General features: G+C 41.8%; 12 protein-coding genes and 1 non-coding gene across 20 annotated transcripts in view; 11 read left to right on the plus strand and 2 right to left on the minus strand.

Annotated features, from left to right (window-relative positions):
- Window positions 1-5,097, plus strand: part of gpc4 (glypican 4) — a 30,613-nt gene extending 25,516 nt beyond the window's left edge. Inside the window, exons 3-9 of the mRNA XM_030764989.1 lie at window positions 679-1,076; window positions 1,833-1,998; window positions 2,849-2,979; window positions 3,132-3,278; window positions 3,530-3,654; window positions 3,759-3,931; window positions 4,695-5,097. Of these exons, the coding sequence (XP_030620849.1) occupies window positions 679-1,076; window positions 1,833-1,998; window positions 2,849-2,979; window positions 3,132-3,278; window positions 3,530-3,654; window positions 3,759-3,931; window positions 4,695-4,918 (1,364 nt within the window). The 3' untranslated portion in view covers window positions 4,919-5,097. The remainder of the gene's footprint in view (window positions 1-678; window positions 1,077-1,832; window positions 1,999-2,848; window positions 2,980-3,131; window positions 3,279-3,529; window positions 3,655-3,758; window positions 3,932-4,694) is intronic.
- A 3,661-nt stretch (window positions 5,098-8,758) lies between these two features.
- trnaf-gaa (transfer RNA phenylalanine (anticodon GAA)) lies at window positions 8,759-8,831 on the minus strand. Its single transcript has one exon. It is a non-coding gene; the product is annotated as a tRNA-Phe (tRNA).
- A 789-nt stretch (window positions 8,832-9,620) lies between these two features.
- Window positions 9,621-12,463, plus strand: hs6st2 (heparan sulfate 6-O-sulfotransferase 2). Its single transcript, XM_030765843.1, has 2 exons — window positions 9,621-10,454; window positions 11,423-12,463. Exons 1-2 carry the CDS (start codon window positions 9,880-9,882, stop codon window positions 12,276-12,278), a joined length of 1,431 nt encoding a protein of 476 aa, XP_030621703.1. The 5' UTR covers window positions 9,621-9,879; the 3' UTR covers window positions 12,279-12,463.
- Window positions 12,464-25,404: 12,941 nt separating this feature from the next.
- On the plus strand, window positions 25,405-40,997 carry mbnl3 (muscleblind-like splicing regulator 3). Of its 4 annotated transcripts, XM_030765655.1 has the most exons (9): window positions 25,405-25,648; window positions 30,818-30,982; window positions 31,199-31,399; window positions 32,221-32,460; window positions 34,936-35,086; window positions 36,163-36,198; window positions 37,018-37,125; window positions 38,658-38,755; window positions 40,481-40,579. In XM_030765655.1, the coding sequence occupies exons 1-9, from the start codon at window positions 25,475-25,477 to the stop codon at window positions 40,496-40,498; spliced, it is 1,191 nt and encodes a 396-aa protein (XP_030621515.1). In that variant the 5' UTR covers window positions 25,405-25,474; the 3' UTR covers window positions 40,499-40,579. The 4 variants fall into 4 exon arrangements, with proteins under 4 accessions (XP_030621515.1, XP_030621514.1, XP_030621516.1 ...); XM_030765654.1 differs by lacking the exon at window positions 36,163-36,198; XM_030765656.1 differs by lacking the exons at window positions 36,163-36,198; window positions 37,018-37,125.
- Window positions 40,998-50,098: 9,101 nt separating this feature from the next.
- On the plus strand, window positions 50,099-54,060 carry rap2c (RAP2C, member of RAS oncogene family). Its single transcript, XM_030765861.1, has 3 exons — window positions 50,099-50,597; window positions 50,905-51,214; window positions 53,568-54,060. The coding sequence occupies exons 1-2, from the start codon at window positions 50,325-50,327 to the stop codon at window positions 51,181-51,183; spliced, it is 552 nt and encodes a 183-aa protein (XP_030621721.1). The 5' UTR covers window positions 50,099-50,324; the 3' UTR covers window positions 51,184-51,214; window positions 53,568-54,060.
- Window positions 54,061-55,754: 1,694 nt separating this feature from the next.
- On the plus strand, window positions 55,755-57,402 carry zgc:92907 (UDP-N-acetylglucosamine transferase subunit ALG13 homolog). The gene is made up of 4 exons (XM_030766263.1): window positions 55,755-55,903; window positions 56,101-56,263; window positions 56,359-56,497; window positions 56,743-57,402. The coding sequence occupies exons 1-4, from the start codon at window positions 55,823-55,825 to the stop codon at window positions 56,852-56,854; spliced, it is 495 nt and encodes a 164-aa protein (XP_030622123.1). The 5' UTR covers window positions 55,755-55,822; the 3' UTR covers window positions 56,855-57,402.
- Window positions 57,403-57,560: 158 nt separating this feature from the next.
- On the plus strand, window positions 57,561-61,831 carry il2rgb (interleukin 2 receptor, gamma b). Its single transcript, XM_030765644.1, has 8 exons — window positions 57,561-57,720; window positions 58,331-58,421; window positions 58,706-58,878; window positions 59,120-59,262; window positions 59,715-59,865; window positions 59,988-60,075; window positions 60,340-60,424; window positions 61,474-61,831. Exons 1-8 carry the CDS (start codon window positions 57,657-57,659, stop codon window positions 61,597-61,599), a joined length of 921 nt encoding a protein of 306 aa, XP_030621504.1. The 5' UTR covers window positions 57,561-57,656; the 3' UTR covers window positions 61,600-61,831.
- Window positions 61,832-62,136: 305 nt separating this feature from the next.
- On the plus strand, window positions 62,137-64,975 carry c2hxorf65 (chromosome 2 CXorf65 homolog). The gene is made up of 5 exons (XM_030765567.1): window positions 62,137-62,161; window positions 62,397-62,483; window positions 63,769-63,891; window positions 64,431-64,499; window positions 64,815-64,975. The coding sequence occupies exons 1-5, from the start codon at window positions 62,137-62,139 to the stop codon at window positions 64,973-64,975; spliced, it is 465 nt and encodes a 154-aa protein (XP_030621427.1).
- A 7,291-nt stretch (window positions 64,976-72,266) lies between these two features.
- On the plus strand, window positions 72,267-85,442 carry sesn4 (sestrin 4). Its single transcript, XM_030766137.1, has 9 exons — window positions 72,267-72,343; window positions 80,793-80,993; window positions 81,415-81,597; window positions 82,047-82,292; window positions 82,646-82,742; window positions 82,936-83,060; window positions 83,350-83,516; window positions 84,243-84,387; window positions 85,353-85,442. The coding sequence occupies exons 1-9, from the start codon at window positions 72,278-72,280 to the stop codon at window positions 85,440-85,442; spliced, it is 1,320 nt and encodes a 439-aa protein (XP_030621997.1). The 5' UTR covers window positions 72,267-72,277.
- An 8,628-nt stretch (window positions 85,443-94,070) lies between these two features.
- Window positions 94,071-96,663, minus strand: foxo4 (forkhead box O4). Its single transcript, XM_030765854.1, has 3 exons — window positions 96,004-96,663; window positions 94,278-95,750; window positions 94,071-94,083 (listed from the first exon to the last, which is right to left on the minus strand). The coding sequence occupies exons 1-2, from the start codon at window positions 96,433-96,435 to the stop codon at window positions 94,299-94,301; spliced, it is 1,884 nt and encodes a 627-aa protein (XP_030621714.1). The 5' UTR covers window positions 96,436-96,663; the 3' UTR covers window positions 94,071-94,083; window positions 94,278-94,298.
- Window positions 96,664-101,291: 4,628 nt separating this feature from the next.
- LOC115805466 (sorting nexin-12-like) lies at window positions 101,292-103,944 on the plus strand. 5 transcript variants are annotated; one of them, XM_030766056.1, is made up of 4 exons: window positions 101,292-101,456; window positions 102,771-102,866; window positions 103,279-103,403; window positions 103,733-103,944. In XM_030766056.1, the coding sequence occupies exons 1-4, from the start codon at window positions 101,292-101,294 to the stop codon at window positions 103,833-103,835; spliced, it is 489 nt and encodes a 162-aa protein (XP_030621916.1). In that variant the 3' UTR covers window positions 103,836-103,944. The 5 variants fall into 5 exon arrangements, with proteins under 5 accessions (XP_030621916.1, XP_030621918.1, XP_030621917.1 ...); XM_030766058.1 differs by having other exon boundaries at window positions 102,798-102,866; XM_030766057.1 differs by having other exon boundaries at window positions 101,292-101,444.
- Window positions 103,945-118,155: 14,211 nt separating this feature from the next.
- slc7a3b (solute carrier family 7 member 3b) lies at window positions 118,156-122,574 on the plus strand. The gene is made up of 11 exons (XM_030765032.1): window positions 118,156-118,525; window positions 119,101-119,262; window positions 119,526-119,706; window positions 120,016-120,134; window positions 120,255-120,477; window positions 120,626-120,765; window positions 120,924-121,026; window positions 121,397-121,629; window positions 121,761-121,927; window positions 122,131-122,239; window positions 122,441-122,574. Exons 1-11 carry the CDS (start codon window positions 118,156-118,158, stop codon window positions 122,572-122,574), a joined length of 1,941 nt encoding a protein of 646 aa, XP_030620892.1.
- Window positions 122,575-125,650: 3,076 nt separating this feature from the next.
- Window positions 125,651-132,001, plus strand: ubl3b (ubiquitin-like 3b). Its single transcript, XM_030765737.1, has 5 exons — window positions 125,651-126,695; window positions 129,631-129,739; window positions 130,478-130,564; window positions 130,907-130,984; window positions 131,888-132,001. Exons 1-5 carry the CDS (start codon window positions 126,669-126,671, stop codon window positions 131,938-131,940), a joined length of 354 nt encoding a protein of 117 aa, XP_030621597.1. The 5' UTR covers window positions 125,651-126,668; the 3' UTR covers window positions 131,941-132,001.
- The last annotated feature ends 7,905 nt before the right edge of the window (window positions 132,002-139,906 follow it).

The following is a 139,906-nucleotide window of genomic DNA, read 5'->3' on the forward strand; positions in this document are numbered from 1 at the left end:
AATGAATGCATGAGTTTTTGGAGCACTAAATCTCTTTCTCCTGAGTACCATATTAATGACAAAATGTTTGACTACTGCCAAAACAAGTTGCTTCAGACTAAAGGGGTCTTCATATTTTATTCATTTTTTTTAAACAGATAAAAGCTAAAAGTAGTATTGTATCTGTTACATTTCAAATATTGGGCCGTTTGTCACCCTTATGTAACCATTATTGTATTTCCCCACATGTGCACAGAGGCATGCGTATGTACACATGTGGAAGCATACACTTGTTGGCGCGCTTCAGAGTTGTCCTGTTGTAAGTTCCAGAATGTTCCTAGCTCTGATTTTTCCAAATGTTGTCCAGGAGGCGAATCAGACGAAGTTGACCAAGTTAAAATGGCTCTGCTATGAGGTCATCTGTCAGGCCACATCCCCAGGCTCCTCTGGTCTATCTCCACATGTACTGAAGCAGTGTTGAAATCCACTTGTTGCAGGGTTTTTAGTTAGCGCAATGTATGTGCAGGAAGAAGCTCCACTATGTTTGTCTATTTGGTCCCAGCACCTTAAAAATCAACATATCCACCTCTCCATAGTGCCATGGTTTTCAGATTTTCATCCCAAAAATACTGACACTCCCTGTCTCACTCTTTCTTTCTGTCTCTTTCTTGTCCTTGTCTATCCGCTCTGTTCTTTCAGAGTTTTTCCGAGAGTTGCTGGACAACGCCGAACATTCGCTCCACGACATGTTCGTGCGCACGTACGGGGTGATGTACGTGAAGAACGCTGAGCTCTTCAAGCATTTCTTCAAAGAGCTACGTCGCTACTACGCCTCCGGGAGCGCCGCCGTCCACCTGGAGTCCATGCTGGCCGACTTCTGGGCGGAGCTTCTGGAGCGCATGTTCCGACTGGTCAACGTGCAGTACGAGTTCAGCGACGAGTACATGGAGTGCGTCAGCCGCCACACCGAGCAGCTGAAGCCCTTCGGCGATGTGCCGCGTAAGCTCCGCCTACAGCTCACCCGCGCTTTCGTGGCGGCACGCACCTTCATCCGCGGCTTGGCGCTCCTTCCCGACGTGGTCGGCAAAGTCTCCACGGTGAGCGAGGGCGAAAAAGAGAAGAAAAGAGGAACGAGGGATAAGAAAGGGGTAGAGATGATGGAGTTAAAGATTGGTGGGGTGATGGAGTTGTGGACTCAGTGTCAAGGCTCTTTAGGACCTAGAAACTGTTATTGCACCTATTCAGGGTTAAATGCCTCTCCCAGACAAGCTCACTGTACAGTAAATCTGAAAGCCAGAGAACGGAGAAGCTGCATACAGCTGAGACCCTAATGTCTTTTGCATACCTGGGAACCAGAGTAGGCTATCTGCTCCTTGAATCCCAGCTAATTACAGATTGTAGAAACAGTGTGTGTCAAATAGACCAGATGAATATAAAAAAAAAAAGAGGTCTTAGTCATCGACATGAATGATTAGGAAAGCCCAGGGTTTGTTTATGACTTCTGAGAAAGGACCGGCTGGTGATTTATCTCTGTAGTTAAGGGGCAGAGGTCAAGGTAGCTCAGGTTAATACTATGGTGTGTTTTGTGTGTTGTGGAGAGAGACGGATTTGAACCTTAATGTAGTATGGGGGACAGAGTAAGCCGAATGCCCTGGTAAACAAGGTGAATTTGTCCTTTACGGTCTTTCCATTACATAGAAATTAGTCAAACATTCACCTTTTGTCATTCATTAATTGGAACCTGCAATGTCCTTGTTGATTATTTGATCTCTTGCTCTCTCTCTCTCTCTCTCTCTCTCTCTCTCTCTCTCTTTCTCTCCCTCCTTCCCTCTCTCCTCTTCCCTCTCTCTCAGGTGAGCGCGTCTCCGAGCTGTGTGCGTGCAGCGATGAAGATGTTGTATTGTCCCTACTGTTCGGGTCAGGTGGCGCTCAAACCCTGTCAGAACTACTGTCTCAACGTCATGCGTGGCTGCTTGGCCAACCAAGCTGACCTGGACTCTGAATGGAACAACTTCTTGGGTAAGAGAGAAAAAGAGAACATTCAACTGGAGTGTCTGTTCATTAAAGAACGCAAAGAAATCTATTTAGCACTTAAGACAGGCGTAAAAGACCCTCTGAGCTCTAGTTCGCCTCAGATGAAAATACGCCCCCTAGATCTTGCTTGCGTGTCATAAGTAACCGTAAAAAAATAAACCGTCTGTGCTGGTTTCAAAAGCAGATATGGGTATAAAGAAAGAGAGAAAGGAATGAGTGAATTGGTTTGGATTTGAGTTAAAGATAGACACTCCGCTTCAGAGAGTGCGCTGAGGAATGTAAAGTGTTTGGCTCCTGTCTGTGTGTACAGTCTGTGCCCTAAAAGGCTGTGCGGTCTAAGGTTTTGACCTACACACACACACACACACACACACACTAGGGCACACTTATAAGCACAGTGTTCCTTGCTGATAGACTGATGAAACTGCCTTTGCACTCCTTGTGTGTGAGCTTTGTGGCACCTTAATTGGGGCACCCTGTTAAGATCTCTGACTGTTTAACAAGCTGTGCACACTGCAAATTCCTCTCTGTCTCCTCATAAATAAATCAGCTTGCTACTCCCCTCTAGTGGCAGAAATGGGTTAAGTGATGTGCACTTTCAGCACTGAGCCTCTCCCAAAGGTTTTCGCTCTCGGATCAGATCCACACTGTGAAACTGTGTATGATCTATTTCCAATATCTCTGTACATAGGATGGGTTGACAGACTCTGGTAGATCCTGTAGATCTGATGACCAACTTGTTTGTGTCAATCTGATGTCAGTGTGGTGTCCTCTCTGCTTTTCAGACGTTTCATCAAGAGATGTAAGTGTTTTTGTTATTGTTGTTGTTGTTTAGATGCCATGTTGAGTTTGGCTGAGAGACTGGAAGGGCCATTTAACTTTGAGTCTGTGATTGATCCCATTGACGTGAAGATCTCAGAAGCCATCATGAACATGCAGGAGAACAGTATGCAGGTGTCTCAGAAGGTTAGCAACTTACAACAAAACTGTCTCATCTTGTATTTTGTTTTTTGTATGATTAAGGTCTGAGTCAATTCATTGATAAAGGATTAGAATCAAGTGAGTGTCTCTGGATGGTTGTTCGCATGAATCTCAATCTCTCGTTCTGTCCGCTTTAGGTGTTCCAAGGTTGTGGGCAGCCCAAACCCAGCATGGCCTTCCGCTCCACGCGATCCATTAAAGACAGCGGTTTCACCGGCCGCTTCCGTCCTTACAGCCCTGATACCAGGCCCACCACTGCTGCAGGCACAAATCTGGACCGCCTGGTAAGATTGGGGGGGGGGGCCCTCTATCTCAGCTTCCATTTCTCTGTCTCTCAAACCTCCTGTCACCACTTTTCCCACACAGAGAATTGCTGTCTTTGTTCTGTGGCATTGAGCTCGAGTGTGGGAAACACTGCTAGCTTTTCTGGTATATGATGCCACCCACAGTTGAAGGTATAGGAGTGATACGATACCACGGCTGAAAGGAACGCTTGCTTAAAAGCGTGCCTTTTTTTTTTCAATCTGTCACTAAGGTAACGGACGTCAAAAAGAAGCTGAAGCACGCAAAGAAGTTCTGGTCAACTCTGCCCGACACTGTGTGTGCAGGGGAAAGGGTCGCCCCCGGCGACGAGTGTTGGAACGGTACGGCGAAGAGCAGGTGAGAATCGAGAACTCTTCCGGGAAAAGTCCTTCAGTCATTCATCACCGCTCTGCATTCAGAGAATTTGAGCCCTCTCTCTCTCTTTCTCTCTCCGCCTTCAGATACGAGTCAGTCGTCATGGGTAGCGGCTTGGCCAATCAGGTGTCCAATCCTGACGTGGAGGTTGATGTCACTAAACCGGACATAGTGATTCGACATCAGATCACGGTGCTGAAAACGATGACCAGCTGGCTCAAAGCAGCACACAGCGGGAACGACATCTCCTTTATTAATGGTGAGTGTACAGCTGAAGTGCCAGCACAGATGCGTCAGGCTCATCTGGTGATTGTGAGTTTGTGAGTGCCAGGAACAGCCCACATTCATCTGGTGATTGGAACCTGCTATTTATAACCTGCTGTGGTGTAGAAGTGAAGCTGAATGATAAACTGAAAATTTACCATTAAACTGAAGTGTTTGCAAAGGTCAGTCATTACAGTCAGTTGCTGTTTGAGCACAGAAAACACCCTAACGAAAGTGATGTGCTCACAAAGGCATAATAAAAGTTTATTTAAGACTTTATTTAGCTTTGTTTAAAACTTTGTGTAAGAGTTGCCTCAAAATAATAATTTGACAGTCAACACATTTCTATTGATCTAAGTGAAAAATTGGCGTCTTAAGTGCAGCTAAAACACAAAACAGCGGCAGCCCAGTCATACCCGTCCCTCAGGCGACTGTAGCCTTTGCTTGTTTGTTTTCTGCTGACACACTTTTCATTTGAGTCATTTAGATGACACAGGATCAGAACTGTGATAACAGTTATCGTTGCATGTATCGTAACCAAGGTGATCGTGACAACACGCGCTGAGATAAAGATTGCTAGTTTTGACCACACCTCTCGAATTAGAAAATGATTCTCCCTTTCGCATTCCGCCCTGTTTGCCTAGGTAAACTTTGAACTAAATCTGTTTCTCCTGCCTTCTGTTTTTCTCCTCTGCCTTTTCTTCGCCTCCTCTCTCAAACACCCATCCCTGGCCTCCTTCGTGCCTCTCTCTCCGCAGAGGAGGACGGCAGCGGAGAAGAGAGCGGCAGCGGCTGCGACTCGCCCTCCTGCGAGACGGACTTGTACTTCTCCACCCCGGTGCCGGTGAAGCCTCGCGTGGACGAGGTGGTACGAAGCAGGCCGGACAACAAACCCACCGGCAGCGCCCAGGTGGCACCTTTCAGTCTCCTCCTGCTCCTGGCAGGACTCCTCCTGGCCCTGCTCACTCCCAACGCGAGATAAAGGGCGTGGACGAGAGGGGAAATGGAAGAGTTTGAGAAAGGAGGGGGTGGGGGTGATGGATACCGTCAGAGGACATTACAGTGAGACTGCCTTCAGGACCCTAGTCTGTCAGCCATCTGCAGAGGACTCCTGGGTTATTAATATTGTTATAACTTCACTTTTTAATTTCTTTCCTTCCTTTGTTTTTTTTTTTTGTTTGTTTGTTTTTTTTTTTGTTTTGGTTTTCTTTCGTTTTACTTGTGTTTTATATCAATGGACAGAATTCATGTACAGAAATGGGATTCTCATTCATAATCCACCTCCAGTATTTTCATTTTGTTTTGTTTAAATTTTCTATGTGTTCTTTTTTTTGTTTTGTTTTTGTTTCTGTCTTTTGTTTTGTTTTGTTTGCGCTGCCTCTGTCAGCTGGGTGTGCCCCCTCACATCACCAGCAGTGTTCATACCTGACTGCTCCGTACAGGTTGCCGTGTTTTTAAATACTGTTCTGAATGGTCAATAGTTTGAGAGTTTTTCTGTAGGAGTTTAGAGGCTGCGTGTGTGGTGTGCGCGTGAGGCGTGCGTGCGTTTTGTGTGTGTGTGTGTGTGTGTGTCAGGTGAGCGACTGTACATATTTGTTTGACACATGATCAGATCAGCTAATCTATGCTGTAACAAGTTTTCAAGGATGTCAACCATATCCATTTTTCCAGAGTACGTTACATGCCGTATATGTGTGTGGGTGCGTGCGTGTGTGTGGATGTGTGTGCGTGATTGCGTGTGTGTGCACTTGCTCACAAGTGTGTTATTTTTTTCTTTATATGTGCTTGTCCGAGTTCTTCCCTAAAGTAGAAGCCACGGCCTGGTCTCAGGCATGGTTGGCACTGAGGGTTTGTGAAACACATTTGTAAAATGGGAGGGTGTATCTTAAAGCAGAGATGTTAACAATGTTACAAGAAGAGTTGTGGTGTAGACCGTGACAAGTCTTATAGCCCCAGTTCGTGGCTGGGCACTTGATATGGTAAGGGCGGTAGAGAGGGAAGACCTTTTGATGCTTTGACTAAAGAGTTTAAATTGGTTTGGCAGGGGGATGCATCTGACTCACATGAATAGAGTTTTATTTTTCTTTTTGGATGGTTGTGGTGATATGTCTGCTCAGGTAAGAGTGAAACCCACCCATCTCAGTCCCCCCTCCCCCCCCCCCCCCCCCAAAAAAAAAAAAAAAAAATTCAAAGAGATTCAGTGAGTCTGGAACCTGAGTCTAAGCAACTAAGCAGCACAAACTTAGTGTCTGAAGTTGGCAACTTTGGATTTTTTTTTTTCGGATAGTAGACCTCTGGAAAAAGAGGGCCTCTTATCCTCCCTCCCCCCACCGTGCCCCCTCCCCCCCCAATAAGGCAAACCTGATGGTGATCTCTCCAAGATGCTGAGTGTCCAAGGACACAACAGTTCGGTTTAGCTGTCACCGTCTAGTTATGTCTTGAATGGTGCAACCTGAAAAACCTGACTGGAAGCAGCTCATTGGTTGTTCATGTGCTAAAGAAAAGCACCAGGATGAAGAATAATTTGTTAATCAAACAAGGGTTATGGTAAGTTAGAGACATGGAAAAAGGAATAATGAAATGCACACAGGGTTTTACATGGAGGTGTTTTTTTTTTTTTCTCTCTGTTTTGTTTGAAAAAAAAAAAAAAAAGTTTTTTTTTTTTTTATGGTATAACTATATATATTTGGTACTGCAGCGAATCTGACTTGGTCCAGCATGATAGCCAATGTTGACGTGAGTGGCGTGTGAGTGTGGTCCATTCATGTGTGTATGTAAATGTGTCACCATTTATTTGCTCCCCATCCAAACACTTGCATAGCTCCTTCAACTTTTTACCACCTTCAGGAAGACTGATTTTAATCCATTTGCTCCGTCTGAAAAGTGGTGCGACTGAATTTTATTTACCCTAGAAGAGCAACCATGGTACGTTATCTGACTTTCTGCCTCATAGTGAACAAAACAAAAGCATACAGTACTGTACAAATCTCTCAGCTTCTCATAGCAGGTAATCATAAGTCTATTATTGTTTTCTTTTTTTTTTCTTTTTTTTTTCTTTTTCCCTGGGCTTCCGCTCTGTTCTGTGTATGTTACCAACCACCTGCCTGTACACAGTTGTCTTTATGAAGATGTCGTACTAGCACAGTATTGCTTGTTGAAAACTATACAGGTCCTTGCTTCGCAAGTGTCATTACCTGTTTAGCCAATCACAGACAAACTATTCCACTTATCTGCAAAAGAAAGAAAAGAAAAGAATCCTATTCCACCCCTTTCTCTTGTACAGTAAGTTATTTATCTGCATGTGTCTGTTTAAGAGCATATAAAAAAAGACATGCTTTCAAAGATTGCTTGCATAGGTATCTAAAATACAGTATTCAAAAAAAATATATTTATATCTGTAGATTTATGCATTTTTAATGATTTGATAAAATTACTTGATGGGTTTTATATTGGCTTCAGATTCCATATTTTGATCTGCATTAGGCTATGTAAAAACAGACTACACTCTCCTGTTTGTAGGTTTTTAGAATGGTGATTGTGAAGACTGTGTATAGTGATGTCTTGTTGGAGCAGGGCTAGTTCCACATCCTTGGGTGTTCCATTCCCGTAGGCACTTTGAACTGACTTTTTTTTTTTTAATCACTCAAAACGTTTTTATTTCAATTTATTTGAATTTTATCTGCCAAGGGTTTTTTTGTTTTTGTTTGTTTTTTGTTTTTTTTTGTTTTAACAGGATAATTAAACTATCTGCAGTGCCTGAGGATGCGGTTTCAGTCCTGTGGAACCATAGGCAGCAGGGTACTGGGAAGCAGGATGCATTTGTTCAGTGAAACAGTCTCAGAGATTTTCCCCCAGTTTGCTTAAACTTTTTGTTAGCACACAGTTTGTGCTTACTCTAAGAACACCAGTGCAGTGCTTATGCCTGACGTCCTCAAAGCAGACCAAAAAAAAAAAAAAGTGTCTTTTCAGATTATGTGGATTCATAAAAAATCTGAACTACTAAGAGTTTGTCATTGCCCAGTATATGCCACACAGTTCCCTCTGTGGCCCGTTACAAGCAACCGATTTATAGAGGTGGTTACAGGTCATACGATTTGACCACTCAGAGAATCTTGTTAACTATGGGGAAAACGAGATAGATGCTAAAAAAATGTAAAAGAAAAAGGTATATTAAACATTTCCTAGTCTTGATAAAATAAAGACTGCAGATATTTAAAACATTTTGTACCTGTCTGTGTCATTTCTTTTTCATCTTGCTTTATTTTGGGGTAAGAGAAATAGGATCACCATGTGGGGAAAAGTGTGTGAGAAACACAGCTCAGAAGAATAACTCAATCTTATATTTGGAGTAGGCTGCATTTTACTGGTTATGTGACCACTTAACTCGTTTTAGGTACATTCTGTTCCATGCTACTCTTGGGTTATGTGAGTAATAGACTGTAATTTCATGGGCTTACAGGCTGGTTTCTTATTTACAGGTAACCAGTGGGTTACTGACACTTTAGTTATACTTCGGTTTTCCGCTGTTGGAGTCCCATGTAGATTACTTAAAACACAGGTTTCAAAATCCAGTCCTGGAGGGCCATGGTCCTGCTGTTTTTCTTGTAGACCAACTAAATAGAATCCCTGATTGGCTGAAGAGTGTTCACACCTGTTTTCAAGGTGAAAATCAACAGGTAACTAAGAGGTGAAAACAAAAATCAGCAGGACCCTGTCCCTCCAGGACCTGATTTTGACACCCCTGACTTAAAGGGTCGAGTGCCTGCTGTTCTCTCAGTCTATTTACAGTGGCCGCCGATCTCGCATCTTCGTTGACGCAAAATGCCGAAACCCGGGATCGAACCAGGGACCTTTAGATCTTCAGTCTAACGCTCTCCCAACTGAGCTATTTCGGCTGCAAGTGTGCGATTGGGTGACTGGTTCAATTGTCATGACGGTTCACGGTTAAATTCCTAATTTAGTAAAATTAAAAAGTAGTATATTTAGATCGCGTTTTGAATAATAAAACTACCATTATCTGGTTGCGAAATGTAAAAGATTGTACAATAAGCCAGCTAAGAGAGCGGACAGGGCCACAAGGTGTGTTTATGTTTTCATATTGTGCATCGTTTGAGTTTTATTTGATTGTCCAGTAACATTTCGGTGGGAGTTTAAAGGGGGGTGTCGCTTCATTTGCACGACTTTTTCCTGATTTCCAAATCTTAATAAATGTTTACTCCTCTTTTTGTTGAGGTGTATAAACGATTGGGTATGCGTCAAACTCTTTCAAACGTCCACAACTCTCGCCCACCATTGGAACTCGTTTGAAGCCTGGACCTCTGTTTCTTTAAACTTTGTTTCAGATCATATCAACTAATTGTTCTTTGGCTCCAGTTGTATAAGCTCCTTACATTTGAGCCCACACGTGTAGTTCATGCAAGTAAAACGTTATTGTGTTACTTTGAAATATGTTAATAAACTTGATATTGTACAAGAATGCGTGTTGAAAACATTGTTTTACTCGAATAATTCTTTAAAAACTCTTTCTGACGGCACACAAACATGAATTTTATTAACTACGACCTCAAATCATAGTCGCCACACCTCCTTTCGGCTTTTACCGTGACGTCAATATCACAACCAACTCGTATTACGCAAAGCTTGCTGGGATAGGAGGGAGACAGCCCAAAATCATCATGGAGGTAAACAGCTTAAACAAACGAGGTGCTTGTATCGTTGAACGCTGCACAAAGGAATGTCTCTTATAAATTTGCTATACTGGATCTTTTGGCAAGACTTACTGGAACATTCCACATTTTGGTCGCAAAGGATCAATACCTCTTTATCCCGCGGACAGAAGACCAGATTACCGAGATTTTAGTGTTCAACATCAAAGAGCAAATATCCCCCAGCCGAGGCAGGGGCTACATAGCTGAGTAATGCATCCAGTTTTTCAACGAGAAGATGGATGAAAAGTCCAGCAACAGTCGTCTTCTAATCGCCTTTGTTATGGTTTTGTTGTTTGGCGTCATTGTTCTACAGTATGTCTGTCCTAGTTCAGACTGCCAGTTGCTGCACCTTGGATCATTGTCCTCCAAGTTGGGAAACAGAGCGCCTGGTGCCCAAGCAGGGATAAACGATGGTCGTGATGGACGCAGTGGAGACCCATATGTTGCAGAAGACGGTGCCTTAGCCCGTTTCGTACCTCGTTTCAACTTCTCGGTGGAGGATCTCTACCGAGTCGTTGATTTCAATATCAAGGGAGACGACGTTATTGTCTTTCTTCACATCCAAAAAACTGGTGGCACAACTTTCGGACGTCACCTGGTACGCAATATTCAGCTTGAGAGGCCTTGTGATTGCCATGCCGGTCAAAAGAGGTGTACCTGTTACCGACCCGGTAAGAGAGAAACGTGGCTCTTCTCCCGATTCTCCACCGGTTGGAGCTGTGGACTTCACGCTGACTGGACTGAGCTGACCAATTGCGTGCCCTCGGTCATGAACAATCGAGAACCACAAGAGAGACGGAAAAATCCAAGGTAAATAAGACGTGTTAAGGTTGTGCGAGATTCGTTGTATTTGCATTTATTTGCCAGCATGATACTTGAAATATCTACTATCATATTTAGTGTTCAGGTAGACACAAGAGATTATTCAACACAGACAACAACAAAATCATTCTTCTAGGTTACACATTCCCCTCTCCATCGTTCCTAGTCTCAAATTGTTTCGGCTTTGTTCACATGGTAAAAACCGGAGCAGTAAACTCGAAACAAAAGGATCTCAAACTCAGACCCTTTCTTGAGAAGAAAACAACAACAGGGGGCTTATTATAATAACGACCATTGACTTTTTAGACCCCCTGGGGGGGCACGCAGCCTGTTGGCCCCGGAACATCTGTTACCCTCACTGACACACAGATGACTCCAGGTCTTAACGAACTATAGCAGGTTAAATAAAAGAATTAATAGTTTCATGGGCTTGCAATCAAATTTTTAGTTATTGGTGATTTACGGTGTACGATAGCTGTTGGATTACATGTGTTTTTTTGGCGCTCTTAACTGCTGTAGCACACCGGCTTAAAGAATCCAGTAGCAGTGTTTTCTCTGGTTTATATGTTTCCATATATTGTTTGCTACAGATTATCATACAGTCCCGCATGGATAAACAAAGACAAGTCGTTGGTAGGATACAGTGTACAGAATGCAGTATTAGCGCAGGGTTTCATTCATAGAACTGGTTATAATTCTTCTACATTTTAAAGTGTTTGGCCACTCTTATCTTAGATCCACCAAGTTCATACTCCGGTCGTATTATGTTTCTTAACTGGAAAGGCTTTATTGCATGAAACAGTTGTATATTTGTATATTTCACAGGATTCAGTAAAGCGTCTAAGACTGAAGCACTGATCTGTTGAAAGCAAAGCAAATGTTAGTTTACCAACATGACTGTGATCTCTGTGAAACCCCCTTTTTACAGTATGTTTTTGTTTGTGCCCCTCTTGCAGCAGGAATTATTATTACATTACCATCTTGAGGGATCCTGTGTGGCGCTACCTGAGTGAGTGGCGACACGTGCAGCGTGGTGCCACTTGGAAAGCTTCGCTACACGTTTGCGATGGACGTGCACCCACTGTGGCCGAGCTGCCCAGCTGTTACTCGGGCGACGACTGGTCCGGCTGTTCCCTGGAGGAGTTCATGGCGTGTCCGTATAACCTAGCCAATAACAGGCAGACACGCATGTTGGCCGACCTCAGTCTGGTGGGTTGTTACAACTTGTCCGTCATGACCGAAAGCCAGCGCGGAGCCGTGTTGCTCGAGAGCGCCAAACGCAACCTTCGTCGCATGGCGTTTTTTGGCCTCACCGAGTACCAGCGTAAGACGCAGTACCTCTTCGAGAGAACCTTCCGGTTGTCTTTCATCGCGCCTTTCACTCAGCTTAACGGCACACGCGCTGCCAGCGTGGAGGTCGACCCCGAGAAGCAGCACCGCATTCGGCAGCTTAACCAGTGGGACGTGGAACTGTACGAGTACGCCCGCGACCTCTTCCTGCAGCGCTTTCAGTTCGCCCGTCAGCAGGAGCACAGAGAAGCTCGCCAACGCCGGCAGCAGGAGAGGCGACGGCTGAGGGCTAAGGTGATGCCCTGGTGGGGGATGCCAGAAAAAGAAGCCAATGCCGCTACCAAGGAGCCGCCGTCGCGGGCACGCTCGTTTCCGGCCGAAAGCTACTCAGAGCAACAGCCAGAAGACAGAGGGAAGACCCAGGAGAATGAGTCAGAGAGACAGTTAGATGACTCTTGGTTGGAACTGGAGGAAAATGGAACCATGGAGGACTATATGTACAATGTGGAACAGTGGCGGTAACCATAGAAACCATGTGAATTTTAGGAGAGGGGTAGAGTGGGCAGAGTAGCATCATTGAAATGAACTGTATGTTTTCGGCCGTATGGCTTTCTCACTACTTTAATTCAGTGCTACCTCGGAGTCTGGAGGTATTTACTGAAAATCCAAAACACTAATGTATGATTGATATTTGCACATATATAAAGAGTTCTACTTTGCTTTTGTCTGTTTCATAATGGACGCATAAGTGAATTCCCCCCCCCCCCCCCCCCCCCCCCAAAAAACTTGTATCTTTGGATGTTTCCACATTTATCCCAAGTTTCTTTGACATTATTTGTATCTAATTTGTTAATACATTTGAATATGCATATTATTTTAATATTATTTCAGTCTGATATATATATATATAAAATGTATGTATGTACGGGTGTATGTAAGCTCATAAAGATTTTGACTGTGACTGACCTTATGAATTTCTGCAGCGTTGTTATGGTAATGACCTTTGCTCTCTACCTATGTATGAACTGTAACAGAAATAACATTTTTTGAGTCCCTTACCATCAGTGTCATGGACCCACTGGTTCTGCAGGAGAATAAATTATCCCTGTTGTTGTATTGGTGTTTTATTCATTCGCTTGTTTGAGTTAAATGTTTCGGGAGTACTCCAAAGGACGGATTTTCTGAGAGACCTGCAGTCTACATTTTTGTCAGGCTTTTGCAGTGCTTAACATAAGTAAACATTAAACATTTTCACAGGACAAGATATATATGGATAAACACAAAACCCTCAAAAACAAACTGTCTGGCTTGAAATGTGCCTACTATTTCATTGAAGGGAGGACAGAACATGTTGCAAAGGTCACAATTTTGAATATCTTAACTGTCACTTAAGCTCTATAAACCTGACACTGCGTGCATTGCACCCCTCATGCGTTTTCTCTCTCAAACATTCTTAAAACCTTTAACATAACATTTTATTATTATTATTACTAATTTTTTTTTTTACAATGTAGTGTTTCTTATTGTGCTGAGTGATGAAAGAATGTTAGGTCATATGTCAGATACTGTATCATATTGCCAGATATCATTACCTTCTCTGTGTTAATATAATCATGACTTCGGGGCCCGAGTTTTAAATAGTGCCGCAAATATTTAACTGTCTAATTGCCATGACTCGACTCGGAGGGAGTCGTTTCTTCTACACACGCCAGATGGCGCTACAGTCTAGTTTACAGTAAGTATTTCCCTCTCGTGGCAACTCCTAAATCTTTGAGAAAACTCTGATTTAATATTATCAGGGGTGATTTGTTAATTTCTGTATCAGTTATGATCATCAGTGTGGTTGTTTTTCATCGTACCAAATAAGAAATGTTTAATAAATAAGAGGTAATACTAACAAAAGTACATTTTTATTTTAGTTAACTGCCACATGTCATCTGACAGAATAGCAAAACTGTAAGGATTAACAAAAGAAAGATGTTCCTTATTCCGTCTACCTCAGTGTTTCGGGTGGGATGTCATGCATCATTCCTCTGACTCCACCCTCGAGTCACAGTTTTTCAAACGGGTCGAATGGGATTCCCCTAAAATGGTGGCAAAACACGGCAATGCGTAGTACCACTTGGGAGACGCACGCAAAACACTTTCTCTCTACTCCTCCCTCTTGCCCTCCCTCGCCTTTTTTTGTACCTCGCCTTGTCTCTTGCCTAGCTTATCAAGTTCGCTTCACGCTTTCCATCGCTCGCTTCGTCGTTTCACTAAATCCACTTTGCATGCATTAGGTAGTGACAATGTATTATAGCAAGCTATATTATTAAAAGCTCAACGTTTGTCGAAAAAGTTTTAACTTTTGTTTTGTTTTTAGCTACTGTTAAAGGACTGTTAGTTTGTCATTAATCCAGTGTGACGTATTAAGAATAATTACTCCAAAAAAATTGGCTTTTTCATTGCATCTTATATTTAGTTAGCTGGGTAGAGCAAGTGAAGACACTTGTGAGACTACGTGCATGGAACGAGGCTTCTAAACGAACACGCTATCTGCACAGGTAAGGAACAGTCTGTCGCAGTTACGAGCTAGATGCTGCATATTCCTTTTATAGGTAGAATTATGAAAATGTCACAGCGTGTGTATATTTCAAATATGTCGCAATGTAGTATCGTAGCTCGATGATTCACCTTAACAGTTCTAGCGCCATTCTACCTGTCATCAGGCCATCACGGTCAAGTGACAGCTAGCTATTCAGCCTTCAGCTAATAGCGCTTAAACACACATGGCACCCTCTCGCCATCCACTTGTACGTAGACTGCTAATGCACGTTTCGTATTTTTCCTATTTTTCCTTTCTTCACTTTCGTACAGGTTCTTATGGCTTGCTGGTCTTACGTTTGTGCTGGTCTAAAACAGGTTTCTGAATCTAGGGTAAACGGTCGTTTGCGTCGCAACAATAACGTCTATAATTTCTTTTCCCTTGATATCTAAAGTTGTGAAATATCCAGCCAGGCGTTTTGTAAAAGAAATAAGCAACATTGCGCATTTTGTGCATAGTTTTTACGGCTCACGTCGCCTAAACTGACTGACATTTGCTGATATTGTTTTATGATTTGCAGAGGTTGTCACACGGGGTAGCTAGAACTGAAACATAGTCAGGTTCCGTACCATGCTCCAGACAACAAGTGACTGTTGTTTGAAGCAACAGAAACTGGACATGTTCCTCTCGTATTGCTAACAGTGGTAAGCGTGCAACGTTGTTGTCACACTGACATTGTCATGGTCAGGGCTGGGAGCACACACGGTGTTTAGGAAGCCATAGGTCGTTAACGTCGCAAAGCCACAGACTTCGTCCTTGATTTCCAAGAATGACAATGTCATGTGGCGAGCTCATGTGTTCATATTCGGGCCCTGAAATCATTCGTTGTCTCAAACTCACCTAATATGTCGTCCTGCTGATACTGGGCAATAGATGCTAAAACAAAAACTCAAGCCGTCAAGGCCCACATGTTTTCCGACAACCTGTTTGATATTTTCTTTTCTCTCAAACTATGAACTCTTCACCAGGGACTCAGAACTATTCAACTGACCTACCAGTACAGAAGTCTTTTTTTTCCCTTTTTAACCTTCAGTTGACTGAATTAGTGTTTAACTGGAAGATAAAAGAGAAGGTGAAAATACGAATCTGAATTTGTTAACACACACTAAATCTAAAACATATAACTTAACGATACAGTAGTAGCCTACATACGGTTATTGTCCACAGAGGTTAAATGGGGCCACAGTTGTGTCATGTCTGAAAGGTTCAGCTGCGGGAGGAGGGCGACTTTTATTGCATGTGTCTTTTCTTAGTGCTGCAAGCTTGCACTGGTGCGTGGTGAAGCCTTCGGCCCCATTCACACCCTCTCGTGTAAACTGTCACACGAGAAAGCTGAGCGCTGAAATAGAAACGAACTTTTAGTAGGGTTTGTGGTGACTTTCTCCACCTCCTGTTAGCATTCCTGACCTTTACTCTCTGCAGTCTTTGTTTTAGAAGCTATGAGAGAATTTCAGCACCCTGATGGTAGCGAACGAGTCAGTTCACACTACCTGGTACACTTCTTGCAAGTTACAGGACCAAACCGAATCGCATTTGACTCACACTTCAGGTAGCAGCAGTGCATGCTCAGGATGTAACGAAAAGTGCTGTAATTGGGTGGGATTGTCGTCAGAGCACAGTAAAAAATAATGTTTGTAGTTATAAACTGTATCATAAACTTGACCCGCGTGTACACAAAACAGTATAAAACTGGCCGTAGCTCTCTGAATCATGAATCTTTATTTGGTTTACAATTTGGGGAAAACTCAAACCCCGCAGCCAGCTACCTGCCCGGTTAAATCAGGTTATATCAGCCCATGGACGGTGCTGAGTGAGTAGCTCGCTTAAATGAAACTTAAATCAAAAGTTTTTTTCCTGTCCTCCCACGGGAACTGAGATGAAGCAAGATATGAGGAAATACCCTCACCACGACGATGTATGCCAAAGCATAAACAATATATATATCTATATACCCATGGAATGACATTGGCGCGTTTTTAAACATGCTGCAAGTTCCGACCTGTAGCACGCAGTCTGCAACACCGTGGACTTCGTTCTCGTCTAGTTTGTTTTCTCCCACTCTGTGAAAATGACGATAACTGTGAGAGGTTACTGTATACACAAAGAATGTCCTCATTTCCCCTTTGTAAGACTGGGGCAAATAGGGCCACCTCAGTAATGTTGGCTATTTTTACGTGCAAATAAAACATGGTAACGATAAAATATCAGCGTTAGCAAATTATCAAATGCGGTGCAGGTAACATGATTCGGAGCAATGAAACAAATCTGTCTCTTTTAAGCCTAAAACAGAGACCACAATCTTTTCATATTATTCTGTGTTTATGTGATCTTTCCCATCTTGATATACATTTATTATATTAATTTTCAAAATTTTACTGACAGATTTTCAACAAAGACTTTTCGTATTTGTCATACTGGTACACTGCTAGAAAATGACAAGATATGCCTTCTTTTCGTTTTCTAATGGTTGGCCTGTACAGATTAATACCACAAGCAGTGATCTGTGTATAATACTTCAGCCATGGCATGCCGAATGTGTGCATAACAAAATAGGCCTACTTTGACAGTGTTAAAATGAAGAAATATTGTAAATGCTCTAGCAAGCTGGTAAATTGTCCCTTCACCAATATGTGTGTATGACCGTACAGATATCTTGGCCTTGGCACACTACCCACTGCAGGTATTTGTTTCTCCAACTGCATGTTTGTTACTGGGTGCAACCAAGTGGATGTTTTTGTGAATGAGGACTAGCAATGTAATAGACTGAGGGGATTATGGGTACTTAACCTAATTATTTTTTGCACTGGCATTGGGCTTTCTCTCTCTCTCTCGCTCTCTCTCTCTCTCTCTCTCTATGCTCTGTAAAGCTACTCGCGCCAATCTCCCAGTCACTTCTCAGAATCACCCTCAACCATCTACCTTCCATTTTATGGCTTAGACCGTTGCATCTCCCCACCTGTCTTTCTCATACATTGTTTTGATTGCTTTCGTCTCTGCTTTTTAATTGAAAGCCTTTGGTAACATTTAATTAATACATGTTAGAGTCTGCTCACACTTTAGGGGAATTAATGATTGAGCACGGATGACTTGAGTGTGATAAATGCACCTGTACCAGGTTTTCTTTTTCTACTTTTGTCTAATGTTTTCAAAGTTTGTCAAGAGGGCTATATAAGCAGTTATGCCCTCGAGGTGGATTTCACATCAGACAACTTCAATCATGTTGTATCTATCACAAGGTAAATATATGCAGACGACTCAATGGTTTATTCTTCTTCAACGGAAAGATACTGTTTGCTTCTAGGGAAGATCCTCTATCTGGCATCAGAAGGTACTAGAAAAGTTTTTACAAAAACCAAAAAAAAAAAAAATGCCTTGCTGAAAGTGGATGAAACATTGCGTTTTAGGAGCTTTCGTTTGGCTTTATGTGGGAACCTTCTAGAATATTCAGGTTGTTGTACCGTGTTGTATAAACCAGTTCTAATTTTCTAGATGTACTCTCATATTTTACGGACTATTTGAATGGGAAATTCAGGGTTTTGCCAACCCCCCCCCCCCCCCCCCCCCCCCCCGAATTTGCAAAGCTCATATCCACAAGGCCTGTACTTGCAAAGTCGCTGGGAGCAGTAACATGACAAGTGGTTGGCAGATGCATCATAGTATTAGTCAGTTCTAAACTAGGTAGACAGGCCCTCTGATATTTGCCAAGTAAAGCGATGCAGATGATTGTACTAAGAAGAACTTGACAAACAGTATGCTAAACTCTTCACAAACGTCAGCCAGCTGTCTACCTTGTGACTTAAATCAGTTTGAGGGAGAGAGAGGAAATTCTCTTCCTTTGGTCAAAGTGTGAATGAGTTAAGGGATCTTGAAATGGTTCCTCTCTTTTAATATGAAATCAACGACAGCATTACCTTGAATAGTTATGCCTCTGAGATTAGCCAGGCTCCTGTTGTATTTGAATTTACATGTGTTTTAAGTACCTCGGTAATGCAGGGCTTTTTGTTTGTATTTTTGTGTCTCTTACTGATGGCAGAACAGATTATGTATCAGATTTATTTCAGTATTCTAAAGGAGGAAGTTCTCTGTAAGTCTGTGTGTAATTTGATTAGGATGGGTGAGTGATTTACAGAGAACTGAGTAATAGAGGACTCATAGCTGTATCATTCTTACCAGACCCTTCTCTGTGCTGTTAATCTGCAAACCACACTTTCCGCCCCATCACATTCTTTGTATTTTACATAGTTTGTTGCCATATCTAACCTCGTCTGGATTTTTTTTTTTTTACCTCACCTGTGACCACATATAGTTACTCAAAGGCGGAGTGTATTGATTAAATATTTCTAAAACCTAGATTTGTCTGAATGAGCTGTGAATGTTTAGTGAGATTAAGCAATTTACTATTCAGTGATTAAGCGGTCTATAAGTGAAATCCACTTTAAATGCTTCATTTTTGCATACTTCTTTTTTAACCTGTGATTTTGATGGCTTTGTCTGTAGTTTTAACTGGAGCTGGAAATAATCAGGACAGATTACACATTTTTACCTGTGCTGCTTAATCCTACCCCTTCTCCCAAAACAGAATCTAAATGGCGACGTTATTCTAAGATGTGAACATTTATTGCTCTGTTGTTGAATGCTGATCGGTGAACTATGTCTGAAGTCGTGTTTTATTTACACCTGTGAGGTGTTTTTACACGTCAAACAAGGCCTTTAAACAGTAACTACGGCCATGATACAGCACGGCCTCGAGCGCTTCTTACTTCGTCATACTGCTGTAAAACTGCCGATCTAGCATGACTATCACGACTGTTTTCCCCTGCGGCACTTAGAACAGTATCATTTGGGGTTAATAGTAAATGACACATGATTAATTACAGGCAATCATAAAATGAGGGCACAGTATAACCTAAATTTGGTTGCTGCTTATGACACCCATAATGGGGCTGCTGCCGGACGTCAGCCGTATGTAATGAAGGTTATGTTATGGTGCTCCATCGCTGATGAGGGCCGCAGTGCGCTGGTGTCAACAGCAGGCGCTCTCTCCTCCGTGACCTCTGCTGCCTGCTGACTCCTGGATTTTTTCCCCTTCTCACTGCAGGCATGGGCAACGCAGCAACATCGCCAACTTCACAAACAATTTACGCTCAAATATATATGCTCTCTCTTTTTCTGCTCTTCCTTGCGCTACATTCGAATTTTGTTTTAATGTCACGACGTTCATACTCTGATTCTACTGCATACTCATTACAGGTGTGTTGCACACCTGTTCCACACACGCCATTCGCAATACTCTTCCGACTCGCAGCCGTCCTCTTCTGTATTCCCAGGCTAGCAAAAAAATATTTCAGCCAAACACCCAGCTATGCTTCCCAGCTGCTCCAAAAGTGACACGATTAGCTGAATCAGGTGTGTTTGTGCGTTTTGGACCGAGTCCGTGTACATCGCACCACTGCAGAACGAAGTTGGCATCGCTCACTGCAAATTCGGAATTCATAACTATGTCCGAATTTAACAATTATATTCCACATTTTTGTCAAGCTTCCTGTGTGCCATGTAGTGTCATATTAGCAACTCACAGTCCTAGATTTTAGAAATATATTGAGAGATTTACTGCGGGACAGTAGTATAAACGAGCTCTCTGCCAAACAAGCAAAAAAGTTTGTATATATATGTAACATTAAAAAAACCCGGGTCTTAAGACCATCCGTTTCCTTGCATAAACATGGGACGCCTCAGCCCACTGGAACCAGGAAAACTAAATGAAACGATAAAAAGGCTTTTGTTTGTTTGTTTTTAATCTGGTGGTCTCAGCTGCATTATGCTTTTTATGAGCTATTAAAAGTAGTCTGATCAGCAATTTTTTCTGGCCCTGCACGTCTCCAACACAGTAATCCTCCATATCTCGTAATATCGCTGAAGGCAGAACGCTAAGATTGGCTGCCTTTTTTTTTTTTGGGTGCATGTGACTGTCCGGTTATGACCCCGCATTTAAAATACACGGCGTTGTAGCCGCTAGCTGCTGGCGTCACATTGAACGAACGGATCAACAATCTGGATCTCTGCGCAGTCTGCAAGTTTTCTGAGGCATGGGTGTGACCGGAGTGTGTCTGTGCTGCTCTCAAACGTCATACTTACCTGGTATCAAAGTTTATATGTATACCAGTACAAATGTTTGCACTGAAAAAAAGACCTTATTCATTAGGAAACGAATCATACAAAGGATTCTTTATTACACACGTAACCTTGCATGACTGCCGGCCTCCATTTCCACTTGAAGCAGGTTTTCTGTCGTAATCTCAGTTGCTTAGCTGTTGTCTTAATAACTGTTTGTCTATGACTTACATTTTATATATTGTGTAGCCAAATACGAGTAATAATAAATAAACTCTATGGTTATTTAAACACACAGTTCAAACCCCATTTACCTCACACACACACTTAATTCAATATGTCGCTAAAGGGCACAGTAGAGGGAGGAAATTTGTGTGAGAGAAGGTGAGCTTGTGACATCGGTGACCTTGTGGAGACCATCTACGTATTAAGATATGTGCAGCATCCACCGTAGGCCTGCGACAGTGACACTTCCCACCGTGCCAGCTCAGTCGAACTTGGCTCTGCGGCTGTATTCACATCCAGGCGGCAGCCTACCGCAGAACGTGTCACAAAACACACACACACACCTAGCATCCATCATGTTTCCGTTTGATGAGGTCCACGGTTTGGTAGCTGTTATAGATCAGACCTGGCGGTCATTTTAGCGTGTGTTATTTAGGACAGCTCAGCGCTCAAACTACTACTTGCAAACCCACTGTTGCATCTTTAAATAAAAGAATGGATGTTATTGGCAGAATGCCACCGAACACAAACGTGTACAACCGATAACTTTTTCATGAAGCACTACAGGTGAAAGGGTAGACACTCTCCGACCAGTGCATACCAACAGTTTTACTGTCACAGGTATATTTTTGGTACAGCGAAAACGAGAAATGCCAGCTATAGATTTCTGTCTGACATTCCTGGCACTTTGCCAAAGTGGAATTTTCTGCTGGGGATGAGAATTTGGGAGCAACGTTCTGAATGTACGCTGCTTTAGTTAGTTAAATAAGCAAAAACGGGTACCTTTTATGGCTCTCAGCGATTAGAACAGTAACGCAATCTATATTTTATCGCTCGCGATTGCTCGTGAGAAAATTCCATTAGGTCCAGTGCCTTGTGTTAAGCATTGCATCAGCCCCTTCTCAATCGGAACTTCCATCGGACGACAGACCTCGTACCAAACGGTTCGGCTCGGTCCATCCCTATTAAATACATTGGTGTGGAAAGGCCCGCCCCTTCCCCAGACTTTTAAAATTAATTATTTAGTCTACCTAATCATGTTGTGATGTCAGCTGTCTATTTTTAACAGTGGCCCAATGTCGCCGGGGAGTTCTGTATTTCTAAGCTGTACATCTCAACACGGGCAAGGGCTGTTAAGAAACTAGTCAAGAGGGAGGCTTTGTAGCGCACATTAATTTTAATCGTTAACAAAAACGAGATGGCGCAGATAAACGTCATATACCGATATATTCAGTTTATGGTTCAGTTGCTCAGTTCACCTGGCATACATATAAATGAGGTAATTGGCCTTTTCGAAATGGCAGGGAGTGTCTGCAGAGAGCGCGTATGGAGGGACCGTGCTTAGCGAGTCTGACTGAGTCTCAGACGGGGCTAAGCTCCTGGTGTGCCGGCGCTGACTGAAGCCCAGTGCAGGGATGGGGAGGTACATAACGTGTTCCCCTGAGGAAAGTCTTTATCGATCCTGAGGTGCATACTGTAGGTTGGGGGGAGGGGGCAGACCAGCATACGCAAGCAAGCAAAATCTACCTTCCCTGTCCTCTGATTTTTTTTTCCTTTTCTTTCTTTCTTTCTTTTTTTTTTTTTGTCTAGCTCTCTTTTTTTACGCTATGCCTTTGTTCTTGTGTCTGAGGGTGGGTGTATTAATTCAATTTCCACCCCCCTCCCCCTCTCTTTCTCTCTCTCTCTTTCTCTCTTTCTCTCCTTCTCTCCCTCTCTCCCTCTCTCTCTCTCTCTCTCTCCGTCTCTGCAGTGTTCTCCTTATGGGCTGTCTGTCTGTGCGTTCATACGCATGCACCCCCCGCCGTTTCCTCCGTCTGTGTCTGTCTCTTTGAGACAGAGGAACTGATAATATCTGCCCTTACCTCTCTCTTCTGCTTCTCATCTTCTCCTTTTCAACTTTACTTCTCTTCCTCTCTCTCATCTGCGCTTTATTTTTAATCTTTATTTCGATTTTTTTCCCCTCCCTTTGCATTCTTCATCTCTTCATCTTTATCTCTGTCCCGTCCTCTGTCGCGGCTTTCAACACTACTATCACTTTTTGGCCTGGTGCTGTCATTGATTATTCTTACTGTAGGCTGCTCCTCCCTGTGAGGTTCTGGATATGAGCTATCAGACACACCCATGGCATACACACACACACACACACACACTTTGTCCCTCCTCCTCTTCCTCCTCTTCTGCCAGCCTCTCCCCCTTTTTTTTTTTTTTTTCCTGGTAACACCTTCCTGCTTCATTTTTAGTTTGTCTTACCCCACTTCTGAGCCTCACCCTGTCCTATCACTCTACCCATAACCTCTTATGAATAGCAGTGATAAAAATACATTTATTTATTCATTCATTCCTTCTTTGTCACGTGTCGCTTTATCTCCCCATCTGTCTAGCTCAAGGTGTGACTCAGTCACTCTGGGTGAGAACTTGTGCTGTAGGCTAGTAGTACATGTAGCGCCCTTACAGACTTGTGATATAGCATGTGAAAAAGAGAAACAGGCATGCCTAATTCTCGTTCTTTTCTCTTTTCTCTTTTATCTAGCCATAGAGCAGAGTAATGACAGCCTTTAACAGAGAAGGGTAGGGAGGGAAAAACGAGAGGAAAAAAAAAAAAAGAAGAAAGGAATAAGCTCACCGTGTTAGGCTCTTCCTCATTGGCTAGCGTCTCACTATGCTGGTTTGAAACGGCCGTTGCGATTGGCTGTGGCCGTGTTCCGTGCTCAGCAGCAGCTGCAGATGAGGAGATGTGTCCTTCCTCCTCTCCACTATCGTTACTTTCTCTTCCCGGCATAATGAAAGTGTGGTTGCAGGCTGAACGCAGTGAGTAAGCAGCTTAGTTGACAAGGTTTTTTTTGGGGTTTTTTTTACCATGTCATTATAGAAGCACATTCAGGCACTTAGTTCATGCTAAGTTTTGTCACTTTGTGGTAGCTTAAGCACATGGGAGTTACAAAGTGACGTGTCTTTCTCTCACCCTCCCTTCTCTCTCTCTCTCTCTCGCTCTCTCTCTCTCTCTCACCCTCCCGCACATGCTATCTCTTAATCAAGACATAGCCTGCCCTTTCCTGTGCATTGCTGCCAGCCTTCCCGTCTGCGCTATTCCTCTACCTCTCTTTTTCTTTCCCTTGCCATGTGCTCACGCCGTCTCTCTCTCTCTCCCTCTCTCTATCTGTCTGTCTCTGTATCTCTGTCTTTCTATGTCTCCTTTTGGAGCTCACCTCTTTCTTGACTTTTTTTATTTATTTATTTAATTTTTTGCTGTTTTCCTTATGACGGGTTTTGCAGTGTCAGTACTCATTCTCAATATGATAGTGAGCTGTGTTTGTTTTTAAACAGCCACCTGTATTCATCGCTCCTAAAAACTACTGACCGATTCCTCCATCTTCTGTTTTTTTTTTTGTTGTTGTTGTTTTTTTTGGGGGGGGGTTGGTGTCTGATTCTTTTTCAAAATTTTTCTAATTTTTTTTTTTTTTTTTTTTCCTGGGTCCCATCCAGGTTTGGCTGGCAAGGGAGAGGACAAGACAAAGTAACTGAGGAACACAATGGAGGAGTAGGATTTAAAAAAAAAGAAAAAGAAAAAAAGGAGGACACCTGGAGTAAGGGAGTGATGAGAAAACGACTCAAACAAGAGGAAAAGAACTGCAACTCCACGAAGTGCCTAGACCGCTCGTAACAGCTCTTCTGTCATCATCATCATCATCATCATCATCCTCCCATCTTCGCAAGTCTCCTGTTGTTAGGACAGATATCTCAGCTGCTCTCCTGGGAGAGCGTGTGTATGTGTGTGTGTGTTCGTGAAGGGTGTTTGGCCTTGGCTGAAGCTATATTTCACTTTGACGTACAGCACACAGACCACTGGCCCAGTTTTCCGTTCCTCGATCCACACCTACGACCCTGCTGCCATTCCCACCTCATCATTACAAGGACACAGCTCAGTTAGTTTGCCTTTTTTGATTGACTCTGCCTTTTCCTCTTTTTTTTTTTTTGTTCTTTCCGGACCATTCCGCTCTCGGTGGGCTCTATTACTGCGTCGTGCGAGTAAGAAATGCAAGTGTCTGCCGTGGGTCCTGGTTAAAGCGCACCTGCGAACCTGAGAGAGGAGGAAAGGTGGAATTGTGAAGTCTTTTTTTTCGGTGTGTGTGTGCATGTGCGCGTGTGTGTGTGACCAAGGAGAGTTCTTCTGAGTGACGCAGAACTAAGAAGAGGGGGTAACCAGACAGTGGGACAGCCGCTGCAGAACCAAAAGTGCTGTTCTTTTTCTCCTCAGTGCCTCTCTCTCTCTCTCTCTTCCTCTCTCTCTCTTCCTCTCTCTCTTTCTCTCTCTCTTTCTCTCTCTCTCTCTCCAGAGCAGTGCCCGGAGACACTCCTGGAGCATGCCACAGTGACCTACACCACCAACTCAGCAGTCTTTTTTTCTTTTTTTTTTTCTTTTTTTCCCTGGACAGAGCTGGTCTCTGATCTCCCCCCCCCCCCCTCCTCCTACAGCTGTAGAACCTGGACTTTAACCCTTCAAGGACATAGGCCAACACCTCCACAGAGGTCCTATCTCTTTATACGCCCGTGCGATTCTCCAGCTGTTTAAACATCAACATATGCTGCTTTAGTCTTTTCAGAGGAAGTCGTTTCTTTCATCCTGTAGACCAGAGGTTAGGTTCACCTGCCACCTCCGTCCTTGCTCCGTCCTCCTTTATATATTTATTTATTGTTATTTTTTTTTTTTTTGGGGGAGGGGGGGGGTCGTCCTGCATCATTCCCAGTCGCCCCACCCAAGCCCCCACGCTCATCTTTAATCTCCCGAGGGAGCGTCATGGCTGTCAACGTGGCCATGGGCCGGGACACCAAGTGGTTGACGCTGGAAGTGTGTCGTGAGTTTCAGAGGGGGACCTGCTCGCGGTCGGACGCAGAGTGCAAGTTCGCCCACCCCTCCCGCAGCTGCCACGTGGAGAACGGCCGCGTCATCGCCTGCTTTGACTCGCTCAAGGTAACGCACATCACTCCCTGCTGTGAGGGGGACAGGACTCACACGCTGAAACTCATGCATATTCTAACTCTTAAGTGTGGACACACATACACACACACACACACACACACACACACACGTTTTCTCTCTCTTTCCCCTTCTTGTCTCCAGACACAGATCTTGTTTTCTGTCTGCTGCGCACACTCACATAGTTTGTTCCTCCATTCTTCCATTCTCTCCATCCTGTGTGAAAAATGACAAATTCAATTGTAGTTACAGGAATCATTTCAGCTTGTCATAGATGTTATGGTTAATGTGATGTTTTCTCTTGCAGTAGCATAAATGACGGATAAGTTGTTCTAGTGAATTTGAAGGAAGTTTTTTGTGTGGAGGTTTAAAACAGTGAATCTCTTCTCAGCCATGCAACAGAGATATATTTAGTAAAGGAGTAGGTGTTGTCTCCTGTTGTTATACTGGTACACACACACACACACACACATCCATGCATTCTGTCTGTTTCTTTGTACCAGGGTTCTATTGCTGACTTGTGAGGCATTTCCAGCTGACATTCACAGAAGTGTGTGTTTGTATGAACCCTGAAACACTGCACAGCTTGCTTTTGTCTCCACAGAGCCAGACCTCGCATACATCCGCAGCGTGTCTTTTTCTCTAAACGCATTAACATATGTTTCAGCAGTCATGCCTACCATTAATATTACAGTGCAAGAGTCTGGGTTTCAACGCTGTCAAAACTCAGACTTGGCCAAGAGTGGTAACATGGTGTCTTTGCATATACTTAACACCAGTTCTGTGGCTGATTGACGATCGGTTTTGTGTCTGGTTTGCGGTCAAGTAATGGCAGCCTAAGGCAAGCCTTTCGGAGGGGTTCACGTGTGGTTTGAAAGCAGCGAGTCTTTTAGGAAACATGCTAACAGCTACACAAGACAGTGCTGTGACTTTGTGTTTAGTGTTTGTATGTGTGTGTGTGTGTGTGTGTGTGTGTGTGTGTGTGTTTGCTTCTCTGTGCTGCGACAGACACAGACAAGGGACTCTCTGTCTGAGTGCAGCAGCTGTCTGCTCTTTTATTGAGTTACAATTTATTACTCGACCATTTTTTCCCTCCCCCTCCTCTATGCAGCATCCTCTAGCTTGTGAGGGGGAGTGAGACAGCGAAACCTAGCAACAGCGGCGGGGCTAACCTGCCGGACGAAGTAATCCCTCTAAACAGCATTACCTGCTGTTAGCGCACACGCCGTGACAATCTGGCCTATGAGGACTAGTAGATTATTCAGTGAAATGTGATTGTTTTTCCCAAACAAGGAAAGCACTTAGCCTTAGCTACGTAAAGCTTCAGGGCCGCGTCTCTGCCGCGGAAGGAGAGTGAGTGAGAGAGAGAGAGAGAGAGAGAGAGAGAGAGAGTGAGAAAGAGTGAGAAAGAGAGAGAGACAGCTGAAGGTCAGGTCTCTTCTCGCTTTTCACAGGCCTGCGTTCAATGCCTCTACAAAGCAAACACAAGAAAAACTATGATTAAAATAGAATTGATAAAAAAAATTCTGATAAAAAATAATCTGAGGTTTGTTTGTTTTTTTGTTTTTTTTTTAAATTGGTTGTCAGCCTAAAACCAGCATTAGCTGAGCCCTGTCGTGTTTTTGGTCTTGGTTGTCTGGTTCTGAGTGGGTCTGTGGCTCTCATGGCTGCCAGGAGCTGATTTTTCTCCACGCAGTCACCCACGTGAACAGCTTTGCTCTCGTTTATTCCCAGACACAGTCTCATCCCCTCATCCCTCCTTGCTGTCCTTCTCCTCCTCCTCCTCCTCCTCCTCCTCTTCTTCTCCCCTCCTCCCCTCTTCCTCACTGTTAATTTATCGGCGTCTCCTAATGGCGCCCACAGCGTCCTTCCTCTTAACTAACGGGATACACGGAGAGGTTCTGCCATTAGCCGTACCTGACCCGCGGGTTTTAAACAGAACAGATTATGTCGTCCGCGTAAATGCGCGCTTCCCGTTCGAAACGTGGCCGTGGTCATCAGATATCACCCACACTCTCTCTGTTCCTGCGCATGAAGTGCAAGACCGTACTCCGAAACCACTTCAGTAACTACCTTACTCTCACGGTGAGAGTGGACAGAGAGATAGGCAGGAGTATCTGTGAGATGCTCAGCTGAATGGAGTGTGAAAAAGTTTGTGATTTTGTGTGGTCTGTTTTCTCTCTCTCTCATTTATTTGTTTGGTTTTGTTTCCTTTTTTTAGCGGTATGAAATAATCCTTGAGGTGAATGAAGGGCCATGTCCTCTGTTTTTGATGCAGTGGTCATATGAGTGAAATTGCTCTGGTTTCTTGTGGATGGCCTTCCTTGTTTTTCAAACACTTTCTGTTCCTCTTCCTCTCTCTCTCTCCCCCCCCCCTCTCTCCCTCTCTCTCTCTCTCTCTCTTTCTCTCTCTCTCTCTCTCCCCCTCTCTCTCTCTGTGTTTCTCTCACTCTCTCTATTTTTGGCCAATCAGCAGTGAGGAGACAGCGTGAGGCAAAACTTAGTCCCCGTTGCTGAGAGCGTTTCCATGGCTACGCAGAGGAGATCCCTGACCCAGTGCATTCTACTTGACATGACATAGAGCTTTTCATTTTTCTCTCTGTGTGTGTACAGAAGTGTGTCAGAACTCAGCATGTTTGCCCCGCCCCCCTCCTCCTGTCATAGAGACACACTCCTGTTGATCGTCGTGTTCATATAATTCATTGAGAGGGAGGTGGTGGTGGGGGGGGTTTATCTGACAGATTTGTAACATTGGAACAGTATTCCGGTTAGTAACACAGACTGGTCCCTCTATGCTGTGCTGTCCTGTGCTGTGCTCTCTGCCGGATGATGGATTCTCATCTGTGGGTTTTTTTTTTGTTTTTTTCCTGGTCTTGTGAGACACTCTGTTCATTATTAGCAAATTCCCTCAACACGATGCTGATGCAAAGATTGCTGTATGTGTCCACGTGTTGTGTGTGTAAGCGTGCGTGCGTGTGTGTGTGTGTATTTGTGTGTGACTGTTGGCCATCTTTGTCCCTGCGAGTGACAGTTTGATTGGACATGTGGGAATTACCTAGGGATTGTCTGGTGAGAGACGGTGCTGCGTTTTAGCTGCTCTGTCGAGGAGCCTCCACGCGAAGCTTTTCTGTTTCTCACCGCCGTCAGAGGCCCGTGTCCCACTCACCCACATATTATCCATTCATCTCTCCGCAACGGCGCCACGGCTCCGCCACCTCCCTCTCTCTTCTCCTTCATCATCGCCACTTCATTCAGAGCCAGAAGAGAAACACAAGCTTCTCCCTTTCGCTTCAAGTTCTGTGCAAACCACATCACTGTTAGGGCTTGTCAGAGGCTTGCAAGACTGGACAACGGCAAGGCTTAAAATAGCCTTTAGTGTGTGAAGGGTTACATTTCTGTTTTTTTGTTTTTTTGGTTTTTTTTTTCTGCTGGATGACAGCGGGCCTGTTAGCCGTAGAGTTTGCCTCTGCGGTTTCGTTCCCATTTTTGTTCGGTTCCGTCTTGCCGATGCGATGCCACACATTTGAATCTATGAACGAAAGAGGGGGACAAGGATCCGCCAAAAAGGATCCGCCAAGAAGGAGAATTAAAACTGTTTTAAACCGTCTTAAAGAATTATTTCTTTTACAAGGCTGCCGACGGGGTAAATCTCCGCTCTTAGAGGTTACAGACTGATGACATGCCAAAGAACAGTATGGAGTGTTTTGGTCTGGTTTTTTGTTTGTTTGTTTGTTTTAAGTTTAAGCTTCTATTCAGTCATAATAGATTTAAAGACAAATGTTAGGTTGTGTCCAAAAAGTCACATTTACCTCACAGTTTTGAGCATTTCACCGTGTTTTCACCGTGTTTTCACCAGCACGTTTACATTTATTCGTTTAGTGTACGCTTTCCTCCAAGGCGATTTCCGAGAGAGGCAAAGCAAAATGTTTACTCCACAAACGTAAAAATGGAGGCAAACTTTTGAAGGAGGTATTAGTGCCATCAAGATGTACGGAGCCAAAATAAAACTTTGTTTATAAATATGACAATGTAAGATTTATGGACGTGTGCAGTGCAGAGACAGTTTAGTTGGATTTTGGGGTTTCAGATTTCCAGAGACTAAATAAAATGTGCATTAGCCCACCCATTAGTACCAGTGAAGGCATGAACCATTTCAACTAATAAATTAAGCATAATTTGAATTGTGTGCAAAACAAATTGGATGAGAACTGTACATAAGACAGAAATACTGACAACTTTTCACGTTGGAAAAGTCAATAAACTGTGTCATCAAGGTTGTTCTGCGTTTAATGCGAAATGAAAACATAGTTTATTGGTTTATTTAATGGTTTATTGATCTTGTCTACACTAGGTAGTTTGCTCCCGTCTATACAGTGTGTGTGTGGAGGAAAGTCGTACTGTGTCTGAGTGAAGGAGCTTTGCGCTTGCTTGGTGATCTCACTGTCCAGAGTCAGTGAAGTGACGGGGAGGTCACTGGGTTTTCGTCGTTAAATCTCACCAGTTATATATGTATGCCCAGGGCCTGAGAGTCACGAGGCCTGAAATGTTTGTTTTCCATTCAGTCCTGAGAACCGGTCGCTTGGAAAACAGATAAACTGCACAGTTAAGAAATGAGTCCAGACTGTGAATGTGTGTGTGTGTGTGTGTGTGTTTGCATGTGGGTGAGAGTGTGTGAAACAACAGCCTGTGTCTCTATGATGTGTGTCTGCGTCAAGCAGCCAATCAGGAAGGGTAGGAGAATGGTAGCGGCTTCCGATTGGCTGAGGTAATGATAATTATTCCAGTGGAGGGTTTGAAGGCTGTAATGTACTGTCTTATAATTTTGATGTTGTGCTACAGCCCCTGAAGCCTCTGAGGTAATTAAAAATGCAAACTGTACAGCCTATTCGTCCCGTGCGTTTTCGAAGCCTTTTGTCGTCAGAAGGTCTCAGTTTGTATCGGAAACTGTGTTTTTAATTTACCCTCTCCATCATGTTGACCTTATATTCACCTTTATGTCTCTGCCGCACTGTTTCATCCCCTTTATATCAAATAACTAAGAGCTTGTGTCGTTTATCATAAAGCCTCTCCCTGTTTTCATTTCACTCTGTCTCTCTCTCTCTCTTTCTCTCTCCCTTTTTTTACCTGTAACCTACTTCATCTGTCTGTCTCTCCCTCTCCCAGGGCCGCTGCACACGAGACAACTGCAAGTACCTACACCCCCCACCACACCTAAAGACCCAGCTGGAGATAAACGGCAGGAACAACCTGATCCAACAGAAGACCGCCGCTGCCATGTTGGCTCAGCAGATGCAGTTCATGCTGCCTGGAGCCCAGCTGCAGCCCATAGTGAGACGCCATTTTCAAAGTTATCAGGCAGAGAGAGAATACCAGTTTTACAACTGTCATAAACCTGATTAATGGCCTCTCTCTCTCTCTCTATCTCTCTCCCCCTCTCTCTCTCCCTTTTTCTCTCTCTCTCTCTCTCTCTCTCTCGCTTTCTCTCTCCCTCCCTCTCTTTCTCTCTCCCTCCTTGTGCCCCTCCCTTCCATACCTCTATCCCAGACCTCTTTCCCAATGACGCCCTCATTGGCCACGAGCCCTAGCATGGCATTTAGCCCATACCTGAGCCACATGGCCCCGGGCATCGGACTAGTGCCAGAGTTGCTGCCCAGTGCCCCTGTCCTGGTCCCGGGAAGCCCCACTGGCATCGCCATGGGCAACGGAAACTCAGCACAGAAGCATGTTCGCACAGACAAGTTAGAGGTACTGTGTCTGTATGAGATGTCTGAGTCACTCATGTGTTTACTCAACCTGCCCCATCAGCACATATTGTCAATGTGCATGAATACTATGGACGTTAAGTCCAGTAGCAACAAATCGCTATCCGCCACATAGAGTCTAATGCAAGCTGAAATAGCCACGAAACATTTCTGCTTGAAAACATTTTAATGTTGATTTTTTTGCTGTCTGTATCTTTAAATATTTGGAATTGTCATAATGTTTATGTCGGGCCAGGGCCATAAGGGATCAGTTGTCTTAATGTGAAATCTATTTTCTGGTAGGGTTTTCACTCTGCACAATCGTGCATTTGTTTGCATGAAAGGAAAATTATGTCCGTGTTTATGGCTGCAAGTGATCTGACCAACCACTGGAATACGGTCTGCTGACGATCGTATAGATTTGAGGGTTTTAAAAAAATGTAATAATATCAGTGAAAACTATTTTGCAAACAACACACATGCACTCAGTTCTGCAACTCATGGAGAAATGGCGGGCAGTGAGTTAAGCGAATGGAAAAAAATAGCCTCGTTGTTTGTGTCTTCTTAAAAAAGAAACGGCGAAAACATCACAACATGTTTGTGTTTGTTTGTTTGTTTTCTAATCAAAATCCAATTTACAGCATGATACATGTTTTTTTTAGCTCTACTGCCCAACCCTGTGCTGAAGTCTATTTCAGGATAGGAATTCAGACATTAAAAAAAAAAAAACCTCACTCTCTGCTCAATGGCATGTCTTTTTTCGTGTAATTACCTGCATAAACTGATTCAGATCTGACTGGGCCCTCATTCTTTTTGTGCTCTCAGGTGTGTCGCGAGTTCCAGCGCGGTAACTGCACGCGCGGCGAAAACGAGTGTCGCTACGCCCACCCCATGGAGGCGGGCATGGTGGACGGGAGTGAAAACTCGGTCATCGTGTGCATGGACTACATCAAGGGCCGCTGCAGCCGCGACAAGTGCAAATATTTTCACCCCCCGGCTCACCTGCAGGCGAGGATTAAAGCAGCCCAACACCAGGCTAGTCAGAGTGCTGCAGCAGCTGCTATGGTGAGCCCGAGTTGATACAGTAATACAGTACAACAACAAGAAGTCATAAACCACTGCCTACACCAAGGGTATTCTGCCTTGTTTCCGGCAAACCAGTCTCCCTTAGGTGTTTTGGGTTTCGAGATTGTTTCACATTTGAAGGTTACTCCCCAAAGCAGAACTTCACGGTTAAGCAGATACTGTAGAGTCTGGGCTATCCATTTTGACAGTTACATGTCAAACTTAGAAAATGTACTTTTTGGAATCCCTCATCGATGCCATACTCAAATGCTAACCACTAAATGCGGTGATTGTATGTTGTCCTCTTGTGGTAATTGATTTATGTTAGAGAACTGAACTGGATGACTAGTATAGTGAATAGTGTTGGAGTGCATTGTGCGTTTGATCGAGCCGTTGTTGGTTTTTGACAGAATCCCTAAATCCCAGATCATTCCTCCATTCCATCATTTCATTTCTTCATTTCATCATGTGCTGTTCTCTCTGAAAGGCACAGAAACTTCTGGAAGTTACTTTAACTCATTTTGACCAAATTACAAAATGGAAGTTTTATTCTAAAACTACACTGAGTCACAACATGTTTCCCATTCGTTAGAGCACTCAGAGTTGTGTGAGGTTGATATTAAAGCTGGATGAACAGTACTTTTGCCTCATTAAAGATGTAACTTGATGCAGTGATTACCCAGTGAAATGGTACAGGAATCAGCAGTGTCTGAATGCCCATTAATGGGAAAAAAAAAAAAAAAAAAATTTCTCTTGACGTTGGAAAATATCTCCACAGACCTACAAACCACCTGCTATTAGCAACACAAAGAGCTAATTAGCGTTAGCGTCATCTGTGGGGAAACTAATTGGTTTTCTTTCCAGCTCCTCCTGTATTTTAAAAGTATGTTTTAGTAGGATATCTTTGCCTTTTCTGGTTGTATCACATGAGTGTGTGTTTGTGTGTCTCTGTATATTTTTAACTCCGTCTCAACACATACACTATGCCTCTAAGCTCAAGGCAAGTGTTAAATAATTCAACGTTTCCCTGCTGGAAACTAGCGTGATAGGCGGAGGCTAGCCCTTTGTCTGCGCTCTGAAGTATGGAGTCCTCTCACTCTTTGATAGAGTCTGTCTGCAGTGCAGTTGGAGACAGAGAATGGTGCTGTCATAGCCCCAAAGCAATAGGTTCGTCATTATTTCGTCGTGCGCTTTTACAACATTTGAGGCGAACCAGGCACAATACTGTTTGATGTGTTGTGTGACCTTTCAAATAGTTAATAGTTAGTTCGTTATTGCAACTTTATCTCCTTTCGTATCCACTTCAGCCCAAAGGAGACCAGAGTCTACCTGAAGATTTAGTAACTCTGACTTAATTGAAACACTAAAGGAGAGGTTAGACTTACAACTATTGCCTGATTAGAGTGAGTAATGACTGAATGAGCCCTGCATTGCTCCAGCTATGACAATGCTATCTCAACTAAAACCTGCCCCCTCTGCTCGTTTCTTAATCAATCTACTGTCTGTTTAAGTAGTGAATATAGATCAAGTTTATAGCTGATTAGTTACATTCTTTTGTCATAGTGGTAGTAGTAGTGTTTGTGCTGTTTTGTGATGTGCCCGTTGAGTTGGTGGGATCAGTGAACATGCCTTTCATTATGCTACAAGGTATGATGAAAATAAAGTTGAAACCTCAGCATCTTCTTACATTTGCATTGGTTGGCCCTTCTGCTCTTGTGTCGGTGTCTTTTCGGGTTCATCGTATTGCGGTCACTGTATTCACTCCTGGGGGGCGGGGGCAGAGGTTTTTCTCTGTTTTGTTTCTGTATCCAATATTTTTATCCCAACAATCTCACTTTCCCATTGTGCGTCGACATTTTATCTTGGCCACTTCTGTGTTCTGTTACTGTCCTACATGTTGTATGGCTCCATTTCCACAGGCTTTAACTGTTGTATCACGTTCTGCTAGGTCAGTCCCGTAATGTAGAGCTTCTATTGATCTGATTCTGAGACTTCTCACCTTCTCTGTCTCATTGTGACTTCCTCATAGCAAATGTTGTCCTGTGATAGACATTTCCCGTTCAACTTAAAGTATCTTGAGGAAGTCTGTGTCCACCGTATAGCAATGTGAAGTTCTCAGATGTTAGTAAAGAAATGGTATATATATGTATATAATGTGTCGTTTTATACCAGTTAACGACAATAGATAGAAATATACCTATGACTGTATGTAAGCTTCTGACAGTTCAATGATTACCAACGTGAGCTGATTTACTGCAGTTGGCTTCATAATTTGCCTGAAAATTCCTGAGATGTTCTGCCCTTTCTCATGACATTCATGACTCTCCTCTCTCTCTCTCTCTCTCTCTCTCTCTCTTTTGTTCTTTGTCTCTGCCACTCTCTCTCTCTCTCTCTCTCTCTCTTTCTCATTCTTTATCTCTGTGACTCTCCCTCTGTCTGACTATCTATTTTTCTGTCTTTGCTCTCTCTCCTCAGGCCCTGCCTCCAGGGGCTATGCAGCAGTTACCAAAGAGGCCAACCTTGGAGAAGAGCAATGGGACAGCAGCCGTTTTCAACCCCGGCATGTTCCACTACCAGCAGGCTTTGGCCAATATGCAGTTACAGCAGCCAGCCTTCATCCCTACAGGTGAGACATCAGAGAGAGAGCGAGAGGGAGACGGGGAGAGAGAGAGAGACAGAGAGAGAGTGAGAGAGAGAGTGAGAGTAGACACGTTACATGTTCAGACTAAAGAACAGCTCACACGCACACGCGTTCTGATTTGCAGGTTCATTCAAAGCTGTGTCCTTTACTATCAGTATGCTTGTGCTGGCCTCAGAGCCTTTTCTTAGCTGACGTTCTCTCTCTCTCTCTCTCTCCCCTCCCTCTCCCTCTCTCTGACTCTCTCACTCTCTCTGTAGTCTCTGCACATGCTAATTGGTCCCCTGTAACATGCAAGTCTCAACTGTTCTTATGAAATCCCACAGCTCTGGGCACCCAAACACAGATGTTGCAATGTGTTAGTGATGCCAGTTGTGTGGTTGGTAGTGCAGAATACCTCTCAAAGGTACATCTTATTGGATGGATTGACATGATACCAAGAACACGTTCACATAAAGCAAAGAGAACTACCTCTTATAAATAACACCACCATGTAGGGGAAAAACACCATCAGTAACCAAGGAGGCTGTCCTCTTTAATAAGGTGTGTTACCCAACCTCAGCCAAACCTATCGGGTGGATGTGGGGTTTTTTTCTTTTTTCTTTTTCTTTTCTTTTTTTTTTTTGAAGCAACGCGCAGTTTTGTTGAGTGGCAACAAGAGAAGCTTTAACACCATGACAGATTGGCCTTTAGCTTTCCAGCCTTCTCCCCAAAACGAGCTGCTTGGCACAGATCTGGTGTGATCTGTCCTCTGCAGTGAGTGTCTCTGATTTGTGTCTGCTCACGCACGCGCATATGTGTGTGTGTGTGTTTGTGTGTGTGTGTGCGTGTGTGTGTGTGTGTGTGTGCGTGCGTGCGTGGGCTGTCTGACCACCGTGTTTGTCCTCTGTGACTGTTGTTACCCGTGCCGCTCAGGCTGGTGCACTGACCTCGTTGTTGTTTTTGTCTTGTCCTGGCATCGCCTCCTCTAAAAAAAAAAAAAAAAAAAAATCATCCGCTCCCCTTTCACTCTCCTCCTCTCCTCCCTGTCACTCCTCTGTCCCTTTGCGTGCGCGGCGCGGCAGGCTCCGCGCTCTGCACGGCTCCGTCTGGAGGCGTCGGTGGGTCGTTGACAGATATTCTTCGTCAGATTCTGAAGGCTCCCTGAGGGTGGCGTCTCAAACCTCTATGATTAGTCAGACCGCAGATTCGTCATTCATTTTTAATTCACTTAATTACAGCAAACAAGAGCTTGAAAAATAATATCGCTCTAAATTGCTGTCAACAATTACGAGTGTAATTGGACAATAGGAAGACTGAATAATCAGGTCCCTTTCTGAGGAAACTGGAAATTAATACCCAATGTGTATAGTTTTATACATCATAAATGCAAGTGTGTGGTTATCTGTCAGCTTGGTATGAAATTTGGCTTTTTTTTTTTTTTTTGCCTTTTTTTTTTTTTTTTTTTAATGCGGTCTTAGTCTTATTAGGAGTGTTTAGCCAGGCGACATCTCTGATCACGGCTGGCAAATCTGTCTCACAGTCATGTAGACTGCCTGTCTGCCCATCTGTCACTTTCTGTCTCTCTCTTTTTTTTTTTTTTTTTTTCACCCACCTGTGCGCCTGCCCCCTGCTTTTTTTCTGTTCATTTGCTCTTTATTTCGGCTCTCTGCACAATGAGGGTTTTTTTTTTTTTTTCTTCGTCTTCATTTGTTGTGAGAAACATGTTTGATAGAGATTTTAAAGACCCAAGTCAGTGAGTGCTAGGTGCTAGTGAGGGTTTTAGCGTAAGGCCATGTTCATTTTGAATTAAGATTGGTTCCTGTTTCTTTGTGCTCCACCCCCCTCCCCCTTCCTCCTCCTCCTCCTCCTCCTCCTCCTTCTCCTCTCCCCACCTCACTCTCTTCTTCCCCACTACTCCTCCCTCAAATCTGTTGTAGGGCTTTTCAAACCTCCCGGCCCATTGGCTGATGGGCGCTGGGAAAGGAGGGACTGGAACAGCTGCAGGTCCCCAAACAACCGCTACCTGTCATTACCTGGACACACTGGTGAGGGTAGAGCCCAGTTTGCCCTCCCCCCGTTTCCCCTGCTCAGGCACACGCACACACACACACACACACACACGCACGCACGCACATGCTCAGCTCGCACACACATGCACGCGCACTCTAGCAAACACTCACTAGTCACGCGTACACACACACACACACACACACACACCCCGAGATGTTTTCCTGTCTGCATCCAGTTCCCTTTCTAAACAGTCCTGCTTTACGTGCCCTTCGGGACCAGGGCATGTCAGTGAGCGGTAAACTGCACTGCCCGAGAAATGAAGTGACCGCCGACTGAGTTGGGTCCCAGTCATTCCCAGTGTAGTATTAGCCAGCCAGTCCTCTTTCCCACACCCGTTCAAACCGTCCCCAGAGACACATTTAACAGCCACCTTGAGACCGTGCCCCCACCCCCCCCCCCCCCCCCCCAGTGCTGCTCTTTTGATCAGGCTGAGGATACCTCCCCCGTCCCTCTGGTGTCAGGGAACCAGAATTGGAGATATTGAGTTGACCAGAGCAAGATAAAATGAGAAATGTACTAGTGTGCGTCTGTGTGTTGGTCTATATGGTGTGTGGGTGTGGATGTTTTTGGGACATGTTGGTTTCTGTATGACGTAGAGATGCAGCTGAGGTAACTCCAGATGTTATAAAATGAAAACGTGTTCTTTTCAAGATGTTTCAAAATTGCTCTTAAGATAAAGAGGGAATAATAATTTGGAGACACCGAGCTTAGGATATTCTAAACGATGCGTGGCTTACCAAGAACACTGACTTCCTTTTATTTCTTGAGAGCCAGATAACACAAAGAGCCCAAAGAGAGCCCAAATGTATCAGGAGGTTCATAATAACTGTGCTGATCCAGGATCAGTTTTTCCCTTTCACAATCCTTATAAATAAAGTTACATGGCTTGAGTGGAACTGATCCTAGATTAGCACTCACTTGGACAAACCCGATATGTATAAACCCCAGGATCTGAAAAAGAGGATGTATAAAAACAGAATCAGCGTCTCATGTTATGCTGGGTTTTACAGTAGGAGCTGGTATAAGTGTCTGTGAATGACGGCGTTTCGCCTCCTGCTTTTTTCTCTCACTTTATTTTTCCCATTTTCTGTCTCCCAAAACATGGTCCAGCCCCATTGAAATACAACTGTCAGATGTCTCTGTCTGATTGGATTGTATGATTGGATGACTTCATTCTTTTGTTGCCATCAGAAACAGCAGTTTTTTTCTTTTTTCTTTTTTCTTTTTTTTTTGATTACATTTACTATCATTGGATGAAACTAGTAATATAATTAGGGTTTTTTTTAGGTCTATGTGCATGTCTTAGATCTATAGTTAAGCAAAAAAAAAAAATCATCTTGAAATTTATCACATGACTTGTTGCCATGTTGCCATGACTGTTCCCCTTCTTCCTCTTGCATATTTTGTCATGGTAACCATAACATTCCTCCCTCCCCTCCTTCCACCCCCCACCCACCCCCCCACCCCCCCTTCCCCTGTTTCTCGTCTGACTCGCCTGAAAATAAAGTTCCCATGATGCACGGCGTCACTACCACTTCCACTGTTTCGTCGGCTTCGACCCCAGTCACCAATGTCCCTTTTGCTGAATCAGCTGGCTCCAATCAGGTTTGCCCCTTCATTTTGGCATCTTTCTCTTTTTTTCTTTTTTTTTGTTTTTGTTTTTTTTGTTTTTTTCAGCAGTGAGGCGCCTTAACCCTTGGTCCACAGAGTGACTCAGATCCAGTTTGTTATATACAGTATACACTGTAAAAAAAAAAAAAAAAAAAAAGAAAATTAAGAAGTTTGGTCAACTTAAAATTATAAGAAGACTTACATCCCACTTTAGCAGTTTAGCAAACTGATCAATTCAAAGTAAACTAAAACTAAACTTTCAATTTACGAAGGACCCTAAAATTCAGTTTAATACGACCCAACACATGAGTTTATAAGTTGCCTTACAATCCTGAGTTGACCTAACTTTTGTTTCTTTACAGTGTGGCATTTGGAAAGAGAATCGTGTTTTCAGATTTGTTTTGTTTGTGTGTTTGTGTTGTTTCAATGAAGCTTTACTTGATATTAGCATCTGTTTTGAGCTTAAAGGCGTATACCTTCTAAAATAATCCTAAAAACAGATTGTATTTAAAAAAAAAACAAAAAAAAATACAGCAGCAATATTTTCCTGGGGATTTAGTTTCCCGGAGACTTGTGTGAGGGAGCCTGTTTGTGAAAAGGCCTTTGAAATAACAGTGTTCTCCTGTAAATCCAGCTGGATTTGATGTCTCTGTGGACCAGCAGTGAGCCTATCAGAGCCTCAGAGTCCCCCCCGCTGTCTTCCGTCTGTGTTGATGTTCACATTTCTTTTGTGTGTATGTGTGTGTGTCTTTTATTTCAAATTTGTCTTATATTGGGTTTGGGCTTGGAAAGACACACCTGCTCATTCTGTTCCGTCTTATATGTGTACGTGTGAATCCTGTGTCCCTCACCCCCACTTCTCTAAAGTATCTTTTATTTCTCTCTCTCTCTGCCTTTCTGTTAACAATCTAGTCTGTTAGTTCAATACCAGAATCTTCTTCTTCTTCCTTTTTTTACTTTTTCTGCTTAATTAAGTGTGCATTGTTTATAATAGGCTGTAATACATTATGTGAAATGAATGGGGTAACGCTTGAAATTTTTTAACCTGTTGTCATTAGTGGATTGGTTGATGGTTTTACTGTCAAATGTTGTGCTCCTTTTGAATTGCATATAAACCATAAGTTCTGTAATGATGTGACTCACCTTTCTCTTTAATACAGAACAGTGTTTTTAAACTTCTGTATCACTTTTAAAAGCCAGACCCATGGTTTCAGGACTGATTTTGAACAATAACACTCCTGAAATGAAGTGAGTCACTGCAGAAGCTTGTTAAATGAATGATGCATTTTACGTAATGTAGTGGTGAATTTGTGCCCTGATCTCAACTGTGGACAGTAGTCAAGAGATACTTTAGAGTGAAGGGGATTAGACATTTAATTTCCACCAAGCCAGCCTTGATTTTGGAAAGGAAAATGTCTCGAAAAATTAAAAGTAAATGGGGCCGGCTGGCAGTTCAGAAAAAAAGAAATGGTCGTTAATTAGATGTTCCTCTTCATACTTTTAAAATAATGTCTTAAAAAATTCTTATGCATAGCACAATAAGAACAAAACCATTTTGCGAACCTAGCTACAATGTTCTTAGTGTGCTATGCATGACAACTGTCTACAAGCTCAAGAACGTCCTAGATTCATCTCCCCTCTCTCTCTTGCTTGCTCTCTCTCTTTCTCTCTTTCTTTCTCTCTCTCTCTCTCACTCTCTCTTGCTCTTTCGTCCAGTAGACCCCGTCGAGGTACTGAACACAGACCCAGTCAACCTTCAGTGCGTTCCCTTGGAAACCCACTTCTGCTCGGTGCCCAAATTTCTGGTGGCGGCGCCTCCAACAACCTTGAACCCAGTAAGCCTCTCCAGAAACCCCAGTTAAACCACAGACAGACAACCCCATCAGGCCCACTGCCCCATTTCACACGCTCACCCCACAGACTGGAGAAGAAAAACACAGAAAAAAGCGTGCCTAATCATTACAGCTCCCCCCAAAAAAATCTCCAGCCTTGCCACTCTCATCTCTGACACGCTCACAGTCAACAAGGCTTTGTTGATTTGAACACAGGCAATATTTCAGCTTGGGCAGACCCAAAACTGCTAAAGGAAGCATATCATGTCTGTGTGAGAAGATTTGAGTGAGTCCTCAGAAGTCAAAAAAAAAAAAAAGATTCAGAGCTTTCTGATACTAAACAGCCATGCAGAAACTCTCTCTCTCTCTCTCTTTCACACACAAACACACACACACACACACACACACACACGCACACTTTGTATGAAAACACTGTTGAGAACAGAGAATCCTACTGCACTGGTTGTGAATGCCCAACACCTTGACTTACATGGTAAACATGATGTTCAGTGAGTGCTGGGAAGCTGAGACATGACATCGCAATGTTGGCGCAAATGACTGTTGGAGAAAGTCAACAGTTTTGTCAAGGAAACCACAAAACTGTGTAAACTCTGGGCTCCTGCACAAGGAGCAAACAAAAAAAAACACAGAGAAAGCATTTGAATCGCTTCAAATGCTGCCGACATTTTAGATAGTCTTTCGTTTGTTGTCTTTAGAGTTTTCTCTTTTTTGTTGTTGTTGTTTTTTGTTTTTTTTTTTCTTTTGTTGTCATGAAAAGTAATATGTGTTTCATTTTCATGTTTACATTTTAAAATTGCGAAAACAAAACGACAAAAAAGACGTCTCGATATTTGTGAAATGTTAGCATTTTTCTTGTACGATAACTAGTTTCAAATATTGTTCAACTCCAAAATAGTGTACGAGTTATTTAGCCAGAGAGTTGGGGGGGGAAAAAAAAAACAAAACAAAACAAAACAAAAAAAAAACAAAAACATCCTGATCATTCTGTGCCTTTCAATTTACTGTTTGCTGTGAGAGTCTTCGTCGTTTTCTTCTGATAAAACTATAAAACTATATCAGCTCTATATCATATGGTAGAGTTTAAAAAAACATATATAACACCCCACCCCCTAATAGGTATATTAGAGAATGAGATCTGTAATAATCCTTAAGAGTGGTGTGTGTGTGTGTGTGTGTGTGTGTTTTGTTGTCATATGTCATATCTCTCTGATCTTACTCACTGTTGCTTAGTTTTATGTTCCGTTCATGCCCCACACGCTCATAAAATTATGTCATTTAATCAGTCGAGCATCATTTGATGTGATAAAAAAAAAAAATTTAGTGAAGTTAGTGTTATTTTTTCATACAAGCTGTAATCTAATTGTTGAATTTTCTGTAATGAAATCTTTTTTTTTGTTTTGTTTTGTTTTGTTAAGACAGAGATTTAATGGCTCACGTTCGTGTTGATGTTCTAAAGAAACGTGAGATAAAATTACTCATTCCTCCAGTTTCTTGTAAGAAACTGCCTTAAGCAGCTGCATTGGGAGTGTCGTTTTATCTAACGTAATTAACATGCTTCTGTAGTTGTGTAATTACAGTTCTATAGATAGTGCAGTTTAAGGTGATGTCTCACAAAGAGATTTTTTTTTTCTTTTCTCACAGCAGTGATATTTTCAATCAAAAAAAAGTATCTCACAAGTAGTTAAAGAAATGTCCTACAATTCCCTGTCGTCTTCTGCCTGACGGCTGTCACATTCGCCGCGTTAATCCACTGTCTACTGCCCGCTGCAGTGCAGCCAAAGTCTACCTTCCCAATCTGTTTCTTTTTTTCTAATGACTCTGCTCTCTCTGCCAAGATTTACCCCCTGCCCTTTCACCCCCACTGTGTGACTGTCTGTCTGCCTGTCTGTGCTTATTGGCCGTGTTGAGGTACATTACACGGCAGCAAGAAACTTCGTAGATTTCGAGATAGATTGCCGCTTTGCAACGGGAAAGGTTTAGCCAAAATGACCCTCACAAGACAACTACAGAATGTAAATTAGTATTTTTTTCTATTTCTTCTATTTCTTTCTCTCCTTCTCTCTGTCTCTCTCTCTCTCTCTCTCACATTCCCTCTCTTTTTCTTTCACTCTCTCTCACACACACACACACACACACACGCACACACACACACACACGCACACACACACAGACGCGTGCACTGAGACTGTTGTTTGTTTGTCAAATCTCCTGGAGAAGAAATGAATTCTGAACGATTGTTGATTAGTGTTATGCTTATGAAAAGATATGAGTTTGACGATACTGTATGCTCACTAAAACGGTTCTGTCATGATGAAGCACTTCTTGTTTAACGCTGTATTAACGCAGGTTGAGAGGGTCCTATGAGAAAAGTCAATAGCACTGTTTCTATTCCAGTGGGACTATGTGTGCCATAGACGGTGTCTGGGTAGAGGGATCGATAAGGTGCAGTTTCTACAGATGTGATGGTCGTAGGACTGGTTTGATTGGCAGTCTCTTCCTAAACAAAGCGAACTTGCCACTTAAAATCGGAAATCTGAAACTTAGAGAAGGAAGTTATGAATTCCTAATACAAGGAGCATTTTTTGTGAGGAAATAGAACCCTTGTTTGAACCTTTGTTTGTATTTGTAGTTATCATCAGTCAGCTCCTTATCATGGTATCATAATTGTAATTAGAGTGCTAAGCAGTCTGTCTGAATGTAGTGATTGGTGTACTGATAACCTTTGGTGACCTTTTCAAGTGTGTGAAGCTCCTGCCCTTGACCAGATCTTGTGAAGATTTCTGTTAAGAAAGACAGTTACATGCGCTGAGACCTTTAAGATAATTGCCACAATGCACTGTAGATACCAGGCTGCCTCAAGTGCTCGTTCTGTGGACACAGTTAGACAGACACACCTTGGTGATAGGTTGAAACAAAAACAAAAAGAAATAATGGGAACAGACTTGTCTTGCCTGTCGCTTTGGTTGACAGTAGATATGTGTGTGTGTGTGTGTGTGTGTGTATATATATATATATATATATATATATATATATATATATATATATATATATATACACATATATACATACATACATACATACATACATTTGTGTGTATGTATATATACGTATGTATATGTACACATGCACACACACTGTAAGAATTGGTGGTCTCAGTAGTGAAATGATGGCAGATTTTCCTCTAAGTTGAAACTTCTAGAAAGTGAAACTATAGACTGGCTTTGTAAAATGGTTGTCCATATTTTCAGATGATGTATTTTTAAGTTGCTTTTGTTTGTTATATTGTATTGTGTTTTTTTTTTTTTTACTTTTTATCGTAACCGCGTCGGTTGAAAGATTTTTAACAGGTTCGAATCACTGATTGTGTCCTTACTTTCAAAAGTCGACAGACTCTAAATGTTCTAATGGGGGTCTAGGTATGAACAAGTTACAGGTGAATGAAAGCAGTGGTTGAGAGGGGAAACGCTGAAGGTTGTATGATAGTAGCTAAGGAGTAAAAATGTGGCTCTTAAACTGAAAGAGAAGGAGCCCGTCCGTTTCAATGTGCTGTACAGCGGTGTTGAAAAACGACTCCTCCCACTTCTTTGCCTCTCTTTTTGGAACCACAACCTGTGTCAACTTTTCAACATATCAACGGGAGTACATCCAAAAAAAAAAAAACGAGAAACAAAACACTGTTCTGAGCACTGTTGATACACTGTACTAACAAAAGAATCTGAAGAAAAAGAAGAAGAAAAAAAAAAAAATCATGAATTATTCATTTTTGATCATAGGCCTTTTTTCTTATGTTCCTGTTGTTATGACGTCACTGCAGCTGCGCTGTTCCATGACTGAGAATTAAAAAAAAAAAAAAAAAAAAAGGAGTCACGCTGAGAAATGCCAGATCAAATGAAAACAAGACAGATAGAAGTTGAATCTGTGAAAGGCGTTGAGCAGCTTGAATTTTTTTTTTTTTTTTTTTTTTTCTGACCAGATCATTTTCAGAGAGTAAGACATGTCAGAGCATTGGAATTCAGAGTACACCCGTGCAGTGCAATAACCAGAGAGACCACGTGTTTTAAGTGTGGCACAAGGAATTTAAGTCATAACGTACTCAAAGGTCAAATGCAAAACCACCGAAAGACTGTATACTGTGTTATGAAATGTTGAATGTCTATGATATATAGATTTTCATGTTGACGTGTATTAAGATTATTTTGGATAATACTTTTGGGCGATCTAAAATCAGTGCTTTTTTATCTTTAAAAGAATTGCTGAAAAACTCAGCTTAACCTTTAATTTGTATTGAGTCTCATTACCCAGCCAAGGTATAGAGCTCTATCTATCTATCTATCTATCTATCTATCTATCTATCTGTCTATCTATCTATCTATCTATCTATCTATCTATCTATCTATCTAGTTGTCTAGCTATCTAGCTGTAGCTGGCTGTCTAGCTAGCTAGCTAGCTAGCTGTATCTCTCTTTCTCTCTCTCATTGAGAATTATGCCTTCTCCAACTGCTGTCCAGCTGGAATTAACAAAATACTTGAGTGACAAAAAAAAAAAAAAAAACAGAAATTGTGCCTCGTTGGGGGGGCTTTAGCGTTTAAGAACACTTTATCAGAAGTGTTTATTCATTGTAAGAGGTAGTTAGTTAGGGTAAGCTTATATGTAAATATGCCAGAAACATCTTCACTTTAGTTTTTCCATCTTCTTTAAATGTTTTTTCTAGTGGTATCCGGTATGATTTTAGTAATATCTAAGTCTTTACACATTGTGCTGGTGTTTAAAGGAACATCTGTCTAGTATTTTAGTCGTTTTAAAATCACATTTTTTTCACATCAGTTGCTTATTTTACCTTAATCATCTCTCGTCGCATGAAACTCAAATAACCTGATTCATAAATAGTTTGTGTAGTTTGCAGATAAAGAGAAACAAACAAACAAAAAAAAAGAAATATATATCTATATATACCTATATACAAATTTGTATGTATTACAATGATAGACTCATTGTTACTTATGATAGTAAGTTGTTGTTGCTATGGCAACAAAACTACAACATGGCTACCTTTGTATATCTTAATTGTGAATTTTTTCACATAGAATAAATTGACTAGATACAATGTACAACGTTAACTTATCCAGAAAGGGAATGTGTAGATAGATGGTCTTGGATCAAGAAATGATTGAATATTTTGTAAGAAAAGATTTTAAAAAATCAAGGTGAAAGTCCTTATGTCCAAAGGCCCTTCTGGGACATCATATCTTAATTTTTTTTTTTGTTTTGTTTGTTTTTATATATTTTTTCTTTTATTATAACGGGGGTTGTTGATCGGGTTTTAAGAAAATTTAGTACAAGTAGCAGCATCTGAGCTATCTGAAATGATTGGATGGATGCATCTGGGGGAAAAAGAGACACCTTTGGTCTTATTTCCGTACCTTTATTGAAATGACATTACACGATAAAATGTCGCCATAGAATCATTTGGGGGGAACTGTCATTACGAAATAAGATGGTAATCCAAAATTGCAATGCTTATGGTGATAGTTTATGGGAAGAAATAATAGGAGATGTTGGACTCATTTGTTTACTGGAAAGCATTGTGTGCATTTTATCCAATGGTGTGCTCAGTAGGGCAGTATTGTATATGAGCTACAGGTGTGAAGTCTCTTTCTCCCCCCCCCTAAGGCCCACCCAGACTGCATCCCAGCTGTGCTGGGACCCATCGGTGTACGAATGTGTAATATTCACCTTATTTGCACTTATGTACAGAACTAATTCAAAAGATTCAGAATTTATTTTGAATATAAATAGATAATTAAACATATATATATATATATATATACATATATATATACATAAGAGCTTGAAATGGCTGTATTGTTCAGAATACAGGTTAACAGTGATCCTTTTAATAGGCTCTAAAAGAGGTAGATGCTGTACTGGGGTTTTTTTGAGGGATTTGTCATTTGTTCTGTTTGCTGTTGCCCTTGTTTTTTTTTTTTATCACAAAGCATGACGATGCTTCTTCTGATAAAAAAGGAAAAATTGGTCACACAAGAAGCTTTGTAGTTTGTTATAGCTTACAAAAACCGCATTGAGCACTGCACCTGTTATATATCTGATCCTGAAGACAGTTTTAATTGAGAAATACATACTTAACAGTTATGATTTTTCATCCTTTGCTGTCAAACCTGTGAGAACTGTACAAATGTTTTTTTCACCAAAGAATGAATGGTTAGTCATCTCTAACCGTAGATACATAATGATAAATCAGTTTCACAATTCGGAGAAACTGAAATTCACTGTGTTTTCACAAATTTAAGTCAAGGGGAAATCTGTGTCCTTTTTTTTCCTTCTTCTTCTTTCCCTTCCTCCCATAATCGTCTTAGGTGCTTTCCTTTAATTTGTGTGTTTCGTATGAGTCAATGAGATTCACACTAATATTGCTCTGCCCCCTGCAGGCTGTAAGAAGCACTTGCAGGGAACATGAAATTAATACTGTTTCAGTGACAACCCCGTGTCAAAATAAACCCAAGAGCCAGACATAGCAGACACCGACCGTTAGCTTCAGGATCATGATGTATCAGGAATGCTCTGTATCTGGTTACACAGCGTAAGGATCTTGAGTTCATTGAGTTGTACTGAATTTGTTGATGGTTTGTTTTTGTTTTTTTTCTCCGTATTTACAATCATTCTTCAAAAATGAACAGTAAATCTGAATTCTCCTCTGGATCTTAAGCAAAATCAAAACCATTACAATCAAAGCCAACAACAACAACAACAACAAAAGGAAATGCCTCTGTTAGTGCAAACGTGTACATTCGATGCTCTTCAATTGCTTTGGAAGCCATTAATTTTGTTGCCATGGCACTTGTCCTAGCAGTGAGGGAAAGACTGAGTTTTAGTAGATTGCTACATATCTTCACACCCTTGGACCACATGGAGAAGGTCCACAGCCTTTTGACTCTGCTCTGATCTCAGCGTTTAGTGGACCGAGTCAAATAATGAACCCTTCATTTAAAAAAAAAATGAGATGCCATGTTAGGCCAGTTCTTTGACCACTGTGCTTAAGAAGAAGACAAAAAAAAAATTCAGTCACCCTTCTCTGTCCATTCTCTAGTGCCTAGATGTGTGATCAGAAATCACCACTCTCCTGTGGCCTGTGCATCAAAACCATGTCACATAAAAGTCTTTTAAAACTTTATGAGGCCTGTTTGGTAAACTAAAGCCCGATTTTTTTTGCTAAGTGGGATTTGTCAACATTCAAAGTTTTACATATGTAACAAATGAAAACTACTCCCTCAGACATCTAAGGTTTGGTCCCTTTTGAATGGCATTGAATTGAATGTGGTTCTGGTAGCTTAAATGCTGATGGCTATGTTAAGTGCCAGCAAGTATATTTAGCAGTTCACATTGTTTCAAAGCCATATGTACTAGATTCCTCTTTCCTTCACTCTAGGACACAGTGAAACTGAATGCTTTGACTCTTATTAGAATTTAAAAAAAACGCTTCTCTTTATATTTAGCTTGTCTTGCTTGTATGTGCTAAAGAAATGTGCTTCTTGCCAATCTTTTTTCTTATGTATAAATATATAGATATATACATACCTGTATTGATCTTTGTTATTTTTGTTTGACCTTTTAATAAAAGGCACTTAAATGGTTATGACTGTGTGTTAACTGTTGTTTTATCTTCCTTTATTGTCTGGCAAAAGTACTGTAACAGACTGGAGATAATTCAGAGACACGGTTGACACAAATAAGTATTGAAAAAGAGCCAGGCTAAAACCAAAGAGGAAAATAAGTAACAATGTGTATGATTGTTTTAGTATGTTACATAAGCCAAATCTGATCAGTTCAGATTCCAAGGACACTGTGTTGACAACTGTTGCTATTAGGTTCTGGTTTTTTATTTCTTATCAGAACACCGAGCATAGAAAGGAAGGGTGGTGACATGAAACAGTATACAGAACCTGAGGGAACTATCTGTAAACACAGCTTAGGAACTGGAACTTCATTTCTCTTTGCTACGGTGACTATGTTCAGGAATCTTCAAGGTTCTTAAGTAAACTTCTGTGGAGACAGCCAAGACACAAAAAGGAGCATCAGTACATCTAAGGACCACGCCAATGTCAAAAGCTTTAAGAGAACTAATTGGGTGGTTTTTAATGTCCTGGGGGTTTTTTTTCTGTTTGTTTTTCTTTCCATATGTTAAATCACCACCTTAGGATTTTGTAAAAACACATTTCTGTGGTGGGGAACTCCTTGACAATGTTGGTAAATTTAACACGATGGTGAACTTCAAGGAATAATTCTCACAGCCCTTGTGCACACTGTGCCTTCTGTATGTCACACTGAACTGTAATTTATTACCTTGTCAAGCATTTCAATTCGTTTAGGTTTTGACTCACTGATTTATTCGTGTCGTAAGATTTTTCATTTCCTTAGCTTGATAAGAGCAGCGCTGACGAGGTATTGTTCGCCCAGAGAAGTCCTTTGAACCAACCAGTGCCAATGTGGCGTTTTAAGCGTCTCAAAATGTATATCAGTCGAATTATGTAGTGTAATTTTGTTTGATGCTAATAATACATGTTGATGAAAAATAGAAAAGCTAGCCTGTTAAGTCAAGTTTGTCGCACACTGATCAAAACAGTCATATTTCAGGAAAGTCCAGACAACATGCCATTATCTGGTAGTATGCCTGTATTCATTTAACGGCCCCTAACAACAACACGGAGGAAGGCAGTGCATGAGGGCTGAATTTTTTTAAATTCACTGCATTGAAATAATTACATACAATCACCTGTTGTCTCAACGGAAAAAAAAAACTAGATCACGACGGGATTGCCGTCCACTATCCATTGGTTAGACTGAGATGGAAAACGAGCCCGCACCATCGTCACTGCGCAGATCCAGCAGGGCTGTGACTGATAGGTGGAGGGAGGCGAGGGAGGACTAGACCAGCGATCACAGTAGGGGAACAGTATGGCTTCAGGATCATCACAGACAACGTGTAGGGTGGATGGTAAGTTATTGGATTGAAATACGAACCCATTAATTAAGGTAGTTTGCGAGTCAAGAGGAGTCACTGCACGGGAAATCAAGACGGAAAGTCAAGACGGGAATCCGTTTACTAGTGTGTGTGACAAACGGACGGTTGCTCTTTAACAACACCGGTTGCAGTCAAGCAACGGTATTTATTAGCAAGAAATTGTTTTAGGGAAAGGCTAGCAAGCTAGCTAGGATAAGTTAGCGGGATAGGTTTTTGAAGCTTCTCTCATAGAAACCAACATGGAAAGAACCTCAAATACATCGTTTGTCTCACCATATTAACCTGCAAGCTTGACTGCAACTCAATGGCAAGAATAACCAAGCGCCCTGTATTGGAAACAAGGTTTACTGTTAGCAAGTAGGACTTGGCGGTGTAAGGCTCCTTATCAAGAACGGGCATGGAGGGGCGTTGCAGATTTAGCTAGCTAGTCAGCTAGCAAAGCACAGGACTCCAGACATTTTTTTTTCTTTTTGGCTACAAACAATCTGGTTTGTGTGCGATAGGGCTGGTATTTTCATCCTTTGTCCTACCGGCATCAAATAAATCATTAGCCAATTTCAATGAGACATCACTTGCTTTTAAACATTTGAAGAATTTAAATTAGTTAGGTTAATTTATGTTGGGTTAGTAGATAGTCATTTAGTCAAGGCTCAGGTCAAGCTTGCCGCCCTAATGAAGGAGTACAAAGTGGTTGTCCTGGGCAGTGGCGGCGTTGGGAAGTCAGCGCTGACTGTCCAGTTTGTCACCGGCACGTTCATCGAAAAATATGACCCGACTATCGAAGATTTCTATCGCAAAGAGATCGAGGTGGATTCATCCCCCTCTGTGTTGGAGATTCTTGATACCGCAGGGACGGAGCAATTCGCTTCCATGCGAGATCTGTACATAAAGAATGGACAGGGCTTCATCTTGGTGTACAGTCTCGTCAATCAACAGTCGTTTCAGGTAATGGTTCAGTTACGCTTATTAGTGATACTTTTATGCCTAATGTGGACCGTCTGCAAAAACTAGTCCAATGCTTCCTGGGTAGTTAGAAGATATTGTATGTTGTCCACGTTGGGTTTTGCTAAGTTGTATTTTGTAATTATGGTTAATGTTATATCGCTAATTAGTTATGACCAGTGTCATTGTTGGCTCAACAGGTAGCAAATAATCAAAGGTCTGTTGCCTTTCAATTTTCACTAAATAATGTCACAGATTATTGAACGTACACTGATCATGAGTTTCATCTTTGTCATTTCCTTCTTCCCAGGACATCAGACCAATGCGGGACCAGATAGTCCGCGTAAAGCGGTTTGAGAAAGTCCCTCTGATCTTGGTGGGGAATAAGGTGGACCTGGAATCGGAGAGGGAAGTTTCTGGTTCCGATGGCCGTGCCCTGGCACAGGAGTGGGGCTGCCCCTTCATCGAGACCTCGGCCAAAAGTAAAACCATGGTAGACGAGCTGTTTGCGGAGATTGTAAGGCAGATGAACTATGCCACATTGCCAGAGAAACAGGAGCAATGCTGCACAGCCTGTGTGGTGCAGTGAGGGGCCAGGCCTCACCACACTTAACCCCCAGGTATTGTGCTTTTACAATCCCAAAAACACACGCAACCCCCCCTGTCAGCTGTTTTTGAGAAATTTATTTTAGAGTGTGACTAAAGGCTTCCTGCATTATTTTTACAGCCCTCACATTGACCATGGCTGAATTTAAATTAAGGTCTTGTTTGAAAGGGAAGAGAATAAACAGAGAACTTCTCTAATGCTGTGTTCCGTGGTGCCATAAAAAAGATTCACTTCATCAAGTAAAATCAGCCCTAGGGTGAATTTTGTTGGTAAGAGGACTTTAACTGTGAACTCTCGAGTGTGTCCCATAGAACAGACCCAGTTCAAACTCAAATCCAGTTACTAAAAGCATTAAACTTGTTTGTACTGCTTTAGCAAATACTAAATTTCTCGACTAACAGGCACTCATTCAGTAACGTCACCTACAACGCATGGGTCAAGTCAGTATTTCACAGACATCCGAAACGGGCAATTATCTATGCACGTCTGCCAAGCACTTAAGGAACACTGTTTTGTGGCTTGACTTGCCAAAGCCTGTGTTTGGGTTTTTTTTTTTTTCTTTTCCTGTTTGTTTGGTGCAGTGCAGTGTAGTCCATATTCATTGGAATTCCATTTAGATCTTGATATCAAACCAGTTAACGGAATGACATTTCACAGAAAATGCAAAAGACGGTAACCGAAGGCATTTCACGCTTTATCACAAGATCAAACGGAGAATGTGGTCTGAAAACCTAAAACTGTCCAGAGCCCAGCGTATGGGAAACACAGTAAAAAGAGAAGGGGGGGGGGGGGGGGGGGGGGAGCAGAGCGGCATGGGTGAACAAACCACACGAGAACAGGGAGATTCCCAGCAAAGAAGGAGGAAGACCCGACATCCTGAATCAAAAGCGATGTTCCAAAACAGGAAACTTAGATCTGGAGTGCTTTAAAAGTCCCCAGCAGATGCTCTCTCTATTGTTAGTGCAAAGATTTCAACCTGTATATCTGCACCTTACTGCAAGCCTGAGAGTACATAAAACACGTGAGAGATATACTGAGAAATGGAGCTCCATGTATACAGGCTTTAAACTTGTCTCTCACAAGCATGTACCACGGTCACTAACATGGATACATTCCACTCAGTATGAGTGAGATGTGAGAAACATCAGTGCCTTTAGGAGCATGCCAGTGTTCAAGATTTTAAGGAGACTTCTCTTTACTTACTGAGCGTGTTTTTTAATTTGCAAAATCTGCCATTTTCATAAGCTCCATAGAACATTTGACCGTTGTGATCCTCTACCTCAAAAAAAAAAAAAAAAAAAAAGAAAAACAAATCTAACATAATGGTTCAATTTTAAGAGTAGTATCCTTTTACATGTTGCATGCTTTGTTAATGGTTTGGACTTGATGATTAAATACTTGTTTTCAAAGGGACTGTTCTTGAACTACAGATCACTCTAGAGTTTGAAGCAGTATTCTTATAGTAATGTTGTTTGCAAACTGAAGTCACATTCTTTCTTTGGATTAACGGATGTCGACACTGCCTTTTAGGGGGCCTGGTGGCACCATAACGTTTCCATATGTGAAGACGTGCGTTCACAAACCGTATAGAACTGAGCGTGGACCAGATCCTCCTGAAGTCAGTTATTTGAGATTGAATTAAAGTTCTAATTCAGTTAAATCTATGAACAAAGAAACCGATGGAATTGAATTCAAAGTGGAATCCAGATCATTTTTTGTTAATCCTATTGTTTGGCTAAATTGTGGAGATCCTTAATCTGGGCTGTTTAGGCTTCATGATTAGCCCTGGAAAAAAAGTGGGAAAAATGGAACTGTGTAGTGTAATATTGGATCCCTGTCAACTTTTTTGAGCAACCGTGATGCTGTTGATTTCAGCATTTTAGCAAAAATGCGTCTGAATCTGCCTTGAAATGCCTGTCAAATTTAAAACCAGTTTAAATAAGGTGGTGTTGTTTTAAAATGTTGATCTATGGTATTGTTAAGTTTTTGGCAGTGATGTTGCAATGTCCATGGCATTTTTACTTTTTTTTTTTGGTCATGTTTAGATTTTTTTTTTTTTTCCGTATACATATATTGCAATTTCCCTACTCACATTTTATGTCAGCCTGAGTTACAAATTGCCACTGGACTGTCTGTAGATATATGGTATTTAATATTGCTTCCTCTGAATGGATTTTGAAAAAGTTAGCGTTGATGCATTGTCAGCAAATTTGTGAACCGTTTTTTTTTTTTTTTTGTTATTGTTGTTTCTTTCTTCCTCCCCTTCATTGTTATGCCTTGCATGTGTCTGTGTGTCTATGTGTGTTGGACAATTAACGCATATCTAAGATAATCCACATCTTACTCTCTGCACCCTGTCTTCTCAGGCCCCTCACCTGGCAGAATGCACCTTTTCAACCAGTTTCTGCTTCAGTGACATTTGGTCCCATCAGCCACAAAAGCCACCACTGAGCCCCCTCTACCTCGGAAGCCTGTGATTACGTGAAGAGGCTTGTGTGTCTTTGCCGTGCTGAAGGGAACTCAGCGGAGCGACATACGAATCTTTGACGACCCTTGAAGTGATGAGCGTAGAGTGTGCGCACACACACACACCTTCAGAGGAGCTGGTCTTTGGGGTGATGGCAGTGTATGCTATAAAAAGGACAGACAGCTTTTGGGAATGGGGCTAATATGGATGTCTATTTTCTTAGTGGGAGCAAGGGTAATGATTAGGGCTTCTTCTGCCCTGAAGGTGCTCAGTTATACATCCCCAGTTTTACTTTTAATGTTATGTTTAATATCTAATTTTAAAAGTGATAACAGCCATTTATGCAGGTTTTGAGACCCTGGACTATCTTAATGTGTTGCTTTTTACCCCTTTTTTTTTTTTTTTTTTTTTTTGGAAACAGTCGCGTTTGCTTTTACTCATAATAATCTATTTATTAAAGTCTTTAATTACTAAGGTAGATACATATTGCCTTTTTTTTCTTTTCTTTTTTTTTCCTGTGGGCTGTTTTGGCTTTTTTGTGACCACAGTATGCTTTGTTTCTGAAACTGAAGTATTAATGATGCCTTAAAACGACTTAAGTCTCAACTGTGTGTGTTTACTGAGTCTACTGCTGCATGCCATGGTTCTCTTGTACAATGCTGTCGACATATTCCAACACTGTTAAGTTGTAGTATGCCCTGTCAGCTGTACCACTCTTGTCTTTGCTACTGTAGATATGCGGACACATTTTTAGCCAACATGTGAAAACAGCCTAAAACCCAGGCAACAACAAGAAAAAAGAAAACAAAACACAAAAGCTGACAGGTGGCTGCTGTTTAAGGAATTCCTATCTGTGACAATCAAACATTGCCGATCTTCCACTGACCTTCCCATTCTGTCTTTCTGGAAAGAACCAAAATAATTTGTTTAAAATGAACCTCCTGAACTTCAGCAGTAGGACAGAAAAACGTATGTTTTTATATAGAGTGGCATGAACTCAACTTCTGATCAGGTTTTTATTGAACATGTGACCCTAACAGTAGTTTTGATCTGGAAATATGATCTTTTATGTTAAAAGAGACTTGACTGAAGGAAGTATAATGTTACTCTTTCTGTCCCGTTTACCATAGTATACTGCACTGTTTGTGACAAGTTTTAACAGTAATGTAAAATGATAATTCATCATTTCCTTTTCTGTTTTCTTACTTTTTAAAGTTTCCTGAGCAAACTTTATAGTTAAAACCAGAATATCCAAGTGATGGTGCTTGTACCCAGTTATCTGCAGAGCGCATGATGAGGAATTTGCTGGTTCTCGTGACAGCCTAATACAGCCCATTGTTTACCTGCTGAGCTTAAGTAAACATTCGAGGAAAGTCACTGTCCAGCAGGTTTCATCATCAGTGTATTGATAATTCATTTTATGCATCTAAATGTGCACAAAATGATGGAGTTAAAATAAAGGGACTCCAAATAAAGGAACCACCTGAATAATAGCGTTATTTTAGAACGACGATTGGTGCCCATCATAATTTGTACAGAACAAGGTAGCAAAACATGTTATGGAAACTTAGTCATTCACATCGACGCTTTGTTGCAGGCGGCTAGAAAGAAGTGTGTTACAATATGTCCGGCAGATGGCGGTGTTCTATTTTTAGACGCTTTTTGTTGCTTCTGCTGACAAAGAACAGTGTCTACCGGGGCATACGGTGACAGCCTCCGAGGTGTTGTAAAAATGTAAGGGAAAAGTCTTGGTTATTCAAGTTTGTGCATAAGCCTTTCCCCATGTACTAATATGTTAATGATAACTTCTGACATTCGAAACAGTGGGATGAATCACGATGAGATGTTTTAATACGCGCGGCCGAATTTCATGCAGCGCAAACCGACATTAAATGTCAAGAAACATTATCGGTTCTAATTAATCTGAGAGTTTCTTAATGAGCAACACTTTTGTTGATTATTTGAGGACTGGGTTATGTTTAAGTTCGTTCCTGAGTTCACGTTTGTGGAAAAGTTGAGTTGGACTCTTATGTTGAAATTCGACCCAGACGCTGACATTTCAGTTAAATGCGCACTGTTTCTAGATTCACGTGGCGGTCGTAACAGCTCATGTGTTAGTTGTAATTAAGTGAATGTAAACTGGGTTTTGGCACTATGAAAACCGTATTTGTTACGGTAGGAACAACAAGTTTCAATGAACTGATAGTCAGTCTGGTTACAAAAGAAGCAATTCAGGTAAATTCGATAATATACTGTCTCTAAGCTAAAGGTAACATAAGCTAACTTTAACCAAACTAGTAACCATTCATTAGAGCCAAGCCCAATCTCGAGTAGCCTAATGTAACAACATCAGAATTAAACTGACATTAGTACTGCAGTTTACTGTATAATTACGCTAAACTGAAAAATGTCAAATCCCCTGTCTCCTCCAGGCATTAGTTGATCGAGGGTACACAGACTTGGCCCTGCAGGTTGGCCGAGGTTCGTTTCTGCCGGGTCCTGAGAGATGTCCCGGCCTTAAACTCGAAGTTTTCCGTTTCAAAGACTCAATTTCCGATTACATCAATAAAGCTGACTTGATTATCAGCCATGCGGGTAGGTACTAAGCCGAAGAAAATTTAAACGCTGAATGCTGTACATGTTTTTGTGAGTAACATCAAAATGGCAGCTAACAAGTTGTGGACCTTTAGGAGCAGGGAGTTGTCTGGAGGCTCTCGGTGCTGGTAAACCTCTTCTTGTCGTTGTCAATGACAACTTAATGGATAATCATCAGCTCGAGCTCGCTAAACAGCTGCACTCTGACTGTCATCTGCTCTACTGCACCTGCAGGTATTTGGCCACATCAAAGAGCTCCCAACCAATTTCAGAGCGCTTCTTTCACTTGTAAGCTATAATGTCAAGCATCTGTCAAGCAATCTTTTTCTTGAATGTGAATGTGTTTGATCTGAACTGTTGTGTTCTGTGGATGTTCCATTGTTTCAAAAGAAGAAACGTTTCACCAGCAGAGTAATTTTCGTTGATGTCCCTGTAACTTCATGTTCAAACAATTTTTTGCTTTTTGTCTTTTACCCCAGCACTCTGACCCAAACTCTGAAGACCATGGATCTTTCTGTACTGAAAACCTTCCTGCCTGGCCAGCCTCAGAATTTTGCTAACTTTTTGAACAAGGTCACTGGTCTTATTTGATTCTAGTTAATTATATTGTCGCAACTCAGAGGAAGACCTGAAACAGACTGTGTTTTTATTAAAACCATTATTATGATGATACGACTGGACCAGTGCTCAAAACAAAGTTTGTCAGTGACCTGGCAGGAAAAGACCCGGGGCCTGCTCTACGAAGCAAGGTAACTGGCTTGTCCAGGTAACCGCTGGTTAAGTTAACGGAGAGTAAGTTGTAAACCTCCTAGTAGAAGAGCCGTATGGCTTTATTTTGCCAGGAGAATGAAGCCATAGGGCTCTTTATTACGAGGTTTACAACTTGCTCTGAGTGAACTAACTCGGAGTCTTCACTAAACCTGCTTTCTGGAATACCCCCCCTGCCAGATGATGCAGTGCAAGCTGAGGAGAGGTATTTGTGAATGAGTGCTTTGCCAAACTGCGTGAAGCCACAGTTCTTTTCCTGGTTGTAGACTCAACAATGAGCAGCACAAATTGAGGACAGCATCAGCTCTTTCACTCGACTGTGGGATGGCAGAGATGGAACGATTGTGAACCCCTGTTTTCCGGTTGCTCCAATAAAAGAGAAAAATTGAATAAATATTTGTCCTTTGATCTGTTTTTGTTTGTCATTCCCTCGACCACGTGATTGCCCTTGTAAAAAAACCTAACCAACAGTACAGGGGGTAAGGTCGATCAACTCATGAAACCACTTGCTAAACCCGAAAGAGTAACGGTTGCGGAAGTAAGGTACATCCTGTTTTAGACTGACAAGAGAACCCTCAGACGTTTAGACGCGGCCATGTGCTGTGACTGACGTTGGTGATTGAGGATGTTTTTGACATGTCTTGTGTTACCGTTACTTTCTCTGGCGACCACGGCAACAGAACATCCTAGTAAGTTTTTGACACATACCGTACTGGGATTGAGCTAGGAGAAAAAAAAAAAAGAGTCTTTACAGTTGACGAGACTGAAAGTATATCCCGTTTTATTGATCAGTGTTGACGAGGTTTGGCTGGACTCTGATTTTATAATTACTTTTCTCTGTCGTACTTGGATCTGTTTTGGTAATAATCTTAAAGTGTGATTTTTGTTTTTGTTTTGTTTTTTTGTTGGTTTCTTTTTTGTCTATGTGATATAAAAGGTATAAATGAATGTTTTAATGTTCGTTCTTTGAAAATCTCCCTAAAGGGAAATTCTGAATGTGTGGGTGATTTCCTGTACTTATTATCTCATGGCTAATCTGTGGTTGTTTTTCACTGACATTTGCCTTTGACGTGTCATAAGGAGGGAGGGAGGGGGGTCAGGGTCAGCTTGAGTCGGTTAGGTCATTTGACTAACCCCAAAAAGACAAGGTGGCCATAGCCCTGTATGTTTAGGGGTTGACTTGTGTTTGTGATCCAGTTTTTTTTGTTTTTTTTACTGTTACATTTTGCTTTGAGTGAGCTTTGCTTATGTGTTCTTTGTGTCTATCATGACTGAGTGTTTGCCTTTTTTGACCTGTAGGTGTAAAATGCATAATTATCAATTTGGAGTACGTGCATTGCACTTGGACTGCACAGAGCTTACCTGCATACAACTACACATTCAACAGCTCGTAAGTCACTTAAGTCATTTTCGCAGAAAATGTAAGCAGAAAATGAATCAGAATCCATTAAGACTGAATTCTTGCCACAAAAAAAAAAATGATTTCTTAAATAAAAACATGCCCACATAATCTAGATATTAGAACCCTCATATGAAATCATAGAGCTCAAATTCTCATAGAATTTCAAAGTTCTAGAACTCAAGGGATGTACATGTGAGAGCACTACCAGATTACCAACACGTGGACAATGAGAGTGTGCGTGTAATAGTTATTTTGATCCCATTCCCTTACAGACTTCAGGACGAACCTCACACAGAGTGCCCCAGGTATCTACAGCGACATGGTTATAATATAGGCTGCCTTGTCCCACTTCAGAGTCCAGAGGACAGGTTCGGCGAATTCAGCACCAGTCTGTTCTATGACGTAAACAGCTCTGTTTCCCTCACACATAAGCTCAGGATGTCAGGTAGGCAGACAAGGAATGGATTTTCAGGATGTTTTACTGTGCTAATTGTGTGAATGTTTTAAACTTGGCGTTTAGCTACCTGGCAGGGACAAAGCAACAAAGGGAAACCTTCTGTTTTAGTAATATTGCATTGACTGTCTCATTTTTGTCCATTGAGCTGTTTCTTATTTTAAAGAAGTTCATTTGTGTCTTGCGTCTGTACGTGAAGAGTAATCTTTTAACTCTTTCTATGGCTTTCTAGTGAAACTGAATCCACCATATAACCTGACACTGACATTGAATGGCTCATCTGAGCTTTGGCTACACTGGGAATACAACGCTCCCGGGAGAAGCCGATGTATTGTCAGTCAGGTTCGATATAAGAAGATGCCCAGTGAATGGCAGGTAAGACTACATGACACTCACAGAGATTATAGGCTACATCTCAAGGGCTAGGCAAGATGAATGGGAACTGTGGAGTGGTCTGCTGCAACTGTTCATTCCAATGGGAAGGGTGCAGATAAAGAAATATAGTGTTGTTTGGTGTGGAATTTGACTGTCTGGTTTCATCAGAGGCTCCTTACCTGTTCTAAGGCTTAGGTCTTAACAGTTGTTAAGACAATAGTGTACTATAATTGACAGGAAGGGTTTTTTTTGTTGTTGTTTTTTTTGTGGGAAGTCAAGAATTGGCGAAACAGACATGATGAAGGTGTCTCGTAGGCGGTTTTTATGTACAGTACTTTTAAGTCTTATGTGTAAATAACTTGCTGTCTATGTTGCACTAACTGTTGTCTTATAACAACCATGTTCAGTCCATGTTTTGTTTTGTTTTGGTTTTTTTCCCCCCCCTCTTCCAGCTCTCACCTAACGTCACTGTTACGTCATTCAGTTTACCAGAGGTCTCGGGGGATGTTGAGTACACCTTCCAGGTCAGGCTAAGTGTACATGACCTGTGTGGTTCTTCCCTTTTCTGGAGTGACTGGAGTGAACCTGCTTCGTTCAAACCAAGTACTAAAACATGCACGAACATTTTTCATTATTTCTGGCCTGATTGTTGCGTACACTAATCTTGTGTCTCTGTTTATAGTTTAACACGTTTTATGTCTGACTGTTTTTCCATTTACCCATAGAAAAACGCTTTCCTTTGGGGCTGCTTTTTGTCATCTTTGCAACCACGCTTTTGATCGCCCTGGCCATTTTGCTGTGCTATTGTGAGAGGTGAATATTTCGCCGATAGCACCGTCTCTCGTATCAGTGGTATCACTCTCTGTGTCAATTAGTAATACATCCTCACACTGTGTCCTCACACATGAGACTTCTTTTCAGAATGATTTCTCCTGGAGTTATATAACTGTAATATAACTAAAACTGTATGCTTCGCTTCTCAAATGGCTTTCTCTGAATTACCATCATCACTGTCTTTTGTTTGTTTGTTTGTTTGTTTGTTTTTTTTCCCCCCGGCACGTGATACCCTGTCATTAGAATAAAGGTGATTTTGCTACCCGCGGTTCCTTCTCCAAGCAAGAATCTGCAGGATCTCTTCAGTAGATATGATAGCAACACTGAGGTGTGTATTTTTTACCAGGTAAATTCTTCCCCAGGGTTTACTCTCAGTCCCCGTACTGTTCTGTCACCTCATCCGCGTGCTGCTAAAGAATTTTTCAATTTGTGACTACATGTTTTGTCTGGGTTTACTTGCTTGTTCTGAAAATGTCCTTTACTGTTTTTACCTGTATATATCATTGTGGGTTAACCTGTCTCACCAAAGCTAGAAGAATATTTGAAGGACCGGCCCTTTCATTCTGACAAACCCAGAGTAAAATTCTGACTAGAAGGTCAGATATGTAAGTGTGGCTCGTGAAAAATCATGCACTGTGTTTCAGGCTTATGGGGTTTTTGCAAGGTTGTAAATCTTCCTGCGGGGGTTGTGTCTTCTTGTTAAACACAATTCAGCAAATGCTACAAACAGGAACTAACTTTATGACTGTGATAATCCACGTATTAATTACAATAGCACTGAGCAGTTAAATGATTCTGTTGAGGATTATATAGTCATACCACGTGGTGAAGACTACACTCTGGCGTTTGGCATTCGTCACACAATAAAGAGGCTCTTATCTCTGCCTCTCTCTCCAAAAAGGAGTACCCATGCTTTAATGTACAGTTTCCTTCAGAATTAGTGTTCAACAAGAGGAGTGCACTTTAAACCCATCCAAAGATGGGGACAGTGCCATGGGGTTCGTCGTCCACACACAGTATCTGAGGAATATTATACCAGTGGGGCAATATTTTAGAGGTACCAGTTCTGAGCCAAGATAATTCTTTGGGAGGGCCCGTTACTTTGACATACTTTGACAAAACTTCCAAATACCAAACAAATCAATGCATATAAATGAATGTGAGGTCCTTGTCTCCAGGCTGGCTAAGTAACATTCAGAAAGAGATACAAACAAATCCCTTTTTTTTTTTTTTTTAAATAGTTTGACATTTTTGACCAAAATAAATTATACGTATTTCTCATATTTTCAAAAAACTGTTCTGTACATGTTTAGAGGTTTTAACATCTGTTTTTTTTTTGTTTGTTTGTTTGTTTGTTTTTCCCTTCTTCAACTTCAGAGCTGGGCTCATATCTCCAGAGACCTAAAGGAAGCCTTTGAGACTGGCAATGCAGAGCCGAGATGTGTCCTGTGTAAAGCAGGAGACTGCTGCAAGCCTGTCTCTGTACAGCTGGGTCCCCCCTGAACAAGCTGTGGGAGTCAACCTGCTCACATCACATCTCCAAACCAGTGTTCTAGTGGTGGCTATTTTAGAAGTAGTCAAAGATTGGACATAGAGTACACGTTCTGACATACATCTTAATAGTGACATGTAATAAATGCTGACATTTTAAAGTAAAACGGTCATAAATCTTGTAAAATGTTGAGAAATATGTGTTGAATTACCTGTGCTCTTATTAAAAGTCATAAATATGTAAGCATGTGCTTTGGGTGTCTTTCTTTGTCGTTTTCTAAGTGGTTTGTACCACTGTTACGGTTTGATTAGAATACTGCACCAGGTCTCTGGAGATGAGTTGTCTTGCTATGCTGGAGTACTCCCAGGTAGAATCAGTTTCCAGTAACTGCTGCAGGCACAAGAGGAAATTATGACATCATAGACACGGCGAGAACAACCACATTATGCCGTGCACTGCATTCAAATTAGCCACACTCCAGCCTCCATCATTTGAAAAACCTGTTCTGCATTCACTGAGGATTAAGGCTCCCCCAGCTGTCTCACAAGATGTTCATTTACATCAAACACGCAGGTGAGGAACACATTCATATGTCTTCGTAAAACCTATGCTGTGAAGTATGATTTTTTTTCTCCTTCAGAAATCCATCGTGGTCTAAAATGAAGCAATAATGACATGTATAATTTTTGAAGGATTTCCAACTTTTTCCAGAGTTTTAATTTTAGATGTTTTAGTAGTGTGTGTGTGTGTCGCTGCCCCCCCCTGTTGTTTTGAACCACACTAAATCCTCTGAGATCTGTGTGTTCAGATAATGAACAGTTCCTGGTCAACACTGACTGCCCGATCATACTGCTACTGCAGTACCTGAGGACAAAGCTGGGTCTCGCTGAGACAGGTAGATGCACACGCACACACACACACACACACACACACACTTCAGTTTAAAAGCCTGGAGACTAGAGGTGCAAGGCTAATAATCTGAGATACTTTTACTAAATGTCGCTTTGATGTTACGGTGTGAGGTTTAGTGGTTTTTTGATATTATCAGAAACATTCATATTTGCTTAAAATATATATGTTAGTTTAGCCCTGTCTGGAAAACAGAGCAGTTTGTAAATATAAACATATTACTGGACGGTCAGAAAAAGCAGATGTTCAGATGTGCTGTGCTAAATCATTTTCTTACACACTTCTTTTTCATTTAACCATCCATCCACAAATGTATTGGAATAAGGGACTCTCCAAAGAATTCCTTACATTAGCTCACATAGCTCAGAGGAGCAGCTTGTACTTAGTGTTTAGGACAGAGTAAAAACAGGTACTTAGTTAGCTAACTGTCCTTGAAACACTGCTCTAAATTTGGAAGAAAAAAAAGGAGGTTATGGTTAGGGTTAATGTGGTTAATGGCTTAATGCGTACATGTGCCCAGGTTTTGCTTCATTGACTGGCAAAGGGTGACACAGCTAAGCTGACATGACCTCAGAAAAAGTTCAGGGGTCAGAGCAGGCTTGAATATTTCATACTTCTGATAGCTTACTGAACATATTCTCCCACTGTGGTGCCTGTTTACACCTGTGACAATCTGTGAGGCTCTAATACTTTTCCCTAATGGATGAGTTTCATTACAAGTATCATTAACAAAGTGTGACAGTGTGGTTAACACATGGCTGAGAGAGAGAGAGGGAGAGTGTGTGTGTGTGTGTGTGTGGCTGTGTGTTTGTGTGTGCTTACGTAAGTGTGATCTGTGTAAGTGATAGCAACAAGGTCACCCAATGCTCTTGACACACATCTTTATTTGAAACTAGACACCTGAGACAAAAAAAAAAAAAGAGTTTGCAGACGAGAAAAGAGGAACGACAAAACAAGAAGGCTTCAACACCTTCTTTTTACAAATTTTAAAATATTTTGTAGATTTAATAGTAATCAACAATGTGAGCTTAGCGATACATTTGTCAAAGGTAAAACAGGGGCGTCAGGAGTTCACGGTGGTTAACATTCGACGTTTCATAGCTAATAAGGACTAAGGGCATGAATCATCAAGCGTCACCACTCAGCCTACACACTGAGGAAGGTTTGTTCCAAAACACAGCCTGCCCTCCACACCAAATTTGTACATTTATATGCCCTCACGCTTGTGTGTGTGTGTGTGTGTGTGTGTGTGTGTGCGTGTTCATTTTCAGAGCTGCTGGATCTGTGCGATGAAAGGGGAACGCTGAAACTGCTCTTCCTGGCACATCAGCCGCAGGAGTCCGCCAGCCGGCTCTTGCCAGTGCGAGCTTCCTTCCTGGTCTGTTCAGTCAACCGTGAGTAATGTGCGGCCAAAGGCCCCCGCTGCTCAAGGGCAGTAGGTGGGAAAAAAAAAAAAAACATGCAAACGTGAGTTATGAATTTAGTTTAGCACAATATTAAAAAGTCGGGAGATTCCCTTTAAGGAATCCGGTTCATTCCACTTATTAGAATACTGGGGAATTCTTTACGATGCCATTCACGGTCTGATTCCAAACATTCTAGAAACTGCAATGTTCCAGTTTTCCCCAAAATATCTGCAAAATGTCAGTGTGGAAACCGGAAACAGGAGGTGTTGTAGATTTAAGTCGGAAAGTAACTGCTGAATTACAGCTCTGCTTTTTTGCATTATAATTAGTACAGAGAGACTTTATCTACAACGACAAGTATAGATATAGCCTAAGCTTACAGCAGCTTTATGTAAACCCATGTTTTAGGTGTTATATAATGCATATATATAATGTATTGCTTTGGTTCGCTATTAGAATGTGAGTGCAGGCTTTGGTGCAAGAAGGAATGAGCCAAGCCATTTCTAGTACGTATTTATCTCTGTCAGGTGACTCCAAGGATGGAGCTTATGTCTCCATCACTCCCCACGTGACCAACCCCGACCCTGCGCTGATAGGTAACGACAAAGATGGCAGTGTCCCTGTGCGTGTGTGTGTGTGCGTGTGCGTGTGTACGTACATAGTGTCTCTCATTATCTGATGAGCCATAGATGATTGGATGCTCGTTGTGGGGGTAGATACATTTTAGAGAGGCGTGGTACAGATACACTTTTCTACTCTGCAGTGGGCCTTTTGAGGTTTTACTGAACATACACCCTGTGTATAATATTTTCCAATCATTCGTCAGTCATGTCATATGTGTGTGTGTTGTGTGTTGCATGCTCTGTGTGTGTGGGTGTGCGTGTGTGTGGGTGTGTACATGTTTGACTCAGAGAACCTGAAGACTCAGATGGATCATCTGGAGAAGGCTCGTCTGAAAAAGCTTTCTTCGCAGGAGGACCGGGTCTCAAACGTGGCCCGGTCGGCCCAGCCTGTGAGTACACCGTCCCCTAACCCGGGCCCTCTACCTGAGCATGTTGCTATAAGTCTGTGACATCCTTTCCAGCCCGACAAACCTGTCACCATAACCCTAAAGAACTATATATAACCACATAAACAAGTTAGTAACCATGAGTTACCACAGAGGACCCCTGTCACAAAATCACCTACATCTATACCAAATACCAGAACCTTCTGCATAACGATGAAGTTCCTTACCATTGTGTCTGAGCCCTATTCCTGAATCTAATTCTATACTCCAAACGAACATCTCTATCTCTCTCTGTGATTTACTCTCCCTCCCCATACTGCTACATGGCCAAATCCTCCTGTCGCAACCACACCACATTTCACTTTCATTTCTTCTTGCACAAAAATGAGAGACATACGCCATGCGTTGTGTGTGCGTACATAAGACAGAGAGAGAGAGAGAGAGAGAGAGAGAGTGAAACAGAACTGTCGTCTGTTGCTTGTGATAGGCTAGAGGAAGAGGACGCACAGCGCATACGGATGTGACTGATGAAGAACCACAGCGACGGACAGGGGGGAGAAGAGGCAGGAGTTAATCCACACATGCACGCACACACACACACACACACTGTCGCACACTGTCACACAAGCACAATGCCATCCTAAAATGTGAAAAAATACACACTTTCTCAAATCATTATTTAGTATTATCATTTATGCATTTTCTCAAAGGGACAAGTACAGTCAACACTGACAACTGTCAAGGCTGTTTTTGGTGCACTGAACAGGGGTATATAGCTGAAGCTAATTTACAACATCAGTCCCTCAGTGCGGGAAATTATCATCTGCCGTCATCTGTCATGACTGATTTTGTTTTCTATGTTGGTATTTACGTAAATTGGCTGATGTTTAATATTGGGTAACATTACATATTGTTCTAGGGAAAGGCAAACAGAACAGATAACTTTTTTAACAACTTTTTTTCCCCCCAACTTTATCAGTTTATCAGTAGCTTTTACCATATGAGTGTTAGGACAGGCCGCAGTCGTTCAGCTGTTTAAGAGACTGATTTGACGCAGATTTGATGGTGTCGACGATTATTAATATGTTCCTGTTATTTTCTCTGTCTGTTGAAAAAGCAACAAGGGAGTTTATAGATGATCCCTTGGAAACAGAGGTGATGTCACTGTTGTCGACTACGATTGGCTGATATGAATACCTGTTTGTTACCAAGCTTTTGCCATCTGTGAGAAAACTGATGGAAATATCTGGGAGGGAAGTATATTTAGAGACATTTAAAAAAAGGTGCAATTGTTGCCCCAATGTGTCAGCTTATTTCCCATTGGTTCCCTGTAGCCTACAAAGATCTGCAGTTTTCTTCTTTGGAGTGCAAAAATTCTGAAACCAGCGTCCTCCCAGTCCACTGTGCATTAAAACTATTTTTTTTATAACTCTTTGTTAAGACAGGTTTTCTTTTTGTCCGCTTGCTCATACACATATCAAAAAGACGGTAAACCATAACCCTTGTTTACATTTCCTAAAAAAATATTTTTATACTGTAGGTCTATATCTTTTTCTGTCTCTCTTTCGCAGAGAGAGAGACAGAGAGAGAGAGAGAGAGAGAGAGAGAAGAAGGAGTTATAGATTGATACTGTTTAGCAGAATTCTATGTGGGTGGAAAGGAGATGTTATACAGGAACTAGTGGGTGACATGATTCTGCATGCTTCTGTTGAGCGGTTTTAACCTGCAAATATAAAACACAAGCTCCTCTTCCTTAGCTCTACAACTTTCTACACAGGAGACAAAAATTATGAAAGTCAGAATGTCACTGCTAGGAATGTGTGTTGAAAAAGAGTGACGCACTGTCTTCCTCAACATTAATTGTTAATGTCATTGCTTACGTTAGCTGGAAGAACCTCATTGACAGTCTAGTAGTAGACAGGAAAACTTCAGCAGCTATCAGCAAGATTGTGGTCACCCAACACTGACTGACTTCCTCCCCAAACATTTTTGATTTAGTTCTGGTGAAATTAAGAGCAATGTTTGGTTTAAAAAAAAAATAAATAAGCAAACAGAAAAGAAGATGTTAATGATACCCTACATTCACTTTCAGAGACTATTAAAAAATGGCTCTCCTTTATCATCTCTTTATGTCCATATTCATCCCACATGAGAAGTGAGCTACTTTCTGGTCAATGTACTGATTCAAGAAACCATAACAAATTAGTCTTAAAGTCTTCCAGAAAAAAAGAGGTCTGAAATGAGTTGTAATGTTCATGGAAAATGATTTCAGTTTAGTTTTAAAAGAAACAACAACAAAAAAAAAAACCCACTTCTCTCTCTCTCTCTCTTAGCGAAATCTCAGATATTTCCCCAGTGGGATTTTAGAGAAGTTCTGTGATTATATGGATGTATAACGCAGCTGGTAACCATATGAGGAAATGAGGAAGAAAGTCAGTCACAGCAGATGAGCCACAGTTTACCTAAAACTCCAAAGTAGGAAGTTCTGGGTTGTTGTTTTTTTTTGTAGCACTCCCTGCGAGCATAGCAGCTGTTGTAAACTTGTTGGTGGCTATTTTGGATGGGAGTTTTTCTTATGAACAAGGCGCCATTTTCAATTTCAATTCCTCATCACCCCCACACCACAGGATATATATATATATAAAACTCTAATTATCAGTACTACATGAATACATCCTCATAACCAGAGTTGCCCTCTAGTGGTGGTGTCAGGAGTTATGACACAAAAATTATTTTTGGAAACATACTTGTGAAGACAACATGAAGAGTTTATTTTCAGCATAAACATTCAGGCTTTATGATTATAATATCTGGCTTTGGGTGCTTTTAATAGACCTTGACTACTCATTGATTTACTGAGTCAAGAACAAGAACAAATTACAGTCCCGTGTTTCCAATTTTCCACTGACAGAGAAATAATGTTAAATTTGTAAGCAATTCATGTGTTGCAATTATACCATGTGATATGCAAACAATATGTAATCTTTTAGATAATAAAAGCTATATCATGAAATCAGACATGTAGTATTATTTATTGTACATGAAGAGTGGTACATATGACTGGTATCTGTACCCACTCATATGTACATGGAAACGAAAAGACTTTTCAAATGCTACTGAAACGTCATGTGTTGTATGTAACATAGCACAGTCACTATACAGGGGCAAAAGATGCTGGATTTCACATATCCTCATGTAACTCATACAACCATCTTTCTGTTCTGCCTGTCACAAGTGGGTGTGCGTATAAATGTGCCCTTTTTCTTTCTTACAAGAATGAACACAAGCGATTTCTTACTATTGTGAGCATAATCCAGAGTGCTGTCTGTCTCACTCAATACACACACTGCTTCATGGATTTTTCAATCACCATGAGTCAGTAGCTGGCTCTTTTGAGGAGTGCAGCCATAGACCTGACTGAATACACTGGTTGTGCTCTGTACACGGAGAGGGAAAAGGAAGCTTCTATTTGTTCCATGGAATATTTCAGTCAACTGTTTATCCAAAAAAAAAGTAAATAAATAAATAAATTAACAAATAGCAATAAATTCGATACGATTGGTCAAAAGAAAAAACAAAACAAAAAAAACTTCATGCTCATCTTGTTGCTTATGACCCACAAAATACGTGATCATTATAGCTTGTGTGTGGTGCTGCTGAGGTATTGCTAATTTGCATGCATGTAACACATTTAGTGTTTAGGACAGGCATTTAAAAAACGACACAGGAAGTTACAGTTTGTGCAACTCTTAGTGCAAAGTACCCCTGCAACATATCTGTTCCACCTCTGATGTCTGTCACCCAGTGCATGCTTCATATCCTGAATGAAATATTCACTTTTCACTTCATTGGATCTGTCAACAATATCTCAAATAAATAATCACACGTTAAAAATATGCGGAAAGATGTCATGGTTTTTTGACGTTGTGCTAAGTTCTAAGTTCTGGTCTTGTCTTCACTCAAGGCTCCACTGAAGCGTATTCTCAAGTCACGAGCTGGTCTAACATTTGCCACACAGCTGTTTCCTGTTCAAAGTATCAGACTGATAATTAAATAAAGCATCTCATTTAACTAGAGCAAGAGAAAAATATTTACCAAAACAAAGTGTGGAAGAGATTCATTTCTGCTCACCTATCCTCCAGTATCCTGTCCAAAAACATACCCATTTTGGTGCCCCAAAACAAACCGGTTACTTGGGCTAAATATTCACGATTTAGTTTTCATTGTCATTGTTGTTGTTGTTGTTTTGCTACATTTTCAAACTATTGCTAAGACGGTTTAGCATAAAAACAAATTCATAACGGAGAAGCTTTACGCTGGGTCATTCTATAGATTCGTCATCCAACATTGACCTAAACAAATATTTTCAAACAGTGGCAACACAAAAGCTGATAAAGGGAGTTGTTTTTATTTTTATTGTATTGTTGATGTCAACATGACATTCGATCATGCTTGTGATACTGATCAGCATGTGGAGATTTTCTACAGGTGATCTATGACAGTGGCACCACATAAGCATAGATAATAAGCTTCTTGTTACAATGCTTGAGTGACTTTCTTGGAAAATATTTGGGCTATTTATATGCCGGGCCTGTCTTCCAAACCTGACACTCTAAGACACATACACACATACACACACACAAACACAGTCTCAAATGTTCCTTCCCTTGAAGTAAACAAGCTTTTTTCCAACTCCTGATTGCAATAAATGATGACCTAAAATGATACTTGCCTCAATGTTAAATGGTACCCTTAAGCATAATGTGCTTGTTTATTGTAAATGAGTACACCCCCCCCCCCCCTCCCCTTCCCTCCTGATTCAATGGACCTCTACACCTCATGTTTTGATAACACAAATGAATGGGTAAGGGTAATTTTCATTTTTTCATCCAAGATCCTGAGAAATGTCAAAAAAAAGAGACAGGATTGTTGTGCCTTGTTTTTAGATAAACCATTGATTCATAGAAACGGTATAATCTCTGTAATGGAAGTCTCGTGGGTCCGTGGGCAGAGTGAAATTGAACGATGTCCAGTTTGTAAGCTCTATTTCAAGACAAGGCTACTATTCATTCTAGACTAGAGAGATGACGGAATTAGTCCCAGGAGAAAATAACAAGAGGCAGGAGGGATTGGAACAGAGGATATATCACATGCACTGCCATGATATTTTCTGACCTCTAAAAAAAACACTTTTGTAAATTTGCAGTATTGAAAAATATCAAACATCCTTCTGGCATTAATAAAGAAAAAACATGGGCTTAAACATAACTCATTACAAGTGTACTACTCTGATACACACTCCTCTTGCTAACACAGGCTTTTTTTTTTTACATGTTACATTTAACATGTTTTGCCCATATATTTTAACCACATACTTTTGTTTTCGGTGTATCAAGTGGTCAGAAAGTACATTCGATGCCTAAAACCTCAAACCCAACGGGAATGATCGAGCATCAAGGCTAACCTGTCTGCCAACCTTCTGGGCACTAAAGACAGAGCTATGAAAGGGGTTTTGTGTAGTGGTTTAATGAAGTGCAAGTTTATGACAAGTTTATGACCATTCTCTGTTGTTTACCCAGACTTTGTTGCATTGCTCCGAGTGGAGTCAGTAAATAGTGCTACCCGATACTGAGCTCTGGGCAATGTCTCTCATTCATTTCCTGTTTCAGCCTTAGTCTTGAAAAGATGACTCATTAAATTGGTGATTTGTCGAGGGTGAATTACATCACTTTTCTTATAGTAGCATTAATGCGGGTGTGAACACACAACTATGAATCGGTTATTTACAGTATATATTGTCCAAATGCACTGGAAAAACTTTGACATGCCTCTCGTAAAACAAATATTTGAGGAAACATAGACTGGTTCAAGGATTTTCAGGGTGGATCTCTCTTTGTATGACTGATTTTAATATGTGTGCACACAAGTCTTACATATTCATTGCTAAGTATGAATAACACCCTTCACACCGAGGGCAAAACATGAGCTGATGGTGCAGATAGTGCCACTTCCTGTCCACGGTAGACTATGAATCCAGAGGAGTTTTCATCTGGACTGTTTCATTTTTAGCATATTTGTGTGTCTCCAGTCCAAAACATTGAAGCCTCTCACAAAAATACATTACAAAACATCCCGTGGATATGAAATCAGATGCTGGAAACTTCCCGCTACCTCTTTAGGGCCTGAAGGCGAATAATGTCTCTCCTTTCTGAAGTGTAGGAGTTACCTTCTGGTGTGGTTTGTTATGTTTTCTTCCTCTCATTTATCTTGTAATTTTCCATTTTAAACTCATCAGCCAATGCTGTTCTCCACACGAATGATGTGTTGTGAAAGTGCTTCAATAAAAGGTAACCAGATGCCCCCAACCCCATACTGCACACACACACACAAACACTACATATTTTATTTTCAGGCTAAGGTCAACAAATAGTAATGCTTCAGAATTCTCACAAACTGTTTTTTCCCTAGTAAATCCCTTTCATTTGCTATCTAGTGAGAGAGAGAGAGAGTGTGTGTGTTTTAAATATACAGTTAGATATATCTCTTAAATTCCAAGCAGTACAGCTAAGATTGATTTTAGGCTACTTTAGTTAGCATGTCCACATGACCGATATAAATGTTACATGGCCACATCGTTTATTAGCAAGCTGATACAGATGAAACATAACACATAAATATTTAGAAAATTTGCTTCAGAGACTGGGTTCATATTTCTTATCCATGTACTTAACTCTGAGGACAGGCGTACTAAACTTATCTGTAAAACATATTTAGAAAAATTCATGTGTTGTGTTGTGTCTTGGATATGACCGTGTCTCAAATTAATAAACTGACTGTGAAAATAAGAAATGCTCCCAGTACTGGTTACTGGATAAACAGATCTATGTTATATGTTTATATACATGGAGCAACTAACATTCTGTGAATACAGGGACGAGACTACTGAAAAACTAATCATTTTTATCAAACTTGTAAGTCCACCTATAAGTCCCAACGCATTACGTCAAATAAGTCCGCTTAGAGGCAGGGTCAAGCAGTAACAGACAGGTACTTTTCCACCAAACCGCATCGCTGATTGGCTCAGGTCTCAGAGACACGTTGGTAACCTAAAATTCCAGTTCTACCCGCTGATTGGCCACAATCATCATACACACCCCCATTGCTTAGCCCGCCTTTCGTGTAGTCTGATTGGACGAAAAATCATTGGAAATGTCAGCCTATTCATTTTTTTGTTCAACCCAGTTATTCTGAAGCTAAATGTCCGACAAGAAAGCGTTATAGCGGCTCTGCTTTGTTCGCGAGCAAGGTTCTCTACAAAAGCAGGAGAGATAGAAGAGCTGTATTCATGCACTAACTAGGAGGAAAATGATCATCTGCGCAAAGAAAATGGATTATCGCCTAGGAACTCAGTGCCAGCGCGTCCAGAACCAGGTAACGTTTCAGCTACGGGTTTACTGTATAAGTGAATTATGAAAGTTAACCAGAATGCTGAAATAAAAATCGAGCAAATAAAAATAAAATGTCCCTTTCAGCCATTCACTCATTCACTGGAAACCCTGCAGCATGAGGCTGTTGATGAGAAACAGTTCCCGATGAGTTTTAGAGATCACTGGAGAACAATAAGCGTCCGTGCATTTGTGAGCTACTTGACACACATTAAAATTTTAATTTATTGCCGACCATATTCATGTGATATCGCGACACAGTAGAATTGTCAAAACACCAGTAACGTTACAGATTAAGTTATCTTGGGGACTGGTTGTCATTAATGTAAGTGTCACAAAGCTTATACAAGAATAATGTAGCGCAGTTAGCCAGCAAACAGTATCTCAATGGCTGGACATTGTTCTCTCAATGACTGGATATACCCTAGAATAGAATCAGACCAAAAAGCCATAATACCATTTTAAAGCAGGACCAACCGATAGATGGCTTGCAGAAGAGCAGCAATTCGTTTCAATAGCTAGGTAAATTAGCTTTCTGAGATAGCCAGCTCGAGATAAATGCCTGCTAGTACAGGTACTGTGTTGTTTGCTCCTAATATTTCAACTTTGCTAACACCATTAAAGTGAACTAGTTTTTCACTCGAGTTCTCAAGTGTGTAAATGATTTCTTACCGTTGACGTCTAACTTTTAAAACTTCTTGTCCCATAAATTAATGATTGGTCGTTAGTTAGATGGTTGAAAGCAAACTACAGAAGCGGGACAGAACATTTTACTGACTTAGTACATTCGCATTTGGTCCTCATTTATCACTGGTTGCCAGTTAGTTAAACAACGGTTTTTTTCCTTTGACATGACCGCATCACATTGAGAACAGCTCTGACACAGACAGTCCTTTTGTTTGGTATTTATCCACTAATATGTTGTTACAATTCCCCTTTTATCCAATGCCTGTCAGTTATAAAACGGGGAAGTTAATTGAGATTGCCAAATCAGCTATCTCCGTTTACCAGTGTTAGCTGCTGGCTAGCTTTGCACAGTCTTCATTGTAATTCGTATTCGGAATGCCGGCGCTGTTTTATCCTGTAGTTGGCCTTATGTGAATAAAATTGCACATATTTCACTCCTGAAATTCGTCATCAGATCAACTTAGACAGTAACACCAGGAAATATGTTGATACAGGTATTACTTAATGGAAAAGGGCTTCAAAGTTGAGTGACCTACAGCGAGTGAATGAAGCTCGATTCATTTTTTTTGTTTGTTCATGGAAATACGCAGCGCATATCAAATGCCTGAAATGTCTCGCATGTCGAAACACAATTCACGCTATGCTGCTTATGAGAATGCAAAAAAATGACCGAATATTTGCGCGTGCGAAGAATTGTCAGAACTAGGACCCTTTTTGATTTACCAACCAGTCTTTTTGTTGCACTGCAGATCAGATTAGACAAATACAACGTTACAAGTAACGACAAACCATTAAAAATAACGTGCATGCTTAGCAATTTTTCATTGTCTAGTCGATACGTTCTTTCAGTCTCTTTCTCTTTTTTTTGGACGATATTTGGTCGTCTTTGTATGGTATGATGCTGAGATACTGCCAATCAAAGTTGTTTTTCTCCTATCCTGCCTGTATTTCTATTTAGCACCAACAGGGGTCGTTGCGGACAAATGCGTTTACTGCGTTTTTGAATACCGAGGAACAATAGAGGAATGCGCTCTGAAACCCTACTGTCTTACTGTATTTTGCAGCATGCACAGATATTTCTCTCTCTCTTTCTCTCTCTGTCCCCCCATTCTCTCTCTCTCTCTCTCTCTCCTCCTCCCCACACATATGTTGTCGGTTTTTCTTTGCACGCAGTTGACCTTTTTAGGTTTAATTTCTATGCGTAATACAATTTTGTGTGAACAATATCTCTGTAAGTGATGTAATCTCCCTTCTCGTTTGATAATGGGAACATCATAGCCCATCATAGCAATACACTTGTCTTCACTCTCACTTATAAATCTTTACCCTGTGAAAGCTCAGACTGTTAATAAAACAGCTGACGTACTATGATAGAGGGCATCAACGGATCAAAACAGATTGGATAGACATTTTCTGCAGGGAGGAAAAGAAGGCGATGAAAAACAAGTTGTGTTTTCTTTTCCCAGTCTTTTATCCCTCCGCATTTTCACAGATGCGTTCTTAAGAAGACGCTCCCTTCCCCTCAAAACACACACACACATACACACACACACACACACACACACCTCCCACAACCCTTATCTTCTGTCAATAAAACAAAGGCTGATAAATGGCAAGAGTTGAAAACACGTTCTTATCAGCTGGCTTGACATGCTATTGCTCATGTTTTGCATTCTCTCACTGAAAGGGACCAGTGATGATATGAACCAGCCTTTTGGCCCACTTATCCATAAAATATGTCGAAGGGGGGAAAAAAATAAAAAATAAAAGGCAGATCGTTATTTGCATATATTGCGCCATTGCGTGAAGTAATGTGCCTGCGATTACACTGGAAAAACAGAACACAGATCGCGGTTTCTGCCTATCAGCTGTCTCTCTGGACTTCTCTTCATTTAAACCAAGGTCTGCACCCTCTGTGTTTTGAGAGGCATTTATTTGTTCCAAAGCCAGCTACTGTTAAGCACTACTGTAATCACTGCTTGATACACACAGACTTAACAACATTTGTGTGTTTATTCATCAAGGGTCTCCCCTGTCTGTTTGTCTGTCGGTCCATATGCGGCCAGGCGCGTTTGTCTTTGTGTTTGCTGTCGTCCTTTTTTTTTTTTTTCCCCCCCAACACCCCCCACGCCCCCATAAGCTGCAGCTGGCTGTTTTGTTCTGCTCTTTGGGCTCAGGTTGCCAAGCCAGAAGAGTTTCCGCCGTAGTTAGTCAGGTTTAAGAGCAGCAGGGGCAACAAGCTTGTGCACCACAAGGCCAAAGCCCTCCGGGCTCTTCGACACTTCAGATTAAATATCACCATCCAGCTCTTTTCCAACCACATGCCCTGCTCTACCCCCCCCCCCCCCCATCTCCCCCCATCCCTTCTCCGTGCTGAGATCTTTCTTCTAAAATCCATTTTTATGATTTTTTTTTTTCCCCCAGTCATCCCGTTTCCCCCCCACCTCTGTTTCAGTCATTTCCTCTTCTATGCCCCAATTTTTATGACTTGTCTTTTCATCTGATCCTTTTGTGTTTCTTTTGCACATTTTGGGTCTTCTTTCTTCATCTGACCTGTGTTTTTTTTTTTTTTTTTTGGGTCACGTTCAAGTTCGATTGTCAATTCAAAACGTGGTTCTCTTTGGTCAAGCAGAAAATATCTGCTTTGTTTGATTTGCTCTGCAAACACACGTTTGTCTTTTGTTGGTGTCTTTGTCATGTCTGCTGGAGGCCTTTTCCCAGTCTATGCCTGCCTGACGCGTCACTTCACTAAAAACAATCAAAGAAAAACTAAAACAAAAAAAGCATCTTCTTCAGCATTTTCGTATCGATAAGCAAGATCGTTCGGTCGAAAACCTCTTCCTCCACCCCCATCTTAGACCACGAGCCAACCTCTACCAGGAAAGAGCAGCTCAAGCACTGGTCCTGTTCGGTCAAGTCGGGGAATATTTTATTCAAATATGTTCCAATGAAAATTCAAATGTATTCAAAGACCAAGTCGTATTTTGTTTGGACAGGACAAGAAGCTGGAGAACAAACAGCGAGTGCACCCCAGCCACTTGGTTTGGATTTGACTATGGGCACTCACACATGGGTCGGTTTTGTATTGTAATCGCCCTTCGACAGAGAGGTCAAAACTAACGTTGCTGATGTGATGTGAGAAACAGAATCGCAACGGGAGCTGGGCGAAGTTAAAAAAAAAATTTCTTCGAAATTTGAGGGTTGTTTTTGTTCTGGTGGCATTAGTTTTTGTTTTATGTCTCAACCAAAGCAAAGGTTCAGCAGAAATACCGTCAGGGACTTGCCAAGAGGATGTGTAACTTCCTGTTTCGGGGTTGACTTGATGTGAAGCATGTCCCTGCATGTCCCTGGTGCTGATGAGAATGTGTGTGAGCCAATTCGAACTCTTGAACGATACACACACACACACGTCTTTGAGTCATTCTCTGGCATTTTCCATTGTAAGCATACAGGTGAGTGTATGTTTGATTCATGTTTCACTACACGTTCAAGAAAGATACTGGTAAAGCTTAGACAGCCAATAGGGAGTCAGTTTGATAATACCAATACATTTAGGTCAGTTGGGTTGTTATGGCTGGAGAAGTGCTAGCAACATGCTAGCACAATGTTTCTATATAGAGACGGGTTTGTGATTGGTGTGCAGAGACCAGGATGAAACTCATTAAATTTGTTCCTATATCAAAAACGGCCAGATGAGGAAAATTTTCCTGATCTTTTAAATTTTTTTTTTCTCAAAATCGGGGAATTATCAGCACCAGGAGAATAGACAAGGACGTCTCAGGCCAAAACATCTGCGCTTGCATCTGTGTAGTATTTTGAATTTCAAGAACGACACTAACATTGTGTCTCCAAACGATTCCACGCAACTTTGACTTTTTCTTTGAACCTTTTTCTTTTAACTGTGTCTGTGTGTGTGTGTGTGTGTGTGTGTGTGTGTCTTCATGTGTTGAACAGTATGATCTGGCTGCTCACATGACTTGTATTAGTAGTTTGTTTTTCTTTAATTCGTACACACACACACACACACACACACACACACACAAACAACAAACAACAAACAAGCAAGGCCTGAATAATGAAGTCTCGCTCCATCTCAGACGCAGCATCAGCGTCTTAACGGGCAGTCAGGCTCTGTCAGCGTTGGCCTGGGAACACGACGCCCTGCGTTGAACCGTGACCGCCTGGTGAATTTATCTTTATGTACAGTCGGCTGTTTTTCTGGGTCATTCCTGAGGAATTGTGGGTGTTGGTATTAGACCCTGTTGACATGTGGTTTATTTACTGGGTAGGGGGAGGCAAAAAAAAAAAAAAAAAACCCTCACCCCAGAGTGTCCCAGAGGAGAATGGAGTTTGATCTGTAGCGCATTTAGAAGTTAGCATCTAGTCTCTGTTTGTAATGTCCAATCCATATGTGAGTTATTAGCCAAGCTTCCAGAGGTTAATAGGAACTGTCAGTCATTCAGTAGAGTTGGCGGAGAAGCTGAGCTGTCTTGTTCCGTCACCAAAGTTTGTTTGATTTGAAGTTCCTGAAGTGTTTATTCTCACCAGCCGCTTTGCTTTGTTTGATCAGTAACTGCTGACTGTCTTTCCTGGTTAAGCCAATATGAATGGTATTCATATGCCTGTTGGGGCAGTCAGTGTCTCCTTGGCCAGTTTGTCCCGGTCATCGGTGGGAACTGTAGTTTTTTGGAACTCCACACGTGCATGTTGATATGCCTGTTCGCCCGGGTGTGTTTTGCACATGTTGGTAAAGCCAGGGCAGGGTGAGTGACAAGACACCTGTTCCCCACACACGGACACACACACAGGGTGCCTATTCCTTGACAGAGAAAAGTAGGTCAAGGTCTTTGTAATATTTGGGAGTAATTTTGAAGGGCGGGGGGGGGGGGGTCTCTTTCTCCAGCGTATCACCGCTAATGTTTGTTCTCTAAGAAATAGTGAGAACACTGAGAACACGTATTTGATCCAGGTCTGGTTTGACACATTTTATTTTCTTAACACACTGAGGAGATATCTTGCTTTCGTTCAGTCACTGTGCTGTGTTTAGGTTCATATGAAATCACTGAGTCTCATCTTCGTTTTTGGTTTGGTTTCTGCCGGCCAATTTGAATGGGGGCTGCTGTTAGGGATTGGGTGTGGCTCGTGGAAATGGCCCAGGGGGTATTTATGAATTGCTGTTAGCGTGAATTGCGGAGGCCTGACTCGTTAGACATGTCCGTTGCATAGGGATGGTGTTTATCTGTCTTATCTGTGCAACTGCTCTCCCAGCTGTCTCCAGCAGCTATTTATAAGCCCAGCGCTGGCCGGAGCCGGGCTCCTGTTTGACACTGGGTAGAGACATCAGGCCACGCAGGGATAGCAACGCTGAAATATTCACCTGTCTACGCTTGTGTGGATCGTTCTTAAACACAAGCCGTGTCTGAACCGCTCATGACACGGTTCAGAGTTCATCCAAGATCCAGCATAGGATAAAAGTGTTTTTTTTTTTTTTCTTCTTCTTCTCTCTTAATTGAATTAGGTACTTCCGAAAGATCCGAAATAAGTTTGCCACATACATTCCCAGACAAAATGTATTGAAACTGAGGAACAGAAGGAGTTTAGACAGAAAAGCATATGGTGCAGGGTAGGGTTCCTTTTCTCTCTCTCTCTCTCTCTCTCTCTCTGTCTTTCTCTCTCTCTCTCTCTCTGTTTTTTTTCTCTCGGATGGGTTGAAGAGTCTTAATCCGCTTCAAAAAGGGAAGAGGGGTTGACTCACAGCAGTATGAAGGCTAAGTTGAGACATTGGACCTGATACGTGACAACATTCATGTTTGGGTTCAGTTAGAAGCCAAAGCCTCCTCTCTCTCTCTCTCTCTCTCTCTCCCTCTCCCTCTCTCTCGCTCTCTCTCTCTCTCCCTCTCCTCAACTCTAAGTGTAAGTCACCCCCTCTCGACCATGGCTGCCTGTAAGGCCGATGAAGTGGTGGTTTACTCGAAGGAGCTGCTCTTGCCAGTGCTGCAGTCCTTTCAGCTCAGAGAGACTTGGCTCTGGTCTGCCCCAGGCTCCCATTTCACATACCAGAGAGAGAGAGAGAGAGGCGAGAGCCATTTTAGATTTAGAGCTCTTATTTAATCAAACATGGCTGGAAAGTTTCCTCAGGATTTTTTTGTTTGTTTGTTATTTGTTTGTTGTTATTTATTTTATTTTTTTTAAAAACTCGCAGCTCTCACTTTCTAGGTGCAGTTTTTATCTTTGCTCTTCCAGCGTTTGGATTTTTTTTTGTTTGTTTGTTTTTTGATGTGTGCATGTGTTTTGTCCTAAACACCTTGATGTTGAAATATTCACGTTTATTATTCTGCTCTTATAAACGGTCCGTCCCACGCTCTGCCTAGTTTTGTAACGAGGCGTTGTTCGCCTTTACTCATACCATGTCTTTATCATATGAAGACAGCCTGCTCTGTTCATACTCACCACTCATCTGTTCTTGTCCTGACTGTAAGGGCCACTACACGCTGACAGACAGACATGGGCTGGGGGGGGGGGCCACGGCAGGAACAATGCTAATCCGCTAAGACAGACGCAATACTGACCAAACACACAGGCCGCTGGTCTACAGGGTCAGCACAGAAACATCAAGGAACGAAAAAAAAAAAAGAAAAGATCTTGTTCCCTCACAAATGGGCAAAATAAGCCATTACTGTTACGCTGAATGCATTAAATGACACAAAAATATTGTTACCCGGCACACGGTGTCTTTTAATGTTTATTCCGGGTTCCAGAATCTCTGGACACGCCTTGGAAAGCATCTTGTTAGATATTTGTGATTCCAGTTTTGTTTCCGTAATTACTGGAGGGAGGCGTAAAGGTCTGAAGGTGTGAATGATTACAAGCCAGATTTTAAAAAAAAAACAACCCTGAAAAACTCAGCCTCCTTCCTCACCCTGGCCGGCCTGCTTACTGGGTGGAATGTTTGCTTCTGTCTGTCTTTATGCCTCCAGGATCCACCGCGTTGGCCTTGTTTGCTTGCTGTTTTTTTTTCCCCTCTCTTCTATTTTTATTATTGCCAAAGAATTATTTCAAGAATGCTGGAAGCTATATTCCATCTGTTGGTTTAAGAATGTTCCGGAGAGAGTAATACATACTCTATAACCTGCAGCTAAAATGTGGCTTTTGCTGCTCTGTGTGGCTCTTTTTTGGAGTCAGTCAACAGCCAGTACTTTGCCAGAAGCAGGAAAAATAGGATACATGGCAAATTTAGACTTTGAAAACACTGGAAAATGACATTTGTCGAAGAAAAATAAAATGTTTTTTTCTCTGTTTTAAACATCCACAAATCGGATATGTTGTTGTTGTTGTTTTTGTGGACTGCCAGATTGGTTTACTGACGCTTTGAGAAAAGTAACTGCGACCTTTCCCTAAGGCTTTGAATGGGGTTGCTTTGACCTCTAACTGCATCCCTAACACCAGAAAACTGAGCTCAAAGTCTGTTATTTTTCTGAAGACTGGAGCCTGTGATCATGACACACTGAATCACCACACAGGCTGTGTCTTTTCTTCAATATTTCTTTTGAGCCTTTTTTTAAAAACACCATTGGACCAGATTGTGTGTGTCTCTCCCTCTCTCTCTCTCTCTCTCTCTCTCTCTCTCTCTCTCTCTCTCTCTCTCTCTCTCTCTCTCTCTCTCTCTCTCTCTCTCTCTCTTTCTCTTTTTTCCCATTGTAAGGGTTTATTTAAGTGTCTTTCTTGTTCTTTGCCTCCCTGTTCCGTAGGCGATGAAGGTGAACTCAGAGAAGGAGCGTGCCTCCCTGTTGTGCATGAAGGCACTGGCCAGTAGGGGGCGCCTAGACACGGTCTCTCAGCAGATGGCCACTCACCCACAGTATCTGGAAAGCTTCCTGCATAGCCAGCACTACATTCTCTACATGGACGGCCCCCTGCCTCTTGAATACCGCCACTACATAGCCATTATGGTGAGAAAACCCACTCAAACACGCACACACAAACACATACAGGAAGCTAAAGGTTATGCCAAGAATACACACACACTCAAGCTGAACACAGAGAGAGCGAACCAGACATAAAGCAGAAGACTCAGGAACAGTTTCAGAGCAGAGGTTACAGCAGCTGCTCAGTGCAGATCATCAAGCAGATAGAGCTTATCATCAACAACGACCACACAGACATATCAGATAAAAAAAAAAACCCATATAATATATATATACACACAAGAAGTTACGAAATATTTAGTGGAAATTCACTGAGGTTTTTTTGGGGGGGTATTTACAGACAAAGAGTCATGGAACTAAAAGAGCAGATGCAGAGAGAGAGATAGGGAGTGGATTTCGAATGCTTGTGTGAGTAAGCGCTTATTTTCTGCTGCTGCTGTTGTAGGCTGCAGCGAGGCACCGTTGCAGCTACCTGGTATCTCTTCATGTGGCGCAGTTCTTGCGTGTGGGCGGAGACCCGCTGTGGCTCCAGGGTTTGGAGGCCGCGCCACCGCGCCTCCGTCACCTCGACCACATCAACAAAGTCCTCGCCCACCAACCCTGGCTCACTGCGCGTTCCCACATTCAGGTAGACTGGAGCGCTCTGTCCCTGTTGTCACCGCGTCACTAAAGCAGCCCAGAAACCCTGTGGAGACTAAAGCTGTGTTCAGCTTGTTTTAATACGTCTAGATTTAGTTTTAGCTTAGGCTTAGCTGTAAAAATGCTACGTAGTTACCTTATCTGCAATGTTCAGCAGTTTCTCTCTCTCTCTCTCTCTCTCTCTTTCTCTTTCTCTCTCTCTCTTTCTCTTTCTCTCTCTCTCTTTCTTTCTCTCTCTCTCTTTCTCTTTCTCTCTCTGTCTCTCTCTCTCTCTAATAGTGTGTCTCTGTGACTTCCCTGTTTTTTGGGGGTTTTTTTTGCTGTTTAACTTGCTTTGATAACAGTATCAGCCACTTTTTTTTTTAAACTTCAACATGTGGTGTTTCAGCAGAATGTGTTCGTCTGGGATGTGACGCTGTCCCGTGTGTCTTTCCCCAGGCCCTGCTGAAGACAGGCGAACAGTGCTGGTCTCTGGCTGAACTGGTCCAGGCTGTGGTTTTACTGGCCCACTGCCACTCTCTCTGCAGTTTTGTCTTTGGCTCAGGGACCGACGCAGATGCCACAGCCAGCACCAGGGCGTCTCACGGCACGCCCCCGGGCTACTGCCTGTGTGACGCTGCCAACGGCAACGCGGCCATGCCCCCGTCACCCACCGCGCGCACAGACTGGACGCCGCGCCGGCGGGTAAAGTCCGCCGCTCTGAAAAGCAGAACCAGACTTTTTAAACCTCTTAACTGAGCTAATCAGGGGGCTTTAACTTCGTGTTTAAACGTTCTTGTTGCGACCTCTCGTTCATTTTCCACTCTTGAAATGGAAATGGTACAGAAAGAAAGCTCCAGAATTTCTACAAACAGTGTAGTCCTATATGTATCAAGTGTCTCAGGGAAAATATCCTGATCTAGAATCAGCACCTGGCACTCAGTCTCACTTTATTTAATAGGACTGTGACAGGCAGAACCTGATCCCAGATCAGCCTTTCTGCTGGCTGCGTTTAGAATTCACTGTTAATGCAGTCTTACTTTCCCATGTTCATCCAGTCTCTAGACTCCAGCTGTGAAGCTGATTGCCTTCGAGAGCGAATCCAGAAATCTCAGGAGGAGAAGGAGAGAATTTCTGATCGGTCTCTATATACAGGTACACACACACACACACACACACACACACACACACACACACACACACACACACTCTGGCTGGTCTCACTGTTGTTGCTGTGTGCAGGTTTAACACAAGTGCGAATACAGCCTTTATATTTGGACCTGTGAGTAATACTTATCCGCGTGATGAAGACGTATTGGTTGATGATTTTTTTTTTTTATCTTGTCAGATGTAGAAGATGAAGAGGAGCTGGTGTGCTCCGCAGACCCCTCCCGCTTCGTCACTGACCCCGATTTCGGCTACCAGGAATTTGCCAGTCGGGAAGATGACCATTTCCAAGTATTCCGGGTGCAGGTGAGGACATGCGACCCTGCGTCGAGTGTCGATTTTCAAATCCATCAGGGCCTAATCTAACTTGGCATCCACCCCTTTTTTCTGTTTCTTTTTTTAAAACACTTTTCTGAATATACATGGTGGTGTTATTAGAAATAATAGCCAATTCTTCAAATTTGGGTACAGATATCTTTCTCATGGAGGCTGTTCTATAAAGTAAGATTTCTCAGAAAGCCGGTGTTTGGAATGCTGATAATGTGTATGTTTTTTTTTTTTGTTTTTGTTTTTGCTTTTTTGCTTTTTGGAATAGGACTATTCGTGGGAGGACCACGGCTTTTCCCTGGTGAACCGGCTCTACTCCGACATCGGGCACCTGCTTGACGACCGTTTCCGCAGCGTGGCCTCCCTTCCCTCCCAGCACAGTCCCGACCTTAAGAGAGCGATCTGGAACTACATCCATTCCATTTACGGAATTCGGTACGACCGGAGTTTGTCCGCCGTCGCCCGTCGTGTTACCACGCGCGGTGAACATTTTCGTACACTGTCTTTTTTTTTTTTAACGGCCTTTCGTATCTGGTATTAGAGCCGTGTGTTTGCGTAAGTGGATGAGATGAGATGAGATGAGGGCGTCCGTACACAGCGCGGTGTTTCATCACACAGTTATGGCAGAACCACGGCCAAAACCCTGAGAGGGTTTGGTCTGTCTGTGACATCTGCTCTGCTCCGTCAGCTCATTCCCACACTCCTCTCATCACATTTCCACCGCTGACCAGTCCTGCGGGACTGAGCCCCAGAGAGGGGAAGATATACCCCCCCCCTCCCCCTCCCCCCCCCTTCCTACTCCGACCCCCCCAGCCTTTGCGTGTCTGTTTTGACCCCCCACTAGAGCGGCAGGGGATGTGTTCTGGAGGAAAAGAGCGCTTTGAGCAGGCAGAGATAATCTTAGTCTGAGAATCGTGTTCACCAACAGAGTCTTACAATAAGAATACTATGATGACCTCGGTGGTTTAGTGTTCTGAGGCTCTTTTCGCCCATTTCGTTGTCTGCGTTCTCTTCCTGTTTACCAGCGTTGCATTTTTGAGGTCGCTTTCAATATCCTCATTTGAATGATTTAAACATGTTTCACAGAACCAGTCTAAAGAGCATGTGTCTCTGTGTGTGTGTGTGTGTGTGTGTGTGTGTTGATGGTACCTGTGTCTGCAGTTATGACGATTATGACTACGGGGAGGTGAATCAGCTGCTGGAGCGTGGGCTGAAGCTTTACATTAAAGCTGTCGCCTGTTACCCTGACTCCACCAAGACCCCCCTGTGCCCCCTGCCCTGGCCTTCTCTCAAAGCTTCAGAGAGGGTGAGCTCTGCATGTCACTGTCTCAAGCACACTGTTGCAGGTTTTTTTTGTTGTTTTTTTGCGCTCTCTCTCTCTCTCTCTCTCTCTCTCTCTCTCTCTCTCTCTCTCTCTCTCTCTAGCTAATCGGTGCGCGAGCACACACACACACACACACACACACACACACACACACACACACCACTGTCACCACGCCCGGCTGTCATTGTCAGTGTACGTCGCAGTAGCAATTTTCACCACTTTCCCACACTCAGGTCTACCTCAGTGATAACTGACAAGTCAGTCAAATGAGGCCAATGGCGATTTAATCCTTAAAAAGAATGCGTATGGGTCGGTTGTGTGGAAACGGGTTCGTTTTCCAGAGGGATGATGCTCAACAGAGTACAGGCTTTTGCAGATTATGCCGTAGAAACATCGCAACTAAAGGTAGCAGGATTATTTCACCACCTCAGACAACGTCGCCCAGTGCAGTTTGCTGAGTCAGTGAAATACCGCAAAGAGGGACAGACCTCTTCTGCTTTGGGTAAAAGCTCATTGTCTGGTAAAGACTCTCCGTCTGTCGGAAAACAAGCGACACTGGCAGCTTCCTTTTCAAGAGCTTTGGCATGTCACGAAAATAGTAAAAGGTGGCAAGAAATAAGTTGGAAGCAACTGACCTTACTTTCATACTTTACAACAAGATCTGTGCTGTGTGTGCAGTTGTCTTGTGTTTTTTATTCTGTGAAATACTTCTTAGATATACAGTCAGACATTTACTATTTAGATATACAGTATGCTGTGTTTTTGGTGATACAAATAAATACTGATACTTACTGATAACATTATACCTTGTTAAGGTTTTCATCATATCGTATCGCATATCGCCATTTGTTAGTCATATCGCCCAGACCTATTGTAAAATGATGTTGTTAATGTTTTTCTCACTCACTCACTCCCTGTCTCTCTCTCTCTCTCTCTCTCTCTCTCAGATCCACGTGAATCTGTTGGTGATGGAGGCGCGGCTGCAGGCAGAGCTGCTGTACGCCCTAAGAGCCATCACCCAATACATGATCGCCTAGGCAACACAGGTCAGAGAGGGAGAGAGAGAATTACAGCGTTCTGTGCTGTGGAAAGAGAAGAGAGAACAATGGACAAACTGAGGAAAGAAAGGAAGGACACAAAAATAGAAGAGATGGGGGGGGGGGGGGGGGGGGCTTGAAGAGAGCAATATCTCTCCCTCACTGTATCCGTTTCCTCCTCCCCCCACCCCCCCTTCCCACCGTGATGTTTTACAAAGTTTACTGGCTTGATTGAAGGTACTGCTGTGACAGCTCATTGCCAAAGGGGAAACTCTAATGATGCAAAGCAATCTCTCTCTCTCTCTCTCTCTCTCTTTCTTTTCTCTCTCTTTCTCTCTCTCTCTCTCTCTCTCTCTCTTTCTTTCTTTCTTTCTCTCTCTCTTTCTCTCTCTCTCTCTCTCTCTCTCTTTCTTTTCTCTCTCTCTTTCTTTCTTTCTCTCTCTCTCTCTCTCTCTCTCTCTGCATGCCTTTTTCTGTCCTCCTATATTTTCTTTCTTTCTATGACAGTAGTCTGTCCTTATCAGTTTCTATTTTTTCCTCCCTTTTCAGTATCTTGACCCTGGATTAATGTGCAATTATTATTATTATTATTATTGTTGTTGTTGTTGTTGTTGTTGTCAATGTTGAAGATGTTCATGTTATTTTCTTTGTCGTTCTGTTTTTTTTACTGGTAGAAATGGAGAAAGAATGGATTCTCTTTGACACAAAACTCATTCTCTCCTCTTTTTTTGTCTTTTTTTTTGTGTCTCTCTTTGTTTTTCTTTTCTTTTTTTACTTTTTTTTTTCTTTTCTGACTCTTTGTTCTTATACAGTACTGTTTTATTGTCGTTGTCAACTCTGATGTTTTGAAGGGGAGTGTATTTGAGAGAAATCGGTAAGTTTGCTTTGCGACTGGTCCAAGTCAGTGTTTGTTGAGACGGCAAGTCAATAGACAAATGTTGACAGATGTTCAACATTGCTTCCTAATACTTTATGCGAAAAGGACAGAACAAAAAAAAAAACAAAACAAAAACCTTAAGAACATTTGCGAGAGAGAAGGTTTGTGTAGCTAGAAGTTTATTGTTTGTCTTTTTAGTGCACTTTTTAAGGTATGTTTAGAACTAATTAATCCTGCAGGGCTCCATTCAGAAATGAAGTGTGTCCGACATCCCAGAGGTCTCTGTTCTCCTCCACACATCCGAAACGAACATGCATTTATTATTCATGTGAGTGAGGAGGAGGGAGCCCAATGACCTTTTGTCCTGTGGAAGTTGCTCGACTGAGTCTGGACAGAACCTTTTTTTTTTTTTTTCTCTCTCTTTCTCCTTTGTCATTGAACATGACAAAATCCTAGACTTGGGGTGCGAAATATAAGTAGTGCAATGTGCGGTTTACAAGCCCTTCCACACCATCTTGTTTTCCCATGAGATGGTTGTTTTTTTTTTTTTGTTGTTGTTGTTTTTTTTAAAAAAAGGCAAGGTCTTAAACTGTCAGACTGTATTTAGTTCAATTGTGAATCTGATTGTTGAATACGTTTTCTAGGTCTTGTCCTGGAGACAAATGTATCTAAGAAGGGGAAGAGGTGTCACTGATGTTACATGTGTCAAACAGTTTTTTGTTTGTTTGGTTGTTTTTTTCTTTTTTTTTTTCTTTTTTTGTGAGGGGTGTGTGTTTGTTTGTTTGTTTGTTTCTTTTTTTTTTTAATTTTACTGCACACATTTAAAAAGGTCACTAATATTTCTTTGAAAGGAATTCAGAACAAGGAGTGAAGAATAAGCTCAGATTTGTGCGAATTTTTTTTTTTTCCCCCCATGATGACGCACTTGGTGTATTGATCAAGTGAAGGTAGATTCTCCTCAGTTTCTTTCCACAGGGCAGTGACTGTCCAGATTTACTGTTAATGTCACTTGAGTTGCAAAAGGGTCACATTCTAACCGCTCTTTGAAACTTCTTGTGCTTGGTTAAAAAAAAAAACAACAACAACACCAACAACAAAAAAAAACCCACACTGTGTTGTCTTTAACCAACTGTAAAAACAGGAGCTGACGAGGGTGAAGTACCAAATGTTGGAGAGGAGCTTTGGTTCTTTGGTGTATGGCAGCTGGTGTCATAATTGTGTAAAAAGGCCTTATTGGTGAAAGATACAGTGAGTAATGTGAGAAGGACCCGGTGTGATTCAGTACAATGCCTTTTCATGCTGATGGTTCGGTTTGAATAAGAACACAATTATTGCCAACTGGAAAAAAATGTTTTGATATTTTAGTAATCACTCATTACTTTCCTTTTTTTATTTTATGGGGTTTTTTTTGTACATGCGATGTATTTTTATGTCCGCTTTTTTTTGGGGGGGGGGGGGTATTGAGGGACGAGAAGGGGGGGTTGGGGGGGTTTGCTGCTAAGTCCCATCAGTTGTGCTTCTTTCACATGGAAGTGTATTTCACATACAGCAAGATGGGATGGGGTTGGGGTTGGGGGAGGAGATGTGTGTATCAGAAGAGAGAATGACTTATGTGTGTGTGCGTGTGTGTGTGTGCGTGTGTGTGTGTGTGTACTGAGCTGTTCAATGTTTCAAGTCGGAGACGAGATGAGATGAGATGAGTCGCTGACAGCGCTTGGAGTCGGTGCCTTTCCAATTAGGGCTCATCCAGCGGAATAAACTGGACTGGTGTTCTTGTCAAAAAATATTCTGGGCTGGGCTGGGTTCGGTAGGCCGAGCTGGAGAGGACAAAGCTACACGAGCAAAGAAAAAAAAGCAATTCAGAGGCTTGAATATGGAGTCTGACGGCCAGTTGACCGTGTTGGGGAAGGCGTCTAGGATCTGGCGACCAGTACTCACAATAGTAACAATGTACCATGGATGTCTGCTGTGGGGATGGAGGTGGGCTAATGTCTGCCTAATTCCATTCTAATTGGCTACTTAGGAATTCCCCTCTGTGATGTCACCAAGCTGGAGCAACAGTTTTTTGGGGTTTTTTTTTTTTTTCTTTAAGGCCACTCCCTCCCCCCAAGCCCAGAGAAGTATGGACAGTGACTCAGAGAGAGACTGAAGGATCATGGCTATTGCCAAGTTGTTCAATATTTACCGCGTAAATGTAGGGACAATAAAGAAAAAAAATAAAACTAAACAAATTAACAAAAAAAAATTCAAACACGTTGCAAAAAGCAAAAAAAAAAAAAAAAAAGTTTTGAAATGTGAAAACTTATTTTTTCTATAAAGATATGTTATATCATATTGCGTTGTGTTGTGTTTTCTCCCTTTCTTTCTGGTGTTGCATTTGCTCGAGTCAGATCATTACACTCAGTTTTGCATGACTTGATACGGTTCATATTCCTTCAGCGAAAACAAACAAAAAAAACCCAAAACCAATGGAAAAACAGCTGAAAAAAAAGCATTGCCTCTGATACAATACTGCCACCTAGTGGCACACAACTGTCAATCCAAATCCCAGTGTAAATGAATGGCCTGTGAACAGATAAAGCCAATTAGCTATGTGGTACGTGCAGTATGAAGCTACAGGTGTACTATGGCCTGAACTGACCTGTCTCACACTCAGTGTAAGGTCATGTTTACCTTCGCCGGAGATTAAACCACCAACAATATGACAGAATGTACTTTTGCTGTTTCTGTTAAACATGTCCCCTTCTTTCCTACACGTGCAGAAGGAGTTTGCCCCACCCCCAACTGTTATTATGCACTTTATATGCCCTGGATAACCTTACATGCATTAGCACACGAGTTTCCTTGGTAATTTAAATCAGATTTACTTCACAAAAAAAGACAGATTGTGCATTAGGATACATTAAACTAATTAATATGCCATTGAAAGGTCTCTAAAGCAGGCTTTGGAGACTGTTAAGAATAAGAATTCAGTGGATCCCTCTCTGTGATGGATCAGTCACATGTTGTGCTACTGACCTACAAATAGGAAGCCACAGTGGTCTTCAACACGTATCAGCGAGTGCACGCGGTGTCAATAAGAATAATAGCCTGTTATTCTGTTAGTTTAATTCTGTTCTGTTAACCTGTTATTCTGTCCTTGATGCATTTGATGATTGGAAGGCTATATTTAAAATAGAAACAAAACAACAACAACAAAAAAAAAACAGACCAAGAGAGACAGTTTGAGTTAAACTGATTAATTTTATTTCCATTCTCCTGGACTGTCGCTACAGTCACCCCTGACTAACTTAACAATAAAGTAAGATTTGGAGAGAGAAAAAGAGAGGGGGGAAAAAGTAAGAAAACAAACAAACAAACAAACAACAACAATCAAACTGAATCAAAGCAATCAAGTACACGTAAGTTGGCTATGCACAACTCAACCATTTTTTTTTTTTAAACCCCTCCCCCAGTTTTAAAAGCAAAAACAAAACTGAGCCTCGCCCACAACTAAAATAATGTATTATCAAAAAGGGATGCTTAGCAAAATCATCTTGAGGAAGGGGGAAAATAGACACTACGAGAATGTGTACTTAAAAAAAAAAAAAAAGAGTAGTAATTAATGAAACAGGAAATGCTAAAGCAGGGAGAACAAAGTGATTTAATGAGAAAAGCAAAAGGGTAGAAAACTGCAGAAGCATCGAGGTGTTGGCCGTGCAAAGTCTTATCTAAGTGGGCTTTCACCCTGTTCAGCTCTCCCTTTAAACACTCAGCCAACTACTCATCACACACACACACACACACACACACACGCACACACACACACACACGCGCGCGCGCACACACACACACACGCACACACACACAAAAACAAAACAAGAAAAACCTTCCATCTGACACGTTCTCTTACATACTCGCTGTCACTCAAACATCTCACATTGGTCTCTGTCCTCTCAACATTCGAACTTGAGCGGTCCTATCTACTATCAATTCTCAGGTCATTCAAACATGCAAACATGCAAATATACTCCTATGTCACTCATTACATTAATTACTCAAATCCACTGGCATTCTCACAGACAGGCTCACAAACACACTATCCCACACACACACACACACATACACCAAGATGCATGAACAGGGAAAAAATACCCAAATACAAACATGGGCTATGATGTAAACTTTTTTTTTTTTCCATTGGTTTTCTTTTTTTTTTTTTTCAGTGTGGAATTCATCAATGCAAGTTCACCACAAAATGCTGCTTTAAAGGAAAACAAAATACAACAACGACAAAAAAAACAACAACAACATTGTGCTGCATTCTTACAAAATATTTGGTGAAAAGATTTTGCCATAAAATGCCTGACACCCCTCTGCATTCACAGTTTTATTTAGAATCTATTTTAAGTGACAAACAGTTTTGGGGATTACAATATAGGTCATTTTTTTCCATCCTAAAGTCTACATTTTTAAAAAATCATACTCAAGTTATTTTTGTGCTGTATAAAAATGATTCAAGGCCCTGAAATCTAAATATGCACCCATGCATTATGGCCCTCTTTAATTGTTACCAACAATTTCTAGCACCGGTCAATAGAAAATATATATATATATATATATATATATATATGTATATATTTGTGAGCAAGCACTTTCTATGTTCTATTGAACTCAGACCTTAACAGTCCAATGATGAAGAACAGGTCCAGCTCTCCAAATGATGTTTTAAAATGAGTCTGATCTACACACACATACACACACTTAAAAAAAAAAAAGCCAGAAAAGCTGGTTTGAAATTTCAAGATAAAAACCATTCAAATGAATAATTAAATACAATGTCTAGCCATCTAAAATAGAACAAAAAAAAGAAACAAAAACAAACAAAAAAGAAAAATTGCTGAAAATATGTTGAATGCAAAAACCAAAATGCTATAGTGTTCATTGGCAGTTTACAGTTTTCGATGAATGCATATGTATCATAAACTTCTCTTTATCAAATAAAAGATTAGTTTTTTTGTTGTTTTTTTTTTTCAAGATGTTGAAATGATTAATTTTATAGGGCTGGGGTTTGGATTAATATATTTGTTTTCTCTTTTAACATATTAAAGAAAAAAAAATCAAGGTGTTGCTAAAGGATTATCTCATCACCTCCCATCAGGAAGTTGTGTTTTCGTTATTCTATGTTCACTACCCCTGAGTGTTTAATATTGCATTAATCATCCATTTTACACTGGACCAGTTTTTTTCCTCTTGAGATGAGATCATTTACATTGTCTGGCGAGTGACAAGAGAGTTTATGATACCGTTGAACAAGTGTCACTGTTCAAAATTTACACACACATTTAAAAAAAAAAAAAAAATCAAGTATAGTGATTTTAATTTATTATCTTTTTTTTTTTTTATTTCTAAAAGCATGATATACTGGAAAGCAGTGTTTCGCAAACCCAGTCCCTAACACCTCCCCTCCACCACGTCTAATGCATTACTGCCTTGGCTCTGTATTCATCCACCTGAGCAAAATGACTGACAGAAACAATGCGCCTGGCCAGAGTGAGAGATACTGAGGACCAACTTGAGAAACACTGGGATAAAAGTACATCCATGCAACTTTACGACTCCTTAAAATGACTTTTTTTTCTCTCTCTCTCTTTCTCCCCCCCCCCCCCCCCCCCCCCCAATCAGCTTCAGTTGTGTAAAGCTTATCTACACTGAAATACTTTTTCCATCCCAAGCGCTGACTGTGTGACATGTAGTTCTTAGTGTTCCTTTGGTTATGTATAAAATCTACATGCATTTCATCTCTTTTACAAAAATAAAAGGATACATACAAAATGACCGTTAAAAATGATCGGAAATTACTTGTGCTCAGACCGAAAGGAAAAAAAAAAAAACGGAACAAACAAACAACAACAACAAAAAAAAAAACACCAACAGTATATTTCTGACTAGTATGAATACCTGCTAATTATGTTTCACTTATAACCTCAATCTAAATTTGATATTAAAACTATAATAATCAAATATACTCATTGTTTTCTGTTCAGTAAGCTCATAGAAAAAAAAAGGTTAGTACTATATAAGAATCAGAGGAAAGAGATTATTTCACAGAAGGCTCCTGTACATTCTACACTTCAGGAGCACCTGATCATTTTTTTGTTGTTGTTTTTGTTGATTTTTTGTTTTTTTGCTTTTATTTATGTGAAAAAAAAAAAAGATTTTTGCCTTTTTTCCTTCAAGATTTCATTCTCATACAAACTAGTACATATTGCATGCTGAAAAAAAAAGGACCAGATAAATGCCATTTCAACTTGGATGATTATACCCAGCGTAACTCTAGGTTTTTAACTGCTGGTACTGGATTCATGTACTTGAGTCGAGCATTAGGAGCGTTAACATTCCGTAATACGTAAGAACTTCAAATAATGCATTTTCTGCAAAGAGGCATACTGTTTACTTTTTCAATAATAACACTACACCAACCAAGCGACTCGTTGGCCGAGTAGAAAATAACATCCCCAGAATGCCCTTAGAAAAGGAAAAAAAAAAAACAAAAAAAAAATCACATTTCTTCATACTGTTAATGTAGCTAACGGCACAACAAACACAGAGCAAACAAAGACAAGCCTCACCCTAGTCATCACCCTCCATTCTTCAGCAAATCAAGCATTTCCATATGCAGAGGTCACTAATTACCAAAACTAAATGCACACTGAACTATTTTTGACGGAATTCAGTCTCACTCTTGGGAGTTTACGTTCTTCTATGCACAAAAAAAAGAAAGAAAGAAAGAAAAAAGAAGAGGAAGAAGAAGAAGAAGAAGAAAAAGAAGAAGCAGTTTTAAACATATGCTTCGTACCGCTGAGTGTGAGTAGTGAGAATGGAGTCAAAGTGTCTAATCACACTGCGTGTTCTGGTTTCACTGAGACCCCCTCCACACGTACAGTGATTCACTCAGCAGACCGCGCCGGTCTTGACCGGACTCCTTTTCGTGCCATATCGTCTCGTCTTCCGTCGGGGGGGGGGGGGGGGGGGGAGGGGAGGGAGAGGACTCTCCAGCCAAAAACTGTGATTGTTTCCGATTGGTGTCGACGTTCCTGCGGAACCTGGTGAGTCTCATCCCCTGTCGTGAGTCCATTCTCTCCAGGAGGAAAAGCGAAGTACCGACTCCTTTTCTAAGCTACTTTGGTATTAGTAATTATATAGTTATATATAATTATATATTATATATATATCCTAATAAACCTGATTAGTAGTTTATCAGTCGTGGCGTCTGCGTTTTCGCTTGCCTTTTCACTCATTTACCAACGTCGCGATCCTACCTCTCCCCTCAAAACAAAAAAAAAAATGATAAAAAAGAAAAGGGAAGAAAAAAAAAGCCGTATGTATTACACCAAAATCCACACAGAAGATGTTTCAGATCTCGGTTTCTGCATGCGGCCCATAGATAGTCCAGTAACCTCTCCCTCTTCCTTGTGTTGGCACTTGACATTAATGAGGTCTGCTTTTCCGTCCATTCAAAACACTGAGTCAGCAAAACTACAAAATCAGCTTAAAAAAAACAAAACAAAACAAAAAAAAAACCCACAAAGGTTTAGGCCAACTCTATATTGAAATCCTCAGCCAAAACTGTTCACGTATTACGAGGTAAAATGGCAAATGCAGAGACAAAAAAAAAAACCCCAAAACTAAATGGAGAACATTTCAGGCAATGCAGCATCTGTGTTTTCATGATGTAGTGAGTGGGATGGGATGGGATGGGATGGGGGGGGTGGGGGTCTTGTCCTGCAACAGGAAGAAAAACAAGAACATTGTGTACATAAAAACATCTGGATAGCATTCAGTCATATAACTCACAAGAAACAGCATAACAAATAAGAAAGGCAAGAGGGTAGAGAATAGAACAGAAGCGGAGAGTATCAACTCTAACGTAACACCGATATGCTTTGGCTCCAGTTTGGTAGCTCCATGAACATTACCTGTTTCCAGACTGAGGTGAATTAGCTGGGGACCCAGTTGTGGGAGGAGCTCTGTGTGGTTGCTGGCCCTGGGTAACCCTGTCCTCCAGGCACAATAGGGTCAAAGTTAAAGTCGATCGCGTCTCCGTCCATGAGGTCACTGTTAATGATGTAGTCGACGTCACAGTCCAGATTCTCTGTGAACATGTCAATGTCCAGGTCGGTGGGCAGACGGTCCTGAGAGGGTAGGAAGCAGCTTGGCGTCCCAAACTGGCTCATCCCCTGGAGTCCCCCGTTACCACCGACTGGGGGTACGGCGCCGTGCTGAAGCAGTCCGCTGCCCGGCACTTGATGCTGCGTCTTCAGGGCCGTGAGCTGGGGTGGTTCCTGGCCCATGTCTGACAGCAGCATGCCCAAGCCCAGCTGCGAGTGCGGCTGGGGGGGATGCAGCTGCGGCTGAGGCTGCGGCTGGAGGGGCATTTGACCCACTGAGCTCGGCTCCATGCTCTTACCCAACATCATCTGAGCGGGTTTGGCCATGGGTCCGCCAAGCCCCAGAAGCCCGGCGCCGCTCTGACTGGGCATTAGCGGGTCAACCTGGGTCATCATGACATCGGTGGGCGGAGGCGAGTCGGAGGTGAGCAGTGCCTCCAGGCTGGAGGGTACGTGCGTGCCGAAATGACCCCCGCGGGACCCGGGCCCGGGCAAAGGGTTGAACAGAGAGTTGCCGAAGCTGGATTGACTGGGGTTCGAGCCTCCACCTGGCTGGACCGAGCCCTGCGGCCCTGGCGGAGTGGGAGCCTGTGGGGGTTTAGCTGTCTGGAGTTGACGGTAAGAGGGAAAGCCAGAGCCCCTTGGCAACAGGGTGGATGCAGAAGGCAGCGGTGTGGGCGGAGCCGGAGGGGCTGTGCTCGGACTCGCCCCTCCCTGGGTGGGCGGCATGAGCGTCAGCCCGTCGATCAAGTCGAGCTCCTCCATGATGTTTTCCGTTAGCGTCGGAGGGAGATTGCTCGTGGAGTACCCACCGAGGAGCCCGTCTTCAGGCAGGTCATCCTCATCCTCCTGCCCCGTGGCGATGGGGGAGAGCCTGCCACTCAGCGTGCTGGCGTTGGAGCTGGTCCGCGGCCTGAAGCTCGTCCACATGTCCGGATCGTCCAGGCTGCCGCGGGACGAGGGGCTACTGCTGTTGACCCCCCATTTCGGGAACTGCCCGGGGGGGCCGGGGCTGTCGGCGCCCCCCGTCCCAGAACCGCCTTCACCCTGCAGGGCAGAACCAGCCATTCCGGCAGCTCCCGCCTGCTTCTTGGTTTGCTTGGCTCTCATGCGACTCTTCAGCAGCTTGCTGCTGTTGTCCATGGAGGCGGCACGTCGCCGCGGAGCTTTGCCCGTCTTCCCCCCCTCAGGATTGAGCATCCACCAGGAACTCTTTCCCGTAGATTCGTTGTGTACCCTCAAGAATTTGTTGTGGAGGGACAGGTTGTGACGAATGGAGTTCTGAGGGAAAGGGAAAAGAATGATACGTAATGTTTATGCGTTTTTGTGCGTGTCGCTCTACTGGTCTGTGTTCATTTTTAATATTCAACATTGTATACGGGACAGTTCTGTTATTATTGACAAATCACATCGTGGCACCAAAGAGTCAAGGTCAATATTACAGACAATATTATTAACGATGAAACAATTAATGATAATATCAATATTTGTTAAAAAAAAATTCTGACGAATTATGAAACTGCAGGTAAAGTACCTTCCAACCCGCTGAGCTGTTGCTGTCTCCTTTATCTTTAAAGTATGGCACCGTTTTCACCATCCAATCATAGATCTGCGCTAAGGTGAGGCGTTTCTCCGGTGAGTTCTCGATCGCCTGGCTTATAAGATCAGCGTAAGACTGATTCCCCCAGGCATTGCGACGAGACGAGCCTTTTCGGGGCGTGGCTCCACCCACTCCGGCAACGACTCCTCCCTCTGAGACCACCACTTTCTCAGGCTCGGATATGATTTGCTGGGTCTCGTGTTTATCATCTTCGGCAGGCGGTGTTCCCGCTGCAGACTCTGCGCCGTCTGCCCCCTCTGGTTTGACAGCTGAGATGTCGGGTCTAGGCAACGGCCATGTACACGACCTCGGTCTGCTCTGCGGCTCAAAATCTGGGTCAATCGGGGGTACGTTCTCTTCCTCCATTGTGTAGTGCGAGTCAGACAATTTTATAGGGAGGCTTTGATACGGCTGTATTTGAACTTTGTATTATTAGCTCTGACAACAACGTAGGAGTGAAATGTGATAATCCAGTCTCTACAACGATGTTGTAACTTGTTCATACATAATAAAAATACGACAAAATATTAGTATGTTGTGGCTGTCGCCTAGGTTGCGGTGTGTCCGTGCTGTTCATAAACACGTGGAACAGCTTTATTTGGAAATTCAGTCCGTAAAGGTAACTTTTTCCAAAGTTTCTATAATTATTTTAACGATCAAAAACCTAATATCAACCAATCCCGACTCAATCACTATTCGGAGACTGGTTGATGGAACACAGTCGCAATAATCTGGATACACCAATAGCGTCAGTTAATCCTCAGATTGGAGATTAAAGGGGCCAAATAATCTCCTTAATAGTAACTATCATAAACCTTCCGATTTGCATAGAGCAAGGGAGGGCTGGGAAAGGGGTCTCTTTGTTTGCATAAAAGGAACAAAGGAAATTCTAAGAGAGTATTGCACCAGCTCATCAAAACATCTGGATTTCCATCAGCGAGAGATCGGTACGATAAAAACAAAAGCAGACAGGCTAAAGATTTGCCTCCGGCCAAAACAAAACTGTCCACGATTCTTGATTTGATTCTGTTCTCAAAAATAAATGTTATCTTTTGAAAGTGAAAAAATAAGCATTCAGCGTAAAGACTGTGAAACCTAATGGGCAATGTCACATAAATATCTTCAGACTAGTGAATTCTGTTGACCTTGGCCTCATTGAAATATTCATTCATGGTTTGTCACATGAAATAGTTGTTGAAATTTCGCCACTAGCCTGAGTTTTATATTTAGAGTGTGTAGAGTATTTCGAGTAAAAAACAGACAATTTTGCAGCGTTGTGCATTGGTTACTGTAGTTGGGTCTGTATTACAGGAGAGCCACGCGATTTACCGGAACCCCATACACATTTGTAAACTATGATCACTAATGCCTCTCCACGCGCAATTTCAACCTCATTATCCAAAAGATACTATTCTCCAGGTTACTAAATAACAAAAATAACATTTGCTTAATATAAACTGTTATGGTTGTGAACCAATTCGGAGAATTACGAATAACCCTACTCCTTTTATTCAAACACGCTGAATGTCAACAAATATTGATCACTTGTCACTTGAAGTGGCAAAACTGCTTGAAAGCACAAACTAGGATACCGATTAAAAGGACACAGCTTTGCGAGCCTATGATGAACTCAAGTTAATACACCAAGATAATACAAGAATGTATATGGTATACGTAAAATAGCCGAGAGAACCGAACAGTGACAGAAAATGGCTTAATCTATACAGTTTGCCGTGGTGTAAACGTATTGCTTTCAGCTATGGAGGTTAAAATAGAAGTGATCTTAAAAGCTTACTGGACAGTTTGATCACTATGGTTTGTTGCAGAGAGATAAAAAGAAATTCAAAAACAAATCCCGTATTATGGCAGTTCAGGTCTATATGCTCCTCCACGCTGCGGGCAGGCGCGTGTCACCATCTGCCATGTTTCTCTGGACGCAGCAGCACACGTTGCTCGCGCGGGCACAAATCAGCCGAATAAGTCCGTCCGAGTTCAGTCCTGGTCCTATTCAGCTGAATTTAATTTATTGCCTGCACTCTGAAAGTCAAAACTCAGTCCTTGGTCTCCTCAACACACTATTCAGGAACCCGGCCCTCCGCTCACAACTCAAAGCGTAGTTTTATCGCAGCGAGTAACTAGATGGCCACCTTGCTGGCTAACTCACTTATTTAGGAGTTAAAAACCTTTGCAAAAAGTCGAAAAACATCCTTCAACATGTTAGGCGATAATCCACTTTTTTCCGCGGTTAGTTTCACTTCACAATTAGAGAACGTAGATGTTCAAATCGTCATTCATCGTAGTTCTTTCTTGTTTTGTTTTGTTTTGACTCGAGGCGAAGACTCCCTTCTGACGTCTGTTTACCACTGCCAGACAACGTGCTCTGCGCCTGCGTGAGTTGGGTTGCTGGGAAATGCAGTCAGTCATGTGACAGGCTATACTGCTAAGGTAAACCGAGGCCGCTAGAATACCAAGAAGCCTTGAGCTCTGGAAATCACAGTTATGTAACTGTCTCTAAAGGTGTGCTTGAGCTGGGCCTAAACCTGTCCCGTCTTCATGTGATAGAGATTTTCCTAATTGCGTTGGAAGAGTTCTAAGCCTCACCATTTTTTAGCAACAGTATATATTTATCTGTCAGGCTGACAGGCCTCGTCATCTATCTGCTATAAGCCTCAGCCCCTAAGGGTTTAAACCTCAGCATAGTTCAGTCTACTTTACTCTGTTGGCGCTGAACGGATGACACGCAAGACATGACTTGAAAGTTGCACAAAACAACGGCTGTAGTTCGTAATGTTGCAGAAGAAATTGTGTTCAACTAAATTGTGGAACCATAGCAAATTAATACTTAAAACGTGTCTGGTGTAAATGTTTATTATCCAGAACCTCTTCTGTCTTCAAAGCAAAATACTTTTAATAACTTGTTTCCCACTGTGTCTCTTTTTAAGAGAAAGTCGTCGTCGCAGTTTTTCTATTCAGAGAAGTAATTTTAAGCTCACCTCCGTGTCATTTAATTAAAAGCACAAGAACAGTTAAATAATTGTTAGCATTGTCTAGTAATAACCCGGTGAGCCTAAGTGTTAGGGCCCAAGAGTCATCGAACTACATTTTCGTTTTTGTTATGGGCAGTCTTTTAAGCGAAAAAGCTTAAATATAACAGCGCCCATATTGCGATAGTCTGCTGTGCTTTAAAAACTACAAGTCCCATAACTTATTCTGCACATTTCAATTTCTAGAACTGTCAGCGTAGGGCGGGGGAGGACACGTCGTATGATGCAACCAGAGTACTAGAATGCCAGTTTATGATGGAAGAATCCCTCCGTGGAGGATGTGGCTGTGTTTTACTTTTTTTTCATAAGTGTGTTTACAGCGTTTGTTAACAAATCTGTAGATGCCTCTGCGAAGCCAAGGACTTTTCTCAAGCGACATAGTTTTAATTCAAATTATTGCGATTTGCCTAAATGATCGTCGTCGTTTCATTGACGCCATCTGATCGTCATCTAAATTAGAAGTGCTTCCTCGCCTACCGAGATTGATAAAGAGGCCTGATTGACTCAGAAATTTAAATGAACTTAAATGAAACGATCACAGTTATTTTGATGTGTTTAAATTAGTGTTTACTATACGCATCAGGGGTACAATAACCATAATTTTACAGTGAAGAGTTGCAGAAAAACACACTGCATTGGCGTAATATTTCCCATATTAAGAGTCAGAAGCATTCCTGTGAAAATGTCGCTTTCTTTTGACATTTATTTCGATATTTCAGGGATTGCTGGACGCAGACAGAAACCACTGATGCACAAGTCAGAGTGCCCAGAAAATTCCTTTAAAAATCTAACTATAATAACTATAAGTAATAACAGGAACATAATGTATGGTTTTCAAATTATTTGCTTTTCCATGAAGATATAAAAAAATAGGTAAAGCACTTCTAAAACTCCATTTGTCACCAAGTACCATTGGGAAGGGGAAGGAAAGACAAATATCTTCCGACTCACACAGGTCAGTGGTTGGTTAAAAATAAGCGAAGACGCTACGTTGCACAGTTGCAAGAGTTGCAAGATTTGATGGTGGGCCTTTGATGTTTTGATGTTGTTGTACATTTAGTTGATCCTTATTGTGCATGTCAGTGGGATCAAGAACTTCACACACACAAAAAAAGACATTTTGTCTGTACATGAACCTTTCAACAAGGCACTGATCCCAAACATGGTTCAGAATTTTTCAAAACTAAACTTAACTGAGGACAAAAAACAATGTTCTGCATAAGGGCACGAGTCCCTCAGTTTAAACCTAGTCAGAAATCTACAGTTTGAACAGAAGAGGGCAGCGCATATGAAGAACAGGGGGAATGAAGGCTCTTCAGAGATCTGAAAAGAGAGCTGTAATCGTGTTTATTTTTTTTAATTGATGTAAGGTGTGATTTCCTTGATTCCACTGAATGATTATTAAAATTTAATATATTTTTATACCATGTTCGAAAATTAAAATACGACTCTGTAATTTGTTCTACTTATGTTATATATCGTCTTTCTATTCATATTTGGAGGGAATATAAAACATCTTGTGACATGTAAAGTTACAAAAAGTCAAACTGAGGCTCTGGAACTGTTATTAACAGTGAATAAATGTCAGATTTAGTCACCCTTACTTATTGTTTTAAATCCCAGACCCAAATTTAGACGTCTGAAGTAGGAGAAACCGCCCGGTGAGCCGATTACTTTATAATGGAGTAATATAAATAAGGAAGCCTGTGACTGTGCAGATGAGACCAATGTCCTGGCACACTTTTTTAGGGTTTCGGTAATGGACAAAGAAAACACAAAACTACACACGGTGTGGAGTGCACGATGTCTGTCATTTCGATCCATTTTTCTAGAGCATATAATTAGATTAACCGATTACAGTTTACTTTTAATTTGATATCTCATAGCAGAGCTCTGCTGCGTCATTATAAGTAAAGAATATTTCTGAATTTCCGCTACTCGTTATTCGAAGACTTTAAAGAGAAAACAGAAGAGAACATTTGGAGGAAAGGGAGAAAAACAGGAGGAAAGGGAGAAAAATAGAACGGTCTTGTTAGCAATTATTAAAATGTTGTAGTATTCTTGGTACATGCCCGGTTGGAGGGCGGTACTGCTTCTTTCTCATTGGTCGTCTGTAACGTCAGGGTCCTTGTACTGTTTTTCCATTTGTCACTCCTGCGGACCCGAGATATTCCGAAAATGTCGGAACCCGCGGTCGCTGATACTCGCCGGTTAAATTCCAAACCACAAGATCTAAGTGATGCTTATGGCCCCCCTAGCAACTTTCTTGAAATTGATGTGTTTGACCCTCAAACTGTTGGAGTCGGTCGGAACCGTTTCACCACTTACGAAGTGCGAACGCGGGTGAGTCCAAAAATCAAGGCCCATGATTCTTGTCTGGCCTAGCCTGCTTGCTTCTTATGCTGTCAGTGTAGGTTTGCTGGGTATATAGCTCTCTTTCTGCTGTGAGTTTGAGTAACTTTGACTTTTGTCACTGCATACTTGGACAGTTCTGTGTTTCACAGATTCCTCGCTGTGCTGTAATAAAGCATTTTATTATATATTTTCATGCAAACAGGTTTGGTGGGTGTGTAACCACCCTAGTTAGCTTCGTCTCTAGCCGCCCTTATAATAAAACCATGATGAAGGAAGCCATCCAGCAACCCGGGATAACCCAAGGGACTCTAGAAAGATCTTCGCCGAAACGGGTGTGATATACTTCGAACCAAAATGACAAATCCTCTCTGAAAATGATTAAGTCCCTCTGTCCAGAAAAACGTACATATTTCAATGTCGCTGGAGACGTAAATAAACAATACTACTGTCTAGTTGTCTGCATAACTGGTGTTGGAGCTTGTCTGCGCTCTGTGGCACTCTTAAACTGTCAGATCTTTGTCATTGTGAGAAAGGTCACTGACTGGATTTCTAATTTGCACATATTTCATTACGTATCAGTCACAATTAATTTAACAATGCTGTTTTGTCTGTTAGAGCGGTTTTATATACTTATACAATTCTAATTTCGGTGTTTAATCAGTCCACATAGTGCATTTAAATAGGAACAGCTGCCCAGAACATGCAAACACGCGAACATTTGACGTCAGTCAGTTGATAAACTGACCCATATCACTATTTTATCACTTAAATTGGATCCACTAGGCTTAAACAAAAAACTGTCATATATAAAAGGTTGGAGGCTGTCTGGATGAAAGAAATGAACACTCAAATCTTACAATTTAGTTCACAAGCAAAGAGAAAATGCAGCTGCTCCAAGGTTGGCATTACGTTAAAGGAAATGAAAAAGAATGAAATATTTCTCTGGCTTTTTTTTGACCCCCTGAGGCATGTTTGACAAGAGATCATATTTTAGTCATATGGTTCTCACAACTGAATCTTTCCTTGCTGGTTTGAGACACAATCACCAACTGTGAGCCTGAGTGGATGTCAACAAATACAGTTAAATGTCTGATGCATTATATCTGTGTTTTATATATGAATTTGATATGGGTATAATAACCATGAAAGCATACCAACCCACGGCTATGGTGGCTGTAAATTGAGCTTCGCTGCTGACATTCATGAATCAGTCATAAACATAACTGCTTAATTTATTTTAATTCCTCTTTGAGGTGGTCTATAGTGAAAAGACTTCAAGTGAATTCATATTTTCCCTCCCAGACAAACCTGCCTATATTCAAAATGAAGGACTCGTCCGTCCGAAGAAGATACAGTGATTTTGAGTGGTTGAAGAATGAGTTGGAGAGAGACAGTAAGGTGAAAACATAATGATGGAATTGCTTCCAGCTTGTCTTTCCTGATCTTCCTTTCTATCCAATTTGTTGTTGTTTATTAAATGTTCATACCTGACTTATGACCATCATGCCAATCAGATGCTTACCAAGTTTCACAAAAGAGCAAGGCCCAACTTGTAGGTCTGAAAATAGCTTTATAACTTGTTGCTATCATTTCTTGTTGTTGCTGTATTATTACTTGTTGTTATACCTCTTGCTATTTATGCACTGTTAAATCATTTGAAGATGAACTATCCTAACTATAATGACCATAGATGATACCAAATTTTCCAGGACAAGTATATATGATGAAGAGGCCCAGATTTCAGTTCTACAAGATTCTGGTAGCATTACCTATCAGAATGAGTAACATGAATGTTTTTGTAATTGTTTAGATTGTAGTACCACCTCTTCCTGGGAAAGCTCTGAAAAGACAGCTACCTTTCCGCGGGGATGAGGGCATTTTCGAAGAGTCTTTTATCGAAGAAAGGAGAGTTGGTCTAGAACAGTTCATTAACAGGTATGACAAAACATGTGCATGACATATGTGATTGTACAGATCCGGTGCATTTTCTATGGACTAGAAATGAACAGGGTTTCTTGAATGAATATTCAAATGTGACACCAGCACAAACCCTTTACGTATTGAACAATACAGTTTATGCTGCTCATTTGTGATACATTTCATGCATCAAGACCAGTCAAGTTGATTTCGCACTCAGTCATGCACTTAGAGGGATTCAGATGAAAAGACAAGGTTTTATTAAGTTCCAGTATACTTAACAATGTATTTTCTGCTCTCTCACTCTCTCTGTCTCTCTCTGTCTCTCTCTCCCTCTGTTCTTTCAGAATTGCAGGCCATCCTTTGGCCCAGAATGAAAGGTGTCTCCACATGTTCCTACAGGAGGAAACCATTGACCGAAACTACATTCCTGGAAAAGTACGTCAGTAGGGGAAACGGGAAAGTGGTGTCAGCTGATGAAGAAAGGACAACTCCTCCTACACAGTTTTCATTGAATCCTAGATGCAGAGTAGCATTTATTTTTACACTAAGAGATATAAATATGTATACATATGTACAACCTCAGCTTGTCTTTGATTTTTTTATAAAGTCTATTTTACTTTTATTTTTTGCTTATCAGAAGCATCACTGTTCATACATTTGCAATATCTTTATTTCTGAGTGAGTGAGTTAGTGAGTGAGTACGTGTGTGTGTGTGTGTGTGAGTATGTTGATGGTCATTGTCTGTAAATAAAAGCTGAATTTAAACTGTAATACATGACAGTGTGGGATATGAATACACTGGGACCTCCAACAATGTGTAATCACAACTGCTGTCCTTTAGTTTATAAATGGACCCAAAGGTACTAGCATCTGTAGGATGGATCTTCTGTCCTTGTTACATTGTTCTTGTTTTTTTTTTTGTTTGTTTGTTTTGTTTTTTTTAGGTGTGAATAAAGTAAGTTTGTTATATTACTTCATTAATACATCTCTGATCATTTGAGACAGGTCTAATGCATGGATCATTGTAAAGAAAATAACTTGTGAACCTTCAGCCATGGAATAAGCCAAGTAATCACTCTGTTTCACTCGACTTTATAACTGTGCCATTTTTTTTTTATTTCATTGTTAGGTGCATTGTTTTTGTAATGCACCTAAACTCAGGCTTGGTTGGCCAGTCTGTAGTTTTGTCTGTGTGGCTGCAGGGATTTTTGTAAAGTAATCATGCTGGGTTTCAGAAGGAACATTTTAGGCTTAGTGGTGCAGTCGCTGCTGAGTGGCACCATCCATTAGCTGTTATTTGTGTCATAATAAACTGCGTAGAATGGTCGTTATATTGATTAGGTAAGGTGGTACAGTGCTTTACCACTATGGTTGTATTTAACTTTCATGTAGATTCTCTGCAAACAGATGTATCCAAATAAGTCATGGAATGGGGGATTATGGAGTTTTTTGTCTCATAAATAAGAAATGTAACAAGTAAAAAAAGTAAGCTTTTCTCTACTAGTTGGACTGTGTCCTCAGTGATGAGAAGAACGTGGCATTACACATTCTGTTGTGCTGTTCACAAACGTTTTTATGCCCCGGCATGTTCTGTTTGCTGAAAGAGATACCATGCAGTATTGCAACAAGAATCAATATACAGTTGTTCCATTTCAAATAAATGAATGGCATTGAGTAGGAGGTGAATTCTCTGAGGACAATGATCAACCTTCTAAACTTGTATGTAAGTAGAAAGTGACACTCTGATTTTTTGTTATATGTAACTGGAAAACTGATATACATGACGTCTCTGTGTATAATACGAATTCTGAAACAGATTTGCCTATAAGCTTTGGGAATTTTGCAACAATATTCACTGGAAAATTCAACCGTGTTAGACCGCAAAAGACGTCTGCAACTTTGTCACAACCAAAGACTGCATTTCCGCTGACTGATGCTATAGTAGAAATACTCCTTTCTTATTGGACACGGTGGAAATTGGCCAATGGCACTGATCTGACATCAGTTTTGCCGTTTCTTTTATAAAGTTAATCATATTTCTAGTTGAGAAGAACGACTATGTGGTAAATTTAGAATTTCAGTAGGGAGAGCTACTTCCAAATCAGCCTATGATTTGGAAGTAGTGCTGTTCCTCGGGTTATGTTGTTAGTTACGTCAGTGACTGTTCCGGTTCTCTTTCAGCCAATAAAAGTGCATGTCTTGTTTTTGAATCGTTGGAGAGTCAGGAGTCATACTGCTTGTGGCTTTATGGTAAGAAATATTTTTTAGCAGATATATCGTAGTTGTTGTACTCGTTTTTGTATTAACGGTATATTTCTTAGCGTAGCGTTTGATCGCTCAAGTTCGACAGAAAAAGAAATTCAACGAGAGATTGATTTCAGTCCTGTCAGAAATGTAACTAGCTTCCTAACGTAAAGTTACTCGTGATATCTAGCTAAGATGGTTAAATAATTTTCGTTAGGTAGATATCATAACTCCAAAGTAGGTTATTCTGAAAGTGTGTATCAGATATCAGTCGTCTAACTTGGCTACACGGTTACTAGGAAATAAAAAGCAGGTCGTAAATACACAAAGGTGTTCGTGTGCTTGCTACGTAACCTGTTCTGCTGTGATTTTGAATGAAAGCGTCAGTTAATTCTCTTGTTTATCTGCAGTCTACCTCCTACCCTCATTCTGCCTGATTCAATAATGTTTGTATTTGCACGATCTTATCAGATATTATTTATTTAAGCAAGCCCATATTCTCTTGCTTGTATTTTTGAATTTGTTGTTTACGTCTCACATTGCCCAATACAGTATTATTGCTTTAAGACAAACTTTGCAAGTAACCCTCTGTCATTGTCTGTTCGTTATTTTAAATCACCATGCATGTTTTCTCCTTCCTCAGGCTTCTGATATGGAAAATCTACCGAATGACTGCCCAAGCTCTATACACTCCGCACTCAGAAGGAAGGCTTATACAGTCTGTAAAATGGACCAGACTCCATGTGCCCCACACCGACCTCTTAGAGACATTCAGAATAATAGTGATCTCTTAATCAGTAAATCTGTGTCATGTGGTACCAAGATAAGTATCAGTGATGACTGCTCACCCAGACCTGCAAATGTATCTTTAGAGCCAGAGAATGTGAGTTCACCTGTTAAGGCCATTCAGCATGTACATGAACCAGCTGCCAGCCTGAATGTCACAGAGTCAGACAACTCTGACAGAGGTGCCACGGACGCCAGTCTAAACTTGTCCCATTCGTTACAAGATACTGGGATTTCTTCTGGGGTTTGCATTGAAAAAAAGGTGCAGTTGGGATGTAAAAAAATGTCAGAGAGTAGTCAGCTGGGCACTCCGCAGATCCGTCAAAACAGGCCACAAAGGCGGGAGATTGGCCCCTCAAGTTTTAAATCGCCTTTTGCACAACTCTTTCGAAGCCTCAATCCCAGTGAGATTGCTAGATTAGTTAATCCACATTCCGGTTTGTACGATTTTAGCACTATTGAGGATGAACAGTTACCCAATGTAACAGGGATGAGCTTTCTAGACAGCACCATAGACGTGTCCTCTACTACAGAATCCACCAGTTTTACTATTACAAAGTCTGACGGTGCCCTGAATAAGACTGTGGAAGGAGCACAGAGTGACGTAGCTCCTGGAGAGAGGAGTCATACCAACCCTATCACTGACGACCAAGGGACTGTAAAGAGCATCTCTGATGGCACCGTGAGGTCATCCCTTGTGCTTGATGAATCGAGTTCTGGTGGCAGTGTCAAAACAATTTATCCGTGTTCCGGTTTGGATGATTTTAGTACCATTGACGATGAACAGCCACCCAATGTAACTGGGATGAGTTTTCTGTGCAGAACCATCAGTGAATCCTGCACTGACGAGCCCACACCCCCTGCCAAAGCCGATTCAGAGAGGAGCCCTCAGACGATTGGCTCTTGTGATAATGTCTCTGCCCTGGCTTCGAAAGGGGAAGCAGAGTCTGATGGTACACGTGAAGGAGATGGTGACACCAGTGGCTTAGACTCGAATAACAGGACGTTTGACTTGCGTCAAGACTCTTTGGAGAAGTCCGGTGGTGGAAGTAACTCCACTTTGGTCCTTCCTAATGGACATGATGGGCTTTCAGAGGAGCAAAATGTGGCCGTCCCTCCATCTGAGGGTGGCTGTGTACCACATATGACCAACCAAGAGCTGCCCAGCAGCAGACTGAATGCAACTATGGATGTAAGTCAGTCAGATAACCCTAATTGTAACCTTGATTCAACGGTGGATATTTCTAGACTGAATATTACTGATGGAAAGTCAGATGAACAGAACAGTGGAAACCTTAATTCTACTGTGGATATTACCAAAGCAGGTGTTAGTAACACAGAGCAGCCAATGGCTCAACTTAATTCAACTGTGGATATTTCAAGACTGAACAGCACTGATGTCAAGCCAGATGAACAAAACAATGTGAAGCTTAATTCTACTGTGGATATTACCAAGGCAAATGTCAGTTGGGTGGAGCAGCCAATGGGTCAACTTAATTCAACTGTGGATATTCCCAAGGTGAATAATACTGATATAAAATTAGTTGAGCAGAACAGCAGAAACCTCAATTCTACGGTCGAGATCACCAAAGCTAACGTGAGCAGCACCGAACAGCCAGTGGCTAAACATAATTTGACTGTAGATATTTTTGCCCCGAACAGTACAGAAGCAAAGCCAGATGAGCAGAACAACATGAAGCTTAATTCTACTGTGGATATTACCAAGGTGAATGTCTGTGGCCCAGAACAGTCAAACCCTCAGATGAATTCGACTGTGGATATTCCCTGTTTGAATAGCACTGACACAAAACCAACCGAACGGACCAACCCAAAGCTGGACTCAGCCGTGGACGTGACCAAGGGAGTCATCATCGCAACAAAGCAGTTCAGCGCTCAATGCGATTCGGAAGCGACTGTCAATAAACTGAATGCCACTAATATCATGCCGGCCGAAAGCACCACTGCCAAACATAATTCAGCTACCTCACCTAATCCTCTGGAGCGTTCTGCTGTCAAACTTAACACGACTTCCTGTGTAATGAACACCTGCAGCACGGAGCAAATACAGCAGCAGTTAACCCAACAGTCTAATCCAACAGCGGAAGCCTCTGAGCCCAGGTCCGTTAGTGCCGAACCTGGGACGGAAAAGACGGCTGAGAAAACAAACACTTCCGCCTGCCGTAAAGGCTCACCGGACGACTTGCCTGGGGAGGAAGGAGCGGAGCAACCAGAACCGTGCCGGAGATCTCTACTTCCTGACAGTTCGGGCGTGGATTTGTACAACAGCAGCAGCAACAATGTGTTTTCCTTTTGCGATTTGTCTCTCGACATGAGATGTGGCTCCCTTGTAACGTCAACCCCCATAGTTCTGACCAAGGCCTTTAACCTTGACCGACGGAGAGACACCAAGGCCTCAGAAGTGAAGAAGAGTCTCTCTGTGATCTGTAGCATTGAAGCGCATTCAAAAGACGACATGATGAATGTGAGTGATGGTGATGATAACGGGGGCTCTGATGAGATGCAGGTCTCCCAAAAGTCCAATCAGAGTCAAAAGGTAGTTACCAAATCCGTTCCAAAAGAGTCCTCTTCGGCTCCGGCCAACGGGAAGAAATCTCCTCCGGGTGTCCCTGCGGACAGGAAAATACCTCCACCTTCCTCGAAACTACCTAACCCTAGATCGCTACTCCCAGCAAGATCAGTTGCACCTCACGACGCTGCAGTTAGACCAAAGACCAAGCCGCCGCCACTGGCCTCGCAGTCTTCAGAACCACCTGCCTCTGCTCTGCCAAGCATTAAGAGGAACACGCAGCAAAACGGCCGAGAGAACACTACGTTTGCCAAGAACACCACATCAGTAAACGCTGCACAGGTATGAGGAACATTTAGGAGTTTATGGCTGTTAATTCACAACTAGAAAGGGATTTACTATATAAAGTAAATATACGGCTTCAGCTGAAGTGGTTTGAAAGCAGCTGTACTGTCCATGCTCTGGATCAAAGAACTACAAGTGGTATTTCATAAAAATATAACTAGAAAGTATTGTTGAAATCTTAACAGCTGTTGGTATTATCTGCATGACCCCCCCCCCCCCCCCCACCTTAAAGGTACCCGTGGCTACGTCAGTCAAAGATTGTGATAAAACTACAGGTGGGCAAATCATTTCTTCTTCTATTCAACAAATTTTTGTAGCCTCAGAGAAAAGTTACTATTATTATTATTACTATTATTCATATCTAGCCATCTAATGATTTCAGAGACAAAGCCCCAAAGCTCACGTCTTATGTTTAAACCATCTGGACTGAAACCTCCCAACGGAAGTAAACCAGGCCTCAGGCTTCCTGGCAGAAACATTCCTTCAGCAGAACCAGGTAACTATTTGGCTCCCGTAACTATGATGATGTCACTATGAGAACCTAGTTTTTCAAGATGGGAGGTAGTTCTGACTGAGGGCATGCTTGTGAAGCGATTGGAAGACTAGTCTGGCTTATTTAACAAGATTCTCCTTCCTTTTTTCACTTCCCAATCAGTAACCCACAGTGTGTCCCAACTCGTGGGTTTTTTGGTTTCGTTCTACTGCTAATGTAGATCAATGGATCAATTTTTTTTTTTTTTTTACTTCTAATACACTACACAGACACACACACACACACACACGTTTTATCTTCTATTTATATTAGGGATGTAAGGAAACCCAAAACTCAGTGAGTACATTCTGTCTTTATGGAGTCTTTGATCAGGATGATGGATATGTATATTTACACACACACACACACACTAACACATAATATGACTCAATAAAACTTATATTTTCTTTGGGTCAGAATCCAGTATGACTCATTTTTTTTTTCTCTTAGTTTCACATGGCTACCATGTATTTTTGTGCTGAATATGAGTAGGTAATGAATCACCTGCAGGCAGTTCTAAGCAGTTAAGCCTTATCTCTGTATCCACCTCATACAGCTATGAAGACACGGAGTTCTCAGGCACCAGGTGTAGCCCAAAAGCATTCCTTGGCTAGTAATGACATGTTGCCTTTGGCAAAGAGAACAAAAACTGGTATGACCTTAATTCTCATCACACACTTGTGGGCCTTTTTAAGCCAAGTTAATAAACGCTTTTTGTGCTATTGAAAGTTCTAGCATGGCCGTAGTTGATTTTACATAATGAATCTGAAAGCTCAGTGTTTTGTTACTTATCAGATCCAGCAAATCCATCTAACCGTGCCGAAGCTCCATCCAGCTTTAAGCCAGCTGGAGGTTCCCGGCTGTTAAGAAAGCCCATAACCGGCCTCAAGGGCATTCAACCAAAAAAACCTCATACAAGTAAAGTACACTTTACACTGCTGCCTGCCTTCTCAACAAATGTGTTTCAACTAAATAACCCGTGTTCATGACATGTTTTCTGTTCATTTCTATTAATTAGGTACAAAACAGCTGTCTGAAACCGTCTCTTTAGTAACTCCCGGTAAGATCTATACATATATATATATATTTTTTAAAGTGCATCCCATGATATCACCACATACTTTACTTTTCAAATCTGATTTCTGCATTCACCTCAAATGTATCTCTGTAAAGCAGCTCCTTCTGGAGAATCAGTTGGTTCATCAACTAAATCTTCACCTCCTGTCTGTCAGGCTGATTGTGAGTACAACTGTGCTTATTTGTGATCTTTGTAGTTCATACATGAAAGCGAATCCTTCCTATACTTAATGATTTGATGTGCGAATTTTCTTTTTCTCTTTCTCTTAATACATTTAGTCCCAACTGGATCGATCTTACCTTTAGCTGTGCCCCCAGTGGGAAAGGGAGGCAAGGGTGAAAAACATGAAGGTCATACCACAGGTGGAAATAGTATTTTCTACATCAGATTTAAACAAAAGAATTGGCTCATGCTCGACGTAACACTCTCTTTTTTTCTATCTTTTAAAACAGGTTGTCAGAACTGTGCTTTGTACCAAGAAGAACTTAAGAAATGTCGTGAAGAACTAGAGAAATATCGACAAGAAGTTAAAAGATTAGAAACAGGTATCCAATTTTAACTGTATATAATCTATAGATGCTGTGGTTTTCTTTTTAATGTGTGTGTTTTTTTGGGGGGGGGGGGTTTGCTGTGATATTTCCAAACATTGTAGACAAAACTGGAATGATGAATTCTGTGAGCAAGACAGGCTTTATGTGGTTACAGGATTCACTACACTGTACCAGACAATCATACCTCTGAGGCACTGGCCTTGATTCAAATGCCCTTTTTTTCTGTTCCTTTACATTCTGCTCTGTCATTTTCAGATTAATTTAATCTGTATACCTGGAAGTGGAGTTTATCTGATGGGCAAAATATTATCGTTTATTTAAATAGTGTTGGTAAAGTATATGGACTTGTGCCATCTGTCTAAACGTTCTCTGTCTTTCCCTCTCTACCCCAGAAATCCAGAATCGAGATGCGAGAGAGTGAAGAAAGAGGACAAAGTTGGATTTTGCACATCCATTAATCAAATATGAAGGCTTGAGTGCACATTAACAAAGCTAAAAAAAAAGTATTAGTTTTAAAACATGGGAGATGATCTTGTTTATTAAGTACTTATGTAGATTTTAAATTAAATAAAGTGTTCATTTAAACTATACCTTTTTACTTTCCTTATTATCTTTCCCATTCCAGCGTGCCAAAATTGTATTGCATCGTTTCTGAGGGGAGTGTTTGCAGAGAGAGTAGTTGTAAGGTTTTTTGGGGGGGGGCGTGGGCATCCTCTAAAGAAACATTTGGCATTGTTTTTTTTACACCAAAATGCTTTGAGCCTTATATTTGCAAAGGTATAATGTTTACGGAAAGAAGTCCTCCCTACCAGTGATCCTACCCAAGAATGAACATGAGCAACATAGCGTAAAATTTCATCATAGCGTAACCACAACGTCAAAGCACGTCATCAAAACAAACGCCCGCGCCCTTTCCCCTCCATAAATGGAGTTTTTTTCCGGCTCTATCAATTCCGTCTCAGTCTCCATACCGCCCCAATACTACCTGAAGTAGTATACGGTATCTCCAGCACACGGCATTTTACGGACCGTCTATCAGCAGTAAAAGATATTACACACCAATAAACGTGAGTACTTTTAATTATAAAAACGGAATAGAATTTAAAAGAAAAGAAAAAAATCTACCGCATATGAGTCATAGGCCTATCGTCCAGATGTAACACATTCAATGCATCGTGGACGGGTAATGCTTCGTAACGCCACGATGGTACACATTCAGCTTATTTGCAAACGACTATAAAGCGATTTGTATAAGTATCAATGGGATAACTATGAGTTACTGAGAGAACATCCCGGTTGTCTTATGTCGCGTTCTCGCCATTCCGGCGTGAGCATTTCGTACCGGTGAAAAAAAAAACACCAAAGAATTTTTTTCTTCAGCAGTACGTAAACTATCACGTTAACTTCTCGCTTATTTTTAGTACACGATATTTTGACATGTCTATTTTTAATTGTTTTCTGTCTGCATGTTAGTTTTTTTACGCTGGGTTGGTAACAAATGCCACGAGGTGCGTGGGCGACATGGGCGGTAGGATGCTCATGTGTCTACATTTGTTACGAGTTAGCGTCAGCGGAAACCGTCGGTGAATGAAGGTAATTTTAAAGTGTGAATAAATTTAATTGTTAAGAGAGAATCGCTTGCTAATCCAACGTGCTGAATAATATTTTCAAATGAGTGAATCGTAAATGTAACATCCAGACGTCATGGTCTGTTGTGTCTCTGGCGTAGTTGCCTAAATGTATACGTGTCTCACTGGCATGACATTCCCAAAAAGATGTCAGACTTATTATGACTTTTTGGTTATGTTGACCACGAACATTAGTTAGGATGGTATACAATTCCGATTGGACCATCATAAATTAAAAAGTGTATTTTGTTGCAATTTGAAACGTCAGTGCTAGGTCTGGAGTGTTTAGGAATGTGTAATGTTTAAGAAACAAGCCTCATCACCAGCAGTACTTAGCGTTAGGCAATTTTGTGATACTGCTGTTTTGAGTCACTACAAACTAGGTAATTACTACTTGTTACTTAATGTAAGAATAATAATAACGATAATAATAATGTTGATAATGATGGTGAAGTCTAAAAAGAAAAACAATAAATATCTGGTTACGTAAGACACAGAAGTTATTGCCCCTAAATTTCTTGTTTAAAATAAACAAGATTTTGGGCACACACGTTCATAGAAGCCGTGTAATCCACAATCTGATGGACTGCGTTCTTGTTAGAACTATTAATGTACAAAAGTGAATATGTACAGCTGGTTGTAGAACAGCGTTACATTTGTACAGCACACTGCAGTTTTTTCTTTGCACAGCCGGATTAAAATTAACTGGGCATACTCTGTAAGTGCAGTACACTGCATAAAACATGCCTGATTTTAATGAATTTAATTGGTCTTGAATTGTGTGCGTCCTGTGTGCGTTCACTATGGATGAAACAAGAGCGTTTTGTCATTGCATCAGACGGGGTGTGTCAGGTCAGGTGTTGTGCCAGTTCCTGTTCTGGGTAAAGATTGTTCACTTCTCGGAGAGTGTCAAAAATGGCCGATCAAACCAAAATGTCAAAATCATCGATCAGGTCCCGCCAGCTCTATGTGGCACGTGAAAAGAAATACCATCGTCATCTTTTTTAACTTCCGCGTCGTGACCTTCACGGATAAACTTGCATCTCTTAACACATGGAAGATGACTCAGGGTAATGAAATGGCACCACTGCCAAACTTCAACTGAAAAAAAAAAAAAGACTGGTGCAGTGAGATTCACATAGCACGTCGAGTGAGTGTGTTGCTCCAATGTTTTCAGTTAGGAAAATCTGAGGTATTTCCTTAATATGATCATAAGATAAATAAACAGATTAAACATAATGATCTACATAATATTTAACTCCTTCAGGCACTAATACTGACTTAAAAAACATCACTCTTTCTGTTTTACCCATGCAAAGGCATTGTGTCTCAGTATAGCAAAATAAAACAATTGTTGTCACGGTGGAGAATGTAGACAAAGGCACTTGATCGTCGAGAAGCCGCTGAAGTTGGAATCCTTTTTTTTATTTCTGCAAGGATTCAATGAATAAACAGTTGAGACAGTTGACTGGCATTTTCAAACTTTCTTTCTTTTCTTTTTGTAAAACAAAGAGCTAAAAGAGGTAACCATAGAAACCCAATTTCCAGACTCCCAGACTTTTTCATCAAGAATGTTCTGCTTCCCTTAACCCTGCCTTCCATGCCATGCATACAGTGTCTTTGAAACAGGTTTAGCTGAAATCTGCTCTAAGTCTAATGATTACTTTTGACCTTTAGATAAATCTCAGAGGGCATGACCATTCATGCCTCAAGGTCATATGATAAAAAAATTATTGCCTTGCCTTTTTTTTTTTTTTTCTGGTCTACTTCAACTTCAGACTTGTGCAGTCACTTGCTTGACAGGTTTAGCATGGTTTGCAAGGTCATGTGTTCACTGGCCCTTGCAGATTTGTATTGCTATTTGTCTTTTAAGTTTGGGGAAAGTTAACCTTTTACCTTTCCTTTGAGGTGTAATTTGGTTGGGCATACCGCAGACCTGTTTCAGTCAGAGTGAAGGGACTGTATTGGTAAATGATTAAGGTCCACATAAACATGACATTGAGTGTAAGACGAGAGCATGGAGCTAAAGCCATAAATGAGATATATCATTAAAATTGTAAAAGAGGACACACACTCACCCTCACACACACACACACACACACACACGCTCAGTTGTGGAGAATTATAGAACGTTATGGATTACAATTAATAGGATAAACTTGCCGTGGTGAATTGAAGACTAATGATGCTCAGAAATCCTAAATGTAAAGAGTGGTCCATTTGTCTTTAGCAGGAATTGTGAAACACGTAATATTATGCTCTTACAGGTTTAAAGAGGACAGTGGACTTCCAACTTCCAGTATTAACTCTTCATTTCCATTGCTATGCTCCACTTTTACATAAGCATGTCATTTAACTCAGGAAAACAGAAGTCACAAACAATGGATACCTGTGGAAACCAAATAGGCAGTAGTATTCATTGTTCCAGATCAGAACTTGTTTGAAACTATTAGGGAAGCTAGTAGTGCATTTCAATGTGTAGTTCACTCACTTCTTAGAATGCGCTGTGTTTACAGCGCATCGTAAACCGTTTGGTTATTGTTCTCATATTTTCTATGGTCAGCCACAGTAGCTGTGTGATCAGATATTTAATGAGTAATCTGATTTTCTGCAGCGTAAATGCACGCAACAGGAAACTAGACAGCAGCAGCGATCAGAGATAGGGTTTTGCACGTTTCTGTGTCCAAGTGTTGGGCCTCAGCTCCTGAGGAAAATGTGACTTGGGAGAAAACAAGAGTATTACTTGTTACATTTCAGCTGTCAAGAGCTGACAACACTCATGTGCTTCACATGTATCAAAATCCTAATAATTAAAAATTAGAAAAAAAAAAAAAAAGAAAATCAAAATTACAAGCGTTTTTAGTGCTCAGTGATTTATTATCATTTTATGTTTTGCAAATACGATCTCCTCTTAAGTGTTTTTAGTGCTCAATATTTTGTTATTATTATCGTTTTATGATTGCAGTTACGATTTCATCTTCTGCCCCGTTTGCATTTACACACTTAGCCTGCGGTCTTAGAGAGCAGGAAAGCATGTAACCAGAGCAGCTGTGTGAAAGTGCAGAGAAGTAGGTTGGAGGAGTCCTGTCCCAGATACAGGTGAAATATGTTGTGTGTGTGTGTGTGTGTGTGTGTGTGTGTAGTTGACCACACCTAAGGTTTAGGTTAGGTCCGCTGATACCATAGAGAAAGAGGTACTTTTTGGGGGACATCTCTGCATGTCAGACAAATTATCTTGTGTCCCCATTATGAATTTGGAATGATCAAAAATCAAATGGTTCTGTGGTCTCAATCCACTGTGTACCATTCTTTGTTTCCAGTCTCTGTATTGTGACTGCTCTGATGGGTTAATGACTCCGTCTGGTATTCTGTGGTCCCCCATTAGAAAGGAGAGACCTGCTGTGACGTCATGGAATCGTTCGGCTTATCACTATGAGTCGTCGATCTTTCCAAAGTGGTTTCTTCTCTTCAGACGGTCTTCTTGGAGAGAATAGAACCGGAAACGGCTGACCGTGGCTTGATACATATTGAAAGGGACGATGCTTTATGTATATTTTTACTTTATGAAGGTAAACGTGTTCAACACGCTGATGAGCTCGGAGACCTGGTTTATTGATAGACAGTTTGATAAAGTTTTTTTTTGTTTGTTTGTTTTGTTTTTTTGTTGTTGTTTTTGGTTTTTTTTGGAGTTATTTAGAGCTTTGGTTTTGTCTCCAGTCTGCTGGTATCATACTTTCTGTGGTTCAGTAGGTGGTTGCCCAGACAAAGCCTGATCAAACTTGCATGGCTACTCAGGTTGCCTGTTGCCTGGATGACTCTGTGCTGTGTCACATTCCTTTTCAAACTGGAAAATCAGTTTTCCTCTGCCTTGATAAATGTATACAGTCTTTGTCCTTTGTCCAGTGTCTGACACATGTGCACATTCAAAATGGAACACTTTTTTTTTTTTTTTTATTGAAATTTTATTTCCGTAATTAGTTCTAGAGCTCTCATCATCTCATCTCTATGTCTTTATAGCCTTCTCATCTCTGCAGTTTGGGCCATTTCGTCTTTTCCTCTTTTTCACCCAACTCTCCCCCCCCCACACCCCCCCCCTCCTTTTCTTCTCATGTTATGTTGGCTAGAAGTCTTTGCCCTTTTCTCTTACTTTGAGAGAACAGATTGCTGGCCGCATTCATTTACCGCCATCAGTGGTTCTGTCATTCCTGCTGGAATATCAGGAATCTCACTCTCTGTCCCGGCACTTTCCCCGCAGATTATGGCAGGGGATTAGCTGTTTTCCGTCGGCATGGAGCGTGCCTATCCATTTCAGTATGAATGTTTTACTGCGCGGGTTTTCTCTACACAGAGGTCATTGATAAGGAGCAGGAGAGGGAGGACTTGAGAAGTGTGTGACTGGAGGCTTTGTGTAGGAGGTGTGGTGTTACCTAGGCAGAGAGAGCACCTGCCCAAGCACGTGAATACTTTTACTACTCCAGGACACATGAGCAGTTAAAAGTGTTTTTATCTGTGGAGGTCAAGGACCCTTTATGTGCGTTTTTACGTAATCACGTTTTGATGTTGTGGTGTTAAGTTTTCTGGTGAATCCCTGCGTAAGCATGATGTCTGTTTGTTTGTTTTTGTTGTTTGTTTGTTTTTTTTTTTTTGCTTGTGTGTTAAAAAAGAAAATTGTTCAGGCTTGGGCATGATACTGAATGTATTTTGTGTGTACCTCTTTTGAAATGTGTTCAGGTTTTTTTTTCGATTAGGCCGGCCGAAACCATGACACGTCTAGAAATCTATGATGTATCACATGATTCATTTTATCTCAGGAAACTAAAGAGAACTTGAGCCATGTGGAAACTAAAGTAAAATATCCATCGATCTTTCAATGACCACATTCATTTCAGTGGATTTAAGATTTTCTTTTTTCTTTACTTAAGTACTCTCTTTTCTTGCAGTTTACTTCCGTTTTGGCTTTGTAAATTGTACGATTTTTCGAAATACTTCTAATCGGTAATTTTGTCTTCTCTCCACAGTATCCTCTTCCACACTCTTCTGCTTTTCGCCTGTTGCTGTTTCAGTCCGTTCGTCACTATGTTCGACAAAGGTCTCACTTCCTTCGGCCAGAAACTGCTTCGCCGCCGTGTGCTGGGAAACAATCAGGAGGAAACCCACTTTGCCCGATGTCTCACCACATTGGACCTCGTCGCTCTGGGGGTGGGGGCCACACTGGGGGCGGGAGTCTACGTCCTGGCCGGAGAGGTGGCCAGGGAGAAGGCTGGTCCGGCCATCGTCCTCTGTTTCCTCATCGCCGCGCTGTCCTCTGTCCTCGCTGGCCTGTGCTACGCTGAATTCGGCGCTCGGGTCCCCAAAACAGGTTCCGCGTACCTGTACAGCTACGTGACGGTGGGGGAAATTTGGGCTTTCATCACCGGTTGGAACCTCATCCTCTCGTATGTGATAGGTGCGTAAATCTCGTTTCGCTTTTCAGTCAGGAGAGAAAACTGCTCACCCCCAAAGGGAGGATGGATTCATGATTAATATTTAAATAACATTTTTTACAACAAGGAGAACTCCATGCACCAGTAAAAAAAAAATTGTCACTTTTAAAGATCTTAATTGGATGTCAGGAAGAGATTTATTAATGCCGGTTGACAGGCTTCAGTAGCACTTTAAACTGAAGCTTCCCACTCAACCTTGTTACAGTGGCTTACTTGCACATAGAAAAATGTTTGGAATGTGTCATGCTAGGTTTTAACTTCGCCTTAGATTACCTCAACATTGCCTCCTTAGAACTCATTTGAAATGCAAAGTATGTGAAGGACACAACCCAGTGCATCGCATCTAATTGGAAATGAACTCAAGTGATCTCGAAAAACTCATGGTGCGGATGCTCTGTAGATCAGAGGCACTCAAATGGAGGGCTCCACTTAGCAGTATCAAGATTGACGCTATTTGAAGAAGCACCTCAAGCCCTTCTTCACCTGCATTTGCATATTAACATGACGATGCGATTGGCTCTCGTTTCTGTCGTCGCAGGTACGGCCAGCGTCGCTCGAGCCTGGAGCAGCACTTTCGATAATCTCGTGGAGCAAAAAATCTCCAGCTTTTTCAAAGCCTCCATGTCCATGTCAGTCCCTGGAAAAGTGTTGGCAGATTACCCCGACGTCTTCGCCCTCATCCTGGTCATGTTACTCACGGGTACGTATGTCATTCCCCTCTTAAACAAAAATGACCCTTTCTATCCTCTTGATTACTCCCAAAGCACAGACTCGGTCAAAAACTGTAAGACAGTCGCTCGTTTTTTTGGGGGTTTTTTGTCACTTCATCTTCTCGTCAGATTTTCACTTCTTTGTTTTCCTGTCCTATGGAGAAGTTCATCAAGCAACGAAAATGTGAAATGTGTTCTCAGAGCTCAGTCCTAACGTGCAAAAAAAAACTAACTCCCACCTCCCACACCGCAGGTCTGCTGGCGTTTGGCGTTAGCGAGTCAGCGTTGGTGAACAAGATCTTCACCGGGATTAACTTGGTTGTGCTTGGCTTCGTCATCATCTCGGGCTTTGTGAAGGGCGACACTGCCAACTGGAACCTGACACTGGAGGACTACATTAACAGCACAAACCGCACTAGCCCGCCAACATCAGAGTGAGTCATATAGCTACAGCTCAGATGGCAGGAGTGGGAGGGTTTTTTTTTTTTTTTTTGTTACCAAGTTGTAGTTGGTGGTTGTTTACTTAAAAATGAGAAAATGAAAAATGCTAACATTATAAAAATGAGTGAGTTTCTAACTCGCCGCTGATTTTTCTAGAACACGCTGAGAAATTTACAAAAAGTGCCATCATGAGGAATTATACACTGACAATGCAAATTCTGTAAATTCTGCCGTAATTCTTGTGTGAGCTGGATCTCTTGTAAATATTTAGAAACGTATCATATTTTTGTTTTGCTTTTCAGGACAATTGAAAAAGAATTTGGCGATGGTGGCTTCGCCCCATTCGGCTTCACTGGAGTCCTCTCCGGTGCCGCTACTTGCTTCTATGCGTTTGTGGGTTTTGACTGCATCGCCACCACAAGTAGGTCATTTTTCTTGTTTGTGAGTATACCACTAAGCCTCGGGTTTCCACTCCTGTCAAACAAAACCCACTCATCTGTTTGTTTATTTTTCTTTTTCTTTTTTTCGTTTTCCTACACAGGCGAGGAAGCCAAAAACCCCATGCGTTCCATCCCCATTGGTATCGTCGCCTCTCTGCTCATCTGTTTCGTCGCCTATTTTGGCGTCTCGGCGGCGCTTACCCTCATGATGCCCTATTACAAACTCAACACCCAAAGCCCCCTTCCGGAAGCCTTCAGCTACGTTCACTGGGGCCCTGCCCGCTACATCGTCGCCGTAGGCTCACTCTGTGCCCTCTCCACCAGGTCGGTGTACAGCACATTCGTTTATGTTCCCTTAACCGGTTTGATCCCAGCAATGCGGTGTATGTTGTGTTCCAGCGGGCTGATCGAGGATCAGTGTCTCTGGAAAAGTCCCCTCAGTAACAGAAGTTTTTTGTTGTTTTTTCGTTAGTTTGCTGGGCTCTATGTTCCCCATGCCCCGCGTGATTTACGCCATGGCTGAGGACGGACTGCTCTTCCGCTTCCTCTCCCGCATGCACAAGAAAACCAAGACCCCTGTGCTGGCCACTGTTGTGTCTGGCATCGTGGCAGGTATGACTGGATTCCTATTCCTACCTTCAGTAATCACTGTTTTGTCATTTTGGGGTTTTTTTGTGCCTGTTCTCACACCTTGCTTGATGGTTTATTTGGCACGTAACTGTTTGGTTCAACGTGTTCTAAGTGAACTGTCTTTCTCTGCGTCACTCCAGCTGTGATGGCCTTTCTGTTTGACCTTGCTGCCCTGGTGGACTTGATGTCGATTGGAACCTTGCTCGCTTACACACTGGTCGCTGTGTGTGTTCTCATTCTCCGGTCAGTACGCTTTCAGATCACATTATCATCTGTGTTGACGTTCACTAAACTCCCATGTGGACAGCCAAATTTCACGGCCAAATCATTTAAGCAACAAAGCTAGTTAAGTTTCCATTCTCTAACAGAAAAATTGCATGTAGTTTTTAATATTTTTTTTTTTTTTTTTTTCAAACAGTTTAACAGGAAAATGTTCCTTTTTTTGGTTTGGGTTTTTTTTTCTCTTTTTTTCTTTTGAAAGGATGGTGTCTGTGTCTCTGCACATGGTTTTTTTTATGTGGTTTCATCAGTGTGCCTCGCGTAACTTCAGTGGCGTTCACTTCCGTAAACACGTTTTTTTTTGTTTTCTCTCGTCTCTTTGCCCTCTGCTCAGCTACCAGCCTGGCAGCCTGAACGCTAACGGTTGCAGCGGGAAAAACGTGGAGATGGAGAGACTGGAGGACAAGTCCGACATGACGGATGGAGACAGCGGGGACGAGTACGGTCAGGAGCTGGAGACCAGGCCGCTGGAGGAGAGATTCTCCTTCAGACTGCTGCTACAGCCCAGCTGTGATGTACCAACCAAGACCTCAGGCCAGATCGTCTACGGCGCTACGGCTGCCATCTGTACGAGTCTCTTCTGTTACGATCGCGCCTAACGCTAACACGTGCCCGTTGCTTTAGCGTGCACCTTTTACGTAATATAACCTGGAGATAGCTAAGTGTTTTTTGTTTTTTTTTTTTCTTTTCCTTTGCAGCTGCGGTCTTCACGTTGCTGTGTTTAGTGCTGGCCGTGTTTCAGGAGGACGTGGTGAATGGCCATCCCTTGTGTCTCACTGTTATCGTGCTGCTGGTCCTTCTGTCTGCCGTTTGCAGCGTCATCATCTGGAGACAGCCTCAGAGCAAAGAGGCCCTCTCCTTCAAGGTAGTCAACCTACACAATTACACCTCACGTCTGCTGCTCGAACTGAATTATTTGTGTGAGGTGTGCGATCAGATTATCCAAAGAAATTTAAAAAAAAAAAAAAACCTTTATACAGCAGTTATATGAAAGTATGTTCCTGTGAAAACACTGATAATAATATGTGTGGTTGCTTCTATGTCTCTAAATGCTGTTTTCCTCTGCAGGTCCCTCTGCTGCCTGTACTGCCGCTAGTCAGCATGTTTGTCAATATCTATCTGATGATGCAGCTGGATAAATACACATGGTGGCGCTTTGCAGTGTGGATGGTCTTAGGTGAGTGGCATCCCTTCTCATACATACTCAATTCCCATTAACCTGTTTATCTGGGCAAATGTTTGTGTGTGTGTGTATACATGTGCTGCCACAAAGGTTTGATATGTTTTTGTCCAGACAGTATCAGAACCTATATATCCATGTTCTGTATAAATTTTTGATTGAGAATGCGTGCTGACCATTGTCTCGTTTCGATCTCAGGTTTTCTGATTTATTTCGGATATGGTATGTGGCACAGTTCTCAAGGCAAAGCAAGTTCGGAGCCCGTTCCACAAGGCAAGAGACCTATCTGCCTAACCGAGGACGACAGTGAACCCGAGACAGCCACGCCTTAGACTGGGACACCTGGGTAGAACTGCGCTCTGACATACTCTGTTAAATCATGCTGCTTCTTTTGGGCCTCGTGACACGAATATCGGTGTTGTCTGATCGTTTCAAACAAAATGTCCTTATTTTTGTAACTGAAGTGTCTTAGTTCAATACAAATTGTCATCTGTATACCACTAGACCACTCAGTACACTTGAGAGAGTGTATGCTCTGTTTACCAGGAAAAGACATGTGCTAAGACGAATACTATACAAGTGGTATTTAAAAGATCAGCATATATATTTTTTATTGTAAACTGTGGAGGACAGTATTTGGTGTGATACCAAGCTATAGTACTGAGCTGAAAGAGGTACTAAAGATGCTGCTTTTTTTTCTATTTATTTTGTAAAAAAAAAAAAAAAAAAAAGACGTTAAGGGGGGGGGGCATTGTTAGTGTTTTGGTGAATGACCAGCACACTGAACTGAATGTTTACCTCTAAATTGGATTCTATCGGTCTAGGCAGCACCAAATTTTTTTTTTCTGTTTTTGTTACTCACCCGCTGTTACATGCACTATCAAATACCTGGAAAGCGTTCCCAGAACAAAAGGTCGCAGTGGGGTTGTTCTTATATGTAAAGGTTGGAGGGTAAGAGCATCTCCTGAAGTCTTTGTGGTCCTGCTTTTAACAGTTGATTGTCTGGATCCTTGAAAAGGGTCATATTTCTCTCTTTGAGAGGTGAATATTTGAAGAAGCCAATATTTTCAAATCAATAATGTTAAATATTTTATTATAATTTGTCTATTTATACAGAAACATACATGTATATTTTTGTTGAAAGTACATAGATATTTATGTATGTGGAAAATCTGAAGAAGAATATGACAGAGTTGTACGAAGAATACTGTCTCTATAATGTCCCCCCAGTTGTTTTGACTGTTTACGTGACCTCTCCCTGTACCGTTCAAGATGTCAATTGAGTGAGGAGAGTAGTTTGCTCCTCTATAGTTTAGGGAGTTTTTATAGAAACACTATGAGCTGTCTGTATGTGGTGTCATACACAGTGATTGTCTGTGAAAGGGTTATTGATGGGCTTGCTTTACCCTTTTATGAGTCATTTTGTGACTCATAAAATGAATTATATTTATTGTTTTATACGTTCTGAGAGATGCAGCTTGGTCGTTTGAACATATCTAAAACATTAGTATGTAAAGAAAAAACAAACAAACAAAAAACCTGTTATGATCCTCTTGGCCACTTCTCTCTGCACAGTGTATTGTCCCCGTCATGTCAGCGCCTGGTTCTTATTTGTAAAATATTTTCTGTTGTAAAATTCTGCTATTTGTCTTTCCAGAGTTTTAGGGATTCAAATTGGAAGATGCAAACTGATTCCTGCATAGACATCAGGGTTGATATCTGTCTGATTAGGCTGTATGAATGATGTGAGAGTAGGGCACAAAAGCCGAATGTCTTGCTACGTTTTTAAATAACTTATTGGGGATATTGCCGTTTGCCTTTTCAAACGGTCATCCCTATTTCGCTTTGGCCTTAAAATGTATTTAAAGTAGTCATTGCTGAAGTGTCTCGCATGTATGTGTGCTTTTATCTTGATGGTTTTCAGTGTCTTTGTCATGATTAGAGCTTCAGTCAGGCAAAGTAATTCTATGTACAATGCAGTTGTTGTGGAAACTATCAAGTTTTTGCTACTTGCCGGCGATGGTCCAGCGGCAGGGGAAGAAGCTTTGAAAAAAGCTGAAGTGTTGTGACTTTCGACTGCAAGCGTGACGGTTTATTGCCGAAGTGCTCCTTCATCAAGGCACTTAACCCTTTAGTTGCTCCACCGGAGTGTGACCATACTAATGCTCTGGAAAAGAGTAGCGCTAAATGTAACTAATGTATAGAGAGCTCAGCAAACTTTTCTTCCATATTGTGTCTCTAAATATATATATATTTCTGTTTTGCTGCAGTCGAGGTTTTCCATTATTGTACAATTTGTATCTATGCCTCCTTTCTATGTAATTTATATGGGGACATTAGAGAGTACTTGAACTATCATAGAATTGTATGTATTCTAATGATGTTCTGTGCTGAGTGTGTGTGTATATGTTTGTTTGTATTTTGTCTTTTTGTTGTATTATCAGAATTGTATATGTTGCTGTAAGGGTGTCTCTACCTTGGATGAAAAGGCAAATAATTATGACCCTGTTGTGTTTACATGTGTTATTTACTGTGACAGACCTCTGACCTTTCACCTGAAGAGGGCAAAGCAAACATCATAAAAATCACATGACACAGCTGTTACTTTTTATCGGACTTTTACATCTAATGCCTTTTTTTCTTGTACAGAGAGCGTTTGTCCTTATGGTTTGCAGGTTTTTTTTTACTGTGTAAATAATGGCTGTACATAGGTTACAATTTCCCAAATAAACTAAATTACTGCCAAATGTCACTGTGTTTTGTTTTCAGAATTGAACATTTTAATTATTTATCACACATTCTTCTTTGTTCTTAGTTTCCTTAGTTTCATTTACATTTATACATGTAGCAAACACTTTTCATCCGAAGGGACCTTCCAGTCTAAGCATGTAGCCATCAAGGAGCTGGCTGTGGTATTATTCCTTTGTTTTGGGGTTTGCAAACAAAATGACAGAGGGAAAATCATTTTAGTGAAATGTCAGTCAGTGTTGTATGAAGTGAAACAAATTCCTCTGATTTTTTTAAGGCTGAATACCAAATGCAGTGATGTATCTTTACCATATCTGGTTTAAGTTTATCACGGTCCACTGTCAAAGCTAATTTCATATAAATAAAGCACAGCAAAGATTTCTAAGAACTATACCTACACTGATTTCACACAGACTGTGATTTCACTTTGAATGTTAAATGTCGAACTGGGATTAAATGTCGAGCTGACGCGATAGCTCTCTTGAGTATTAATCATTTTGAATACGCCGCACCTTGCGTGCCTGAGAACAGTTGTGAACTTGTATTCCTTTGTAAAACTACAATTCCCAGTTAGAGAACAACTGCGTTTCTCGTGTAGATGGCCAGCTGATTTCCGGTGTCTTTAAATTCACTGCCATTAATCTGTAGACAGAGCTGGTGGTGTTTTTCAGGGGATAGAACGTTGACAAACGATGGATCTGCCATCTGTTAATGGATGAAGAAATCACACATAGCCTGTATGATTTCGGTACATTTATTTGATATTTTAAATCCGAAGAACGTGATAGCTGATCGTCGTTCTTCGCGTATACTGTTCGTTCACAGTTCCTCTTTTTTCTGCCGCAGTCAAAAATTGGCTAAATAGCTAGCTTTTCTCAGCTCTACAGTTAGCTCTGGACAGCTAGGTACCTAATCAACGAATTCTGTTATTGCAGTTTCCTGCCTAGTCGTGTTCTCTAACTAATATTAAGATACCTGTCATTCCTGTGGTGTGATTCTGGATTCAATACTTCGTGAATCGTGTGTTACTACAATTTACTGGTAACGTATTGTTTGGATATTAGCTACTTAGCAGCTAGCCTTAGCTATATTTGCTAAAATTGTTAACCTAGCAAGCTAGTTGTTAGCAGTTCGTCAGGGTTGCTAAAATAGCTTCCCTGCTAATAACGCTAAGCAAGTAGCAACTAATGTTCCGTTAAGAATCAAAATCCATAAACTAATGTATAACCTGTATTAGATGGAAGTTGCCTTCAAAGCGAATACCCAAACGGCATGAAATTATATACTGGCCTTGCGTACTAACCAACTGTTAAAGAACCCAGAGCTGCCATTAAATTGTCAAAGCAACCGTGCGGGAAACGATAAAGTATTTATCTACGTCGATGGGACATTGACAAACCTTTGACCTCACCTAAATTTTGCTGTACATCTGGTCACAGTAACTGTCATTTTAGTCAGTGTACCGGGACAACTGCAGTGTGATTCAGTCAGAGAACAGTAGCGCGAACAAATTTGTGACAAGTTTGTAATAGGCGTTGAATTGGTGCCAGGCCGTGGAAAGCAGAGAAAGGCCAGAAGGAAATAGGGCTGATACAGACTCATTGTGCCAGGGGTTTGCCCCCCTTTCAACACCAACGCATCAACATTTCCTGTCTGCTGTCCGCCCCTGACCAGAGCCATGACCACTCAGAGAGATCCCGACACGGTGAGTCTGCGACTGATTCTCCCCATAGCTTAAAAAACGTCTCTGTGAAGGGAGCCATGTGTCGAATTACATTGCATGCGATCGTTTCCATCAGTTACTTCATAGCCTTACCTCATAGGTAACAGATTCAACATCAAACCCGCCTAAGAAGTAGAAATCACTTTTAAGTTAGTTGGACACAGTCTTGAACAGTATTCTCTCTCGTATCTTTGTGTCTCGTTTTGGTTCCTTTATTCCCGTTGTGATGGTTAAGCCCTGCTTTTCAGCAGAAGGTGTAGGTCAGTGGCATTTAAAGAGATTTGATGTTTGAGTGGTAGTGGAATGCTGCAATGCTCGTATTGTGAATGTGTCTAACAGATGCTTATTGTCTGATGATCTGTGATATTTTAGACTCTGACGAGTATCTGCAAGTCTTTTTGCATTTATCCATAATTTTCTGATCTATTGTCCCTAAATTGTAAAATATCAGTGACCTAGCACCAAAATCACTTCTAGTGGGGAGGGTCTTTGTTGTGTTGTTGCTATCAGCAATAGGGCAGATTTTTTGTCTTTTTGTAGTTGCTTTTGTTGTTGCTGACAGGGGCTTTCTGGTTGGGCGGCAAATGATTGTTTATAACTTATGTCATTTCCTTATTGCCAGTTACAGAATTCCTGATGCCACTGCCAGTTCAACAGGAGGAGGGGTCAGATGGGGATGGTGATTGGGGGGGGGGGATCAGGGCTTTTCTAGGCTTTGTCGGTGGGCTTAGTGTTTGTAAACAGACCGCTGACCTGACGTCATGCCTCATGCTTCAATCTCTGTATTTTTCCGCTGTTATGATCATCAGTGAAATTCCAACTGTTTTGGATGGGGTTTTTTTTGTTTTTTTTAATTCCGTGTAAGGGGGGGAGGGGTGACCTATATTTCAGGTTCATATTCTGTGCCAACAACATGGAATTGCATTTGTCTTATTGGAGATCGCCGTTTATCTCATGAACTGATTGTAAACACCTTGCCTGTTGGATCCATCCCGTCTGCTCGGGATTAAAGGGCACTGGCTGGTTAGCCTTGAGGAAACTCGGATATCAAGACCACAGATCATCAGAGGGGGTGTCAAGATCTGTCTTCTCCTTCTGCCTGTAGTCCCTTTTGAAAGAATTTTGATCTAGCAGGCCTTGGGCTATGACCCCAGGTTTCTGTCAGCGTTAGGCAGATGGCAGGCCACCATACCCGGCTGGGCGCCCGAGGAGCCTGCTCTGCTGACAGGGAAACGTGGAGAGGAAGCTGGCCTTAGCAGTATAATGTGTTTGTGTAAATGCCAATATGCGTGTTTGTGTAACCTGAGCTTATAAGTATTCAGTCAGCACTTGGGAGGAAACGGTTTCTCTAAACCTCTTTCACTTCTACATTCTGATAAATGTGGCAATGTCCCCTCAAAGAATTTTCACTGCCCCTTTTCTGCTGTGAAGTTGTCTTTTTTTTGTTGTTGTTATTATTGTTTATTAGAGCGATATCCTCGTAGCCTTTTCTCTGTGTTTTTATTTTATATATATATATATATATATATATATATATATATAATTTTATTTATTTTTTTTAACTTTTCCGCTCTATTTTGTCTGTTGGAGCTCATGGCTAATTCAAACATGTGGATTTTGACTCAAAAGTGATGCCAAGATCGACTGGCTTACCTTTTTTTCTTTTTTCTTTTTTCTTTTTTTTTCCCTCTCTCCCTCTCTTGATTCTCAAGGAGAGCATTTAGTCTCAGCCAAATGCTGCACGCAGGGTGTGGGTGATGTAATGTTAAAACTAGGGAGTCATTGAAAACCAAGAAAAGGAAAAAAGTACATTTAAAATCCTCAGGAAAAAAAAATGCAAAAAAAGGAAAGAAGAAAAACGTAGCCGAACAAGAGACCTCTTTTTGGATTCTGTAAGTTACTCCCAAAAGCAAAGGGAAGACACAGTTCTGCGGCTCCAATTTATTTTAGGAGCTGTTTCAAGCCTGGTCCGCTGATACCTCCTATACCTAGAGAACAAAGTGTACAGACACAAGTCAGGCCTTTAGTTGGGGTTCAAGGAGATTCGTGTGCATAAATTCAGCGTGTCTCGTTTTACATATTTACCGTTTTACACCCTCACCCCACCCCCATTTAAAAAAAAAAAAAAAAAAGACTTGACACAAGAAGAGAAGTGTTTCTGCCTTTATATATCCACAATGATAACTTGATGAGAAATGATAGATAGCATTGTTGGTTAAGAGCCTTTGGGTCCAGCTGTAGCGTTCTCTCTTTCTTTCGTTCTTTTTTTTTTTTTTAAACAGCTTTTTACTCTAGAGTTTGCCTTTGTGTAGCCGTGCCCCCTGTGCCCCCTTAGTGCTGGAGGTTACGCGTGGGGCATGTAAATTTAATAATGTGGTTTCTAGGATGTCTGGGACACCTGGGGTTATCACATTAGCCTGACAGCCCGGAGAGAAAGAGTTAGGGGAGTCTTCCCGCCGCATGGCACCACCGTCCGCGGAGGTGGCTTCCGCTGTGCTCCACCCTGTCTGGTGCTCCTGTCACCGGAGAGATGAGGTTCATTTGACAGGAAGCTTTGATGAAGGAAACAGCGTGTTTTCTGCAGCCCGAAAGCCAAACAGAAATCTAATTAGGAAGGAATGCCCGTTTCGGACCAAGCTTCCGCAGGTCATCCCGTGTCACGTGCGGTGAGAGCAGCCGCACGCCGTCATGTGGTATCCTCTCAGAGATAGTCTAGCGTGAAGATGTTCAGATATTCACAGCCGAGGCGACCTCGTATCGTTTGAAGTTTAGACGTCTTTTGTTTGTTTATTTGTTTGCCTGTTTGTTTGTTTGTTTGTTTGTTTGCTCGCGTCGGCCGCACGGTCGTTCACATTGCTTTGTCCTGTTATTTGTTTGCTTTTCTCCCTGCTCATTGCGCGTGTACCGTTGTTCACAGGTGAACCTGCGTCTGATCCTGGTGAGTGGGAAGACTCAGGACTTCACCTTCTCTCCCAATGACTCTGCCACAGACATCGCCCGATACGTCTTTGAAAACTGGCCAGAGGGTAAGGCTCAGACGGGATAGCTCGCGTCACGATCGATAACGAGAGCAAAGCAGAAATATATCTCAGGATTTTAATTGTAATAGAGGGATCATTTTGGCTGCAAGCCAGAGGAGAGAGAGAGAGAGAGAGAGGAGTGAGACAGACCCGTTACCTGCGTCACCGCAGTTGACTCCTGACGAAACCAGGAGTCATTTGAGGACTTCACTTGATGCTGTGGTCTTTTTTTTATGAGGCTGCATGCTTAGCAGTCTTGGTTTGAGAATGATCTAAACCAGAGGTCTAGTTGTCTGAATAGAAGGAAATCTGAGCATAACCCAGGATATTGAGTTATGCTGTGAATGTGTGCCATTGTGCACATTGGAGCTTTGCGTTCTTGTGGGGCTTTTTTTTACGAGATGTATTTCAGAAAGAACCTGTAGAGAGTCTTTTTTTTCCCCCCTTACCATATGGTTTAGCCAAACACTGTCTGAGGCCATAGCAAAACAGCGCCTCAGCTAGACTATATCTAAATCACATGTATTATCAAAATAATGATAATAACAACAACGATGATGTCTGTCCAACTGTTTCTTGGAAGGCTATGAAAATGCTCCCTCTCTGTGTAATTGTGTGTTATTGATATGGATCTTGGTGTGTGATGGTAAGGCTACAGTTTAAACAGTGTGTCTGTGTCTTGGCTGAGAGCTGATGAATGTTTAATGTGGTAATGGGCGGACTGGTTTCTGTGCTTTTGGCCAGGCTGGGAAGAGGAGCAGGTCAGCAGTCCCAGTATCCTTCGCCTCATCTTCCAGGGGCGTTTCCTGCACGGAAATGTCACGCTCGGAGGTGAGCAGCACACCCTGACCGACTGGCTGCCCGTCACAACCTGACACTCTTGTCATCTCTCTCTCTCTCTCTCTCTCCCTCTCTTTCCCTCTCTCTCTCTTTTTCTCTCTGAGTTACATATACATACCATTATTCCTTTGTGTCAATCAACTGCTGCAGCACATTTGAGATTTTAAACTTCTCTTCTTTTTTTTTTATACGTTAAGAAAATGGTAATGGGGTTTCCATTTGAGTATTGCACATATTGTATCTGTTTTGGGAAAACATGAGCCATTTTAAATGGTGCTCTGATTGACTGCACATTGTGAGCGGCCTGTTAAAATGCAATGCTTTGTTAAACAGCTCTGAAGCTGCCTCCAGGCCGAACAACTGTCATGCACTTGGTGGCCAGAGAGACGCTGCCTGAGCCTAACTCTCATGGTAAGTAGCACATCTTTCCTTTTTTCACTGTCTTTGCATTCCCCCAGACACCCCATCCTCCACATCCATCCATCTCTCTTTTAAGAACCGAGCTGCAACAGAATCCCCATTTGAAATGATGCTTTCTAACTGTGGTCCTGGAAACCTACTAAACTATGCTGTTTGGTTAATGTGTAATACCAGCTTACCACACTGAAGAAGCCAAGGCCCCAGAAATCAGTACATAGTTTGAATCAGGACTTGAGGTGCTAGGTTCATGTCGATGTGTTGCTATGTAAGTCCACAACACTGGGTTTTAGAGATCATGTCAGGCATGCAATTCGCACAACACTGATTTCGTGTGGAAAGACCACAAGCATTTAATTAACACAATTTTGATTAGATTAGGTTTCAAATATACCATTTTGTGTTGTCATCTTCCATGTTAAGTCCATGAGGTTTGGTTTTTTTCACATATCTGGGAACAGACAAAGAAACTGGTGTATCAGTGCATCTGTTTCCCATTGTAGATTTTAAAGAGAAACATGTCAGCATTTTGTTTTGATCTGTCAGCTCATATAGAGTTCCAGACTAATGAAGAGTTTGGGATGACAAATGCACAAAGCCTTTAAAGGGTTTGACTTGCCAGACATACTTTTAATTTTTTCCTCTCTTGACCATGGAGTTGGAGGGGGGAAAAAACCCCCCAAAAAAACAGGTTGTCCGTAGTATCATCGTGTCAGTCAGCTGTACTCATTAGCATTACCAGGATGTGTGGTTTGAGTCGATTAGTGTCTTAATTCTTAGGCTGTTGTAAAGAGGAGAGTGGGATGGAGGGGTTTTTTTTGGGGGTCTCGTCGTGTCGGCCGTGGTATTTCTCTCGTGGGTGTTACTGAGTCTGTTTCTCTCTTTGTCTCGCCTCAGGCCAGAGGAACAGGGAGAAGACAACTGAAAGCAGCTGCTGCCTACTGCTGTAAAACAAGCTAAACAACGACAACAACTCTCCAAACATCGTCTTTACCCCCTTTTCCTCCCCACACCACCACCCCCCCCCCCCCCCCCCTCTTTTTTTTTCTTTTTTCTTTTTGTCTTTCTCACTTGTCAATCCTTGGTGTAATCTGGATGATTGGAGACGAACTCCAGTGTGAGAGGGAAATGGTTTTGTCATCCAGTTGTTAGTCTTTCTGAGTAGTTGGGGACTTATTTTGTGCCAAGTAAATGATTTATTATTTGCCCCTCCATTTTTTTTTTGTTGCCAAAATTAGTATAACCATTAACTTAGGAAGATAAAAGATATAAGATTGTATATATATTTCCACTTCAAAAAAAGAAGAAGAAAATCCTAACCATAACAAACTGGTGGAGCGTCAGAGACCTCGGAGTGGTGATGGAGTGGAAAGCCTGTGGATGGAATTTGGTGACCTGCGTTGGGACTATGATCAACAACAACAGAGGATCCTCAAAACCGCCCCTCTCTGCCCGTCTTACAGGACGCAGACTGTATCTCCGCCAAATAAAACAAAAAAAAAACAACAAAAAAAAACGAATATCCTATTTCGGACAGAGGTTTGATTGCATGAAAGTCCGGGGCTTTTTACTACAGAGTTGTGTTTCTGACCATACAGTGAATCTAAAGCAAGTGTTACCTTGGTTTGGACTTCTGTTTTTTTTTTTTTGTTTTGTTTTGTTTTGTTTTTTGTTTTGCACTTAATTCGGATCCTTATCTGAAATGGTTCTTTTTGTGTTCACACGGTCTTAACCCTCCTAGAGAGTCTCAAACAACGAGAGTCCTCCTGTTTCACCTCACAGTTAGAAAATAGTACCATCCGTTTGAGACACAATGTGAAACCTTACGTGTTGCTTATCGCTGAAGGAGTGTGCGGATGTGCCATAGACACCCGTCTGTTTGCTCTTGGCCCAGGACCAAGTAAAAGTGGAGCGTAGAGTCGTGGGGCTTTTTTTTTTTTTTTTTTTGGAAACAGGACAGCTGTATCAACACCTGTGCATGGGCTAGTGTTCTGTGTTCTCCACCTCTGGGTGATTGTTTTTGTTTACCAGCCCCAACATCTTAGGAAACGTTTCAAAACGAACCTGGGCTTGTGCCCCTTAAAGCGTGAACATGTAAAACAGGTTAAGAAACAGGTTAAAAAAGAAAAAAAGAAAAGAATATTCGCTGGGTTAGAGGAGGCATGCGTTAGTGATTTCGATTTCGCTCAGACTCCCAGACGAGGCGATGTCTGTCTGTACATAAATGCATCTCATGGGACAGCCGAAGCTGTCTGATATGAAGAGTGAAGGGAATCAGTGGGGTGGGGGGGGGTCCCTTTGTCTGACTGTGCGGTCGGGCCGAACAGGCTCCACAGTAAGCACTCAGGATCCCGAGACCCCCTGCTGAACTGCATTGTCAGGGGCTTTTCCCCTAATGCCCCCCCCCCTCCTCCTCCAAAAACTGGGCCAAGAGAAAATATGGGTGTTTTTATTTCCTAACGTTTGGATGCCGTCTGTTCTCTGTTTTGCCTTTTGATCTCGTGAATAATTAATATTATTAATGATTGATTGAATTCTTAAGAGTCATTTTTATCTTGTACCAGTACAGATCAGTTTTTATTGGTTCACCTCAAATGACTGGCTTGTGTTAATTGGATGACGTGTGTGTGAGAGAGAGTGTGTGTGTGTGTGTGTATGAGTGTGAGTGAGCGTGAACAAGAGATGTGGGGGAGATGGAGCAGATGAAGCAGGAGAAGAGATCAGTCATGGATGACTGTGGTTTCCACGGAGACTGTTGTGAATCTTCCTTTGAGTGGCCCATCCCTCGGCGAGTGTATCAGTTACCATTGTCACTGCTATGAAATTTAGCTCCAGATTATTAAATGTAAAAAAAATATGATCTGCTTAAAGCTTGTATTATAAATTAATAAAACATCTTTCAAATAAGACTTGTGCTTGTTTGTGGTCTTTTGAATGTGTTATTGGCATTTTTTTTTTTTTTACCTTCTGTGTTTCTCAGTTGATTTTGTTTGGATTGGAACTATGAAGCTTTCATAGCGTTTCATAAGAACCTGCCTCTGTTTTCTTTCAGGCCCAGTTTGAGGCCTTAGAAGAGATGATGTTTAGTACATTTAACTGCTCCATAATGCTGTGGTTTGGATGTGGTGATTAATCTACTTAAAATACTTATCTTTGGTTCTTTGCTTTATGGGTGGCCTGTATTACATAACTAGATGTACTATTCTTTTCCTGTTTGTGGTACTACATCTTTGGTAATATGTCTGTTACTGGCACCATTTCATAACTCGGTGTTTCGAAAGTTATTCGGCCCCAATGGCCACCAGGTGGCAGTGTTGTTTCCTGTGCTTTTGCCGCAAAAAAGGGACCGGTGGATGAAGTTCCATTCATTCCTTTGCATTCAAAACTGAACTCTGACCACTAATACTATGTCAATGGCAAACCTACCCACGAGAACTGATTTTGCAGAAGCCTAATCTGTGTGGGATATTTCGAACAAAGATTCAAATGCTTTGCAATGAGAAGCACACTAGATGCAGTGATGCTACTACCTTCTCAGCACACTTCTAATTGTAGAGCTGGTTGATATTGGTTTATATCGCTTTTGAACGAGTTGAATTCTGGTAAATCAACGAAGGTGTGGTCAAGTGTATTTCTTTTTTAAAGGGCTCGTAAGAAAATCTCACTTCAGGGTCCTGGGACCCGCCTTAACATTTTCCTTTGGTGGTTGTAACGAGTCTAAATTTTTTAGTAGCGCTTTCCTGATCCAATAAATTTTTCCTCCTGTTTTTGAAAGATCTAGTCATGGCGTTTGGCTTGGTGAGGTCCAGGTTTCCAGTTGACATTGGCAGCGGACTGAAGGAAAATGCGACTGCTCCAGAGACGTAATATTCCAGACTGAAATTCTGCTCCTGATCTCCTCGTTTTAAACGGGCCTGCTTTTCTTTACATCTGTTCCTGAGTCTCGGCCTGTATCGTTTCCCTGCTGGCAACGGCCACACAAATGCATAGTAAACAGTATTTTGAAAAGAGAGCGAGAGCCTAACCGCTATCCTGTCCCAGCTGGATAACAGTTAGTTAATCTCCCTTGGATCGTCTTCGTCCGTATTGGCGTCATTAGAGACTCGCTTCGGATCGTCTCAGCTGTCTGCGTTGTTATAGTTATCTCTTTTTGAGAGAGTTTGCCTGTACTGCGCGGTTTTAAGTGCGAAAAAAAAGTCCAGATCCAGATTGAGCCATTAATATGTATGCAGAGAGTATTCCAGAGGATTTAATTTCACCTATGGGAGAGACACGCCAGCTCCCTGACAATCAAGTGTGTTGTTGGCGTAGGGTTCACTTCTGCTGTGATGACTGTATACCTGCGTCCCTTGGAGGATTCCCCGCGCCTGTTTTATGAGGCCTCATTCATATACACATGTGGAAGAAATGTATGTAAATAGTATAAAACAAATATATGAGTGGGTCTCAATACCACTGAGGCTGCTGGTCATATGATTGGGTTTTTTTCCCATTTGATTTTTAGGCTTCCCATACTCTTCCTCCTCCCTGCCTCTGGACACACTGAACTGTCTCACTCTGTCAGTATTTTTTTTTTTTTTCCTGATATTGAAACCAGCTGTGTGTCTATACACTGCAAAGCACAAAGACAGAGGACAAACTGTTGATAGAGTCAAATCATTGTGTGTCAGTCAAGACCTTTGGTGTTTAACTTTGGCATTCGATTCCTTTGGTGCCTTATCAATGATGTGGGTGGTAGTGAAATTAAAATGAATTAATTAAATAAATGAAAACGCAGCAGGAAGCTAAGGAGGTAAAAAGTATAAGGGACCAGAAAGGCCTGAACATTTCGAGTCCCTGTGAAAAGACAGACCTTGAAGCGAGTGTGTTTTTATTCTTTAAGCACGCTTTTGTTCCCTTTGTTTTTGTACAAGAGCCCTGTCAGTGGTTTCAGCCATGAGAGAGTTCAGTAGGCCAGTGGCCACGCATGTTTTGAATGTGTGAGACGCTCTCATAACTGCACTGAGGTCACATCCCAGCAGAGTGTGAGTTCACGCTGCTCTTAACCAGCAACGGCGCTGAGCCCATCCCCGGTCGGACCCTCTCCTCCTAATTAAAAAAATTACACCAGCTGACGTAGTCTGCGGCTCTCCCAGAATAGAGAGAGAGAGAGAGAGAGAGGGGTTTTGAAAAACGATGGCCATTTGATGTTGGACCCAGTTGGCTCCACCGGGCAGGAAATGAGAAATCGACACGCTTCTCCTGTTTTCACGGCTGAGAGTCTAGCAGCGGCGTGGATCGCAGAGGTGGGAGATGGCTAAGTCAGATGCCAGCGTTTCGTTACATCTCTCTTTTTATTTGGCTGTTTATTTTACCAGGTGGTCTCTTGAGCTTAATAACATGCCCCTGTAAAAAAAAAGGGGGGGGGGCAGAAGTGTTATAACAATGTAAGCTCTGTACCTCTTCTGAAGAAAGGAAGAAAGAGGGAGAAGAGTGAGGTCCACACACACACACACACACACACACAGATTCTGCAGGCATGTGTTTGAAGGCATTTCCGAGAGAAGGAATTTCTCACCCAATCCGGCAAACAGAATGCCCCTGTCCAGAGTGCGAATTATACAATGACAAATGGGGGTTGGGGGGGGGGGGCGGTCAACTTTTTCTCCAGGGCTATATAGCATAGGATATATAAACATTTCGACCTCCCCCCCGAACTGTTGTTTTTACCTCTTTTTGGAATGGGGGGGGGGGGGGGGGGGGGGGGGCTGACCCCCCTAATTAAGACTTGGATCCCCCCACCCCCCCATTCCTCCCATAATTCAAACCCTGCCCATGTCGGGCAAGGCACTGAATGCCACCCTCAGTCGATCTGTCTGAGGGCCGTCACCCTCTGGGTCTCACACAGTCTCCTCTCATTTCTACAGGAGGAGCCATCCCCTCTCCTCCTGACAGCGCTCGGGGGGGAAAAAAAGTGTAAAACTCACACTTCCTTAATTAAAAATGGATCAATGCAAGGCCAGTGAAATCACAATACGTAATTATTGGCCTTTTTTCACTCACGAAAACTTAACCCCAATGCTGACATTTTGAATAAAATGTTATGACTTCAGATTAACAGTGGCTGTCTCCATATGGGCAAAGCTTGTACTGACTCCACAACTTGCTATTACTTTTCTATGATTTCATCAGCCATTTATTACAAGACTGTAGTTCAGATTACTGTAAATCTTTGGTGAGATTTACAGTAATCTTTCCATCAGTCCAGTTTTTCTATCTTTTTTGAATTTACCAAGGTAACCTCACCTCTTTGATTGTTTGTCAAATATCTAAGGAGCCAGGAAAACAGCTTAAATCTGCTTTTTTCACAGCGACTTCTGTTGGCTTTGATAATTTATGTGTGTATGATTGTATCATTGGTTTCATGGCTTTACATATAAGCTTACTCCAGCTCTCTCTTCTCTGTTGTGATCTCAAAAGAGAGGCCGAGTCCTTGCAAGAGCCCTCCACGCACGCCAGATTTAAAAACATTAACACTGAAAACTCACTGAGCGATTAGGATCACACTAGCAAACTGTTTGAGGAGACGTTCTCTGTTCCCCGCCAGGATTTGTTGTGCCTGCTCTCTCCCGCAGCGTGTAGCGGCAAGCTTTCAATTCCGCTCTCTCTCTCCTCGCCAACGATGGCGCCACTCCAGCGTTCCCTGAGAGAGAACACAAATAAATAAATAAATACAAAGCATCAGTCCCTGTTAATCATTTTAAAAGATGGTGTTGGTTTAGAAAAAGAAACATCCCCCTTTAAACTAAATAGCGACTGTGATATCGAGCATTATCATCCAAAGGGCTCGGCTTTCTGTTGTGTGTAAAATATTGACTCTGGAGGAGATGGTGAGGGTAAAGCCATTATGCACAATGCATTTGCTCATAATGCACCTTGGCTGAATTAGATGCGAATCGTGGCGTCAGCGTACGTTTGCCTATATCCATGCAAATCACTCATAGATCATAGCCGAACAGTGGGTTGGTTGTTTTATTTTGGAAGGTTTCTCGAGTAATTTTCTCTAGATTGTTTGGTTTGGCAGGGCACTCTTCATTTAAACAGGGACGACGGTCACCATGGGAAAGACTGTGCATTGAAATCCCGCTCCTGGATTCGCTCCGTTTAAAAAGGTGATGTCGAGAAAACGCGGCCCTCGTAAACGAAACTGACAAAACCCAAGCCAAAATTTGTATGAACAGCTAAACGAACTGTTCACCATCGCTATGGAGATGGCCATTTCTGACAGCGTGCAAATGAATCTTGGAAAAGCTAGAAGTTCCAAGGAAAAAAATCTTTGTTGATTAACCGACGTAAGCGAATAAAACCCATGACTGAATATGTTTTGAAAATAACAACTCTCGCTTTCAATTCAGTATTTATCTTTCTATTATGAATTTCCCTAGTAACAAAAAGGAGAACGTATGAGTACAACTTTAGGTTTTAAGTTTCTAGATAAGTTTGTTGTCCATCCAGTTTGTCAAGAGTTTCAGTTCTCCATCCATGCATGTATATGACTAAAGTGGTCCACACTCCTCTGCACCATACACTGCGTGGTTTGCCGTGGTTTGCTGCAATATTTATACAAGCTGGTATTTGAAATATTTCTTTCAAGAAATAAATAAATAAATAAATAAATCATTCAGTTCAAATTTACACGACTTAGACAAGCAATACAGCTGCAATTAGAACCACACTGATTACTCATTGTGCAAAAATGTTTCTCGCTATTGCGGAATCATTCATATGGTGTTAACTTGTCAAAATTGCCACCCACTATCCTCACCACAACAGTGGTATATCTGCCCACAGTACACATGCTGTGGTATTGGTGTTTTGAAAATCCATAGCATATATGTACGTATTCATTCATTATCTTCTCTCACAAAGAACGTCCCTCCGTACTCTCAAGCGATCTTTCATTTTTGCACTAATCAGATTTACAGTTAATGACAGACTTCCGGAACATGTATCCCTATTGTATGTCTATTTAGCATGGTTTTGTTGTTTTTGTTTTTTTTCATTCTCACATGCTTTGTGTTATGTGCCTGTGTTCATGTCTTCTTCTCTCATCTCTATCAATCACGCATTGCTGCCACACCTCTTCTGTCGTTCTGTGCCAGCTGGCAAACGCTGCGACAGGAAAGATGGATGGCTCATCTGTGCTGTGCTCTCAGATGTGGTCTATCAAAAACAATTCTGTAAGAATGCGTTAATTGGGTTGGGTCCACTGATTTACAGCAGTCTGTTTCAGACCTGGGACGGGGTTTTTTTGGGGGGGTTTTTTGTTTTGTTTTGTTTTTTTTTACTTTAGTGTCAGCTTCTTCCGATATCCCTGTAGCTCTCATCGCATGCATTAGTTCCTTGAGAACCAACTGGACCATGGCTTCGCTCCTGTTTGGGGCCCGATGACTTCATGCACTGGTGAGTGATCCAGTGTTTCAGTGTTTTTATTCTGTTCACAGTTATGTGAGTGTGTTTACAGCATGTGGGAAAACACTGATTCGTTGAGACTTTTATTGATGAGATCAGTCGGGTGTTTTGTTTCGGTGTGTTGCTCATTAAGGATTTTCAGAAAAATGAAGCCCATTTATGGGGCAGAGTTTCCAGTAAGTGAGAGGTCATCTTGTATGGTGAACTGCGGTGTGTTTTTGCTGAGGCAGCTTGAAGTTCAAATCTTGCAGCGTGCAGCAACTTTCTCTCAACTGTAAGATTCTTAAATGATTCATAAATACACTAATCCAAGTGTAAAGGTTACCAAGAGAATTGACCTCCTTTCTCCTCTCTCTGTGAGCACTGTGGTGTTAAAGGACTCCGATCCAATGCATTTTTCACAGTACGTAGATGGGTCCCATAGACCCAAATTTCACAACGCATGACAGATGCTCACAGATGCTA

This window comes from Chanos chanos, chromosome 2 (genome assembly GCF_902362185.1).
Source record: "Chanos chanos chromosome 2, fChaCha1.1, whole genome shotgun sequence".
NCBI classification, from domain to species: Eukaryota; Metazoa; Chordata; class Actinopteri; order Gonorynchiformes; family Chanidae; genus Chanos; species Chanos chanos.

Excerpts from the sequence above, each read along its gene's own strand:
- mbnl3 (XM_030765655.1), top strand. The coding sequence starts at position 25,475 with ATGGCTGTCAACGTGGCCATGGGCCGGGACACCAAGTGGTTGACGCTG. Across the intron at positions 32,461-34,935 it reads GTGCTGCAGCAGCTGCTATG|GCCCTGCCTCCAGGGGCTAT; the intron begins GTGAGCCCGAGT and ends CTCTCTCCTCAG. Across the intron at positions 35,087-36,162 it reads GCCAGCCTTCATCCCTACAG|GCTCCGCGCTCTGCACGGCT; the intron begins GTGAGACATCAG and ends GCGGCGCGGCAG.
- rap2c (XM_030765861.1), top strand. The coding sequence starts at position 50,325 with ATGAAGGAGTACAAAGTGGTTGTCCTGGGCAGTGGCGGCGTTGGGAAG. Across the intron at positions 50,598-50,904 it reads TCAATCAACAGTCGTTTCAG|GACATCAGACCAATGCGGGA; the intron begins GTAATGGTTCAG and ends CCTTCTTCCCAG.
- LOC115805466 (XM_030766056.1), top strand. The coding sequence starts at position 101,292 with ATGTCGGAACCCGCGGTCGCTGATACTCGCCGGTTAAATTCCAAACCA. Across the intron at positions 101,457-102,770 it reads CTTACGAAGTGCGAACGCGG|ACAAACCTGCCTATATTCAA; the intron begins GTGAGTCCAAAA and ends TTTCCCTCCCAG. Across the intron at positions 103,404-103,732 it reads CTAGAACAGTTCATTAACAG|AATTGCAGGCCATCCTTTGG; the intron begins GTATGACAAAAC and ends CTGTTCTTTCAG.
- zgc:92907 (XM_030766263.1), top strand. The coding sequence starts at position 55,823 with ATGAAAACCGTATTTGTTACGGTAGGAACAACAAGTTTCAATGAACTG. Across the intron at positions 56,264-56,358 it reads CTTGATTATCAGCCATGCGG|GAGCAGGGAGTTGTCTGGAG; the intron begins GTAGGTACTAAG and ends GTGGACCTTTAG. Across the intron at positions 56,498-56,742 it reads CTGCTCTACTGCACCTGCAG|CACTCTGACCCAAACTCTGA; the intron begins GTATTTGGCCAC and ends CTTTTACCCCAG.
- il2rgb (XM_030765644.1), top strand. The coding sequence starts at position 57,657 with ATGTTTTTGACATGTCTTGTGTTACCGTTACTTTCTCTGGCGACCACG. Across the intron at positions 59,263-59,714 it reads AGATGCCCAGTGAATGGCAG|CTCTCACCTAACGTCACTGT; the intron begins GTAAGACTACAT and ends CCCCTCTTCCAG. Across the intron at positions 59,866-59,987 it reads ACCTGCTTCGTTCAAACCAA|AAAAACGCTTTCCTTTGGGG; the intron begins GTACTAAAACAT and ends ATTTACCCATAG.
- hs6st2 (XM_030765843.1), top strand. The coding sequence starts at position 9,880 with ATGGATGAAAAGTCCAGCAACAGTCGTCTTCTAATCGCCTTTGTTATG. Across the intron at positions 10,455-11,422 it reads GAGAGACGGAAAAATCCAAG|CAGGAATTATTATTACATTA; the intron begins GTAAATAAGACG and ends CCCCTCTTGCAG.
- sesn4 (XM_030766137.1), top strand. The coding sequence starts at position 72,278 with ATGATCATCTGCGCAAAGAAAATGGATTATCGCCTAGGAACTCAGTGC. Across the intron at positions 80,994-81,414 it reads GCCACTACATAGCCATTATG|GCTGCAGCGAGGCACCGTTG; the intron begins GTGAGAAAACCC and ends CTGCTGTTGTAG. Across the intron at positions 81,598-82,046 it reads CTGCGCGTTCCCACATTCAG|GCCCTGCTGAAGACAGGCGA; the intron begins GTAGACTGGAGC and ends GTCTTTCCCCAG.
- slc7a3b (XM_030765032.1), top strand. The coding sequence starts at position 118,156 with ATGTTCGACAAAGGTCTCACTTCCTTCGGCCAGAAACTGCTTCGCCGC. Across the intron at positions 120,478-120,625 it reads CTCTGTGCCCTCTCCACCAG|TTTGCTGGGCTCTATGTTCC; the intron begins GTCGGTGTACAG and ends TTTTTTCGTTAG. Across the intron at positions 121,630-121,760 it reads CGGCGCTACGGCTGCCATCT|CTGCGGTCTTCACGTTGCTG; the intron begins GTACGAGTCTCT and ends TTTCCTTTGCAG.
- foxo4 (XM_030765854.1), bottom strand. The coding sequence starts at position 96,435 with ATGGAGGAAGAGAACGTACCCCCGATTGACCCAGATTTTGAGCCGCAG. Across the intron at positions 95,751-96,003 it reads ACAGCTCAGCGGGTTGGAAG|AACTCCATTCGTCACAACCT; the intron begins GTACTTTACCTG and ends CCTTTCCCTCAG.
- ubl3b (XM_030765737.1), top strand. The coding sequence starts at position 126,669 with ATGACCACTCAGAGAGATCCCGACACG. Across the intron at positions 126,696-129,630 it reads CTCAGAGAGATCCCGACACG|GTGAACCTGCGTCTGATCCT; the intron begins GTGAGTCTGCGA and ends CGTTGTTCACAG. Across the intron at positions 129,740-130,477 it reads CTTTGAAAACTGGCCAGAGG|GCTGGGAAGAGGAGCAGGTC; the intron begins GTAAGGCTCAGA and ends GCTTTTGGCCAG.
- c2hxorf65 (XM_030765567.1), top strand. The coding sequence starts at position 62,137 with ATGTTCATTTACATCAAACACGCAG. Across the intron at positions 63,892-64,430 it reads CCTGGTCTGTTCAGTCAACC|GTGACTCCAAGGATGGAGCT; the intron begins GTGAGTAATGTG and ends TATCTCTGTCAG. Across the intron at positions 64,500-64,814 it reads CCCCGACCCTGCGCTGATAG|AGAACCTGAAGACTCAGATG; the intron begins GTAACGACAAAG and ends TGTTTGACTCAG.